Genomic DNA, 121896 nt, shown 5'->3' with positions numbered 1-121896 from the left:
CTAGGCCCTTTCAGCAAGGCGAACAGAGCTAGAAAATATACATATTTTCTAAAAATAAAATACCTCATGAAAAATCCATGCTTTATTGTCTACACAAACAGTGAATCCTAAGTTAAACCATGGACTACAGTTGATAGTACAATTATAAAAATGTGCTTTCATCAATTGTAACAAATGTTCTAACAAATTCAAGTTTTTAGTAATAGAGTAGTACATGGGAATCTTGTATTTTATGCATGATTGTTCTATAAACTCACAACTAAAAAAACAAACAGCAATCTCCTGAGCTCATAGTGATAACTTGCAACTCACATCAAATTCAGGAGGTTTGACATTTTTTCCCTTAGTGAAAAACTTCTAACTAAGCTTTCATTTGTCTGATACGAGCATCACAGGTGTGGGACTAAATAGCTACTTTCATCAGAAAACCCCCATAAGTCCTGATGCTTCTAGTTCATATTCAGGATTGCTGGGTATTTACTTGACCTTCTATGTATTATATCTACATATCTTTTTTTTCTCCCCACACTGAGAATACTCAAGGACACTGGGGAGTATTAAAATACCACATAATCATTCATTAGTTTTATCCCAATTCATATACAAGACATTCTCAGAGTGAGAGCTCCAATACAACTACCAATAGGATTACTGAGTAGAGAGGGAGAAATTTTTTTGTATCTGCTCTCCCCTATCCCTACCCCACACTATTCTTGACAGTTGTATTGTTTCAACATGGCAGAATATATAGTCACTACATCCTTTATAGTGATCATTTAGGCTTCTTTCCATGTGTAAATATATATATTTAATATTCACCACCAGCCTATGTTAACATCTTTCCAGACATTTTGTTTGTCTAATGTTTTTCTCTGATAGATTCCTAAGGAAGAAATCACAGGGACATTCATCCCTGAATTATTGCATATTGATGACAGTTTGTGGCCTTTATACTTGAATATCACTTTGTCTGATTATAAAATCCTTGACTCACATATTCTTTCCTTCAGTGGACAAATTTTAAAATGCTATGCACTTTTCTTTTGGCTTGAAGCATTGCTGTCAACATTTGCTGACAGTCTCATTTGTTTTCTTTTTTCTTTACAAATGATTTGGTCATTTTGCCTGGAATCTTTTTTTTTGTAATTAAGTCAAATAAATTTACCAGACTAAGTCTTGGTGTTGGTTGTTCTGGGTGAGTTTATGCATGCATTTAGCATAGGCCTTTTAATATACAGTTTCAAATCTTTTTCACATTTCAGGCAAGTTTTAGTGAATTGTAGTTTTTAGTACTTGCTTTGATATCGTCTTTAAAAACACCTATTATACATATGCTGGATATCTTTTTCTGTGTTCTATTTCAGTCACTTTCTTTCAAGAATTTTTCATCTCTTTCTTCATTTCTTTTTAAATTAAAAATATTTCCCCTGTTCATCTTCCATTTTTCTGAAGGCATTATCTATTGTGTTCATTCACTCTTGGGTTCCTTCTAGTTTAGTCTTTATTACTAGAATGATTTTTCTTTTATTTTTTCAAAACTTGTATCTCCTAATTTTTGAGAGTTTCTGATTTATTCTTTCATATCTTGCATCATTTTTTAAATGTCTTTAGCTTCTTTGAAATATTAAGTTATAATTTTCATCTTTTTTTTTCCTGTAGGCATTTCTTTTTGGCATGCTTTTGTTGTCTGTCAGTTATATTAGTCAGCTCCTTATTCTTTTTTGTATAATATCTTTTAACAAATTTGATCTTGATACTTTTTTATAGCTCATTTTTATGTGAAATTAGTTTTCCTGCAATTTTCCTGAACTTTATGTAGACTTCCTTTTTTCCTTTGTGCCTTTTGATCCCCTTCTGCTCAGTTTGCTTCTCTTGCAAGCAGTTTCCCCTCAATATGGAGCTTTGCCCTGGAAAGGTACTTTGGCTAGTCTAGTTTTGAGCATTCAGGAGAGCCAGACTGCTTTTATCTCTTCAGACCTAATTACAGACTGTTTTCATCTGCTGTTGAAGGGTCGAGTCTTGGCTGCTCTTCTTAATTGGCACTCAGCTTACTTATTTTTATTGTAGTTTCAGGTCTGTCATATACCGCTTTGCTTCCTTCTGCTTCCTGCACAGATGCTGTCACCACATAGGTCTTGCAGCCATTGGTGGCTTGTTCTGTCTGCTCTTACTTTGGAGCTGATGGGGATCTCTTTTCCCCTGGTTTGCTTAGATATCGTTGGGGATTGAATCCTGTACTCCACGGAAGACATGTTCTAGACCTAAGCCCTGGTCCTGTGGGTGTGAAACCACTTGCAATTAGGATGTTTGAGGAAGCTATTAACAGTTAAGGTCTGTCCAAACTGAATGAGGGTGGGCCTTAATCCCATATGGCTGAAGTCCTTATAAGCAAAAGAAACTGAACACAGGAGTAGAAGTCAGAAGTCAGTAGACACCAGAAGCCAGAGGAACTAACACAAAGAGAGATATATCACCACATGATGGAACATTGCCAGACTGCTACAGACTTCAAGTGAAAGCAAGCTGTGCTAATACCTTGATGTTGCACTTTTAGTCTCCAAAACCATGAGACAATAAATTCCTGTTGTTTAAGCTAACCCATTATGCAGTATTTGTCATAGCAGATTTGACAAACTAAGACAGATATTGTCCACAGGATTTGGTTTTGCTCTTCTAGTTGATCCTCATGATTTTATTCATGTATTGTATCATTTTTGGGAGATTCAAAAACTATGCCACTACACCATCTTTCCAGAATCTTCTCAACTTCAGGAAAATTGGAAGACATACTCTTTCAACCAGTTGCACAAAATATTGTATCAAGTCAGCATTATAGTCCTATACTTTCTGCCTTGACTGTGAGGCTCTGATCACACTCATCCTCTTTCATTTCCTCTTACATGACTAGCACTTTCCAACCTCTAGGGCTTTGTAGTTGTTTCCTCTCTCTCTCTGGAAGGTTCTCCCCTGTCTCAGGTCGGAGTCATTTAAGAATCCACACAATGCAGTGAGTCAGAGTTTTAAGTAGAAAGTTTGAGATTTATTAGAGGAAGAAAGCAGATGGGAGCCAGCGAAAAGAAAGAAAATGGCTCCAGCTCTCTTTCTGAGAGCTGCATTTTTTAAAGAAAAAAATCACGTTGGGAGGGAAGGGTGTCTGCTGAGTGGTGTCCTGTGCCTTGATTGGATGAGGGCTTATCAACTTCTGAGCTGATTGGTTGCTAGGGTTCTGATGCACTACTCTTTTTTGAAGTGCAGCTGAATTATCTATTTGGAGGGAGCAGGCCTTTTCCGCATGCTTATGTTCGTTCATCTTACAGACATATCTGATCTTGCTTTATCTGTCTTTTGGGGGCTGAGGCGCCATCATGACTGGAGTTTCTGAACAGCCTTCAACCCGTACTTTATGGCACATCTGGTTTCTATGAGATAAGCTGCGGGGCCCCTGGATCAGAAATTTCTTCTATATGTTATACTCTTTCTCTGGGATCTGACATCCCGAGCTCTTTGGAAATTCTTTCTATCTTGGTTCAAAACTTACTTCCTTAGACAGGACACCTTCTTACCACCCTATCTAAAGTAGACCCCCAAAATTATAAGTATCTTGTTCATTTACTTATTGTCTTCCTTCTTCAGAGATTTTGACCACAACAAATAAAAAGCCATTTTACATCACCACCCAGTACATCCATCCGTCCGTGTGCACCAACAGTATTACCCCTGCTCTGTATTTTATTCATTTATTTTAACATTTATACAGCACTTACTACATGCCAGGCACTGTTCAAAGCACATTTACAAATATTAATTCACTTAATCCTCATCACAACCCCATGAAGAAGGTACTGCCATTAGCCTGAGTTTACAGATAAGGACCCTGAGACACAGAGAATGAAGTAACTTGCTGTGCATCACACAGATAGTGGAGGAGTTGGATTTAAGCCCAGACACTGCCCTATATTATTAAATTAAAATTCTATTCCATTTCATTTTTTACGAAGTGCTGGCTGAGACTCACTAAGCTGATTTCACAACTCATTAATAAGCAACAACTAGTCACAACAGAACATAGGTTTTCTTTTGCACTTCCATGTTCATTAATTAAAAAATCTTTGTACCTACTACAGGTCTCAAATTAAGACATATATTAAGATAAAAAAGCAAGTTGCAGAAAAGTATGCATTGTCCCACACTGTAGACAATATTTAGAATATAGGAAGTCTGAAGTCACGTACACCAAACTGTTAATATGTTTTGGTGAAGGGACTGGGAGATAAATTTTATGTTTTATATTTTTGCATTTGAATTTTTACAAAGAAATGTATTACTGTTACAATCATAAAAATGTAACAGATATTTTTAAAAACTTGCCTGCACTTTTCTTTTTAAATAAAACCAAACGTTTAGTTAACAAAGAATTCCAACACTGGGTCTTTCACATATGAAGGACAAAGTATTAATATATATACACACAGCAAGGGGTGGCAGGGCTGTAACCAGAGAATTTATAGTTTTCCACAATTACAGGTCTACTTTTCTGTTTCATTGGAAAAGACTCTGCTCCTGCCTCTTAGATGACATTTACACGACTGAGGGGAACAGGTCTTCACAGAATGCTGGGTAAAGAAGGAGAAGGTAGGAGGAAAAGAGGGTAGAAAGCTTACAACGAAGCTCAATGTGGCCACATCTTCCCTTAGTTCTTAAAGAATAGCTAGCATGAAACCTATATAGACAACGTTGTTTCTTTTGAAAAAGCAAGAACATATGCCCAGTAACTAACTGAACTCAAAACAGCTAAGCCGAAGAAAACTGAACACAATTTTGCTTTCCCTCCTACCGTCTATAGAGCACAGTGTGTTGGGGCTACAAGGGGGAGAAGACAAAGTAAGGAGCCTGGGATGGAAGGTATTAAAATGTTAAACTAAACTTTGAAATTAAAATTACAAGTAAGTTCACTCTAATTATTATTCTTGTTATTTTTGTGTGTGTGCTAATGAAGGTGTCAGGGATTGATTTGAGTGATGAATGTACCACTATGTAATGGTACTGTAAACAATCGAAAGTACGATTTGTTTTGTATGACTGAGTGGTATGTGAATATATCTCAATAAAATGAAGATTAAAAAAAAATTACAAATAAGTTGGATTTAGGGTTAGGTCAATAAGACATGATTCATGATGAACCAAGTTTTTTAGGACTGGTCTGCACTTTCGGTAGATTTTCAACATCTTAATGTAACTAAAACACGTTTCCACTAGATTCATCAGGATAACCCCACTGAAGCACTTTTGGAATAAGATGATAAAAGTATATAAGTAATTAGCAATACACTGCTCTTATAGGTTGGGTCCTCTCTTCCTCCTTTCCTTTCTGCCTCCTTCCATCCTTCCCGCCTCCCTTGAGAGTTACCTTTTGGTAATCTCTGGAAAAAAGCATGAAACACAAACCCCTCAAAGTGTGGGCTAATGGGGGAGCCACGGAGGGAACGGGAAGAAATCTCTACCCAAATGCAGCAGCTGAGATTGAGGCTGGTTCATCTTTGTTCTTTAGAATTGAGGAATTGGATTGCGAAGGGGAGAAAAAAACTTGCCTATGAAATATTCCACCTGCAGGTGATTTTTCAGGGAATCCCCCGAGTTATGAAAAGTTCAAGTTAAAAAACAAAGGAAAAAAAATCAACCTATTATACTTTTTTTTTAATGACTGAACTACTATAAATCCATAAGCTACGGTGCAGACACGGTGCTTCTGAAGTGTCTGACCCCTCCCCGCCAGGCGCGGGCTGCATCAAGGAGAGGGTGGGCTCCCCACCTCTGCCCGGGCATTAGGGGACAGAATGGGCCATCACCGCTGAGGGAACACTGCCGGCACGTTTGCATCCTTTACCTCTGCTGTGTTCGACAGCCCTTGACTTTTTCATTTGTACATCCTACTCAATTAACCTAATGTCGGGCTCAAAGTCCACGAAGGAACGAAAAGCCTCATTTTATCAGCATGAACGTTGATAACGTTCAGGGTAAATCCAAACAATTAATTACAAATTCATTCCCGTCCTTATTTGGTTAACAAGGTTGGAAATCACAGTGACGGGGTGGACATGGGATGGCTGTTTTCAGCGGAATTCACGTCCAGTCAGGACAAACGCCTCGAGTGGGCCGTCATCGCACCCCGCGCCAGGGTTCAAACTCCAGACGCTCGGGTCTCAGGTCCCGTTAAAACATGCGGGCGGGAACTTCACGCACGCGCCCCACCCGCGCTGGGGTCAGCGCTCCGAGCCCAGCTCTCCCGCGCTCTGGCCCAGCGCTTTCACCAGCGTCGCACTTCACTTTACCCCCCCTCCAGACTCCGCTTCACCTCGAGGCGGAAGTGAGGGGGCGTGGCCCGCCCCGGAAGTGGGCGGGGCTCCGCGGGCCCCACCGTCGCCTCGGCCGCCTCCCAGTCGGGCTGCGGCAGAGGCCGGTGCTGGCTTTGTAACTGGCTCAAGATGGCTGCGCAGGCACCCGGCGGGATCCGCCTCAGCGCGGTGAGCAGCCGCGAGGGGTGGAGCGGGCCGTGTCCCAGGAGGGCGGGCAGGCGGGCAAGCGAGGGGGGGCCGCCAATGGGCGGTGGCGACTCTTTGGCTCGACGCGGCGGGCTGGGGCCGGAGAGGGGTCCGCCATCTCGCTCCCGTCGGCGGAGCGCCTCGGCCGAGCGGACCGCGGCGCCGGCAGCTCGGCGGCGGGCAGGGCCGAACCGGGGCGGCCCGGGCGAGGCCGCATTCCGTTTCCTCTGGGTTCGGTTTCTGTTTTGCCCTCGCGGATTCGGGGCGGGCCGTGGCCTCGGTCCCGCCTCCCGGTTCTTCCTCGCTGCCTCGCAGCTGTCGTCGGAGAGTGAGGCCTCGGTGGCCGCCCCTTCTGCCCCTCGACCCGCGGGGCCCCTGACCTTCGCCTGCGTGCTAAGCGAGGGAGCGACAGGCTGGGGCCAACAAATATCGGCGGTCTTGACCTCCTGGCAGCGGGTCGGGGGCTTGGGAGCCGGCCGCGGGATGGACCCAGCGGGGACGAGTCTTCCCAGTGTGTTTAAATTCCTGCCACTTCTCCCCGGGTTGAAGCCCTCAGAGTAAAATCGCTAGATCACTGAGCTCTCTAGTTTCCCTTTCGTCGCGTCAGTTTAAGGGCGTTTCGAGTTTGGGTAAATCTTTCCGCATTTCATGTCTCCGCAAGATTAAATCGTAGGGAGCGGTCACACAATATGACTCTTAAAGCTGCACGTCTTAGAATGTGGGGGTGGCTTTGTCAACCGATTATCCTGGAAAAGTTTTATTCTGTGTTAGAGTGGTTGGTGTTCTTATGCAAAAATCGACCTTCTGGCTTGAGGATACTGACTCTTGCCTAAGAATGGCTACTTTTCGAATGGTAATGCCTGCCCAAGGTTACTCCTCACCTTTTAACAACCATTACTTAATGATGCCTTGTTCTGGGACTTTTTTCATTCATTTAGCGTTTAGCACTTAGCCAGATTCTTACCTACACTTGGCATTGACATACTTTGGGTGTGAAATGGCGTCTGGTTTTACTTTGCATTAAAAATTTTTTTTTGTGAAGTTGAGCATTATTCACGCTGTTACTTTTCGGGGTTGTGGGGGGTGTGTCTGGTTATTGGGTCATTCATATATTCGAATATAAAGGTTATTCGTATCCTTTGCCCGTTTGCTCTTGTTTTTCTTTTTCGAGAGGATGGTTCTTTAGTGATCCGTAAGAGGTTTTTTTGTAAACATGTTTTGGACACAGACGCTTTGGTTACATCTAACTGGTTTATTGAATGTGAGATGGTCTTAGGAGTTCTAATAGAGTTAGCAATTTTATTTTTCTTACCACTGGCTTTAAACCTTATTTGTGAATTGTTCTGCCCCCCCCACAGGTGAATGTCTCTGCAGGTCCTAAAACTTTTCCAGTTAGCCTCAGGAATTGCAGGCCTGACCTCCTCGAGTTTAAAATTTCTTATTCAGTGTAAAGCCATGCCCTTTCCTCCCACTCCTCCCAGCTTGTGCCAAATTCAGGCCCAGAAACCTGTAGTAGGGCAAAGGAATGAGTTGGTTTCTTGACTCTTTGTGCACTTTGATTCACCTGTCCTCATCCCCACCCCCAACCTCCTGTTGTTGTCCCTGGCTCTTCAAAGTTGAGGTGAGAAGAGGGAACAGAGGTAAGGGTCAGAAGGGTCTTTGGAGACCAGTGCTGTTGTCAGCTGGCTCTCTGGATGTAGCAGATCCATAGGCTGCGTCTTTGTTTGGTGGGTAATATGGGCTCTTTGGAACCCCACTGCCAGAAATTCCCAGCTGCAGCTTCTGGTGCAGCCTAGATAGTTCACCAGTCTCTTGCCTTAAGACAGGGGTTGGCAAACTGTAGCCCATAGGCAAGGTCTGGCCTGCTGCCTGTTTTTGAATTGCCCACAAACAAAGAATGATTTTTACATTTTTAAACAGTTGGGTTAAAAATCAGAATATTTCGTGACATTTGAAAATTATGTGAAATATGAATTTCAGTTTTCTTAAATGAAGCTTTATTAGAACACAGCCATCCTTGTTTGCATATGGCTCTCAACTTGCATTAGGAGAGAATCTGAAAATTAATGAGCTTATGCATTTATCAAAAGCTTTAGATCTTATAGCACAAACAATAAACCTTAATGTACATATACATCTTAAGCAATCATTTAGGAGGTTGGGGGATCCCAGGATGGAATGCAGACTGTGACAAAAAAGCTTTTTTTTTAAAAAAAAAATTCAGTTTTATTGAGATATATTCACGTATCATACAGTCATCCCTGGTGTACAATCAACTGTTCACAGTACCGTCATATAGTTGTGCATTCGTCACCCCAGTTTATTTTTTGAACATTTTCCTTATACCAGAAAAAGTAAAAATAAGAATAAAAAATAAAAGTAAAAAGAACACCCAAATCATCCCCCCAACTCATCCTATTTTTCGTTTAGTTTTTGTCCCCATTTTTCTACTCATCCATCCATGCTCTGGATAAAGGGATTGTGATCCACAAGGCTTTGTGACAAAAGCTTCTGAATTTTTGCTCTGTATTTCTAAATAATATGCTTATACCATTTTTTGTTGCTTTTCCAGAAATCCTACTTGGAATATAAGGATTTAGCTGACACACACACACACACACACACACACACACACTTTTCACCTCATGCCATCCTTCCATCCTTCCACTGATTATCTCACCTTTTCTTGTTGTTGTTGAATTACTATGTTTTTTTATTACTCTTACCAATACTGATTTACAGATGAACCAACCAGTATACTATGACATTTTCTCTCATATAGCTTTTTGTTCTTCTTGAAGTTAATATTGATTTGCTTTTTGTTTGCCTGTTTGCTTAGTTTCTCTCTGTACCTATCGCTATTTCGTCCATACTTTCAGAGACCTGAGAAATCTTCTCTAGATGTGTTCACATATACCCAGTATCTTGTCAGTTCGTTGGTTCAGTTGAGATTTGGGGACTTCTCTTTGCAATTTTTGTGGAAATTTCCTTCCCCTTTTTGTGTGTCTCTGTCCCACATATTCCTCTTTTTGGGTTTTCTCCTTTAGCAAGCACTGTATCTTAGTAACCTGGAGCATGGGTTCCAGAGCCAACCTGCCCAGGTTCAAATTCTAACTGATAAATTGACTGCATGACCTTGGGCAAGTTACTTAACATCTTTGTGCCCAGATTTCCAATCTGAAGATGCAAGTAATTAATCTTACCCACTTCACAGGGTTGTTCTAAAAATTAAACAAGCAAATACATAAAAGGGTGTGCTATAAGCACTCGATAAATATTTGCTATTTTCATTATTATGGGTGATGGAGCACATCCTTCAATAGTAGCTTCCTGAGAAAAAGGTACATGGGCAAAACATTTTTTTTATGTCATTTCTTAAAAATGTTTATGCTACACTTTCTCTTTCTTGACTTATAATTTGCTCGGTTTATAATTCTGGCTTGGAAATGGTTTTCTCTGAGAATTTTGAAGGTCTGCTCCATTGTTTAATAGACTGTATTCTGTGAATTGAGCACTTAGCCTCACCTGGGCCTCAAGCTTTCAGACCAGGAACATTTTCTTACTTATGTGACAATTTCTTCCCTCCATTTTTCTGTTATCTTTTGTCTCCTATTTTCCTTTCTTTTGTTTTTTTTTTTTTTCTTTCTGGGAGATTTTCTCAACTTTGTCTCCTACCTTGCACTTACCATATTTTTTATTGTTAAGAATACTGTTATTCTGTGATGGTTTTTTGTAAAGCCTTGGATGAGATACTCGTTCTTATTGCTAGGTATGTTAATCATAGCATTTCTGAAATTTTCTTTTGCTTGCTTCATTGTCGATTTTCTTTATGTTCCTTTTTATTTCTCTTGTTTTTGGCTTGTAATTTTGGATGTTTTCAAATGTATAGAGATTGTTAATTTTCTGCTCACATTTCCAAATGAGACTTAAAGCTGACTACAGGATTTTCATACATGAGTAATGCTAGTCCTTTGGTGTTGAAGTTGGGTGATCAGAGAGGAAGGAGCCAGTCATTGGAGGGGGGGGCACCCCAAATATGTCATTCTCTGTAGATCTTCAAGAATGGAATTGTTAGACCATAAAATACGTATGTTTAAAAGAACTAAAACATTCTAAAAACTTTTATTGAGGTGAAATCCACATAAAGTAAAATTAACCATTTTGAAGTGAGCAGTTCTTTGGTATTGAGTGCATTCATTGTTGTGCAGCCACCACCTCTGTAAAATAGTTCCAAAATGTTTTCATAACCCCAAAAGGAAACCCCATACACATTAAGCAGTTACTCCCTGTTCAATTTGCTAATGCTGCAGGAATGCAAAACACCAAAAATGGATCGGCTTTTATAAAGGGGGTTTATTTGGTTACACAGTTACAGTCTTAAGGCCATAGAGTGTCCAAGGTAACACATCAGCAATCGGGTACCTTCACTGGAGGATGGCCAATGGCGTCCGGAAAACCTCCGTTAGCTGGAAAGGCATGTGGCTGGCCTCTGCTCCAAAGTTTCTGGGTTCAAATGGCTTTCTCTCAGGATATTCCTCTCTAGGCTGCAGTTCCAGAAAAATGTCACTCTTAGTTGCTCTTGGGGCATTTTTCCTGTCTTAGCTTCTCCAGAGCAAAAATCTGCTTTCAACGACCGTCTTCAAACTGTTTCTCATCTGCAGCTCCTTTCTCAGCTCCTGGGCGTTCTTCAGTGTCCCTCTTGGCTGTAGCTCCTCTTCAAAATGTCACTCTCAGCTGCACTTCAAAATGTCACTCACAGCTGCACTGAGTTCCTTCTGTTTGTCAGCTCATTTATATGGCTCCAGTGATTTAACTTAGACCCACCCTGAGGGGGTGGGGTAACACTCCATGGAAATTATCTAATCAGAGTCATCACCCACAGTTGGGTGGGGCGCATTTCCACGGAAACATTCAAAGAGTTACAATCTAATTAACACTGATAGGTCTGCCTACACAAGATTACATCAAAGATAATGGCGTTTGGGGGGACATAATACATTCAAACTGGCACACTCCCCATTTGCCCAGCCCCTGGCAACCACCATTCTGTGTTCTGTTTCTATAGATTTACTTATTCTGTATATTTCGTATAGATGGAATTATATCATGTGACCTTTTGTGTCTGTCTTATGTAGAATAATTTTTCTAGGTTTTTCCTCATTGTTAGCATGTGTCAGCACTTCATTCTTTTTTATTGCTGAATAATTATGCATTGTAGTATCACAGTTTGTTTACCTGTTCATCTGTTGATGGACTTGGGGCTGTTTCCATCTTTTGGCTATTGTTAATAGTGCTGCCATGAAAAGTTGTGTATTTGTTTGAGTACCTGTTTTCATTTTTTTGAGGTATATATACGAAAGAGTGGAATTGTTGGGTTATATGGTAGTTCCTGTGTTTAAATTTTTGAGGAACCACCAAACCATTTTCCACAGAACCATTTTACATTCCCTCCAGCAGTGTATGCATGGGGTTTTAATTTTCCACATCCTTGCCAACATTTTTTTTTTAATTGTAACCATCCTAGTGTGTGTGAAGTGGTGCCTCATTTTGATTTGCATTTCCCTAATGATAACTAAAACATTTTTTTGAAGTGGTTTTTTTTTTTTTTAATATGAGAAAAACAAAACAAGATGCTTCTAGAAGGACCAGACAGCGTTGTAAAGGAACCAAGTAGAACTTTTAGAAATCACAGTCACTTTTCCAGGGAGGAATTCAACATCTAGTCTCCTGCCAAGGAATGTATAATCCTGGCTGCTAGCTCCTCTGGAGGCTTGACAGGGGAAGGAGGTTAGGCTTATCAAATTGTTCAGTTAGTTGACTAGCTTTTTTTTTTTTTTTTTTTCCTAATTCTGTTTTTTTTTTTTTTTCCCCCATTTTTATTGAGATTGTTCAGATACCATACAATTATCCAAAGATCCAAAGTATACAATCACTTGCCACTGGGTACCCTCATACAGCTGTGCATCCATCACCACACTTAATTTTTGTTCAATTTTTAGAAACTTTTCATTACTCCAGACAAGAAATAAAGTGAAAGATGAAAAAAGAAAAAAAGAAAAGGAAACTCCAATCCTCCCCTATCCCTAACCAACCCCCCTCAATTGTTGACTTGTAGTATTGGTATAGTACATTTGTTACTGTTTATGAAAAACTGTTGAAATACTACTAACTGTAGTATATAGTTTGCAATAGGTATATATTTCCTCCCTATATGCCCCTCTGTTATTAACTTCTAGTTGTATTGTCATACATTTGTTCTGGTTCATGGAAGCGATTTCTAGTATTTGTACAGTTAATCCTGGACATTGCCCACCATAGGATTCAGTTTTATACATTCCCATCTTTTGACCTCCAACTTTCCTTCTGGTGACATATATGACTCTGAGCTTCCCCTTTCCACCTCATTCATACACCATTCGGCCCTGTTAGTTATTCTCACATCTTGCTACCGACACCCCTGTTCATTTCCAAACATTTAAGTTCATCCTAGTTGAACATTCTGCTCATACTAAGTAAGTGCTCCCCATTCTTAAGCCTCGTCCTATATCTTGGTACCCTATATTTCATGTCTATGAGTTTACATATTATAATTAGTTCCTATCAGTGAGACCCTGCAATAATTGTCCTTATGTGTCTGGCTTATTTCGCTCAGTATATTGCCCTCGAAGTTTTGTAATCACCCTTTTTTTTTTTTTTTAATATGGTTTTGTTCACTCACCATACATTCTATCTTAAGTAAATAATCAGTGGTTCTCTGTATGGTCATATATTTATGTGTTCACCACCTTCACCACTATCTACATAAGGGCATCTACATTTCTTCCACAAGGCAGGAGGGAGAGTCAAAGACGGTAGAGAGGCAAAAGAAAGAGGGAAAAAAAATGACAGCTAGGAAGCAGCAAAAGGAAAAATAACCTTAAATCAAAGTAGAGTAAAGAATCAGACAATACCACCAATGTCAAGTGTCTAACTTGCCTCCCCTATCCCCCCCCATCTGCATTTACCTTGGTATATCACCTTTGTTACATTAAAGGAAGCATAATACAGTGATTCTGTTAGTTACAGTCTCTAGTTCATGTGGATTGCATCCCTCCCCCAATCCCCATTTTTAACACCTTGTAAGGTTGACATTTGCTTGTTCTCCCTCGTAAAAGAACATATTTGTACATTTTATCACAATTGTTGAATACTCTTGATTTCACCAAGTTACACAATCCCAGTCTTTATCTTTCCTCCTTTCTTCTGGTGTCTCACATGCTCCCCACCTTCCTCTCTCAACCGTATTCATAGTTATCTTTGTTCAGTGTACTTACATTGTTGTGCTACCATCTCCCAAAATTGTGTTCCAAACCACGCACTCCTGTCTTCTATCACCCTGTAGTGCTCCCTTTAGTATTTCCCGTAGGGCGGGTGTCTTGTTCACAAAGTCTCTCATTGTCTGTCTGTCAGAAAATATTTTGAGCTCTCCTTTATATTTGAAGGACAGCTTTGCTGGATATAGGATTCTTGGTTGGTGGTTTTTCTTTTTCAGTGTCTTAAATATATCACACCACTTCCTTCTTGCCTCCATGGTTTCTGCTGAGAGATCCGCACATAGTCTTATTAAGCTTCCTTTGTATGTAATGGATTGCTTTTCTCTTGCTGCTTTCAGGAATCTCTCTTTGTCTTTGACATTTGATAATCTGATTATTAAGTGTCTTGGCATAGGCCTATTCATATCTCTTCTGTTTGGAGTACGCTGCACTTCTTGTATCTGTAATTTTATGTCTTTCATAAGAGATGGGAAATTTTCATTAATTATTTCCTCTATTATTGCTTCTTCCCCTTTTCCCTTTTCTTCTCCTTCTGGGACATCAATGATACGTACATTATTGTACTTTGTTTCATCCTTGAGTTCCCGGAGACGTTGCTCATATTTTTTCATTCTTTTCTCCATCTGCTCCTTTGCGTGTAGGCTTTCAGGTGTTTTGTTCTCCAGTTCCTGAGTGTTTTCTTCTGCCTCTTGAGATCTGCTGTTGTATGTTTCCATTGTGTCTTTCATCTCTTGTGTTGTGCCTTTCAGTCCATAGATTCTACTAGTTGTTTTTTTGAACTTTCGATTTCTGCCTTATTTATGCCCAGTGTTAGCTTTACAGCCTCTATCTCTTTTGAAATAGCTTCTCTAAACTTTTTGAATTGATTTAGCATTAGTTGTTTAAATTCCTGTATCTCAGTTGAAGTGTACGTTTGTTCCTTTGACTGGGCCATAAGTTTGTTTTTCTTAGTGTAAGTTGTAATTTTCTGTTGTCTAGGCATGGTTTCCTTGGTTATCCAAATCAGGTTTTCCCAGACCAGAACAGGCTCAGGTCCCAGAGGGAAGAAATATTCAGTATCTGGTTTCCCTGAGGGTGTGTCGTAGAAAATTGCTCCACCCTGTGATGCCTCAGGTCACTGTGCTTTTCTGCCCAGCAGGTGATGCCTGTTAGCCTGTAATTCTTGACTGGTGTGAGGAGGTATGGCCTTGTTCCCCCAGGCTCTGGGGTCTGGTTCTGAATGGGAAGGGCTCCACCCCTTTCCTCTTAGAGAAGATAGACCCCCTCGGGGGAGGTCATCAGCATTTCAATGGTCTCTCTCTGCTTGTGCTGTCTCTGCCCTTCTCTGAGTCATAGCCCTGGAAACTGAAAATGACTGGGGCTTTCTCCACTGAGCTGAAAAAGAAACAGATAGTCCCCTTCAGATCTAGTCCAAGGCGATCCTCTGGCTCTCCGAGGTCAGTCATCACCCAAAGCCTTTGTCTGTTTTTTGGGGATTCGTACCTGTAGTGAGCAGTTCACACTTGCTACTGAAAACCCCAGTTGGAGCCCAGCTGAGCTATATTTGCTTGCTGGGAGAGAGCTTCTCTCTGGCACCACAAGGCTTTGCAGCTTGGGCTATGGGGGAGGGGGTCTCGGGACTTGGATCCGCAGGTTTTACTTACAGATTTTATGCTTTGTTCTCGGGCATTCCTCCCATTTCAGGTTGGTGTATGATGAGTGGATGGTCTCGTTTGTCCCCCAGCAGTTATTCTGGATTATTTACTATTTGTTTCTGGTTTTTTGTAGTTGTTCCAGGGGGACTACTTAGCTTCCACTCCTCTTTATGCTACCATCTTCTCTCTCCTCAGTTGACTTGCTTTTAACTTGCCTTTTTTCAATTGTCCCTGGAGTCCAGATCTGCCATCATCAGTTTCTCCAGAGAACAGACTTCCAGTCTTCTACAGAGTGGCCACGGGTAGTTGTAAGGCTGCTTCTGGTGGGAAGAAGGATTTGGGTTGTCTTAGTTTGTCAGCAGACACCTGACTGGTTGGCTTAAACAACAGGAGTTCATTACCTCACAGTTTTGGAGCCTAGAAGTTCAAAAGCAAGGTATCTCCGAAGTCTCTAGTGATCTGGTGGTGGCCTGCCAGCTATCCATAACACAGTCTCTGCTTCCATCACATGTGATCTGTCTCCTGCTTCCTACTGTGTCCAATTTTGTCTGCTTATAGGTCTCCAGTCATATTGGATTAAGACCCACCCTGCTTGAATTTGGCCTCACCTGAACTAATATCTTCTGAGATTCTTTTACAAACAGGTTCACTTCCACACTGTGGCTGAATTTGTCTTCACCTTAACTAATAACATCTTCAGAGAATCTGTTTACAAACAGGTGCATATCCACAGGACCAGGGCTTAGGACTTGAACATGTTTTCGTGGGGGACATGATTCAATTCACAACATGGGGGAATCTTAACTGGTTCTTTTAAAAACTTTCAACCAATCTTGTTTTCTTATACCCTGGTACCTTGACTTCAGAGGCACGGGAGTCTAATTCCTAAGCTTTTCTGGAATTCTTTCAAGGTTACTGGCTTGTTTCTTGTTGGGTTTCCCATCTCTGACAGACGTCAAATTTAGCTCTTCCCAGTTGGTTAAATCCCTTGTCACCAGTTCATGGTTTCCCTTTTCCAGACTATTTACAATTTTGCCTGTTGTTGTCCATTACTTTCCTAATTTAATTCTTTTTTGGTCTTCTGGGTTTATGCCCTCCCCCACCCCCAATTTTTTTACTTTGTTTCAGGGCAGAAAGTATCATAAGTGTTTGTTTTTTAACTGACCCTTACAATACTTAACTATGTTCCAGGGTTCTTCTAAGCACTTCAGGATACTAAGTCTTTTAAATCTCTTAACAATCTGGTGAACTGATCCTAGTTTACAGTTGACAAAACTTGAGGCACACCTTCTTGCCCTAAATCACACTCCTGGTAAATACCTGATTTGGGATTTGGACCCAGATAGTCTGAATTATGTATGTATAACATCTTACACTGCTTTGGGTGTTCAAGGGTTCTTTTCTTTCTGGCTAATGACATGTTCCAGGGATGAGTATTAAGAATGACTGAAAATAGTGATTACTAATGTTTAAATACATGAAAAGCCACTGTTTAGCATTCACTGTATTTTACTGTTATCACCTTACTTTGCTCTCATGAGTCACCTCCTCAAGAACAATGCATACCTTGTCAATTTGGGGTCAGTACATAGGATGAAGTCATTAAATAAAAATTGGCATTCCCACTACCATGTTCTGAATCCATAGTATCCCAGCATGGTCTAAAATACCCCGTTTCTAACTCCAGACTTCATGCCTAACAGAAATACATAACATAGAGCAAAGGCAGGAAGCTCTTAAGGGTTTATGGTTGCCAGTTAATCATTTTCTTATTTGGTAGCTAGAGAATTTTACACCCCAGGGGCCATGCGACGTAAGATTCAGAATGGGTAAGGAGTCCACTATTCTTTGGTCAGTGCTAGAATGATGACTATGTAAGGGGAGGGGGGCAGGAACATCTTAATGGCTATCTGCTGGTATACTCTCAGCTAGATTAATTTTAGAAAAGACTGCTTGTGCAAGATGAACATCTGGAAATTGATTTTCACTAAGCTGTCTTTGTGATTTATGCCTTAGAAAGACTCAATTACATGTACTCTAGTTTGAAGATCACTCTTCTACAGGATGCCATTTTTCACATGTATACTTCAACCTAATTGTTAACTAATATGTGGGAATTGTCTAAAAGCAAGTATGGACTGAGAAAAGTATACCTGTCTGACACCTTGTGGCAGCAGCTGAGCACTACAAGTGCTGTTGGCTTGAATTGTAGTATAATCATATTTCTAGGGCTTTTTTACACTTAATACTTAAAAGTGCTCCCCTCCCCTTTTTTTCCTTAACTATGAGAGAATCTGTTCAAAGTGAACACAGAACAAACTCCAGTACATGGGAATTCTCTGCATATTGATATTTTCAGAGCTCAGCCTTTTAAAACCATTTGTACATTTCTATACATTTGCTATGTACATTACTCATGTTTAGAGAGTTTCCTTTAGCATTAGGTTGATTGGCATATTCCTCCATGCTGTATTACCATGAGTCAAATCAAGCATAAATCCTTGGAAATTTGTTGAATTTGAACTATTAATTGACATTGTTTGAAGGGTTTGTAGATGTACACTTTTCCTCCACCCTAACTCCGAATACAAATGAACTCAAAGTAAAGTCAAAGTGTCGAATATTGACTCCTCAGAAGACCACCAGAAAAATCCCATTGTTTAAGCAAGGCGAAGTTTATTAGGCTTAACACACCAAGGGGACTATATCTCCTTGACAGTATTAGTGGTGTCTCAAAGTGGGGAATTAGGGAAGGGTATTTATGGAGCTTTAGGGCCTGGGTTGGGTACTTTTAAGGTAGGTCTTGCAACGTGGGTAACTGGGATGGACAGTTTATGACACCATAGTTCTCGATTGGTGGACACAAGGAGGCTAGGGTTTTGAAGCAAAACTTGAGTAAGCTGTTTAATTGGTTCACTGCATTATCTTCCAAGAGTATTATCTTCTAGTATATATTTTCCAAGTATATCCTGGAGTAAGTAGTTAAGTTATTTTTGCTCAGTCTTAGATTAAACACAGGGGCAGAAAAATTACATTAGTTTCTGTTCTCAAAAACAATTACATGAATTAATTTACATGAATTATTGGTTTGTTTCAGCTTTGCCCGAAGTTTTTACATACAAATTCTACTAGTCACACTTGGCCATTCAGTGCAGTTGCTGAATTAGTAGGTATGTAAATATCTTATTTCCATTACCTGTTGCTTACAATTGTAGTTGTGTTTCTTTCTTTCTTTTTTTTTTTTTTTTTTAAGAAAGCTTTATTGGAAAGTAATATACAGATGTGCTTTTGTAAAAAATCACACTTATCTTGAATAACATTATTGATAAAGGTAAACAAGCATAACCTATTCACATGGATGTCAGTCACTGCTTCAGCCTTCCCTGAAGTACAAATCCAAGTATTTTGTAGTATTTAGGACTTAATTTGCTATGAAATCATAAGGCATATATATTTCAAATATTTTATTGTTTTGATTATAAATAAATATGCCCATTGTAAAAAATGAGAATTGTGTTTTTCATAGTGTGAAAGTATATGTAACATATATAGTACATGCATTTTTTCTGGTTTTAGTAAGTAAAAGGATTAGTATTATGTTAGATTTGTAATGATAGATTAGATTTTTGCTTCCTCTGATGGGGTGATGGTCAAGGTATAGGATTGGATTTTAATGGTGTTTCAGTGAACATGAGAAAGAGACAAGATTTTAATCAAATTTGCATTGTGGGTCATGTTTTCACCTTGGGCAATTCAAGGCAGGTAAATATTTTCAAAAATTGAGACACATGGGAAACAAAATATGAGAACATTATATTCTTAGATGTATTTTGGACTCTTTAGTCAAGAAAGTGTGTTTTTTGTTGTTTGTTTGTTTAACCCCAGAGTGGATCTGCTATAACATTTTTTATGGCAACCCAGAGGAGTTTACCTGCCCTGGGATTGATCATACATATATTGTGCTTCTCTAGCTTTGTGTTAGAGCAACTGAAAGTTATGGTGCTCTTTGTGGTGGATCAAATCTTAAGTTTTCTATTAAATATCATCTTTTATGAAATAGTTATAAAAAAGATTATTTGATTTTTATTGTGGACTGCCTTATGGAAGGATAATTTGAGAACTATTATTTATGTTATAATAAGGACTTAAAAATATACCTCAAAGGGTGTATTTAGTCAGTTAGGGATAGGTGCATCTTAAGATAGTTCACATGGTGATTTTACTACTGCTACCTTTCAAATTTTTTTCATTTTTCTTTGATGTATTCCTTCATACTAACCTATTCTGAGAGAAACAGTTATGCAAAATGAAGATGGTAGAATGGCACGTGTACAGAAATAAAACAAGGATAAAAGCCACCAGAAACTCTGGTTAGGTTGGAAAGGAGGAGCTATGTAGAAGGTAAATCTTCAGTTATGTATGTAGCTTAGCAGAAAATGATACGGCTTTCTCATTTGTTCAGTAACTGTATTGCATGCCTTCTATGTCAGCTCATGCTAGTTGACACTCAACCTCAGCTTCCCTTATGTTAGCCAGCCTAGTTCTTTGGGTAGAAGATCTCCGTCTCAGTCACTTCTATAGCGCCTTGATTCTTCTTCCTTTCTACCTTTTCAGTGTAGTGGGTACCAGTCTTTGCTCTCTGTAACATATTGAGGGCTTTGAAAAGGGATTCGTTCTGTAGTAGTCAATTAATGGTATATACCAGGGTATAGTTTAGTTTTCATGTTTTCAAACCTTAGGAGTTCCTAAAATTTTCAGCTTTTGAAATTTCGTTAAAATATGGTATTCTGTTCTTTGTTGTAAGAGTTGTTCTGAAATAACTTTTTCTTTAAAGTGCAAAATCAGTTCTCAATAAAACTTTTGTCTCCCAGATAATGCTTATGATCCTGATGTGAATGCTAAACAAATATGGATTGACAAGACAGTGATAAATGAACATATATGCTTGACATTCACTGATAATGGGAATGGTATGACTTCAGATAAATTACATAAAATGCTAAGGTATGTAAAAATGTGTCACACTTCTTAAAAGTATTCCTTTTACAAGTTCAGAAGGTTTCATGTGTTATACTTACTTCCCTTTGGTTGGGTTTTAAACATGAAATGCTATACTCACAGTGTAATCTCTTCTCTAAGAATCTCCCCCATTGTTTTCTACTACTGTTAGGTTAGCTTATTAGGCAATCTGCATCATTCTTCTTGTCCCACACCACGTCTGGCTTATTTAAATTTTCACAATTCCTTTAAAGTTGTAGTACACAGGTATCAGTTATTTATACTTTTATGTAAATTAGATTTTTTAAAACTTTATTTTGAAATACTTGCAAATTTACAGGACAGTTACAAAAATAATACCCCATACAGAGAACTCCAACATACCCCCACCCCACCCCTAATTATCCAAATCCACCAATTTTAACATTTTGCCACATTTGTCCTATCATTCTAGCTATCTATCCACCCCTATAAATTCATCTGTCTATCCATCTGTCTGGGTATCTGTTTGTCTGTTTATCAGTCCATATCTAAATTAGTTTCAGTCAATATTTCCAATAAAATTTGCTACTCTTTTTAGAGGGCACGGTGATTTTAAAGGGATTCAGAGGATGAGGAGGCAGCCTGCAATGGTCATAAGACCTTGGACTCTTAAGGTTACAGACTAAGATTTCAGTTTGAAGCTGCATGTTCCTGAAACGGAAACTGAGATACATAGTATCGGTGCCGGGAGAATTTAGAAGTAGAAGCCTTCCTACTGTCCTTCAGATATTCCTTATGCTGCCAAAAAGTCAAGTTGACCTCACCAGTAATCACGTCACAATAGGCATGCTGAGAACAAGAGAATCATTCTCATTTAGAGAGAACAATTCTCATTTAGAGGAGGAGATTGATGAGGTGAAATCTCAAGTTCCAGGTGCCAATCAACTGGATTGGCCAGGGTGTGCCAGTTACTGTGTCAGCATTTGCAATCCTTATGCCCCTATGATGTAGATTTGGTTTCCTTCATTTCAGGGATGGGGAAACACATCAAGATGGACTAAAAGTAATTCGCCCTAGATTATACAGCTAGGAAGGGTGAGCCAGCTTCTGATTCCAGGCTATTTACTTGGTATTACACTTGTTGAATTAAAAGATTATAGACATTTATATAATATTCTTTCTTTTGTTTTTAGCTTTGGCTTCAGTGACAAAGTCACCATGAATGGTCATGTCCCCGTTGGATTGTATGGGAATGGCTTCAAGTCAGGTTCTATGCGCTTGGGTAAAGATGCAATCGTTTTTACCAAAAATGGAGAAAGCATGAGTGTGGGCTTCTTGTCTCAGACCTACTTGGAAGCTATAAGAGCAGAGCACGTTATTGTCCCAATAGTGTCTTTCAACAGGCACCATATCCTTTTGAGTTTGAAGTGGAAACTGGGGAGACACACTGAACCATTCAGTCCTTCCAAATTACGGTACCTTTCTCTGTCCATTGCCTTTACCCTACCCCTGACGCTCAGCATTTATCCCTCTCTGTTCCCTGTTAAAATTGTGCCATAGAAATCCTTAACATATGTTAAGCTTCTCATAGCTCTTCTCTGTTTCAGGCTTATTGTGGACTAATAAGACTTGTAGAGTAGCTTGAAAATTTCACTAATGACCATGCAAAGCAAGATGTCTTTAGGAAAATGCCTTCTGTATCTAAGCACATTCAAATATTGGAAACTATCAAATTAATTAGAAATAATAATAAATTTGCTCATTCTTGATCCTGTTTGGTGTTCATTTGAAATTTAACTGTCATTTTAAAACTTAGGAAAAAAATTTAGGAAATAATTTTCCTGATATTTAAGTTTATTAGAGTTAGTTTCCATATTGTAATATGAAAAATATGTTGATGTTCTAAGTCTTTAACTTAGGATATACGACAGATGATTAATTTAGTAGAATCAAAAGCGAGCCTTGCCGCAATTCTGGAACATTCTCTGTTTTCCACGGAACAGAAGTTACTGGCAGAACTTGATGCTATTATGGGTAAGAAGGGGACGAGGATCATCATTTGGAATCTTAGAAGGTAAATGTGGATCTCAGCTAGTTGTTGGCCATTTGGGAAGTAGCATATATGTGGAAATGGTTTCATTACATCTTCCATCATTACACAGAGTTGAAATATGCTGAAGGGGACTCATCTTGTGGCATAGTTAATGATTTGTCTTTTTAATGGATATTTTAGAGAAGCCACTTCGGCTTCAATTGATATTTTCATATACCTAGAAATTTCCTATCCCTGCTGTTCAGTCTTCATTAGCACTCTCTTATCTCCATGTTATTCCCCTTCCCCTTAAAAGAAAAAAAAAAAAAAAGAAAAAGAAATGAGAAGACAAACAAAACCCAGCTCACAATTTCATGTGGAAGGTTAAAAAATCTTTGTCCATTTTGTCCTTTAAAGCTAAGCATGATTTAACTTTTGATGAGAAAAGTAATACAGGTGACATTTTTATGTTGCTAAAATTTGTAAGCCTTTATCCTTGTGAGGATAAAATCCTTGGCAAAAAAAAGGTTTTAAATTTAGGATTAATGTATCATAATTGAAAGATGTAAGACATTAAAGAGCAGAAATAAAGTATAAATAGTGGTAAGCCTAAAAACTGAAACCTGTGCATTTGTTACCTCCTTGGGTTCCTTTTATTTTTCTTGATTTTGAACTCCTAATGCCATGTGTTTTTTGGGTGAAGCTTTTTTTTTTTTAAGCTACTTATATTAATTTGCTTGCTTATCTTGCTTGAAGTTAACTGTTTTAGCTCCTTCAAAAAATTCTTTCTACAGCTACAAAAATGGAGCTACCGAGTTTGATTTTGATAAAGATAAATACGACATCAGAATCCCTGATGATTTAGATGAGACAACAGGGAAGAAAGGCTACAAGAAGCAAGAAAGGATGGACCAGATTGCCCCTGAGAGTGACTATTCCCTACGGGTAGGTATTTAGCCCTGTTTCTGGAAATGGGAAAATGTCAAATAATGGAACAATTAGTAGAGTTACGCTGTTCATTTGTATTAGAAATACTGCCAGGAATCTATGAAGGAAAGTATCTCAGACTTGAACCAACTTAATAAACTCATTATGAGTACACAGTGTACTCATAACTTAGAAAAGCTTCTTTTAATTAGTAGGTTTTCCTGTTTAATAGTACTTGTAGTTTTGTACTATGTCATTAGATTATTTGAACTGGGAATCCTGGAATCATATTTTATGAATGGCTATATTTAATCACAAAACACCCAATTCCATGTCCTTTTAAAAATTATTTCAGAATATTTTAGAATACACATTCACACAGTGGTGATTATAGTAATATTAAGATTCTTAGTCACTATTGAATGTGACACTAATTTTTCACTTTATTTTAAGAGGTATAATTATTTCATAGCCGCAAGCTGGGTATATATTTGACATTTACAAGATTACTGTGCTAGTTTTTCTGAGGTCCTATCAATTATAATGACAAACATTTTCTATTCCTTAATATCCCCCTTGTGTTATTCTTCCATGTTTTCTTATAACTAGGGGCAGGCACAGAATAGCATATTTGAACATGTTTTAGGACGCTTAAGTTTGGTCATGTTGCTAAAGTATCTACTTTCAATGTGTTAACAACTGGAAACAATTTTGATGACTGCTAATTGTTGACAATCCAGTTATCAAAAAGCGCTAAACTTGTCTTCTTAGCTGAAGTGTTTGTGCATTATTTAAAGTTGTTTTCTTTGTCAAGCTTATATGATTTTCCCTTTTGTTTATATTATATCTTGCATGCTATTTTTGCCTAGTATTTTCTTTATTATTGCATTTTAAATTATAGCACTATCATATGTATTTGACAGAAAAATCAGAAAAGTTTTTGTGTATGTGTACATTTATTAAAAATTCAAATGAGATAGATCATACCATATTCGTATTGCAACTTTCTTTCACTTAACCACCTATCAACATCCATGTAAGTCAATAGATTGTTTTCTGCAACATCATTTTTATGGCTGCAGTGTATGGAGTTTACTTTTAATGAAAAGTAATCAAGTCAGAATAACACAGCTTTTATAGTCTACATTATTTTATTGAAAAGATGAGTTCTTTATCAAGGCTAGTTTGTGGCTTTCTGTTTAAAGCCATGACTTAAGTAATACTGAGCAAACCTGTTGATAATTGTTCAGAAAGGACAGATGTTGTTGTGTGTCTTTGCAGGCTTACTGCAGTATATTATATCTAAAGCCAAGAATGCAGATCATCTTACGTGGACAGAAAGTGAAGACACAGCTAGTTTCGAAGAGTCTTGCCTACATTGAACGTGATGTTTATCGACCCAAATTTTTAGTATCCTTTATTTTCCTTTTCATGATGCTCTGTAGAATTATGAGAAATATGTCAGTTTAGCATATTCCCCATACCTCTTTCCCCTCTTATCCTGATAGGATTCTAATCCTCTCCAACTTTGCCCTTCTTTATGCACATTTGGACTCAATAAATCCTGAAATAGAAAGGATGATATGAAGGGTGTTGTGTTCAGAATTTTCCTTAACATTTTAAGACAAAAACAGTGAGAATTACTTTTGGATTCAACTGCAGAAATAAAGATCATTATGGGATAATGATGTATCACAGAAATCGCCTCATCAAGGCTTATGAAAAAGTTGGATGTCAGTTAAGGGTAAGCTTCATATTTGAAAATTTCTGTATCTTTTACAAACTTAGAATAATATATTTATGTATTGAATGTGAAATAATTTCACTGTGCTTTCTGTCTGTATCTTTTAAATGTCAATCTTTTTCTAACAACCTTGGTATAGCACTTGAACTTAGAATATTTTATTTTAATTTCTCAATTCATTCTGAACAATCCTATGAGATTGACAGGGTATTTGTTTCATACTTATTTTATAGATGAGGAAATTGGTGCTCATGGGGTCAGTAACTTGCTCAAGATCACGCAATGCATTTGGATCTCAGATACAAATGCAGTTCTTTTGACTCCGTATCCAGTGATTGAAACTGGTTGGTTTTAATTAGTGCTGTCTCAAGCAGTCTGAAAAACAGTGTCTTACAGGTGATTTACTTTACTGGGAGTTAGTTCCTAAATGTATTAGAGCCTTGCTCCAAAACCACTTCCATTGTTACAGAATTAGTTCACATTGGCCACCATATCCATCTGTGTATTGTTATACCTTCTCACAGAGAAAGATTTTTGGGGTGTAAATGTGTGTTTAAGAATGCAGTGATAATTCTGAAAATGCACTTTGTTGGTTTTAAAGCTAGTACGGAAGTCATGTTTTTGCTTTCCAAGTCTATGATTTTTATGTTCTGTTCATCTTATTTTATTCTAAATCCTTTGTAGAATGACGTGAGCTATACATTTTGCATGCACTTCAACAGGGGTTATAATTCTGCTTCATCACATGACATAAGTTCAGAATATAGCATTTCTGCAGAAGTAAATGAATTTTGTTGGGCTTTTTGCAATTGCTAATGTCAGTCAAAAAGTAAACCAAAAAATTTGACAACTGTGATTTGAAGTACCCAGACACCTTTATTAAATGTTAATTTTCATTTATAATTGAAATTCTAATTTTTGCCAGAAATCTATAATGTGCTATTAAAGTTACTGAACTGGAAAAGCATTTTTGGTAATTGACCTTATTTCTCACAAATAAATATTGTATCTGCAAAGAATGCAAGCTTATTTTTTTATTTTATCATTTATGAATCTGTCTTAAATATGGTACATAACCCATTTTTCCAACCCAGTTAATTTGCATTTTGTATAATTGCTAGTTAAGCTTGATCTTGTAAAAATAGACTATTAGAGCTGACTTTTAAAGTTTATCTTTATTAGCAGATGAACTGGGCCTAATATTTGCATTTTGTAGATTGAGTAAACAGTTCTTAAATAGGTGTTATGCTCTGTCTGATTTGCCATGCTAGGTGTTCAGTTTAAAAATGATACAATACAAGCATCCTTTCAAAGAGCTGAATTTGGTGAGAGGAATATGGCACATCCTTGGAGTTTAAGAAAATGTGTCCTGGAGAATACAATGGTGGAGATGAGTCTCAGTTGACTTTACTGTGCTGGAAAGCTTGGGAAGAGCTTTCCAAGCAGAGGGAAGAACATCCACAAGGAAAAGAGAAGGAGGCTTCTAGGAGTATGACATAATAAAGGGAGTAATTTGCTATAACTGGGCCATAAGTTAAGTGGGGGACAGATAAATGGGAGAGACAGGAAGACGAGACTAGAAAGGTGGAAAGAACTATACCTTGAAGGGCGCTTGTTATTACAGTGGTCTAAAAATAGTATGAGGTGAGGAACCACTGATGGCTTTTAATAGAACATGATTAGGGTCAGATTTGCATGGTTCAGGTCATAGTTAAGTTCATGAAAATTTTCATCTTACAAGTTAAATATTCTTTTACTTTATTTTTCTCTTTGTATATATACCTAGACTCAGAAATAAGCTATGATTATGTACAAATATACTTGTTAATCTCTATGTAGATGATCAGAATAATTAGAATATGACTCATACAGATTGAGTTCAATATTTTAGCTAGCAGGGCTTAAAAAGTAACTTTAATTCCACATTCACTAGAAATAAGATGTGTAATTTTGGGTAAACAACTTTTATTTGGCAAACTTATGAAATATTATGTGCCAGAGCCTCTGCTAGGCACTATGGATATAAAGATAATTTAGTTGTGGTTTTTGCTCTAAGAAATTGCCTCCTGGTTGAAGTGGTCATTTTTCCCATGTGTTAAATCAGGGTTGATACTACTTGTCTAAATGGATACTTGTTAATGATTGAAGTGGCTTTGGAGGAATGGTCCAAATATTTGGGAATTTACTCCGAGAAAAGCAAATCACCTGTCAGGCACTGTTTTTCACTCTAAATTTCATTAGGTACTTAAATGATTTAGATAACATAGGAAAATGTTTATACAAATTGTAAATCTTTGTGTAAGGGTAATTATTTTGTGCATAATGTCTCATGCTTAAAGTGCTCATTTTGTTTTAATTTTTAGGCAAACAACATGGGTGTTGGAGTAGTTGGAATTATAGAATGTAATTTCCTAAAGCCAACTCATAATAAACAAGATTTCGACTATACTAATGAGTATAGGTATGTTACCCATTTATACTATTGATTTATTTTTGAATAGATTTATTTTTAAGTGTATTTTGGAAATACTATAATCACCTTTCTTTTTTGGCCATCTTGTGAATATTTTTATGTTCTACTTATGAAAGCAGTATAATGGCATTATAGAACTTTTAGAAAACAGATGGGTGAGGGGCTAGCACAGAAAACACGTTGAACACCTTCTTCTTTCCCAGATACAATGTTCTTCTACATCACAAGTAGTATCGTCTTCCCTGTCTTTCCTGGTGAGGTATTTCTGGGGCTCACAGAATATAGAGCAAGTTCCTGCTTTCCTTGGTGTCAAAATTTTTTGTATAATCATGAAAGTCTGAAACTTTGTTCATGGGTGGAAGCTTTAAGATTATTGTGTCTTATGCTCTTTGGATAGGAGTAATTAGAAGACATAGAATAACTATGATCTTCAGTGTTACTTATAAATTTACCTGTAGAAATACAAACATTGTCAAAATGAGCATCTTTTGTGATAAAAGCAAAAATATTTTGTATAGGCTCTTATAAATATAGAGCAAACCAAACAAAGAGGAAGAAGATAATAAAGGTAATTGATGAATTAGGAGACCAGGCATAAATCAGGACAATCAGTATATTATTCAGTGTTCAATCCAAGGGCAGAAGCTACTCCTATTATTTGACAGGGGTAATTTAATATAAGGAATTGTTAACTAGAATAGTAGAAAGTGATTAACTACTAAAAAGTGTAAAGGGAGACTCCAGGAGCTGTAGAAGTAGCAGATACAAAACAGTAGCTACAACCTCTAGGTTTGAAAAGTGTGAATAATAAAAGAGCTAAAACTAGGAGAGGGTTCCCCTCCCCAAAGTCAGAGACTCAGATCTTGTTGTGTGGGCATGAACAGGCTGCCTGCTGGTGGCAAGAAATTGCCAGGAAGGCATGGGCCAGTGCTGGTCTGTAGACATGGCCTGCTGTTCTCAGAGTGGGTGGGTGGTTTGGAGCTGGTCGGTTTGCAGAGGTGGCCTGCCTTTATCTGAGGATGAGAGCAGTCTGGACCTGGTCTCTAGGAGGCGCTTTCTGTTGCTGGATGTTGTGGATTGCTGGAGCAAGCAGCAAACTGCTGGTGTGAGAACTGGGCCTGAGATCACATGAGGAGCTCCTCTGAGAGGCCACTTGGGCTTTCCACCAAATAACCAGAGAATTAAACCTAAAGGAAACTTTGCTGCACTTCCCTTGTAGGTTCTTTCCATTGCTCTCTATTGACCAAGCATTCTTCAGACTCATATTGGATAAATGGTATGGGGTCAAGCTCCACTATCACAACATAAAGCAAAGAAGATTTGGAGCTAACAGACAGTAAACTAACTGGCACAATCAAAAAGCCAAAATTTTGTTGATAAAGATTAGTGAACTCTATAAGCATCTAGTAAAAATAATAAAAAAGAACAGAAATCATCGGTATCAGAAATGAAAATGGGGACAGTATTACAAATCCTACAGACACAAAAACATCAAGAGAATAGCATGGAAAATTTTTTTTTTTTTTTTACCATTTTAGATATGGAAACATTCTGTTGAAATTAAATCAATTTTTAGGAACCTTCGCACATGTTGTTAAAATCAAACTTTTAAGGAAGAAGTGATGTAGGTCTTACACAGACTCCTAAGAGGGAATATTTCCAACTTATTTTATGGGGCCATATAACCTTGGTAGTAAAATCTGATAAGCACATTATAAGAAAGGAAATGTACATGTCAATCTCTCATGAACATAGATATAAAAATCTTAATTAAAATAATAGCAAATACAATCCAGTGACATAAAAAGGACAATACATCACAACTAAGGGGGGTGTGTTCCAAATAGCATGGGTGGTTTTAATGGTCAAAAATCAGTCAGTGTAATTCATCACGTTACCATTAAGAAGAGGAAAAATCTTAAGGTCATTTTCATAGGTGCAGAAAATGCACCTGATAAATTGCAGGACCCATTTGTGATTTTTAAAAAAGGGAATACCTACAAAACCATGAACAGAAGGGTAAATTAAGTGGTAAAAAGAATTTGGTTAAAAGAATTTATTAAAAATTAACAGCAAGCATCATTTCTAACGGCGAATTATTAATAGCTTTCCCCTGATATTGGGAATGAGATAAAGATATCAGTTATTAGCCATTGTCACAGTAAGGCAGGAGAAAAATAAAAGGTATATGGGTTAGAAGGGAAGAAATAAAACTTTCATCTGTAGATGACAATATTAAGTGTACAGAATTACACTAGAATTAATAAGGGAACCAGTCACTAAATATTTATTCCAAATTTGCTAGATAAGGAGTATTCAGAAATCCATTGTATTTATACATACCAGCAGCAAAAAAAGAGAAAAATGAGATTTTAAAAAAACAAAATATCATTTACCTTAGAATTAAAAAAAAAAAAAAACGAAAAAACAACTACTTAAGAGTAAATGTAATGAAAATTTGCAAAGACTTCCTGTTCTTGTTTGCTAATACTGCCGAAATGCAAAACACCAGAGATGGGTTGGCTTTTATAAAAGGGGATTTATTTGGTTACACAGTTATAGTCTTAAGGCCATAAAGTGTCCAGGGTAACACATCAACAATCGGGTACCTTCACTGGAGGATGGCCAATGGCGTCTGGAAAACCTCTGTTAGCTGGGAAGGCACGTGGCTGGTGTCTGCTCCAAAATTCTGGTTTCAAAATGGCTTTCTCCCAGGACATTCCCCTCTAGGCTGCAGTTCCTCCCAAATGTCCCTCTTAGTTGCACTTGGGATATTTGTCCACTCTCAGCTTCTCTGGAGCAAGAGTCTGCTTTCAACAGCCATCTTCAAACTGTCTCTTATCTGCAGCTCCTGTGCTTTCTTCAAAGTGTCCCTCTTGGCTGTAGCAAGCTCGCTCCTTCTGTCTGAGCTTATATAGTGCACCAGTAATCAAGGCCCACGCTGAATGAGTGGGGCCACACCTCCATGGAAATTATCCCATCAGAATTATCACCTACGGTTGGGTGGGGCGCATCTCCATGGAAACACTCAAAGAATTCCAATCTAATCAGCACTGAATTGTCTGCCCCACAAGATTGCATCAAAGAATATGGCTTTTTCTGGGGAACATAATAATTCAAACTGGCACACTTCCATACTGAAAACCGTAAAATTTTATGGAAAGAAATCTAAGATCTAAATAAGCGAATATACCAGATTCATGGATTGGAAGGCTGAGTATTGTAAAATGCCGGTTTTTCTCCAAATTGATGTATAGTTTACATGTAATTCCAGTTTAAAAAAAAAAAAATCCCAGCAGATGTGTTTAGTAAGCTTATGTGGAAGTTTATGTGTGTAGTAAGCTTATTTCTTAGTGGAAATCAGAGGACTAAAGATAGCTCAGACAGTCATTAAAGGACAACAAAGCAAAAAGACTTGGACTACTAGACATCAACAGATGTTATAAAGGTGTAGTAACTAAGAAAGTGTGGTTTTAGTGTAAGGATAGATAGTCTAATGAACTCATTTTTGTATACATATGGTCATCTAATATGACAAAGGTTGAATTACAGTGTAGTGGGAAAATGATCATCTTTCCAAAAATGACTTGTGGTTTACAATTCTTGTGGATAAAAATGAATCTTAGCTCCTGCCTCAACAGAAGCAAAAAAAAATCTGTGTCAGGTGGACTTTAGATCTAAATAAGAAAGGCAAAAAGAAAAAGGAAAACATAGAAGAATATTTCCGTGAACTTCAGTTAGTAGATTTTTGTTTTTAACCAGGACACAAACGTGTTAACTATAATGGGCAAAAATGGAAAAATTATCTAAAGTAGAAAAGACCTGGCAAAGGTTGGCAAGATGTAGGGCAGTTGGAACCTCTTGTACATTGCTGGTGGGTGTGAAAATTGTTACCGTTTTTGAAAACTATTTGATAGTAAGGAGTAAAGCTGAACATTCTCATCCCTCTCACCGGGCAATTCTGACTCCTAAGCACATGCTCAACAGAGGTACAGTCTCCTGGATTGAGGAATAGAGGTGACAAGGCAAAGAGATCAGGTAGAATCAGAAAAGTGATGTGAAGGGAGAAGCAGATTTGAAGGGCATGTAAATTCTGATTTAGATGTTTGCGTGTTGATCATGGGACTTCCTGGGGAGAAACACTAAAATTGGAGGCAGGAGCCTCGGGGATAGGTTAGCGTTAATCTGCCAGAGTATAAAACTGAAAATCCTGATTTTTGAAAGCTTTCTCTTGAATTTAGCACGTTACAGTGACTCTATTTTGTAGTCTGTTCTCTGACACAGTAGGAGCATTAATACATGCTTAATCAATTAACTGTGTCCTTAGTCTCATTTATCTCAGTAGGTCCCATTAATTTGCTTTTTATTAAAATCTTATTGTAAGAGAATTGGAAGTCTAATTGTGGAACAGAAGCCATTGTGAAATATACTTGCTGGTAATGATTTTATAAACCAGAAGTTTGAGTTCTAGTTTGAATTGAACTGGTTGGTGTTGAAATGTAGGTAGTTTATGGTTCTCCCAGTAATTGTCCTACAACACACTTTTTCAGCAGGGGACCCAAAGTAGCACTATTTTATATCTTATTGTCCAGGTGATCCTGGCTCTGCTCAAGGAACCAAAAAGATCCTGGTTTGGTATTATTTGCAGTGCTCTTTATTAAACATACATTTTGGTTTTTTTTCCCACCAGTGTCCATATAATCATTATTAGGTTATTTATACTTTTTCTTGTGTTCTATAATACTTAATGTTATTTTTTTTTCTTGAGTTGATTTTATAATTTACTTTTTTAAGGCTTACAATAATAGCACTAGGAGAGAAGCTTAATGATTATTGGAATGAAATGAAAGTGAAGAAAAATGCAGAATATCCTCTAAATTTGCCAGTTGAAGATATACAGTGAGTACTTTTAAAAACATAACTCATTTTTATATCAAGATGTGTTATCAGTGGATATAGTGATTGTTCAGTATTTTGCACACATTTGACTATAACCCATAGTAAAGAAATAAGTTCTGCAATATCAATTGGCACACCCCAAAGTAAACGAATATATATACTTACATAGGATTCATGAAGCAGTATTTACCCATGTGTGATGCACATTGATAACATTTTTAAATTAAAAAAAAAATAGTAGTCTTGACCCCTTAAATTGATTTCATGACCCACCAATGGGTTGCCGTAGTTTGAAAAACACTGGTGTAGTGTAATGATTAGGATCGTAGGATCACGGGGTCTAAAGCCAGACTTGAGTTCAGAGTCTAATTCTACTACTAAAGTAGCTAAGTGACATTGAACATGTTAATTGGCCTCTGTAAGCTTCCATTTTCACATCTGTAAATTTCCCATTTGTAAAACTGGAACATAAATAGTACTAACATCCTAGAGTTGTTAAAAGAATCATTTGATATATATATCAATTTGATATATACTATATATATAATAACATGTAGCACACAGAAACAGTCTTACAAATATTTGGTATTCTCTGTACATAGTGATATGGCGAGATATCCAAGATATAAATGAAAAATGAAAAAAGATGCAGCTCAACATATAAGCATTCTATTATATATTTTAAAGTATGTATATAACAAGTGTACTTCTATAAGCATAGAAAATTTCTGCATGGGTGAAAAAAAATCACAGTGGTAACCTACTGAAATGGATTTATTTTTACTTTATACTTCTAGACTGTTTGAAGTTTTATATTAGTGTATAAATGCATTTTTTAAAATTAGATTTAGAGAGTTACTGGCATCAAGGTGAAATCTTCATATGTAAAATGAGTGCATCAATTCCATACAGCATTATTGCAGTTTTTAAATAAGAAAAATATGAAAATATTAAAAAGTTTAAGTTATTTAAGAATAAGCTGTAGTAGAGGGTAAAAATGTAATTATCAATTTTAAAAATTGCTCAAATCATATTGACAAATTATTTTCTGAACTTGGTGTATGGTGCTAATAAATTACTAGATTTGACATTGTAGAGCTAACTTCTTGTAAAAAAGTATGTTCATATCTAAACAAGACTTTTAAATAGCGTGGTTCAAATTGGCCTATGACCTCCTTTTGAAGGTAACCAGAATTGTTGTTTTAGAAAATTTAAGTTGCTGGACAACAAAAATAGTTATGGCACAGAATTTTCAAGCAAGGAATTAAATAATCGGGGTTTTTGGCTAGGAATGGATGTAGAAAACCTAATGAAGAACTTAGAGTCCGTTTTTCTATGCTAATATTTTGTTCTTGTTTTGTTATAGGAAACGTCCTGATCAGACATGGGTTCAGTGTGATTCCTGTCTAAAATGGCGAAAATTACCAGATGGGATAGATCAGCTTCCAGAAAAATGGTATTGCTCCAATAACCCTGACCCACAGTTCAGGTACCATATAGTTGGGAGTACCCTTTTTGGAAAGGCAGAAAGTACTTATCTAAGATATATGAACAGGCGCTGGTGACATGTTATTCTCATGTGATTTTTCTGACTAGAAATTGCGATGTTCCTGAAGAACCTGAAGATGAGGATTTGATGCATCCCACTTACGAAAAAACCTACAAAAAGAAGTGAGTGTTGTGTTAGTGTGCAGTGGGAAAATAATACCCAAATCAGGAACAGTAATGTGTCTGCAGCATTAGTTGATGCTTCTCCAAGATACAGCTAGTGTAATTAATGCATGATACCAGATGCTTTTTTTTTAAAGTGTATTTTATGCTGTGGATACATTATTAATTCACTTGATGTTTATTGTCCTATCTACAAGATGCTTTTAGAACATAGTAGTTCATTTCTTTGGGTCATACGCAGATGAATCATAAGTGAATGCTGCCCTTGATGAATTTACGGTTTAACAGGGAAGGTAGGACATATGTGTATATTATGAGTATTCACAAAAAGTACAATACAATATTGTATAGATGCTCATAAGGAGAAATTACTTCTGGCTTGGGGAAACGAGGAAACTTCATGAAGGTCATCTTTGCAATAGGCCTTGAAGGATGGGTATGATGTGAACGTGCAGGGAATAGTAAGTTGTTCAGCTTAACTAGATGTATGAATGGGAATAATGAAAAATGAGAGTGGGATAGATAGACTGAATAATGATAGCCATGTGAACATTAGGCTAATATGCTGTACACTGAAGGCTGAGTGCACTAAACCTTTCAGGTGGTTTTAATTTATAGTGTGCTGTGGAAGATAAATCCAACTGCAGGATTGGAAGTAAAAACATCAGTTAGAAGCCTGTGTAGTATTCCAGTTCAGAGGCCTGAAAATAATAATAGCCTGTGGGGGTGGAAAGCTTCAAGCACACATTATAGAGTTAGTCAGGTAAAAGATGAAAGTATTTCTCTGCCTCAGAACTTACCACTGATTGTAATGAAATTGAAACAAAGTTCTCACTGTACATATATGAGCAGTTCAGTAGTGAAATGGCAAGTATCTCTGGAAAACAAGAATGAAATGTAATAATGAAGTAAATTTAAATCTGTTCCTCTTTCCTTTAAAGAGACAAGGAAAAATTCAGGATCAGACAACCGGAAATGATCACTCGGGTAATTGAACCTTCCATTTTATATCTCTGTCTTAAATTGGGTAGTGGTTATTTTAACCAATTCTGAATTTTAAAGCATAGGACTTGCGTGACAAATTGAAGGTATCTTGTTCATTCAGGTCACTTTCTCCTCTTTCCCTGTACCCCTCCTTGCCCTACTTCCCAACCCAACAACTTCATTCATACTATTCAGTTTTATTGTTTAGTTAGGCATCTTCCGAGGAAAGAGACTCTGATCATTAGATGGGCAGTCAAGGAAAAATTCACGGGAACACCCTGGGTGCCATGCTCTAGTGCTAACCTAGGCAGAAGCCACGGTATGTTAATTTCCCTGTGTTGACCACTGCCCTCACTGGTCCTTCCCTGTCTGTTTTAGTGCTAGTGGTGTTAAGGAGCCTGTGCTGAGGTTAGGAAGTAGGTAATGGTACTTCTGGTGTAAGAAGTTTTGATCCACTACAGATGTGTGTTTACTTAAAATTTCATTGATTTTTTTTTTATATAATGCGGAAAGTTTCGGGGTGAAAATAGAACTGTTGAATGAACAAAATAGTGTGCTTACTTTGGTTTTTAAAGATAATAGCTTTATGACTTGGTCTTCAATCTCTGTTTTAGAAAAATGATTTTTATTCTATCTCAATAAGTCCTATGGCACAGGGGTCAGCAAACCTTTTCTGTAAAGAGCCAGATAGTAAATATGTTAAGTTTTGTGGGCTGTATTCAGTTTCTTGTATTCTTTATTGTTGTTTGCTTAGTTTTATTCACAGTATTTTAAAATGTAAAACCATGCTTGGCTGACAGGCTGGATATCACCTATTGGCTCATTGTCACTCCCTGCTGTAGCACAAGGAATTCAAATGTTTAGAATGGTTCTCAGTGTCCTCCGGCATAAGGGGAAAAGGGAAGATTTTTATCTTGTGTTTTAAATGTGTCACGTTAAAATAATTCCTTTAGGATAATTTTTCCCCTAACAGATTAATGCTGACCTGTTGTTTCGGCCAACCCCTGTCTCAAGCCAAAGCTTTTCTCCTGTGAAGGAAAATGTTTCAAGAGGACATCTTCCAGAAGCGGCAAATACTTATACAAGACTTATAAATAATAATCGAGTTTCATCCCAGTCTGAACCCGAGAGCAACAGGTCAGAGGCTAAGAGGTGTTTTTCCATTTGGGGAATGTTAAACAGAGCTTTTACTTACACTTCTTTGGCAGTAATACAGTTCTAAGAATTTATAGTCTGCATGAACTATTAAAATCTTAAGGACAAGTTAGTTTGCATTTATTGTCCAAACTTTCCCCACCCTACTTTTGCCACTATTTATAGTTTAAAAAAATATAGTAATTGTGTTCATTGTGGAATCTGATTAAATTAATTGTCACCTCTTTAAACTTCTGTCTAGTATGAAACAACACCTATGTTTAAGATGATCTGAGAAGTAAAAAATCCTGAAGCAATTAATAGTATAACACTTGAATGTCAAGTGTGACCCATAGGTTTTTACCAGGCACATTATAGGCACTTACTGTGTTTTGAATGGGTGGGTGGAGAAGGAAAGGAGAAAGAATTGAATCATGAGGCCTCTTGACTACAATGGTCAGAGAAGGCTTTGTGCCCAGGTGGTACTTAGGTTGGTTCTTAAAGTTCTAAAGGCAAGTCTCTGCCTAGGTGGCCTGTTCAGAAGGAATCGAGTGAAGCACGAGGCCTGAACTATTAGTAATATTCTTCACTCTCACATATTTAGGCAGTAAAAAAATGGATGTTCCACTTAAAAATGTTCTTGATGAAGCAGTAAAAATTACTTCTCTCTCAACCCTGGAGCACATGTCCTTTTAATATTCTGTGTGACACATGGGAAGTATGCAAAAAAGTACTTGTGTATGTGGAGTACGGAGGTAGGCAGACGAGTACTTCTGTGCTTGTTTCAGTTCTGAGATGAACTAGCTGCAGTTTTCATGGAACACCATGGAGAACGACTAACAAGTAAACTGGTTAATTCACATTGGGGTATTTGGTAGATGTTTTCTTTCAGGCGAAATAAGCTGTCATTTCAAGCAAAACAACTTACTGTCGCCAATGATAAAATTCAAGCTTTCAAGTAAAAATTAGAATTTTGGAAAATGTGTCCACTACCATGGACATGACAGCTTCCCAATACTTAAAGAGTTTTTCTGATGAGATTGGTGTCTGATGAGATTGGTGGTGGTGATAACAAATGGGATTTTAAAGTATCGTTTAATGAAGGGTATCAACAGTTAGGAGATCTGTGTAACTTGTAATTCAGCATTTTCCAAATGACCAATTCATGGTGTTACACAATCATGCATGGGTAAAATAACCATTCTAAGTTGGAGACAGACCAGTGAATTTTTGTTTTTTTAGGCATGGGCGGCGATCACACTTCTTTTTTTTTTTTTAATTAAATTCAGTTTTATTGATATATTCACATGCCATACAGTCGTTCATGGTGTGCAATCAATTGTTCCTAGTATCATCTTATAATTATGCATCATCATCTTTTAATTTTTGCACATTTTTATTTTTGCACATTTTCCTTACACCAGAAAGAATAAAAATAAGAATAAAAAATAAAGGTAAAAAAGAACACCCAAATCATCCCCCCCAACCCACCCTATTTTTCATTTAGTTTTTGTCCCCATTTTTCTAGTCATCCATCCATACACTGGATAAAGGGTTTTCACAACCACACTGTCACCCATTGTGAGCTACATTGTTATGTAATCGTCTTCAAGAGTCAAGGCTACTGGGTTGGAGTTTGATAGTTTCAGGTATTTACTTCTAGCTATTCCAGTACATTAAAACCTAAAAAGGGTTATCTATATAGTGCGTAAGAATGTCCCTCAGAGTGACCTCTTGACTCCATTTGAAATCTCTCAGTTAGTGAAACTTTTTTTCATTTCGTTTCACATTCCCCTTTTTAGACCAATGAATTTTAATACACCAGAGTTTAATACACCAGAATACATAAAAGTTTCATTGAAATGGTTTCAGAGTCCTCACTATAACTACACTTTAAGAAATTACCTCTTGTCAAGCTTTGGGTATAAATGTTTGTCTGAAAAGGGTAGTGAAATACACTTCCCTTTTCTGACTGTGTGAGGTGGGATATTATTCCCAAACTTCCACTTATTGGAACAGATTGAATACAGAAGCAGTTAGGAAAATTCAGCTGTCTTCCATTAAGCCATATAGTAAAGAGATTTGCAAAACTATAAAACAGTATCACTCTTCATTAAAAGTTTTTTGTTTGTATCATAAAATACAGGTACTTTTCATAAAAAATTTGTTGACATGTAGTTGGGTCAATTTTTATTTTTAAAAATGAAATTACAGATAAATATTTTAATTTCTCAGTTTTAATTTTAAAGTGATAAATATTGATAGATATAATCCAGATAAACACAAGCTCTTTGTGGTTTCAGTAACTTTTACGAGTATAAAGGAGTTCTGAGACCAGAAAGTTTGAGAATTGCTACTGTAAACTCTGTCCCCATCTTGGGCATTATTGTGTCGGTCTCAGCATATTAAAGATTCTGAGAAGTCCTACAGCAGAACCTGCTTCTTCAGACTTATTTGAGCTGGAATCTTTTTTCTAGAAAAACTTATTAACAGTGTAGGGCTGAAAGGGAACTTAGTGAATATTCATCCTGCGTCTGTATTTTATGTAAGAGATAGCTCGGCTCCCTGAAGGTTAAGTGACTAGCCAGTTAAGGAGTGGTTAGAGGCAGAATCTAGACTAGGTGGCTGAGCTATAGGCTGTTTCCCACCTGACTCTGATGGAATTGTATCCAGATCTTGGACCTACTCCTATTACTTACAAGGAACAAAGGAGCACATACAGTAATCTACTTGTAAAGAAACAAATATGGATCATGATGGAGGGTAGGGATGGAAGAGACATTTTCCCAGATACTTTGGAAGAGATTAACCAACTATGTGTGGTTTAGGAGATAGAGACTATGAGTCCATGACTGGACTTAAATACCTGCAAATTAGGAAAAATGATGCCCAAAGGAGACAGTCAGAGAAGAGATTTATTTCAGGTTTGGTAAGTTTGTGGTATTGATGTCCTAATGGTTGTTTCATGCATCCTTTGGTTCAGTGGAGGGAGAATTCTCTTTTTCTCTATCCAGTTTGTCTTCTGAGAAAATTTATCAGGTAGATGTGGTGAAAACCATAAGTAATCACTGATAGATTTCTTTATTATTGTGACTGGAATGGTGCCTGTTGTACTCTTGCAGCTCTAAGAAATTCATTGGTTGTTTCCTGGGGCATTTCTAAGTTTTGGCTTAAAATTTTAGTTGCTTCGAAGGCAAACAAATTGTTCTAATGGAAACTTGTTCTTTGGGAAGCACTGTTCCGTGTAAGATCACAGAGACCTGTATTAAGTTGTCATTTTTTAACTGGAAATCCCTTGAGCTGTGCCACTTACAGGTGAGATTAGCACCTGGCTGGCAGGGCTCTGTCAGTGACAATTGTGTTCAAGTGTGATTTTAGACAGCCCCGGATGGGAAGAGCTATACTTTGAGAATATGTTGAGGTTGTTTAAGAGCTTAAGCCTAGTTTGGGAGTTAGGATTTTGCAAACTATGCCTGTGAGTTTGCAAGCCAGGATCCCTTGGATAGGGAAAGAGGGAATAGAGAGGGGAACTGATGGAAAGGTAGATCTCTTAGACTGTCTTTGCTTCTCAACCTTATCTAGGTCTGAGAAACAGTGTGGGGACACAGTGCCCTGAACAGGGGTGGTCAGAAGTGACGACAAGAGCAAAAGTGATTTGTGATGGGTGTTGGACTGTGGTCTCTTCTTCCTGGTGGTAGCTGTGAATGTTCAATTAGCATCTTCATCATCTGTCGCCAAGTTAAGAATTCCCAGCTGTAATTTTTTTTGGAACATTGTATAAAAAAGGTATAAATTACCCCCAAAAAAGAGACGCTAGTCTTATGAATAGATCCCAAGGCTAGTTATTGGTGAATCAATTGTTCGCTTTATGCTACTTAGAAAAATCTTCTAAAAATTAGGCAATGGTGATACTAGAGTAACTCCATTATTAACATTAAACTTGAACCAGAACGTTGGTTCTCTAAACCAGTGGCTTTCAATTATTTATCTTATCCATGGTAAGAAATAAGTTATATCGTGCATAAGCCAGTACACAACTGTGGTGTGTCAAAAACAGTGAAACAAAAGTTTCATAAAATGTTATCCCTGCAACCTGTGGCAGAATCTTACTACATGTTACACATTGTGCACTCTGATAATTTATATTCCACTTTAAAAATGGCCCAGCAGACTGATTCATAACCCACTAAATGGATCACTACAAGCAAGTTGAGAAATTTGGCTCAAGACCTGGCCTTTAGTCTCATGTGGCTATTTAAATTCATTAAAATTAAATTAATTCAGTTCCTTAGTTGTACTAGCCACATTTCAGATATTCAGTATCCACATGTGCCTAGTGACTACCATAGTAGATGGTGCAGATATGGAACATTTCCATTATTGTAGAAAGTTCTATTGGTCAGTATTGTTCTAGATCGTTATTTTATTCAGTAAAGGCTGATAAGCTGGTGCCTGGATTTAGGGATCTTTAAACTTGGGAAAACAGGTCCAGGAAGAAGTCTGCAATTTTTATTTTCTGTTTATATGTGCATTTTTCTGAGAGGTTTTGTAGCTTTTGTCAAATTCTAAAAGTGATTTTTTATTTGTGAAATGGTTAGAAATAACACCCTAGGCATATATAAATCAAGGAGTTAATACTCGGAATAGTTTCTGTTAATAACTTAAGTTTTGGGGACCCATTTTGAGGTTAGATTGTTACACAGCTAAGAACTTTTGTTATTTTTTACAGGTCTTGGTATTCTTGGCTTTTCCTAAAGATAGTTCTGTAGCTGTAGACAGAAGATAGGGAATTATCTTTAAAAACAGCGGCTATCTAAATGGAAGAGGGGAATAAAAAGGGAACTTTTTTTTTTTTTTTAAGTATTATGGAACTCAAAAGTTTAATAAAGTTATTGTATTATGCATTGCATTGAAATTGTACAAAATATTCTTTAACATATTATGTTCGTGAAAATAGAGTAACTAAATTTGGACATAATTAAACTTGGACCCAAATCATTTTAATAACAGAGCAGGATCTGGAGTTAGTTTATTTACCCACAGCTTGTGTGTCAGCTTCTGGTGCCTTCAAACTTCTGGCCCTTGGAGCAGACATAGAGTTTGGACTAGCTGTGTGAGGTTCCTGGGGCCTTGCCGAAATTCCTGTATACCTCCTGGTCTTTGTGGGGACCTGAGAGCAGGAAGGATGGTGCTGCAGTCCTTGGGAGAGTCCAAAGCCAGCTTGTGGAAGGTGAGCATCTTGTATCCGGCCTTCAGGATGTGATCCCAAGTCGAGCTGCTCATGCGCAGCTCACACACCTTTAGTTCAGGCACCTGCTGACCCTGCACATCATCATTATGGTCCCCACAACCACATCCATTTTGTTTTTCCAGCCAGCAAGCTTCCTCTTCCAGAGGAAGAGGGGTAGCCGGTTGAAGGGATTCCTCTTAAGCACAACTTGGTTGAAGGTAAAGTTTTTTCGTCTAGCCAGAAACCTGTAAAGCTTGACTGGCAGAGTCAAGTAGATGTTCTGGCTCTTGGACTCTTTGCTTTATACCTTTTGGTCTTTGTGGCAGAAGTCAACTCCCATGATGGCATCTCCAGCTCTGCCATGTTCTGAGAGCTCAATGAACTTTTTAATACAAATGGATACAGACACCAAAAGAGTAGAATGCCTGAGTTCAGGGAATTTACCATCTAGGCAAGTAGACAGGTGATGACCATATGATAAAAGATGATGATAATGATAACTGCCAGGTAGTTGACTTTTTTCATTCATTCTTTTTTTTTTTTTTTTTTTTAAATTCAGTTTTATTGAAATATATTCACAAACCATACAGTCATCCATGGTATACAATCAACTGTTCACAGTATGATCATATAGTTATGCGTTCATCACCACAATCTATTTCTGAACATTTTCCTTACATCAGAAAGAATCAGAATAAGAATAAAAAATAAAAGTGAAAAGAGAATACCCAAACCCTCCCCCCATCCCACCCTATTTGTCATTTAGTTTTTACTCCCATTTTTCTACTGATTTTTTTCAATTTTTTAACTTTGTTTATCAAAAAATTAAAAACAAACAGGCAAACAACAACCAAAAAAACCCCACATTTCAAACAAAGCAATGGATTAAGGAAAACAAATAACCTAAAATACCTACTTTGCTTCCAATATGTTCCTACCATACCCCAAGAAAATTAATAAACCATGTCCAAACAGAGGAGTAAGAAAAACAAATAATCTAAAATAACTACATTGCTTCCAACATGTTCCTACCATACCCCAAGAAAATTAACAACCCCTAAGAAAACAAAGGAATAAGAGAAAAAAAAAACCTAAAATAACTCTATTGCTTCCAACATGATCTTACTATATCCAAGAAAGTTTACAAACCATAATCATTCCTGAGCATTCCCATAACATTGAGATTACCCTCCATAGTTTACCTGTTCTTATTAGATTATCATTCCCCCTCCACTAATTGGTATCTCTAGGTCCCCTACATTCTACAGTATAAAACATTGTACATTTTTCACAGAATTCACATTAGTGGTAACATACAATATCTCTCTTTTTGTGCCTGGCTTATTTTGCTCAGCTTTATGTCTTTTTTTTTTTTTTTTTAATCTTCATTTTATTGAGATATATTCATATACCACGCAGTCATACAAAACAAATCATACTTTCGATTGTTCACAGTACCATTACATAGTTGTACATTCATCACCCAAATCAATCCCTGACACCTTCATTAGCACACACACAAGAATAACAAGAATAATAATTAGAGTGAAAAAGAGCAATTGAAGTAAAAAAGAACACTGGGTACCTTTGTCTGTTTGTTTCCTTCCCCTATTTTTCTACTCATCCATCCATAAACTAGACAAAGTGGAGTGTGGTCCTTATGGCTTTCCCAATCCCCTTGTCACCCCTCATAAGCTACATTATTATACAACTGTCTTCGAGATTCATGGGTTCTGGGTTGTAGTTTGATAGTTTCAGGTATCCACCACCAGCTACCCCAATTCTTTAGAACCTAAAAAGGGTTGTCTAAAGTGTGCATAAGAGTGCCCACCAGAGTGACCTCTCAGCTCCTTTTGGATTCTCTCTGCCACTGAAGCTTATTTCATTTCCTTTCACATCCCCCTTTTGGTCAAGAAGATGTTCTCCGTCCCACGATGCCAGGTCTACATTCCTCCCCGGGAGTCATATTCCACGTTGCCAGGGAGATTCACTCCCCTGGGTGTCTGATCCCAAGTAGGGGGGAGGGCAGTGATTTCACCTTTCAAGTTGGCTTAGCTAGAGAGAGAGGGCCACATCTGAGCAACAAAGAGGCATTCGGGAGGAGGCTCTTAGGCACAACCATAGGGAGGCCTAGCCTCTCCTTTGCAGCAACCGTCTTCCCAAGGGTAAAACCTGTGGTAGAGGGCTCAACCCATCAAACCACCAGTCCCCTATGTCTGTGGTCATGTTAGCAACCATGGAGGTGGGGTAGGCGAATACCCCTGCATTCTCCACAGGCTCCTCAAGGGGGCACTGCATCTTTTTTTTTCCTTGTTTTTTTTTTTTTTTTTTTTTTAAATTTTTCCTTCTTTTTTAAAACAACTGTATGAAAAAAAAGTTAAAAAGAAAACAAACATACAATAAAAGAACATTTCAAAGAGACCATAACAAGGGAGTAAGAAAAAGACAACTAACCTAAGATAACTGCTTAACTTCCAACATGTTCCTACTTTACCCCAAGAAAGTTACCTAATATAGCAACATTTCTGTGAACTTGCTCCTACTATATCCATCAGAAATTAACAGACCATAGTCATTCCTGGGCATCCCCAGAATGTTAAATGGCTTATCTGTTCTTGGATTATTGTTCCCCCTTCCTTAATTGCTCTCTATTGCTAGTTCCCCTACATTCTACATTATAAGCCATTTGTTTTATATTTTTCAAAGTTCACATTAGTGGTAGCATATAATATTTCTCTTTTTGTGCCTGGCTTATTTCGCTCAGCATTATGTCTTCAAGGTTCATCCATGTTGTCATATGTTTCACGAGATCGTTCCTTCTTACTGCCGCGTAGTATTCCATGGTGTGTATATACCACATTTTATTTATCCACTCATCTGTTGAAGGACATTTGGGTTGTTTCCATCTTTTGGCAATTGTGAATAATGCTGCTATGAACATTGGCGTGCAGATATCTGTTCGTGTCACTGCTTTCCGATCTTCCGGGTATATACCGAGAAGTGCAATCGCTGGGTCGAATGGTAACTCTATATCTAGTTTTCTAAGGAACTGCCAGACTGACTTCCAGAGTGGCTGAACCATTATACAGTCCCACCAGCAGTGAATAAGAGTTCCAATTTCTCCACATCCCCTCCAGCATTTGTAGTTTCCTGTTTGTTTAATGGCAGCCATTCTAATCGGTGTTAGATGGTATCTCATTGTGGTCTTAATTTGCATCTCTCTAATAGCTAGTGAAGCTGAACATTTTTTCATGTGTTTCTTGGCCATTTGTATTTCCTCTTCAGAGAACTGTCTTTTCATATCTTTTGCCCATTTTATAATTGGGCTGACTGTACTATTGTCATTGAGTTGTAGGATTTCTTTATATATGCAAGATATCAGTCTTTTGTCAGATACATGGTTTCCAAAAATTTTTTCCCATTGAGTTTGCTGCCTCTTTACCTTTTTGAGAAATTCCTTTGAGGTGCAGAAACTTCTAAGCTTGAGGAGTTCCCATTTATCTATTTTCTCTTTTGTTGCTTGTGCTTTGGGTGTAAAGTCTAGGAAGTGGCCGCCTAATACAAGGTCTTGAAGATGTTTTCCTACATTATCTTCTAGGAGTTTTATGGTACTTTCTTTTATATTGAGATCTTTGGTCCATTTTGAGTTAATTTTTGTGTAGGGGGTGAGGTAGGGGTCCTCTTTCATTCTTTTGGATATGGATATCCAACTCTCCCAGCCCCATTTGTTGAAAAGACCATTATGACTCAGTTCAGTGACTTTGGGGGCCTTATCAAAGATCAGTCGGCCATAGATCTGAGGGTCTATCTCCAAATTCTCAACTCGATTCCATTGATCTATATGTCTATCTTTGTGCCAGTACTATGCTGTTTTGGCAACTGTGGCTTTATAATAAGCTTCAAAGTCAGGGAGTGTAAGTCCTCCCACTTCGTTTTTCTTTTTTAGAGTGTCTTTAGCAATTCGAGGCATCTTCCCTTTCCAAATAAATTTAATAACTAGCTTTTCCAAGTCTGCAAAGTAGGTTGTTGGAATTTGATTGGGATTGCATTGAATCTGTAGATGAGTTTGGGTAGAATTGACATCTTAATGACGTTTAGTCTTCCTATCCATGAACATGGAATATTTTTCCATCTTTTAAGGTCCCCTTCTATTTCTTTTAGTAGAGTTATGTAGTTTTCTTTTTATAGGTCTTTTACATCTTTGGTTAAGTTTATTCCTAGGTACTTGATTTTTTTAGTTGCTATTGAAAATGGTATCTTTTTCTTGAGTGTCTCTTCAGTTTGTTCATTTCTAGCATATAGAAACATTACTGACTTATGTGCATTAACCTTGTATCCCGCTACTTTGCTAAATTTGTTTATTAGCTCTAGTAGCTGTATCGTCGATTTCTCAGGGTTTTCTAGATATAAGATCATATGATCTGCAAACAATGACAGTTTTACTTCTTCTTTTCCAATTTGGATGCCTTTTATTTCTTTGTCTTGCCGGATTGCCCTGGCTAGCACTTCCAGCACAATGTTGAATAACAGTGGTGATAGCGGGCATCCTTGTCTTGTTCCTGATCTTAGAGGGAAGGCTTTCAGTCTCTCTCCATTGAGTACTATGCTGGCTGTGGGTTTTTCATATATGCTCTTTATCATGTTGAGGAAGTTTCCTTCAATTCCTACCTTTTGTTTTTTTTTTTTTTTTTTTTTTTTTTTTTTTTTTTTTTAATCATCATTTTATTGAGATATATTCACATACCACGCAGTCATACAAAACAAATTGTACTTTCGATTGTTTACAGTACCATTACATAGTTGTACATTCATCACCTAAATCAATCCCTGACACCTTCATTAGCACACACACAAAAATAACAAGAATAATAATTAGAGTGAAAAAGAGCAATTGAAGTAAAAAAGAACACTAGGTACCTTTGTCTGTTTGTTTGCTTCCCCTACTTTTCTACACATCCATCCATAAACTAGACAAAGTGGAGTTTGGTCCTTATGGCATTCCCAATCCCACTGTCACCCCTCATAAGCTACATTTTTATACAACTGTCTTCGAGATTCATGGGTTCTGGGTTGTAGTTTAATAGTTTCAGGTATCCACCACCAGCTACCCCAATTCTTTAGAACCTAAAAAAGGTTGTCTAAAGTGTGCGTAAGAGTGCCCACCAGAGTGATCTCTCGGCTCGTTTTGGAATCTCTCTGCCACTGAAGCTTATTTCATTTCCTTTCACATCCCCCTTTTGGTCAAGAAGATGTTCTCCATCCCACGATGCCGGGTCTACATTCCTCCCCGGGAGTCATATTCCACGTTGCCAGGGAGATTCACTTCCCTGGGTGTCTGATCCCACATAGGGGGGAGGGCAGTGATTTCACCTTTCAAGTTGGCTTAGCCAGAGAGAGAGGGCCACATCTGAGCAACAAAGAGGCATTCAGGAGGAGACTCTTAGGCACAAATACAGGGAGGCCTAGCCTCTCCTTTGCAGCAACCGTCTTCCCAAGGGTAAAACTTATGGTAGAGGGCTCAACCCATCAAACCACCAGTCCCCTATGTCTGTGGTCATATTAGCAACCATGGAGGTGGGGTAGGCGAATACCCCTGCATTCTCCACAGGCTCCTCAAGGGGGCACTACATCTTTTTTTTTTTTTTTTTTCCTTGTTTGTCTTTTTTCTTTTTTTTTTTTTTTTTTTTTAACTTTCCCTTCTTTTTTCAAATCAACTGTATGAAAAAAAAAGTTAAAAAGAAAACAAACATACAATAAAAGAACATTTCAAAGAGACCATAGCAAGGGAGTAAGAAAAAGACAACTAACCTAAGATAACTGCTTAACTTCCAACATGTTCCTACTTTACCCCAAGAAAGTTACATACTATAGCAACATTTCAGTGAACTTGTTACTACTACATCCATCAGAAATTAACAGACCATAGTCATTTCTGGGCATCCCCAGAACGTTAAATAGCTTATCTGTTCTTCTTGGATTATTGTTCCCCCTTCCTTAATTGCTCTCTACTGCTAGTTCCCCTACATTCTACATTATAAACCATTTGTTTTACATTTTTCAAAGTTCACATTAGTGGTAGCATATAATATTTCTCTTTTTGTGCCTGGCTTATTTCGCTCAGCATTATGTCTTCAAGGTTCATCCATGTTGTCATATGTTTCACCAGATCGTTCCTTCTTACTGCCGCGTAGTATTCCATCGTGTGTATATACCACATTTTATTTATCCACTCATCTGTTGAAGGACATTTGGGTTGTTTCCATCTCTTGGCAATTGTGAATAATGCTGCTATGAACATTGGCGTGCAGATATCTGTTCGTGTCACTGCTTTCCGATCTTCCGGGTATATACCGAGAAGTGCAATCGCTGGATCGAATGGTAGCTCTATCTCTAGTTTTCTAAGGAACTGCCAGACTGACTTCCAGAGTGGCTGAACCATTATACAGTCCCACCAACAATGAATAAGAGTTCCAATTTCTCCACATCCCCTCCAGCATTTGTAGTTTCCTGTTTGTTTAATGGCAGCCATTCTAACCGGTGTTAGATGGTATCTCATTGTGGTCTTAATTTGCATCTCTCTAATAGCTAGTGAAGCTGAACATTTTTTCATGTGTTTCTTGGCCATTTGTATTTCCTCTTCAGAGAACTGTCTTTTCATATCTTTTGCCCATTTTATAATTGGGCTGTCTGTACTATTGTCATTGAGTTGTAGGATTTCTTTGTATATGCAAGATATCAGTCTTTTGTCAGATACATGGTTTCCAAAAATTGTTTCCCATTGAGTTGGCTGCCTCTTTACCTTTTTGAGAAATTCCTTTGAGGTGCAGAAACTTCTAAGCTTGAGGAGTTCCCATTTATCTATTTTCTCTTTTGTTGCTTGTGCTTTGGGTGTAAAGTCTAGGAAGTGGCCGCCTAATACAAGGTCTTGAAGATGTTTTCCTACATTATCTTCTAGGAGTTTTATGGTACTTTCTTTTATATTGAGATCTTTGGTCCATTTTGAGTTAATTTTTGTGTAGGGGGTGAGGTAGGGGTCCTCTTTCATTCTTTTGGATATGGATATCCAACTCTCCCAGCCCCATTTGTTGAAAAGACCATTATGACTCAGTTCAGTGACTTTGGGGGCCTTATCAAAGATCAGTCGGCCATAGATCTGAGGGTCTATCTCCAAATTCTCAACTCGATTCCATTGATCTATATGTCTATCTTTGTGCCAGTACTATGCTGTTTTGGCAACTGTGGCTTTATAATAAGCTTCAAAGTCAGGGAGTGTAAGTCCTCCCACTTCGTTTTTCTTTTTTAGAGTGTCTTTAGCAATTCGAGGCATCTTCCCTTTCCAAATAAATTTAATAACTAGCTTTTCCAAGTCTGCAAAGTAGGTTGTTGGAATTTTGATTGGGATTGCATTGAATCTGTAGATGAGTTTGGGTAGAATTGACATCTTAATGACGTTTAGTCTTCCTATCCATGAACATGGAATATTTTTCCATCTTTTAAGGTCCCCTTCTATTTCTTTTAGTAGAGTTATGTAGTTTTCTTTTTATAGGTCTTTTACATCTTTGGTTAAGTTTATTCCTAGGTACTTGATTTTTTTAGTTGCTATTGAAAATGGTATCTTTTTCTTGAGTGTCTCTTCAGTTTGTTCATTTCTAGCATATAGAAACATTACTGACTTATGTGCATTAACCTTGTATCCCGCTACTTTGCTAAATTTGTTTATTAGCTCTAGTAGCTGTATCGTCGATTTCTCAGGGTTTTCTAGATATAAGATCATATGATCTGCAAACAATGACAGTTTTACTTCTTCTTTTCCAATTTGGATGCCTTTTATTTCTTTGTCTTGCCGGATTGCCCTGGCTAGCACTTCCAGCACAATGTTGAATAACAGTGGTGATAGCGGGCATCCTTGTCTTGTTCCTGATCTTAGAGGGAAGGCTTTCAGTCTCTCTCCATTGAGTACTATGCTGGCTGTGGGTTTTTCATATATGCTCTTTATCATGTTGAGGAAGTTTCCTTCAATTCCTACCTTTTGAAGTGTTTTTATCAAAAAGGGATGTTGGATTTTGTCAAATGCTTTTTCAGCATCTATTGAGATGATCAATTGATTTTTCCCTTTTGACTTGTTAATGTGTTGTAGTACATTGATTGATTTTCTTATGTTGAACCATCCTTGCATGCCTGGAATAAACCCCACTTGGTCATGGTGTATGATTTTTTTAATGTGTCTTTGGATTCGATTTGCAAGTATTTTGTTGAGGATTTTTGCATCTATATTCATTAGGGAGATTGGCCGGTAGTTTTCCTTTTTTGTAACATCTTTGCCTGGTTTTGGTATTAGATTGATGTTAGCTTCATAAAATGAGTTAGGTAGTATTCCATTTTCTTCAATGTTTTGAAAGAGTTTGAGTAAGATTGGTGTCAGTTCTTTCTGGAAAGTTTGGTAGAATTCCCCTGTGAAGCCATCTGGCCCTGGGCATTTATTTGTGGGAAGCTTTTTGATGACTGATTGGATGTCTTTGCTTGTGATGGGTTGGTTGAGGTCTTCTATTTCTTCTCTGGTCAGTCTAGGTTGTTCATATGTTTCCAGGAAATTGTCCATTTCCTCTACATTCTCCAGTTTGTTGCCATACAGTTGTTCATAGTATCCTCTTATAATTTTTTTAATTTCTTCAGGATCTGCAGTTATGTCACCTTTTTCATTCATTATTTTGTTTATATGGGTCTTCTCTCTTTTTGATTTTGTCAGTCTAGCTAGGGGCTTGTCAATCTTGTTGATCTTCTCAAAGAACCAACTTTTGGTGATATTTATCCTCTCTTGTTTTTTTGTTCTCTATGTCATTTATTTCTGCTTTAATCCTTGTTATTTCTTTTCTTGTACTTGGTTTAGGATTGGTTTGCTGTTCATTTTCTAGCTTCTTCAGTTGATCCATTAGTTCTTTGATTTTGGCTCTTTCTTCCTTTTTAATATATGCGTTTAGTGCTATAAATTTCCCCCTTAGCACTGCTTTTGCTGCATCCCATAGGTTTTGGTATGTTGTGTTCTCATTTTCATTCGTCTCTATATATTTAGCAATTTCTCTTGCTATTTCTTCTTTAACCCACTGATTGTTTAGGAGTGTGTTGTTTAACCTCCAGGTATTTGTGAATTTTCTAAGTCTCTGATGGTTATTGACTTCTAATTGTATTCCATTGTGGTCAGAGAATGTGCTTTGAATAATTTCAATCTTTTTAAATTTATTGAGACTTGTTTTATGTCCCAGCATATGATCTATTCTGGAGAAAGTTCCATGAGCACTAGAAAAGTATGTGTATCCTGGTGATTTGGGGTGTAATGTCCTGTAGATGTCTGTTAAATCTAATTCATTTATCAGATTGTTTAGGTTTTCAATTTCCTTATTGGTCTTCTGTCTGGTTGATCTATCTGTAGGAGAGAGTGATGTGTTGAAGTCTCCCACAATTATTGTGGAAACATCAATTGCTTCCTTTAGTTTTGCCAGTGTTTCTCTCATGTATTTTGTGGCACCTTGATTGGGTGCATAGACATTTACGATTGTTATTTCTTCTTGCTGAATTGCCCCTTTTATTAGTACGTAGTGGCCTTCTTTGTCTCTCAAAACATCCCTGCATTTGTAGTCTATTTTATCTGAGATTAATATTGCTACACCTGCTTTCTTTTGGCTGTAGCTTGCATGAAATATTTTTTTCCATCCTTTCACTTTCAGTTTCTTTGTGTCCCTGTGTCTAAGATGAGTCTCTTGTATGCAACATATTGATGGTTCATTTTTTTTGATCCATTCTGCGAATCTGTATCTTTTAATTGGGGAGTTTAATCCATTTACATTCAACGTTATAACCGTGAAGGCATTTCTTGAATCGGCCATCTTATCCTTTGGTTTATGTTTCTCATATTTTTCCCCTCTGTCTATTAATATCCTTTATTGTACCCATACCGAATCTCTTTAGTACTGAACCTTTCTCCAAGTCTCTCTGTCCTTTCTTTGTTTCTCTGTCTGTAGGGCTCCCTTTAGTATCTCCAGTAGGGCAGGTCTCTTGTTAGCAAATTCTCTCAGCATTTGTTTGTCTGTGAAAAATTTAAGCTCTCCCTCCAGTTTGAAGGAGAGCTTTGCTGGATAAAGTATTCTTGGCTGGAAATTTTTCTCACTCAGAATTTTAAATATATCGTGCCACTGCCTTCTTTTTTTTTTTTTTTTTTTTTTTTTTTAATCATCATTTTATTGAGATATATTCACATACCACGCAGTCATACAAAACAAATTGTACTTTCGATTGTTTACAGTACCATTACATAGTTGTACATTCATCACCTAAATCAATCCCTGACACCTTCATTAGCACACACACAAAAATAACAAGAATAATAATTAGAGTGAAAAAGAGCAATTGAAGTAAAAAAGAACACTAGGTACCTTTGTCTGTTTGTTTGCTTCCCCTACTTTTCTACACATCCATCCATAAACTAGACAAAGTGGAGTTTGGTCCTTATGGCATTCCCAATCCCACTGTCACCCCTCATAAGCTACATTTTTATACAACTGTCTTCGAGATTCATGGGTTCTGGGTTGTAGTTTAATAGTTTCAGGTATCCACCACCAGCTACCCCAATTCTTTAGAACCTAAAAAAGGTTGTCTAAAGTGTGCGTAAGAGTGCCCACCAGAGTGATCTCTCGGCTCGTTTTGGAATCTCTCTGCCACTGAAGCTTATTTCATTTCCTTTCACATCCCCCTTTTGGTCAAGAAGATGTTCTCCATCCCACGATGCCGGGTCTACATTCCTCCCCGGGAGTCATATTCCACGTTGCCAGGGAGATTCACTTCCCTGGGTGTCTGATCCCACATAGGGGGGAGGGCAGTGATTTCACCTTTCAAGTTGGCTTAGCCAGAGAGAGAGGGCCACATCTGAGCAACAAAGAGGCATTCAGGAGGAGACTCTTAGGCACAAATACAGGGAGGCCTAGCCTCTCCTTTGCAGCAACCGTCTTCCCAAGGGTAAAACTTATGGTAGAGGGCTCAACCCATCAAACCACCAGTCCCCTATGTCTGTGGTCATGTTAGCAACCATGGAGGTGGGGTAGGCGAATACCCCTGCATTCTCCACAGGCTCCTCAAGGGGGCACTACATCTTTTTTTTTTTTTTCCTTGTTTGTCTTTTTTCTTTTTTCTTTTTTTTTTTTAACTTTCCCTTGTTTTTTCAAATCAACTGTATGAAAAAAAAAAAAAGTTAAAAAGAAAACAAACATACAATAAAAGAACATTTCAAACAGACCATAGCAAGGGAGTAAGAAAAAGACAACTAACCTAAGATAACTGCTTAACTTCCAACATGTTCCTACTTTACCCCAAGAAAGTTGCATAATATAGCAACATTTCAGTGAACTTGTTCCTACTACATCCATCAGAAATTAACAGACCATAGTCATTTCTGGGCATCCCCAGAACATTAAATAGCTTATCTGTTCTTCTTGGATTATTGTTCCTCCTTCCTTAATTGCTCTCTACTGCTAGTTCCCCTACATTCTACATTATAAACCATTTGTTTTACATTTTTCAAAGTTCACATTAGTGGTAGCATATAATATTTCTCTTTTTGTGCCTGGCTTATTTCGCTCAGCATTATGTCTTCAAGGTTCATCCATGTTGTCATATGTTTCACCAGATCGTTCCTTCTTACTGCCGCGTAGTATTGCATCGTGTGTATATACCACATTTTATTTATCCACTCATCTGTTGAAGGACATTTGGGTTGTTTCCATCTCTTGGCAATTGTGAATAATGCTGCTATGAACATTGGCGTGCAGATATCTGTTCGTGTCACTGCTTTCCGATCTTCCGGGTATATACCGAGAAGTGCAATCGCTGGATCGAATGGTAGCTCTATATCTAGTTTTCTAAGGAACTGCCAGACTGACTTCCAGAGTGGCTGAACCATTATACAGTCCCACCAACAATGAATAAGAGTTCCAATTTCTCCACATCCCCTCCAGCATTTGTAGTTTCCTGTTTGCTTAATGGCAGCCATTCTAACCGGTGTTAGATGGTATCTCATTGTGGTCTTAATTTGCATCTCTCTAATAGCTAGTGAAGCTGAACATTTTTTCATGTGTTTCTTGGCCATTTGTATTTCCTCTTCAGAGAACTGTCTTTTCATATCTTTTGCCCATTTTATAATTGGGCTGTCTGTACTGTTGTCATTGAGTTGTAGGATTTCTTTGTATATGCAAGATGTCAGTCTTTTGTCAGATACATGGTTTCCAAAAATTTTTTCCCATTGAGTTGGCTGCCTCTTTACCTTTTTGAGAAATTCCTTTGAGGTGCAGAAACTTCTAAGCTTGAGGAGTTCCCATTTATCTATTTTTTCTTTTGTTGCTTGTGCTTTGGGTGTAAAGTCTCGGAAGTGGCCTCCTAATACAAGGTCTTGAAGATGTTTTCCTACATTATCTTCTAGGAGTTTTATGGTACTTTCTTTTATATTGAGATCTTTGGTCCATTTTGAGTTAATTTTTGTGTAGGGGGTGAGGTAGGGGTCCTCTTTCATTCTTTTGGATATGGATATCCAACTCTCCCAGCCCCATTTGTTGAAAAGACCATTATGGCTCAGTTCGGTGACTTTGGGGGCCTTATCAAAGATCAGTCGGCCATAGATCTGAGGGTCTATCTCTGAATTCTCAATTCGATTCCATTGATCTATATGTCTATCTTTGTGCCAGTACCATGCTGTTTTGGCAACTGTGGCTTTATAATAAGCTTCAAAGTCAGGGAGTGTAAGTCCTCCCACTTCGTTTTTCTTTTTTAGAGTGTCTTTAGCAATTCGAGGCATCTTCCCTTTCCAAATAAATTTGATAACTAGCTTTTCCAAGTCTGCAAAGTAGGTTGTTGGAATTTTGATTGGGATTGCATTGAATCTGTAGATGAGTTTGGGTAGAATTGACATCTTAATGACATTTAGCCTTCCTATCCATGAACATGGAATATTTTCCCATCTTTTAAGGTCCCCTTCTATTTCTTTTAGTAGAGTTATGTAGTTTTCTTTTTATAGGTCTTTTACATCTTTGGTTAAGTTTATTCCTAGGTACTTGATTTTTTTAGTTGCTATTGAAAATGGTATCTTTTTCTTGAGTGTCTCTTCAGTTTGTTCATTTCTAGCATATAGAAACATTACTGACTTATGTGCATTAAGCTTGTATCCCGCTACTTTGCTAAATTTGTTTATTAGCTCTAGTAGGTGTATCGTTGATTTCTCAGGGTTTTCTAGATATAAGATCATATCATCTGCAAACAATGACAGTTTTACTTCTTCTTTTCCAATTTGGATGCCTTTTATTTCTTTGTCTTGCCGGATTGCCCTGGCTAGCACTTCCAGCACAATGTCGAATAACAGTGGTGACAGCGGGCATCCTTGTCTTGTTCCTGATCTTAGAGGGAAGGCTTTCAGTCTCTCACCATTGAGTACTATGCTGGCTGTGGGTTTTTCATATATGCTCTTTATCATGTTGAGGAAGTTTCCTTCAATTCCTACCTTTTGAAGTGTTTTTATCAAAAAGGGATGTTGGATTTTATCAAATGCTTTTTCAGCATCTATTGAGATGATCAATTGATTTTTCCCTTTTGACTTGTTAATGTGTTGTAATACATTGATTGTTTTTCTTATGTTGAACCATCCTTGCATGCCTGGAATGAACCCCACTTGGTCATGGTGTATGATTTTTTTAATGTGTCTTTGGATTCGATTTGCAAGTATTTTGTTGAGGATTTTTGCATCTATATTCATTAGGGAGATTGGCCGGTAGTTTTCCTTTTTTGTAGCATCTTTGCCTGGTTTTGGTATTAGATTGATGTTAGCTTCATAAAATGAGTTAGGTAGTGTTCCATTTTTTTCAATGTTTTGAAAGAGTTTGAGTAAGATTGGTGTCAGTTCTTTCTGGAAAGTTTGGTAGAATTCCCCTGTGAAGCCATCTGGCCCTGGGCATTTATTTGTGGGAAGCTTTTTGATGACTGATTGGATCTCTTTGCTTGTGATGGGTTGGTTGAGGTCTTCTATTTCTTCTCTGGTCAGTCTAGGTTGTTCATATGTTTCCAGGAAATTGTCCATTTCTTCTACATTATCCAGTTTGTTGCCATACAGTTGTTCATAATATCCTCTTATAATTTTTTTAATTTCTTCAGGATCTGCAGTTATGTCACCTTTTTCATTCATTATTTTGTTTATATGGGTCTTCTCTCTTTTTGATTTTGTCAGTCTAGCTAGGGGCTTGTCAATCTTGTTGATCTTCTCAAAGAACCAACTTTTGGTGATATTTATCCTTTCTATTGTTTTTTTGTTCTCTATGTCATTTATTTCTGCTTTAATCCTTGTTATTTCTTTTCTTGTACTTGGTTTAGGATTGGTTTGCTGTTCATTTTCTAGCTTCTTCAGTTGATCCATTAGTTCTTTGATTTTGGCTCTTTCTTCCTTTTTAATATATGCGTTTAGTGCTATAAATTTCCCCCTTAGCACTGCTTTTGCTGCATCCCATAGGTTTTGGTATGTTGTGTTCTCATTTTCATTCGTCTCTATATATTTAGCAATTTCTCTTGCTATTTCTTCTTTAACCCACTGATTGTTTAGGAGTGTGTTGTTTAACCTCCAGGTATTTGTGAATTTTCTAAGTCTCTGATGGTTATTGACTTCTAATTGTATTCCATTGTGGTCAGAGAATGTGCTTTGAATAATTTCAATCTTTTTAAATTTATTGAGGCTTGTTTTATGTCCCAGCATATGATCTATTCTGGAGAAAGTTCTGTGAGCACTAGAAAAGTATGTGTATCCTGGTGATTTGGGATGTAATGTCCTGTAGATGTCTGTTAAATCTAATTCATTTATCAGATTGTTTAGGTTTTCAATTTCCTTATTGGTCTTCTGTCTGGTTGATCTATCTATAGGAGAGAGTGATGTGTTGAAGTCTCCCACAATTATTGTGGAAACATCAATTGCTTCCTTTAGTTTTGCCAATGTTTCTCTCATGTATTTTGTGGCACCTTGATTGGGTGCATAGACATTTACGATTGTTAATTCTTCTTGCTGAATTGCCCCTTTTATTAGTATGTAGTGGCCTTCTTTGTCTCTCAAAACATCCCTGCATTTGAAGTCTATTTTATCTGAGATTAATATTGCTACACCTGCTTTCTTTTGGCTGTAGCTTGCATGAAATATTTTTTTCCATCCTTTCACTTTCAGTTTCTTTGTGTCCCTGTGTCTAAGATGAGTCTCTTGTATGCAACATATTGATGGTTCATTTTTTTGATCCATTCTGTGAATCTATATCTTTTAATTGGGGAGTTTAATCCATTTACATTCAACGTTAAAACCGTGAAGGCATTTCTTGAATCGGCCATCTTATCCTTTGGATTATGTTTGCCATATTTTTCCCTCTCTCTATTAATATCCTTTATTGTACCCATACCGAATCTCTTTAGTACTGAACCTTTCTCCAAGTCTCTCTGTCCTGTCTTTGTTTCTCTGTCTGTAGGGCTCCCTTTAGTATCTCCAGTAGGGCAGGTCTCTTGTTAGCAAATTCTCTCAGCATTTGTTTGTCTGTGAAAAATTTAAGCTCTCCCTCAAATTTGAAGGAGAGCTTTGCTGGATAAAGTATTCTTGGCTGGAAATTCCTCTCACTCAGAATTTTAAATATATCGTGCCACTGCCTTCTCGCCTCCATGGTGGCTGCTGAGTAGTCACTACTTAGTCTTATGCTGTTTCCTTTGTATGTGGTGAATTGCTTTTCTCTTGCTGCTTTCAGAACTTGCTCCTTCTCTTCTATGTTTGACAGTGTGATCAGTATATGTCTCGGAGTGGGTTTTTTTGGATTTATTCTATTTGGAGTTCGCTGAGCATTTATGATTTGTGTATTTATGTTGTTTAGAAGATTTGGGAAGTTTTCCCCAACAATTTCTTTGAATACTCTTCCTAGACCTTTACCCTTTTCTTCCTCTTCTGGGACACCAATGAGTCTTATATTCGGACGTTTCATATTATCTATCATATCCCTGAGGTCCATTTCGAGTTTTTCAATTTTTTTCCCCATTCTTTCTTTTATGCTTTCATTTTCCATTCTGTCATCTTCCAGGTCACTGATTCGTTGTTCAACTTTCTCTAGTCTTGTACTATGAGTGTCCAGAATCTTTTTAATTTGGTCAACAGTTTCTTTAATTTCCATAAGATCATCCATTTTTTTATTTAGTCTTGCAATGTCTTCTTTATGCTCTTCTAGGGTCTTCTTGATTTCCTTCATATCCCGTACTATGGTCTCATTGTTCATCTTTAGTTCTTTGAGTAGCTGCTCTAGGTGTGTCTCTTCTGGTCTTTTGATTTGGGTGCTTGGGCTTGGGTTATCCATATCGTCTGGTTTTTTCATATGCTTTATAATTTTCTGTTGTTTTTGGCCTCGTGGCATTTGCTGACCTTGATAGGGTTCTTTTAGGGTTTGTAGACCAGTTGAAGTCCTTATCTCTAATTTATCAGATCTACAGCTTCGTGGAGTACACTTTCTCTAACTAACCAGCAGGTGGCGTCCACGAGCCACCTGTTCTCCACAAGCCAGTTCTCCCCTGCTTAGCCTTTTTGGTGAGTGGGGGAGTGAGTCTTGTGGGGTCCAATTGGTGTCCCAAGCTTGCGTGTGTAGTTGGTGTTGCCTGCCCTGTATGTGGGGCGTGTTTCTGGGCAGTCAGGGAGTGGGGGGTGGCTCTAACAATCAAATCTCCCTGGTGATCCTAGAGTTTTAAAGCTGCTGCAATAGTCTAATCCTTCAGTTCAGTCCTGCCACAGCTTGTCTCTGCCACTGACCCACAAGTCCTTGGTATTGGCGTATGGCTCCTGAGACTTGCAAGTGGGCCCCTCTTCCAGGCCGTGCACCCCGGGTCCTCTGTTGAGGGATGACTGTGCTATGTCACAGGTGAGTGCCGTCCCCCCAGGGCAGTTCTGGGCTGCTGGGCTGTGTAGGGAGGCTCCCAGTCTGCTGAAATGATGGCTGAATGGGGCTTTGTTAATTCACACTGCTCTACCTTCCCAACTCTGGGACAATCAGCTGAGGTTGCAGGGAAGGCTAATGTCCACGCCCAGTTTTGTGGTGTGTGCCTGTTATTTGAAGCACTTCTGTCACACTGGGTTGTCTGGGGCAGTTCTGGGCTATGGGGCTGGCGATGGGCAGGAGTGTTTCCTGTCCCCCAGGATGATGGCTGTGAGCGGACACCCCCCTTTTCTTGGGAAGTTGTGGTGTTTAGTGAATTTTCTCAGCCACTGGATTATTGCGTTTTGTCTCAGAGCTCTCCTAGTTCTGCTCTTGACTTGACCTGCCCAAATAGCAAGTCTTTGAAGCTTTCTGTATTGGGCTTCTTAGAGTAATTGTTTTAGAAAAAGAAAAAAGGATTAAAAAAAAAAAAAAAAAAAAAAAAGGGCCCTCCTCAGAGATCTAATGGGTTATTGAAATGCTAAGAGACAAAGCAACCAGGGCCATTAAGGGTCCACAGGGCAGAGAGATCATCTTTTCTTCGGGATTTGCATATGCGCCTCAGGGCCCTTCCCCTTTCTATGTTCACCAGAACTCCAAAAATCCTCCGCTTTTATTTTGGAGTTTTTCGTGTTTTTTTTTTCCATGCCTGTCTCCTCTCTGCTGGGCTGGCTGCTCTCAGATTCTCTGGTGTCTGGTCTCAGTCTATCTATGGTTGGAGTTTGAATCAGTAGAATGAGTTTCCGATAAGAGCTGCCACTGCAGTTCTCCCTTCTCCTTCCCGGAGCTGACAGCCTCTCCTCCCCCGGGACTGAGCCTGGCAGCAGGGGCGCGGGTCCCCTGGCCGCAAAAACTTACAGATTTCGCTGATCTCAGCAGTTCCACGTTTTCATGAGTGTTGTATGAAGTATGCCCAAAGTCAGATTGCTCTGTGGTGTCCAGTCCACGCAGTTCCTGGCTTTCTACCTACTTTCCTGGAGGAGTAACTAAAACATACAGCTCACCAGTCTGCCATCTTGCCCCGCCCACCAAAAGGGAACATTTTTAATTAAACAATTTCAAAAGGCAATATATTCTCAAATTCATCGAGCCAAAGACTGTGGGAAGTTGGTACCTACACTTACGTTTTGAGAAAGATAATTAGGCATTGACCTGGAAAGAAGAAAAAATAGGGATATTTCCAATTTAACAGGGTAGAATAGATAAATAAGAAATAATTGATAAAGCTGAAACCTTAGCTTTTTGGAGTAGGGTGGAAAGCTGACAAGAAGCAGCCTGAATAACTCCATAGTTGAATAGAAAGTCTCAGAACTTGGAAGCATCAGGTATGTCTAAAAGTGAAGGACAAGGGGTGGAAGCAGCAGGCTTTCATGGAAGTTCATCTAAGGAAGAGTAGGTCCCTAGACCACTTCTCAGTCTGCAAGGTATGGCAACTGTCCTTTCTCTTCCTTTGTGAGAAGATAGGAAATTTACTTCTTGGAGCAGTTTTTATTGCTGCAGATGGGGGTAAGCCATGGTTTTGAAAACAGAAGGAATATGGGGAAGTTTGAATACTTAATGGTGAGGACCCTCAGCTTCCTTCTTACTGGAGAAAAGCTGTAGATGTTAATGACAGTTTGAGGACCCTTTGAATCTCAGGCCTATCCTTTGACAGCTTCTAGTCAGTTTCACTCTTAAATATAAACTGCCAAGGATCACCAGGTGTGTTCCGTCTAACATGGGAGAACAAACTGAAACAAAGGGAGTAGAAGAAGACAATATGAAATTTATTGTGGGGTGAGTGGATGTTGAACAAATCTCTTAGAACATAGAACAAAAAGATAAACAGTTGGAAGACAGAAGAAAAGATGAGTAAAGCATCAGTACTGCAGGGGCAACATCTAAATAAGGGAGTTTGAGAGGTCTGTATACCAAACAAGCCAGCAGTAAACTTGAGAGTGGAATAAAGATACATTGTGCAAAGCTTACGTTTCTCTGTCCCATGTACTCTTTCTCAAAACGCTGTTGGAGGTTGTGCCCCATCAATATGAGAGAGTAACCTTGGAAAGAGGAAAAGATGAGATCTAGGAAACAGAATCTAGCACAAAAGTCCTAAAGAACAAACCAGTACAAATTTCCCTCCAAGTGGGAAATAAAAGTAACCAATTGATAAATTCATAGAAAACTTAAGCAAATGAAAAAAAAAAAAAAGTCTGTAATTCAGAGACACTTGTTTTATATGAAAGCATGCATACCGCTGGTTTACTTTGTGGCTCACCTTTGATAGCTGAATGTTGATGAAAATTAACAAATGGGAATAGCAGTGCCATTTGCTGAGGATACAGAGAAGGGCTGGGGAAAGTGGTGGCACCAGGGGAGTCAGATTCTGTTTTGGACCTAGCTACACTGAGACACCTAAAGGACACCAGATGAAGAGATGTTTGGCGGTACGTAGATCTGGCACTTCAAAGAGATCTCAGTATTCACTTGTTTCTCATCTGTAAAATGAGGAAATAATCTCTACTTTGGTAAATTGTTGGTCAGTACCATACATTGTGGTATTTTTTAAAAAAAGAAGCATGGGAATTTCTTACAATTTTAGCGTAGTTAAATTATAAAAATGTTACAATAGTGTAGTTGTTAGAATGATTATTGCAAGATCTTCCGTTCTCCATATTGACATTTTATAATCTTATATTTAAATTTTTTCAGCCTAAAACGGAGACTTCCTGTTCGTTCCTCAATTTTGAATGTAAAGAATCGGAGATTGACTAATCAAGCATTTGAAAATTCAGTTAATAAAGATGATGAAGATGTCATCATCTTAGAAGAAAACAGTACTCCCAAACCTGCCGTAGACTGTGACAGTGAAGTGAAATTGGAGCAGATCACCATGGAGCCAAGTGGTATTCGGGTTGAGCTTGTGCATGATCAGGAGCCTTGTGGCCAGATTAGTACAAAAAGCACCTCCTTGTCCAGATGTGATCAGGGAACTACTGCAGCCACACAGACTGAAGTACCAAGTTTAATTGTTAAAAAGGAAGAAACTATTGAAGATGAGATAGATGCAAGAAATGATTCAGCAACACTATCATCCTGTGTAGATGAAGCAAAAATACCTGAAACCCAGGAGACATTTGATAAATCTGTAGGTGAGGCTGACTGCCAGTTAAATGAACTGAAAAATGAGCTACTTTTAGTCATCCAAGAAAAAGAAAATTATAAAAGACAATGTCATATGTTTACTGACCAAGTGAAAGTGTTAGAACAGAGAATACTAGAAATAAATGACAAATTCGTGAAGAAGGAAATTTGCCATCAATCTACTGAAACTGATGCTGTATTTTTACTTGAGGGTATTAATGGCAAATCTGAAAGTCCAGACCATATGGCTTCACAGTATCAGCAAGCTTTGGAAGAAATAGAAAGACTGAAAAAACAGTGTAGTGCTTTGCAACATTTAAAGGCTGAATGTAGTCAGTGTTCCAGTAATGAGAGTAAAAGTGAAATGGATGAAATGGCTGTGCAGCTTGACGATGTATTTAGACAGCTGGACAAATGCAGTATTGAGAGGGACCAGTATAAAAATGAGGTGAGTTTTCTTATCCAAGATACAGATAATAATTGGCATCCAGGGGTATTCAAATATTAAAGAACTGCTAATAGCTAGGAATACTTCTCACTTAATATTTCTATTTAGTGAATATCTGTTACTCACTAGTTTTCATTTAGGGAGTGGTCCTGGGGGCACATGGAAATGTATAGGGGCATTTTTGGTTCTTAAATGCCTTGAGGAGATGGCATTACTGGAATTTAATGGATAGTAAATAGCCTATAGTGCCCAGGACGATGCTATTCAAAGAATTGTCCTGCTCAAACTACAAATATCACCTCATTGAGCTAGCCAGTTACTCAATTTGATAAAAAATTTACATCCATTAATAATAAGCCTTGTAATAACCGTACAAGGTGCAAGGCGGTATTGTCATTTTATAGATGTACCCTTGCTGTTTAGGATTAGGTTTATTTCCAAATAAAAGTGGCAGCTCCACGATCATTGGAGACACAAGCTCTTGTTGCATTGTGGTTTTGCTTCTCACCATGCAGTAATTCTCCGATAAGGCTCTTCAGGTTCAGCCATCTTATTTACATTCCAAACAGCAGGAAAGAGAAGGGTGCAATTACTTAGATGCTTCCTGGAAGCTTCTTCTTTTCCATAATCAGTACTGAGTCATGGGGCTTACAAGGGGTCAGGAAATGTAGTCTTGATTCAGGGATTCTTTTGCTGAGAAGAAAGTAACAGCCCCTGCACATGCCCCTACTTCAAATTCAGGTAGCTCCTTTTATTACATTTTTATCTATTACGTTTATTTGGTGCTTGAAAAGAAGATTTCCCTGCTAAAAAGAGTTTGGAAACCACAGTGTACTTCTGTTACTCTGTTTACTGTGCTGCTGGAAATATTGCTTACATAACTGCTCAGACACTCATCTTAAAATGTTGGCTCAGAAGCTAGATGACAAAAAACATAAAAATCAGTATAAGCTCATTGTTATAACTTGAAGCTAGTGAGTGTGCAGGAAATGAAAACCACTGTAATGTATTAAAATTTAGGCCACTTGTATTTTGGCTTTTTAGTTTTTAGGTACCACTGGTTTTCGATCAAGTGGTAATTAAAATTTTGTGTTCTTTCAATGTAAAAGCTGTAGAGGTGAAATTATAAGCAAATGACCTTGGTTTTTAGAAAACTTGTGGGGTTTTTTGGTCTATTTAACATTTTGGTATTGGTAATTTTCATCAAGCATGTACTCTAAATTTCTTAGCTTTTCATTTGAGCTTTGACATCAGTATTTTAAGATTTTGCAATTATGGAATTAATTTATATTTTTTGTCAGGTTGAATTATTGGAAATGGAAAAATCACAAATCCATTTACAGTGTGAAGAACTCAAAACTGAAATTGAACAATTAAAATCTACAAGTCAGCAAATAGGAACAGATGTTTCAACTTCAAGTAACATTGAGGAGTCTGTAAATTATACTGATGGGGAAAGGTAATATTAAATGAGGCATTTTGCTAGGCCTACAGTTCTGTTTAGTGTACTACTTATTTTATCTGCTAGCATGCATCAAATAGATATTATTTTATCAAAAGAAGTTATTGATTGTCAACAAAGAGAGATATGGAGGAAATAACACATCATCATCCTTCAAGGAGCTAACAACTGACATTCAATTTAAGTGAAGTAGGAATTTAAAAGGAATAAAGCACTTGTTCCATCAAAGTGATTTGGAATGGTGTTGGGGCAAACCAAGTTCAGCTGGATCTTGAAGAACAGGTTGAATTTGGCCAAGGCTGGAAGACAGGGACTATAACAAGAAACTTTACTTTTTTCTACCTGATTTGTTTTTCTTTTACTTTTGTTCTTGGCACCATTTCTTTTTGTTATTTACATTTTATTTTTGATCATTTCTGTAATACATTAGTAAAATAATTTTTTATGTGCCATTGAATGTGCATTAGATACATTAACTCACAAACCTCAACAGCCCTTTGAGAGAAGAATTATTATTATGTTTTACAAATGATGATGCTAAGGCCTAGAGAAGTTAAGTAACTTGTTCCAGGCCACATATTTGGTCTCTTTGACTCGAGGGTGCAATCTACCTGATGTTCGGTTTCTTGATATGTATAGTAGGAATAATTCCATTCTTTAAAGAAATTTTTTATTTTGGCATGATTTTAGATTTACAGAAAAGTTTGAATATTTCTGACCATCCTATCAATTTTACTTATTTGTAGAATATTTGGTGTATGTTTAAAACTCATTCTAATAAAGAAGTGCAGCAGGAGTTTCTTGCATTAAAGCAGAATATTTTAAACTAAAAAAATGCAGTGGAGTATAGTTGGATCCCTAGGATAATTTATTAATCTACATAACTACACAGCCTGCAATTTTATGTTTTTGGCTTCTGTCTTCATTTCTCTACATCCCTTCCCTAATCTTAGCTTTTAGAATATCACAAATTTACTAGTTGCCATTGTACAAATGATTATCAGGAAGTTTTTAATTCTGTTAAAACAAGAAAACAGTAAATGAATGATTACCTTATCTCCATAGGATCTAAAATCAGGTTGGGGTTCTCTATATCTGTTTTGTTTTTGATAGGGGGAGGCAGAGGAGGTGGGAGGATGGCAGTATTAGTGCTATGTTGATGGCTTACTGTTCAGAATATTATTGCATCGTCATTAAGAGCTAAAATTGTGCAACCAGATCAGCTAATATGATAGCACTTGAGACCTAAGAGGTACTGTTGTAGCTGAAGTATCGCCTGCCATTCTCACTTGACATATTATTTATATTACTTTGTGTTTTAGCTTACGTTTAGCAGGATTTTAAGAAGTATGTTTATGGAAGTAGAAGGAATAGAGCAATTCCATGTAAACATAAAGGGCAGTGGGTCAATGTTTCTGAAAATGGGGACCACAGGCATCTATGATGCTTGTAGAAATACAGCTCATTGGGCACCACTGCAGTTTATTGAATTAGAAACTGTTAAACAAGCTCCCAGATGATTCTTTTGCACACAGTAAACTTTTTTTTTTATTAAATTCAGTTTTATTGAAATACATTCACACACCATACAATCATCCATGATATACAATCCACTGTCCACAGTATGATAACATAGTTATGTGTTCATCACCACAATCTATCTCTGAACATTTTCCTTACATCAGAAAGAACCAGAACAAGAATAAAAAATAAAAGTGAAAAAAGAACACCCAAATCATCCCCCCATCCCACCCCATTTGTCCTTTAGTTTTTATCCCCATTCCTCCACTCATCCATACACTAGATAAAGGGGGTGTGATCCACAAGGTCTTCACAATCACACTGTCACCCCTTGTAATCTACATTGTTATATAATTGTCTTCAGGAGTCCAGACTGCTGGGTTGGAGTTTCGTAGTGTCAGGTATTTACTTCTAGCTATTCCAATACATTAAAGCCTAAGAGGTGTTATCTATATAGTACATAAGAATGTCCACCAGAGTGACCTCTCTACTCCATTTGGAATCTCTCAGCCACTGAAACTATTTCGTCTCATTTTGCATCCCCCTTTTGGTCAAGAAGGTACTCTCAGTCCCACGATGCCGGGTCCACATTCATCCCCGGGAGTCATACTCTGCGTTGCCAGGGAGATTTAAACCCCTGGGAGTCGGGTCCCACATGGGGGGAGGGCAGCGAGTTCACTTGTTGAGATGGCTCAGTTAGAGAGAGAGAGGGCCACATCTGAGCAACAAAGAGGTACTCAGGGGGAGACTCTTAGGCTCCATTACATACAACTTTAGACTCTCCTTTGTGGTAATGAGCTTCATCAGGGCAAGTCCCATGCTCGAGGGCTCAGCACATCAAACCGCCAGTCCCAATATTTGTGACATCAACACCAGTCCAGGTGAGGATGTCCAAGACATCCGCACCTTTCCCCAGATCCTCGGGGCTGGGGAGGGGGAGGCTATAAATATATTTTTTATTATCTGCCCAAATTACTCTAGGATGTGTCACTATTTCACTCCAGCCTATACTAACCTACTGTATCTCACTTCCTATTCAAAGTTCCACGCAATTGTGCACACAGTAAACTTTTGAGTACCCAGTGATCTGTTAGGCTGGTGCTTTCCAGTGTGATAGCCACTAGCTGCATGTGGCTGTTGACACTTTAAATGTGGCTAGTCTGAATTGAGATGTGCTGTAGGTATTAAATGCACCCTGGATTTCAAAGCCCTAGGATGAGAAAAGAACATAAAATACCTCATTAATAAAGTTTTTTATTTTGGTCATATGAAATAATAATATTTTGGTGACTGGCTTAAATAAGGTATCTTATAAAAATTAATCTGTTCTTTTTAACTTTTTAATGGGGCTACTAGAATATTTTAAATTACATATGTAGTTCACATTTCTCTTGGACATTATTTCTCTTGGACAGTTCTGTTCTAGACCCTAAAAATATGAACCCTTGAAATGGCAGGTAGGAGGAAGCAGCCTTGGACAATCAAAAGTCAAGAGAAAGGATATAGATAAATGCTATTGGTTATGACAAAGGATAAAGTCTAGGTAGGACATAGAATGGTTAATAACTTCTGGAAAGCAAAGCAGAAAAGACTTTTAAAACCCTGGGCACCTGATTGAAGATGAATGGGAAAGCTTGGACAAAAAAGAATTGGAGTGGGAATAAGAAATTTTATCAAAGGTCCAGTGGAATCTTAAGGAAGATTACAAAACTAACATGCATAAAATTACATTTTTGTGCATTATCAATCCAAGGAAGAGCATCTAAGCGCAAGTTTTAGATATTTATATAATTGCAGAAATACTTGGAATTTTTTTTAAGCCTGGGTGGTGACACTCAGATACATGTACTATAAACATGGAAGGAATGAAAATGATCATCTAGTCCAGAATTTCCCAATGTTTCCAGCAAAACACTGTTCCCTAAAAATGCACAGTAAAGAATTCTCTGTGAACTTGAGCATAATACAAGTTCAGAGAAGTCCTCTAATTAAAAGTCTTGTTTAACATTATTTAACCCAAAGTTTTGCAAGCTCATCTGTCCACAGAACCTTTTTTCCCTCATAAAACTTACAGGTATCTCTTACAAGTGTATTTTAGGGAACAATTCAGTTTGTTTATTTTCCTGAAAGGAAGTGGAAATGAAAAGAGATGCATCCTTTATTCTTAGACCAGTATTCTTTCTAGTGTATCACTATTTTCCAGGTGATGCTGTTTTAAATTGCATATACCCTCTAAGTGATGTATTTTGCTAGTCCGTGTTTTCTCTAATCTGCTAATTAGAAATGTGTTAGTAGGAACCAAACAGAGCTACTAATAAGAAATACTGAGGATTTAGGCTAGAATCCAGTCAATCAAATTGACTTCTTTTCTCAAGGCAAACCTTTGCTTTTCTTTTAGTTTATTTGTATATGATTTTACAAAAGATTATGTTACTGTTTCAGTGTTATTTTTAAGTTCTACATAAATATTGAATTATTATAATGCTCATCTAATAAGTTTAATATTTATATTTGCAGCCTCAAACTTCGATCTCTTCGAGTTAATGTAGGACAACTGCTGGCCATGATTGTACCTGATCTAGATCTTCAGCAAGTAAATTATGATGTTGATGTAGTTGATGAGATTTTAGGACAAGTTGTCGAACAAATGAGTGAAATCAGCAGTACTTAAAATGTATTTTATGTGAGATAATAAAAATATTTGCTCACTCCTTATGGTTGTACTGCTTTCGAAATATAGACAGTATGATGGGTAACAGACTGAAGAACCATAGTATTTACTGTATTCTATGCATTCAAGTGTGGCCACAAATATCGCGGACACATTATCATATCTTTTTAAATACCTGTGAATTGTTGGTATTGAGCAGCAGAATATCTGATTCAAGGTTTTGTTTTAAAATATAACTATTTGTAATTAAGTCTGCACATATTTTTTTATTGCCCTAGAGGACTTTAGTGTTTTTCACCAAGAGGTTTTCAGGTTGCCCCTAATCTTTGTGCAATCTTTCTGGTTTCCCAAAGTGTATTTTTCTCTGAATTGAGGGCTGTGCCATAATACAAATGGAAATGTTACCTTTGATTTTCTTACACCCGAGTTTAAGTAGGATTTTAAAAAATGTGTTGACACCCCCAATGAGTCTAGTTGTAAGTGAATTGAGCATTAATGTCTCTTTTCTATAAAGTCCTATCTTCTGAAGTATTCGATTCATGCAAATAAAGTAAGCAGAAACTGACTCCATTTTGCCAGGATCTTTCTTGTTCTGAGATTGCCAATCATGGTTAAACATGAAGTGTTTTTATAGACCATAGAAATGATCTTTAGTATAAAAAAAAAAACACAAAAAGTATTGAAGATATTAAATGTACCGCCACATTTACTTCGAAGCCCATTTTTGGCTGCTTTGTCAGCATAGAGTGGGCATGACAATTGCTTAATATTTCTTTTTGTGAAATTTCCTGTACAGCCTTTTGTAGGATTACTACAGGTTAATGTGAGTAGAGGAAGGCAATCTTTCTCAAGTAATATTGCATACCTTTTATTATATTACAGATCTAAGTGTTTTTATTATGGATTTAATGCAACAAACTGCCCTAGGATTTATAATATTACATGCCATAAAACATGCTTTATTGGGCCCATGTTTTGTGCAGTTTTAAAGAGATGACCTTCTATTAAGTATAACTGTATATATAATTTAGAAACATATTTTCCATAACTAAAATGTGCATTATTTTTTTCAAATGTTTATCATTGCTATTTATTTTTACTTTTGTTTCTGAACATCCAATACTTGCTCATTTTCTGTGTATGCTAATACATGTCCGTCATGTACAATATTAAATTTTTACTGTACATTAACTTCTGGAAAGAGCAAATAAATGAAGATTGTTTTTATTTGCTTGATAAAGTATTTGAAAGTGTATTTTTTGTATGAAGCGGGTTATTGTCACAATTGTTATCTGCCCAAATTTTAAAATGTCTTGTAATAAAAATATATGATGGCTAACTTTTCAGTTATTACTTTAAAAGTATTCTTTATTAACCCAAATAATCTTTCGAAAATTAAGAATGCATCCATTAGCCTCAAAAGTTGAGCTTATTTTTCTTTATAATTACAAAGTATCTTTTGAAGATTGGCTGCTTCACAACTAAGGTTGAGCTCATCTTTTTGAGAGTTTGTATGTCTGTATGTATATACAATTTTTAATTTTACTTTTCATATAAATCATTGAAATGAAAATTTTGCATTAATGACAGCTGCGTAGAGCATGTCTAAGATGTATGAAGATTTAAATTGATATAGTAGTTTTTTCTGGAAGTTGACTTTTTCTGTTCCTTTTGGTTGACTTCTATACTTTTGGAAAAGTATTTCTTTTATGTGGCTGTTAGCTGGCTTAACAGGAAAATTAATTAGAATTAGTGAGGGAAACTTGCTTCTTGCTTGTTAAATTGATGCTTTGCAAGTACTTAAATATTTTTTCATCCTTTAAGAATATACTGTCGAGAAATGAGACTTTAACATGTGGCTGGCAAAAAAATGAAACAGAAGAATGCCATGGGCTTTCATGGTCTGCACCGTATTTACGTAGAAGTACCTAGCTTTTTAATTTATTTTGTTTGCTAATGTTAAGTTTGTGAAAGGCTAGTGTGAGAGGGCAGTATTACTAAACTAACATATAGTACTGGAAAACAAAACATGTACAAGGACATAAACCAAACAGTCCATAATCCCTACAAACAGCACCTTTATAGTCACCTAAGGCTACAAAGTCTTAGTGAAAACCACACGGCCACACACGAGGAGCAGGTGACATATCCCACGTACTTCCTTTAAGTCTCTCAAATTCCTCCTGTGGACAGGTACTGCTGCTGGCACTGCCATGATTGCAAACAGTTGATTTTTTTTTTTAAATAGAGAAGTAGGCCTACATAAAAATAATGCAGAAAACAGAGTTCTCATTACACCCCTCCCCCTCATACACCCCACAGTTTTCTCTATTATTAACACTGCATTAGAGTAGTACCTTTGTTACAATCAGTAAAACCATACTATTATAATTATACTATTAACTTGAATCCATAGTTTTCACTAGGGTTCACTGTGCTATGCAGTCTTAGGTATTTTTTCTTTTTAACTGCAGCATTCTTTATTTGGTATTATACATAAACCACACCAAAATGTCTTTTGTTAATTAAAAGGCAACATTTCAGATACAGGGAATATTAATTAGATTTACACAGTTAAGACCAGAAAGATAAAGTGGACATAGCTAACTTATTTTCAGTACCTGCCTTGAAACAGGCTGATGAACACCAACTGAAACCAAGTGAGTCTTGCTCTGTTCTGTGAGACTGAAGGGGATTTCCTTAGTATTTAAATATATTCGTAAAACCAGTTATATAAATCTAAATATAAAACCAATTTCTTGTAGATGCTGAGTTGACATTCACCATCTTTGTGAAAAGTTGAACATCCCTAATTCAACCTAGCCTCAAGTCTAATTAAACCTTTAGAAGGGGGAAATAGCGATAGCACTTGCCAAACCAGAATTACTATCAAAATTCAAAAAGCTGGATTGTATTCATTTAACTATAAGCTAATCTTATTTAACTCAGGACTGTCCAACAAAAATTATGCCATTCATGATCTGAATTCTGGTGTAGGACATCAGTTTAAATATGATACATGTAAAAAAGTCACAAGACATTTCTGTTTTGTAATAACACAATGGCTGACTATTACTCACTAGCAGCTTTTTTGAGATAAGCTATCAAGTCTTCCCTTTCTGTCTTCTTAATGCCAGCAAAGATCATTTTTGTTCCAGGGATGTACTTCTTGGGATTCTCCAAATACTCCCATAAGCACTTGCCCAGTTACTGCAGTCCTTTGTTTTCCAGACCCCTGAGGAAGATGGCTTTGCCAGTTATTGCTAGTTTGTCCAAGATTTTGTGAGGGGCGGCTCCCTGGGGTATCATATGCTGCCATCTTGGTCGACAAGAAGACCAGATGCTTGGTTCTTGGTACCACACAACCCTCTTAGAATTGGGTCATGTTCGTCCTTGAGTAATTTAAGCAACCTATACTAATTATGGTACTTCTCACTACTGGCTTTTTATTAGATAATCACCTGGGGAGTTTTCAAAATCCTAGTGCATGACCGCATCCTGTAAAATTGAATCAGATTCTTTGGGTTGGAACCCAGATGTCAGTCTATTTTAAAGCCTCCCAGGTAATTCCAGCGCACCATCAGAGCTGAGAACGATTGATTTATTGCTTTCCTTGAGGAGTATTTACAGCTGTTGAATTCAATGATTTCTCATTGAGGCCAACAGGCAAAGAGACGAGGAAGTGGAATCAGTGCCCAAATTAGAAATTTAAACAGAACAGAATGGTATCAAGTGAAAATTATTACTTTAATTCCTCTACTGCCTTCCTAAAGGTAACCACTATTGTTTTTTGTATGCCCTCTCAGAAAGTATCAACTCTGTAATACAAATTACACATATATATGCATTTGAGTTATATTAAATTTTATATACTAATTTTTTATTATAGATTTCTTTAAATTTTACACAAGGGTGGTACATCATATAATTGGTACCTTATTTTTCAACTTTTGATATTACAGAAAATGCTGCTGTGAAAATTTAAAAATAGACACACCAAAACTTTACAGGTTTATCCAGTGTGCAAATTCCTTGCAGTGAATATTGCTAGGTCAAAGGGTGTGTAATACATCAGTTTCAATTTTTTGCATTCAAAAATGTTTGCAGGAATTTACACTCCTATAAATCATGAATGTATGAGTATGTTTTTTCCTCAAAATCTGCATCAAGCGTATTTTTACTAATCTGATATGTGAAAAATGTCATCTTGTATTTCTCTGTCCAGGTAGAACATATTTCCATATGTTTTATTGGCCATTTTAATTTCTTTCTTGTGTACCCCACATTCTTTGCCTTTTCTATGGCCTATTTTTTTTTTTAACTTACTGCTTTATGAAAGCTAAAGCCCTGTGCGTTAATGTAGCCACTAACACTACCCGAACCTCTATCTTTCAGAAAATCCACAATAGATTAAATTGTATTATATACAGGTTTTCATAAACAGAGTGAGAGACCCACTGGGTTGATGCTTTCCACGTATTCACCTGTTGGACACTGGCCATGCCTCATAAAAAGAATGCCATTAGTATCAGGGAAGCCAGAAGAAAATATATATGTAATGCTTTCTAAAATTAAATCTCTTGGACAAAAAAGTGAATTTTCATAAACTGGCCTGGAGGGAGAAAGCCAAGACCAAAGAGACAAAAATTTTCATTATTTCTGGACCAACAGATAAAAATCTACGCCACTTAGTAAATAAAACGAGTGTGGTCATAGGGAAGGAATTCAATATTATAGAACTGAATATGCATTAGAACTTAGGTAAATTAATTTCCTACAAAAACATTCTAAGAAGAATGAGTTGTGAGGAAATGCAGGTTCCCATTTCAAACATGTAAAACAACATAAGCTTCAAGGTTCAGTATTTTGTTGTGTAATAGGTAACAATGAGCCTTTAAGAGCTGCGGAAGAATTTCTTGTTGAGTAGCTGGGACTCAATTTCAGAATAAATACAAGCCTCATCCAAAAGGACTTTTACTCCAACCTTGCTAGTGATTAAGTTATGAATGTCGTCAGGATGTTTAACTTGTAAATATTACCCAGAATTCTGCTAGATCTTTAGAATAAACTGTAATGGAGCTTTCTAGTCAAAACCAGGAGTCTTCCTACTTTCTCATGGGGTTCCTCCTAAAAGCTGTCGAAAGTCGTGGCTCTTGCTTTGTACTGTGATCTTTACCAAGACTGAATTAAAGTAATGCGGACTTATAATTAATTTTCTCCTACATAGGCAAGTGTCCTTGGTTTTGTGACATTTTTTACTCCCTTGGTGGAGGATAGATCTTTTAGAATGGCTTGTTCATGGAGGCAGCTGAGACACTGTAGATGGGCTGCAGTGTTGTCAGTTTGCTGTGTGACTTTAGGAGGTGGGGCCTGGGGAGAGGTGTTTAGACTGCAGAATGGAAACTTGCTGTGAGAGATCCCCCAGAGTTTCAGGGGCAGTGTAGGTTGTCTAATCAGCAGAGAGCAAGAGAAGTGACCAAGTCTGGCATAACTTCTCCTGGATTGAGTAATACAGGTACAGCAGGAGTCTAGGACAATAATATTATTATATCATATTATATATTGATTGTAATATGATAATTATACATTGTATAATATATAATTAAACCTATGTAATTATTGTTTTATACACAGTGCGACGATTAAGTCTTAATTGGCAGTTGCTCATTTCCTGCTAATTTACTGAGTTCTTTTCTGCTTTTCTATTCCTAAAACTCATTCAAACACGTTACTCTGCTTTTTGCTTCCCACCTTAACTTTCACTAAACTGATAGAGTGGTTACAGGTGTAGGTGTGTGTAATTGGGCCCTCTCTCCTCTTGTGCGACTATCCTCCGAGTACTGTATTCAAACAATATTTTCCCACTGAAACTCAGTTTACCTGATGTGTTTTCCAAACATCAGTCATTTGCTTAGCACTCTTATGGTTTTTGGTATGTCCGTGTAAAATTTTCTTTCAAACAATTTATTTTTTTCTAAATTTAAATTGACTTTTTCAGTACCAGATATCTTAAATTTTATTATGGGAACTTTCAAACATAGACAAAAATAGAGAAACGGCTATAATGTGCTATGGTGTACCCATCACCTGCTTCAACAGTTTTCATCTCATGTCTATCTTGTTTTATCTATACCCCCATTCACTTACACCCTCCCATAATATTTTGAAGAAAATTCTAGACATCATATAGTTTCATCTGTAAATAATTTAGTATTATCTCTAAAATACAAGATTTTTTTTAAAACACAAAAACAATATTGTTTGTTATAGTTTAACATTTAATAATCCCTTACTATCAACTCAATTCAGTTCATATTTCTGTAGTGATTTCATAATTATTTTATCAATTGGTTCATTCACGTGGGCTCTTGTTAAAATGCAGACCCAGATTCAGTAGGTTGCAGGTGGAGCCTAAGATTCTGCAGTTCCCACAAGCTCTCAGGTGAGGCTTGTGATCTGAGGACCACACTTTGAAAGGCAAGCGTATAGATGATGGAGTGATTAAGTAGGAAATTATTTTAGCTCTATTTTTAAAAATATATAAAGTTTATTTGAAAATAATATAATTAAAATCATTTTAACTTTTGCCCCTTTAGTAATCGGCACACGCTTTATGTAAGAAAAAGTGTAATGTGTGATCAGTTGAAATTCACCGTATAGTTTTGGGGCCAACTTAAGATGGAATACAATACATCTTACAATGTGAAATATACATAATTGCTTTCACTTCGTTCTCAGTAAATGGAAAACTAAATTTATATGCTTGTCATTATATATATATATGTTTAAATACTAGAGGTATTTGTCCATTTGTTATTTATTTTTATTTTTATTTCTGAGAACTTTAGGATCTAGATTTTCAGTGTTCTGAAAGGTCACAATCCTATATGTCAGTGTTATCCATTTTATGTTTATTGTACTTTCAAACTGGAAATACATCTATTCTGGAAATTTTCTTCTGTTATTTGTCCTTCCATTTTCTCTGTTCTCTCATTCTGGAAATCCTATTATGCTGATGCTGTCCTTGTCTCTGGATTTCCTTTTTGTTTGGTTTTATTTTATTTATTGAGAAGACTTACATAAATAAAATGTATAGCTCTAACCGTTACATATGTAAATACCCATGTACCCACTAGCCAGACATTTCCAAAGTCCCAGAATGTTCCCATACTCCTCTTCCCAGTCAGTACCTCTCAGAAGGAACCACTATTTTGATTTCCATCATTATATGTTAGTTTTTCTGTTCTTGCACTCAATATAAATGAAACCATACAATCTGTTCTCTGTTTTCTTGTGCTTATCATGTTTCTTCATCCAAATTGTTAGTTGTATCAGTGCTTCTTTTCTGATTGCTGAGTAGAATTCCACTGTAAGAACAGACCACAGTTTGCTTGCCTGTTGTATTGATGGACATCTGGAGTCTTTCCAGTTGGGCTGTTATGAATAAAACTGCTATGAATATTTGTGTACAAGTTGGCTGGGTCATTGGGTAGGCATATCTTCCTCTAATAGGAACTGCTGTTGAGTTTCCTGAAGGTTGCATCATTTGACACTCACCTGCAGTGTAAGAGGCCCTGTTGCTGCACATTTCTCCTGCACTGATTTCTAACTGTCCCTTTCTCCTATTTTTCTGTCTTCTTTGTCTGAGAAAATTTGCTCAACATTTTTTCAAACTCTATATTGATCTTTTTATTTCTGCTGTAAAATTTATTTTGTGTATTACTATTTCCTATTCTTTCACTTAATGTTTTATTAGTACATATTCTGACTTTGGATTTGGACTCAAGAATTTTCACGCTTAGAGAAGGAAATTATACTAAGTGGATTTATAGATGCCTTATTTTGTTTGTTTTGAAGCTGTGTAAAGCTTTTATTCCCTGTATATTAATTTTCATTATTAAAAATTTCTGAGGAGACAAAATAACCCTGGTTCCACCCTAGACTGAATAGTATTATTCAAAATTAGATGTTCAGTAGTTGAGGCTTTTAGTTGGCATCACTTGATTTTACACTTCTTTAATCCAGAACTGTCTGTGCCAGGCTTCATGGTGTAGAACTCAAAAGTCTCAACCATATACTTTACTTTCTTTTTTTCTTTTTCTCTTCCTCCCTCTCTCCTCCCTCCCTTCTTCTTCCCTCCCTTCCTCCCCCCTTCCTTCCTTCCTTCCTTCCTTCCTTCCTTCCTTCCTTCCATCCATCCATCCTTCCTTTTTGAGAGCCTTGCTCTGGACCACCCACATGTGTTGTGGCCCGCCAGAAAGACATTGAAGTCAGATCCCTAACATTTTCATCCCAGAAAGCCAGCTCCATGTATACTTAGTACCTAAAGCTTGTCTTATCTTTTAAACTCGCAGTCTAAAATCCTGGCCCTTCAGGTGTCAGTTTGTGAATCGACAGCATTTGTTAGAAATTTGGAGAATCTTGATGTTTAAGAGACATTGCATCCTATGCTTCCTAAACCAGATGCTATCAGACTTGTCTGGGAGCTTGTGAAAAATGCAGACCCAGTAGGGTTAGGAGTCTGTACTTTTATAACAGCCAGATTGTCTTAAGGACACATTAGCCCTCTTGTGTCCAAGCTCTCTAAACCCCAGCTGTGAATTCAGAGAGAGCTTCTAAAACAAGATCTCTGGATTACCTTATCCTATTTTCCTGTACTCATGCTTCAAGGGGCATACAGCCATTCTTGTCAGCATGAGACATCCATTTGTAGACAATTTCTGTAACTTTCATAAAACTGGTTAAAAGCATCAACCAGCATTTACATAAAAATCTGTATCAGTTCCTTTCTCAAAAAATGCCATAAAGAATTGGCTCCTTGGATGAACCTGTATGTATGCTCCTTTTATCAAATAAACACTGCATCTCAACTAGTTGTTTCCTGGTCTTCTAGGAAGCTCAAGGATAAATTAAGTGTCATTTGGAAAATTACCCCATTTCAAAGTCCTGTTGCATCAATTTGCCTTCTGATTGATTTATGGCTTCACTTTTAAATATTAAATTCTGTTTTTGAAAAGTTTTTATAACTGCATCTTCTAATGAGGTATGGAATGTAAACCAATCCTGTCCCAGGCACTCAACAACCCTACAGCTTTGAACTCTCCAAGATGTTCTAGAGGCCAATATATCAAAAACATATCTCAGTTTTTGTTTACAGGAGGAAAAAGAGGCCAGATTGAGTTCAGTGCTACAATTTCCGAAGTGTGTGTGTGAAAGGTGAGGAGTGGGAAGTCACCTGGAGAAGGCTGGCAGGCCGTCTCCTGGGAGGTTGCTTGGGTCAGCACTCATTTTGTAGGGTTCCTTGGTCCTTATGTCCCAGAAACCTGCTTTTTTTTTTTTTTTTAATTGAGAAATATTCACATACATACAATCATCTAGTGTGCAATCAGTTGTTCACAATACCATCATATAATTGTTCATCCATCACAAAAATTTTTGAACATTTTCCTTATTCCAAAAATAAAAATAAAAGTAAAAGTAAAAAAGAACACTCAAAAAAAAAAAAAAAAAAAACCAATGTGGGTTTATTTATATTTATTGTAAGAAGAAACAACTGTAGAGAGTCTTAGGTCATCCAATGTGTTTCAACAGGGGTGCTGCTGGCATCTGCAGGGTGTTTAGCATCTCTGGCTTCTGGGTGCTGAATACCAGTAGTACCCCTTCCAAGTGACTGTGACCACCTAAACTGTTGCCCCTCCTTCCACATTTCTGATTGCCTCCATGGGGGGGTACCACCCTCAGTTGAGAACCACACTGCCTTACTTCCTGAGAAGAAATCTGATATCCAAAAGGGAGAAGAGATTTGCCCAAGTTGCTACACTGAATTGGTATTTGTTTGGCTTTCAGACTGAAAAGAAGAGGGGGAATTAACAGACCACCTCAGATACTTGGGGATTATTTAAAGGCTGCATGGAGGTGAGGAGAACCAGAAAAGCATCTCGGGGGTCGCCCAGCCAAGCCTAATGTGGAAGCAGAACACATTTCATCACTGTTGAGAATACATCAACAGCAGGTGTGAGGTCTCAAGGGCAGCTCTGGGGACCTGGCCACCAGGGAACTCTGTGGCACTAGGGATTCAGCTTTCTTCTGGCTGCCTGGCTTTCTTCCTGCTCTGATTCCCCTCAAACTGTTACTTTACTGTCCCTGGGAACTGCTACCTTCTTTCTGATTGTCATACATTCACACTTTCCTCAAGACAACACAAATGGGACCTTGGACATCGCCAATATCAAGCATCCCTTTTGCTTACCAAGAGTTTCCTTACCAAGGCTACCCTCTTGGCCACTGGTGCATCCAAAAGTGGTTGCTTTCCATTAGGACCAATAGATTATGTCTGCAGCGTATGCATATGTACCTGCCTGAGATCTGTGTTCCCCAGCAGGGGGCAACATAACTGATTGATAGCTTGAGATCGTGTCATGGGCTTTGGAGCAACCAGCTCGACCATGCAACAGCTATTTAACGTCAGCTCTCTGTGTTTAACCTCAACCAATCTTTGAATATTTTCATTACTTCAAAAAATAAAATACAAATTAAAATTAAAAAGAACATCCAAAACATCCCATTCCCCTCCGTGCTCCCCCCATTGTTCATTTGCTTTTTTTTTTTTAATACAGTTTTTTTTTTTTTTTTTTTAAACAACAGAAATTTATTGTCTTATGGTTCTGGAGCCTGGAAGTCTGAAATCAAGGTTTTGGCAAGGCCATGCTCCATCTGAACCATAGAGGGGCGAATCCTTCCTTGCTTCCTCCTAGCTTCTGGTGGTTTGTTGGCAATTCTTGGCTTGAAGTTGCAGCACTTCAATTTCTGTCTCCTTCATCACAGGTCTGTCTTCTCTTGTGTCTGTCTCTGTGTCCAAATCCAGAAACCTGCTTTTAATCAGCACATGGAGAGCAGGTGCATGTCAGGTCCAATCACATCTCAGTCAAGCTCACCAGACTCATGCATGCAACAGGGATTCTAATTAATTTAAAATGAGAATTAAAATTGCCATTGAAATCCAGACATCCATACCAACTGCTCGTTCACATCCCAAGGCCAGGTCATTGCTCTACCCATCCGTCTTTGTCACGCCTCTCGCTGGTCCCCTTGTGCCTCTTATGTCCCTGCTGCAGTGTCTTTAGCTTGAGATCCCCTATTTCCTGGGGCTGCTCACCCAAAATGCTATCACCCAAAGCCCATCCTAAATTTAAGCCAACTTTTAACCTTCTTGGGGCCTTCAAATCCTAAATGACCTCGTCCTGGGAATTGCCAGAGCACACCGTTCCTCTCATTCTTTTTCATGTTATCTTTTATTATAATTGTGCACATGACTGGGGAGATCCGAAATTGGACTGTTTTATCATTGTTTGAAATCCCAGAGACTGATACAGCGAACATCTCTCAAATACTATCTGCATCAGTGAACGAACGACAATTTGGAAGCCCTGAGCAGGTCTCACACGGGTCCTGCAGGGGGTGAGGGGCTCTTCTTTTCCTTTTACCCAACTGTAAATTCCCTCAAGGCACGTCGGTGACTGCTTCCGCTCTCCACTGGGTGTCCAGCGCCAGCTAAACATAGCAGATGCTCGGTAAATATTTACTAACAGGATGAATCAACAAGGGAATAGTGATTGGACGAGTGGATCGATGAACGCACCCATTCATCCACGCTGGCCTCGGCCCAGCAGAGGGGAAATCAATGAATCGGCGGCAGGAGCTGGGCAATGCTGCTGGACCAGCCTCTGCGGCCGGGGCGGGGCGAAGCCCGGAGTGGGCGGGGCGCGCCAGAGACCCGCCCACAGGGGCGGGGCCTACGCTGCGCGGGAAACAGCGCGCTCGGCAGCGGGAGGTGGCGGCGCTGCTGACTGACCTTTCACTACAGGTACGGCTTTCCGCGCCGGCCCCGCGGTCCCCGCGGTTCTAGCGGCCGGGTCCGGGTGAGAGGTGCTCAACTGTGGGGCGGCCGGGCCGCGGGGCCCCTGGATGGCTCCCGGCGGTGCGCGTTCGGCCTCCAGGTGCCCGCCCTAGGCCCCGGCCCTGCGCGGCCTCCTCCCCCCAGGCCGGGTCTCGGCCTCCAAGGCCCCGCGCCCATTCGAGGAAGGGGGGTCCCCTTTCTCCCGCCCTTGCGACCCCGTGTCCTTCCCCTCGGGGCCGCCCCTGGGTGTCCAGGCGCACCCCGCGGCCCCATCAGGCGGGGCGGGGCGCGCAGCCCGGCCCGGGCCCCCGGTCGTCCCTTCCTGGGGGGTTCATCCTCCCGGGCGCAGCCGGAGAGTCCTAAACTGCTAGAGGCCCGGGCTCAGCGAAGCGTGGGGTGGGACTCCTGGGCGTTACATCAGATGCCAACTGGAACATCTTTCCCGATATCGCGAGCATTTTAAATGTCAGCCTGGGTTCCTGGCTCGGAGCAAGCGGTCCCGAATGCACGTTTGCTGCTCAGATGTTACTGTGCAATGCTTTCCAGCTTTCCGCCGGCACTGGGAGAAGCAGCCTGCCCGAGGAATTTTTTTGCCCTTCGGGACCCAGGAGGATGAAAGTCATCACCTGTGAAATTGCCTGGCACAACAAGGAGCCGGTGTACAGCCTGGACTTCCAGCACGCGGCGGCCGGGCGGATCCACAGGCTGGCGTCGGCGGGGGTGGACACGGCAGTGCGGGTAGATCGCGGCGGGGATGGGGACCGCAGGGGCCCTCCTTGAGCAGCGTTCTTCATAATTTTATTTAAAACTAACGTCAACAGAAGGTGGCCTAGAGTTTACCAGGGGAGGGAGGAAGAGGTGTGTGTGCGTGGGTGGGGGGTAGTTGTTGCTTACTGTGCACAGTTTCTCTTTGGGGTCCTGAAAAAGTCTTGGTAATGGGTGGCAGTGAGAGTAGTACAACATTGTGAATGTAATTAATACCACTGAAAAATGGTTAAAACGGGAAATTTCTGTGTTGTATATATGTTACCACAATAAAAAACAGAACAACTAATGTCGACAAAAAAAGAAACTACTTGGCCAGAAGGATAAATTCCAGGGCCTTGAATGAACAATGAAAGCAAAAGAGCCAATTTCTTATTTGAATCAAGTTCCCTAGACGGATGTAACTGCAACCCCATTATTTTAGAATCCTGAGCCATGTTGCTTTTGGGGAACAGTTCACCAGAAAAAGGCAGGAGGGAGACAGCAAGCAATGGGGATCTTGGTTTATGTTTCAGATGGGAAGGGTTCTTTCATTTTATGCTTCAAAAAGCTAGATGTTTCTTCCTGAAAGTAGGCTTACACTGTTTTAGCATGCGAATACAGTAACTGCTCAGTGTATGTTTCCTGAATGAATGTTTTGATTTGAACAGATCTGGAAAGTAGAAAAAGGACCAGATGGAAAGGCCATCGTGGAGTTTTTGTCCAATCTTGCTCGCCATACCAAAGCCGTCAATGTTGTGCGTTTTTCTCCAAATGGGGAAATTTTAGCATCAGGAGGAGATGGTGAGTATTGTTGTATTTCACAAACTCTGTAGAAACCATATACCTGGATGTCTCACGTCAAACAATGAGATTTGAGCTGGATATGCTCTTTCATTTTAGAGGTCAGCTGGCTCCTTTAATCTGCTATTTAGATAGTTTAGTAAAATAAGATTCTGGGAAGAGTGTCAGAGTCACGGTACTGGACAAGAAGCTTAATCTGGGAAGACTTGTTTGAAGATGACTCTTTTCCCACTTGCTCCTTTTGGGCTGGTTTGCAGACAAGGAGGAAGGTTCAGGCTGTTCTAGCAGCGTCCCAAGGCAGCTGTTGTGGCCTAGTTTGATTGCTAGTTTGGTATCTGTAGAGATCAGAGTCAGTTCCGTGTCTCTGTGTAATTAATTAATTAATTGGCTTAGAGAATTTCTTCTAGTTGGCCATGTGAGATGTGTGTGTTTGAAGGGAGCAGTTTGATTCATATTTTCTGCTTGTGCTTAAATGGGATAAAACGATACAGAAAAATTAAGTCTTTTGATCATGCTTTCACATTAAAATGGCCTCAAAGCCAGTACAAAATAAAATAGAAATGTTAGTTTTTTTTTCGGAGACAGAGGAGAAGAGACATGGTTGGGTCTTGATGTCAGCACCCTAATATTCAGGGTGTGTTTGCATGTGTGTTTGCACCTGTGTGTGTGTGTATGTGTGTAGGGGGGAAAGGTGGAGAGGCCAGCAGGCTATCTCCTGTGAGATTACACAGGACAGCATTCATTGTGCAAAGTCCCTTAGCCCTGAAGTCCCAGAAACCTGCTTTTAGTCAGCTCAGGGAAGCCGGTCCACCTGTCAGGGCCCATCTCCTTTCCCCTAAGCTCACCAGACTCTGGAATACAACCAGGATTCCAATTAATTCAGAGTGAGAATACATATATCCATATAAATGACTCATTCTCTCTCCTCCTGGTGAGGATTCCTAAATGGGAATCCAGCTTATAATGAGAAGGTTACATGGTGAGCGTGGAGTCAGAATGTGGGGAGTTAGAGGATTCAGACAATTGATGATATCAGGTGAAGGTGTCTGATGAGTCCAAAAGGATATAATAGCTAACAATTATATGGGGCTTGCCATGTACCAGGCATTGTGTTGTGCCTTGTGCATATGAACTCATCTGCTCTTTACCACAGCCCAGTGAGGCAGGTATGCTATTATTAGCCCCATTTTACAGGTGAGGCATCAAGATGTTAAGTGACTTGCTTAAAGTTACACAGCTAGGAATGATTTGCTAACCCTTGCATTGGAGGCTTTTTTTTTTTTTTCTCTATTCAGCCATTTATAAGTTTTGCCTTTAGATTTGTTTACATAGTCACCTTGCAGTGTTTGCTGGCCTGGGGACCCTTCTGTTTCAGGCAACTTTGTATAGCTCTGATCTGGTATGAGTTTGATTTTGTAGTTTTAGTTCAGAAGGCAAACCTATTTTTCCTGTCCAAATTCTTAGGAGTAAATTATCGTGCCCATAGTGTCTATTGAACAACATACATGTCATTTAATACCCGAAAGTACAAATGAAAGAGCTTGCAATCAAGTATGGCTTCTCGTTAATTGGCTCATCCCACAGATGCTGTCATTCTCTTGTGGAAAGTGAACGATAACAAGGAGCCCGAACAGATTGCTTTCCAGGATGAGGATGAGGCTCAGCTGAATAAGGAGAATTGGACTGTTGTAAAAACCCTGAGGTAGCCTGTGAAGGGCATGGGGGTGGGTGACTTAGGTCTGCACTCTGAGGGTGTTAGCCTAAACATGCATTTTGATGTTTCTATCTTATTTAAAACCTTCACTTATGTAGAACAGTCATCAGAGAGTAGCTTTAAAGGATAAAAACATAACTAACACTGATTTCCTGTTTCTGATGTAAAATTTTCCTTAAAATGAATCAGTTTTAAAGATGTGGAAATATCCTTAAAAGTAGTTGATTATAACTGTAGTTAATTTCATTCCAGGAGCAATTTCTAGAATTCCATTCTACTGCATAGCTCCTGTGTGTGCTTTTAAGTTTGGGATAGCATTTCCCTCCTTGAGCTCATAATTGTCTTTTTTCTTCTTTAATTTTGATTCCAGGGGCCACTTAGAAGATGTATATGATATCTGCTGGGCAACTGATGGGAATTTAATGGCTTCTGCCTCTGTGGATAACACAGCTATCATCTGGGATGTCAGTAAAGGTAACTGATGTATTTTTGTTATTGCTGGGGGAAGGAATATTTTAAGTGTCTAAAAACCTTCACCTGCTTTAGCTTTAGAGACCAGAAGAAAAACTTCTTTAGTGAACTAAAATAGGTGGCTGGCTCAACAGGGTCCAAATCAGAATGCACGAGGCTTAGCAGTGGTGTCCTGAGTTACGGGTGCTGAAGCAAAGTGAGTGGTACATGCTTGGGGATGCAGATGTGAGAAGGACAGGCCTGGTCCTGCCTTCATGGAGCTTATGATCGTGTGAAGATTAACAAGCCATTATACTTAATAGAGCATTGAGTACTACTTGATGGGGTAGTAGGGTCAGATGTCCTTTTTAGGAGTCCAGGGAAAGCCACTCAGAGCAAAAGACATTTTCTCTGCTTTCTAAGAACATATTCTCTAGCTGAGGACACACAGACACGTAAGAAATTGTACACTGTAAGAGATAGCAGGGCAATGTCAAAAGCAAATATGTGGTTAATTCCTCTCAAGTCCTTAACTAAAACTTGATTTTTCTCCCAGACCTCTTCTTCTGTGTTCTCTAACATGCAGGCTGCTAATTCTCCCACCACCCAAGTGCCCTGGTCAGGAGCCAGGAAGAGGAGGTGGCTTTCTCTTGCACCTCAGCACTGTATCAGTCCGTTTTTATCTGCTCTTTTTAGTTCCATGCCATCCAGCTAAACCATCCTCTATGCTGCCTCGTCTCTATCATACTCTTCCTAATCAGCCCTCCACATTCTGGCAAGATAGAGGGCCAATGTCTAGCCGTTGTCCTAGAGATTTTCATTGTCCTTGTGGATTGTCCAGCCAGCACTTTCCTTAAGCCAAGTGTAATGGCTCTGAACATTACCACTGTGCTGGGCCCTATTGCAGGTGCTGGAATCAGCGCAAAAGGGCCATTTTCTAGTGGGGGTGCCAGACACATATACAGACGCATATGTCAGATAGCGATAGCGATGAAGGGGTTAGACAATGACAGGGTGGTCAGGGAAAGCTTCTCTAAGCATGTGGCATTTGGACAGAGCCTGGAATGAAGCTGAGGAGCCAGCCATGCGAATGATTTAGGGGAAGAGCGTTCCAGCCTGTGGGAACAACAGATGCATAGACGCTGTGGCAGGAGTTGCTTGCCAAGTCCAAGGAACAGGAAAAGGATGGAGTAAGCAAGAGGGAGGATGGGAGGGTCAGAGGTTGAGGAGGTACTGAGGGTCAGACTACAGGCGGCCTTGCAGACCATGCGAAGGATTCTGGATTTTATTCTGAGTGTGACGGGATGCTGCTTTGGGGAACCCCTCCTCCTCTGTGACCCTGTAGTCCTTTCATGTTGCATTATACATGCCTTTTTATGGGTCTGTCTCTCATTAAAGTCCTTGAGGTCTGGGACTGTGTGAGGCTGTGTCCCCAGAGCCTAACACAGGGTTGGAATAGCCCCTCCCCACTCCACCTGCTCAATAATGGAATGGTATAAAGGAAGTAATTTATAAGTCATGATGCATACCAGTTTTGGTTGGGCCAGTTTTTGGTAATGCTGTTCTGTTCTTTTTTTTGTAGGACAAAAGATTTCAATTTTTAATGAACATAAAAGCTATGTACAAGGAGTAACCTGGGATCCAGTGGGTCAATATATTGCTACCCTGAGCTGTGACAGGTATGTTAGTATTTGCCAAATAGCCATCATCTATATTTACTTGAAATTTTCTGCAGAAGTGTTTTTATCACCATATTGCCAACATAAATCATAGTCTAGCTTTGATCCTTTTGTTCTTTTGATATAAAGCATTTTCTTTTACTGTTATTCTTAAAACATATTAAAAAATTGTGCAGCAATTTCTTATATAGTGTGTTGTGGGAACACAGGCTCAGGCACAATAGAAACTTCCAGCAAATGACCACTTTATTACTTACAGAGCACAGAGGTTCCCCAGGAGCAGGGGAAGAGATCCCTGTGTGGCCGGTCTCCTAGGGAGGCCAGCTGCTTGGGTCAGTGTTGGTGGATGGCAGCTCTGCACACTGCACTTCTTGTCACAGAGGAGAGACCCTGTGCTGTTGGAGTGTTGAGTATTTACATGCCCCCAGAGGGCGGGGCCCTGCCATGGAGAGTTCTGGCCCTGCTAAGCATCTGGGGCTGCTGATTCCAGTTTCTGCATTTCAGGTATGGTTGGGCCTTTACATTAGAGCTAACATCTACCCCCAGCAGCAGAAAGGAAACAGATGGAAACATTTGTACACTGGAGAAAGGAGGGGAGGGGCATTAGGTTGGGCCTGTGATTTCACCACCAGAAATGGTAACTGATTAGGGTGCGGTGGCTTCCATGAAGTTAGTACTTAGTACGCCTTTGTTGAGTAGATGAATATGTGCACTAAGAGCTTTCTAACATCAAATAGGTTTTGAAGTACATTTGAATTTCATGGGAGACTTTTAAAGAAAATGTCTTTTTTAATATGACTTAAGCAAGAGGAGGTACTTAGTGATGGGACTGGACTCTTTTTTTTAAATAGATTTTTTTATTGTGAAATTTAATATATACATATATATAAGAGTGATAACTTTCAAAGTATGATTTAACAGGTAGTTAGAAAGCAAATTTCCAAGAATGTTATGGGTTACAGTTCCACAATTTCAGTTATTTCCTTCTAGCTATTCTGATACCCTAGCATCCAAAAAAATGGGCTGCATTGGATTGTTGTTCTTAAAGAGGCTGTTGCCTCTGGGTTTTAGGACTTCTCTGGCATAGAAGCACTCTGGTAGATTTAAGTTTCTGAAAAATAAACTTAGTGAGTGAAACTTTAATAGAATCTCAGATAGGGACCTAGATATTTCAGGACTATTGTTGGTTAGGGCTTGGCATACTGTGGCCATTTGGGATATCTAGCTGGGGCTTGCATAAAGGTAACCTCCGGGATAGCCTCTCAACTCTATCTGAAATCTCTTAGCCACTGTATCCTTATTTTGTTACCTTTCTTTTCCCCCTTCTGGTTAAGAAGGCATTTTCAGTCCCTTGATGCCAGGGCCAGGCTCATTCCTGGGAGTTGTATCCCTCGTCACCAGGGAGTTTCATTCCCCTGGGAGTCATTGGACTGGACTATTTTTTGTTTACAGTTGACTGATAGAATGATTTTAATGACTGATATAAAAAGCAAACTATTTTTGTTCTTTCTGGAAGCAGGTCCTACTATTGCTATGTTTACCAGTAAAATGCTTTTACTTGTGTTCTTGGAGCAAAGAGTTTTTTAAGAATCAGGTGTCAGGGAACCTAAGATGGCAGCTAGGTGAGACAGGGCAAAAAAACACCTCCATGAAAAATACTAGATAAAAACCAGAAGGTGACCCAGAATACCGGTTTCAGCGATGCACCAGCTAGACAAGGTCTGCTAGAACCACAGAGACCGTGCACTTGGTGAAACCGGGAGTTTGCATTCTGAAATGAGTGAGTAAGCCGGCTGAAAGACCCATGGCCGCGCTGCGGTGTGGGTAAGCCAGGGGGTGGCGTTTGGAGATGGACTGGTTCTTTAAAAAAAAAAAAAAAAAAAAAAGGGGAAAAACCCAGGAGCGGCTGCAGTTGCGAAGGTGGGAACCGTGCAGTGAAGCATGGCAGGAGCGGGCTGAGCCAACCTCTTGGTGTCTGGCATGGAAGATAACCCGCTGCAGATTCCCTGAGGGCCAGGGCAGTGGAGGGGAGAGCCAAAAGGAGAAAAAAAACCCACTGCTTGCAGCTGGCTCCCCAGTGGGCTGGAGACACTCCTGCCCGGGGCCGTGCCCACAGCCCAGAGCCGTGCCAGTTGTCCCGGAGCTGAGAAGGAGGAACTGTGCGAAAAGGGGGGGGAGGGTTGAGATGCCCCATTCAGCCATCTTTGCATCAGGCTGAGAGCGCCCCTGCACGGCCCGGTGGCCCGGGGCTTCCCTTGAGGGATAGCACACACTTGTGACGTAGCACAGCCTTCCCTCAGCAGAGGTCTTGGAAGATCACAGCTGAGAAGGGGGCCTGCTCGGAAAACCCAGGGACGCTATGTCAATGCCGTGGTTTGTGGGTCAGCGACAGAGAAAATCTGGGACAAAACTGAAATGAAGGCTTAGACTCTTGCAACAGCCTTGAATCTCCGGGAACACCTGGGAGGTTTGAATATTAAAGCTGCCCTGCCTCCCTAACCACCCAGACACACGCCCCACATTCAGGGCAGACAGCTCCAACAACACACCCAAACTGAGTTTACCAACTGAACCCCACAAGAATCATTTCCCCATACACCACAAAGACAAAGTTGAGGAGAACTGACTTGAGGGGTATAGGTGACTCGCAGACGCCATCTGCTGGTTAGTTAGAGAAAGTGTATGCCACCAACTTGTATTTCTGAAAAATTAGATTGGTATTTTTTTTTTTTACAACTTGGAAGAAACCTATCAAGCAAAGCAAATGCCAAGAGGCCAAAAACAACAGAAAATCTTAATGCATATGATAAAACCAGATGATATGGAGAACCCAATCCCAAACACCCAAATCAAAATATCAGAAGAGACACAGTACTTGGCACAATTAATCAAAGAACTACAATCGAGGAACAAAAGCATGGCAAAGGATATAAAGGACATGAAGAAGACCATGGCACAGGATATAAGGGACATAAAGAAGACCCTAGAAGAGCATAAAGAAGAAATTGCAAGCGTAAATAAAATAGAAGATCTTATGGAAATAAAAGAAACTTGGCCAAATTAAAAAGACTCTGGATACTCATAATACAAGATTAGAGGAAGTTGAACAATGACTCAGTATCCTAGAAGTCCACAGAACAGAAAATGAAAGAACAAAGGAAAGAATGGAGAAAAAAATCGAAAAAATTGAAATGGATCTCAGGGATACGATAGATAAAATAAAACGTCCAAATTTAAGACTCATTGGTATCCCAGAAGGGGAAGAGAAGGGTAAAGGTCTAGAAAGAGTATTCAAAGAAATTGTTGGGGAAAACTTCCCCAACCTTCTACACAATATAAATACACAAAGCATAAATGCCAGCGAACTCCAAATAGAATAAATCCAAATAAACCCACTCCAAGACATATTCTGATCAGACTCTCAAATACTGAAGAGAAGGAGCAAGTTCTGAAAGCAGCAAGAGAAAAGCAGTTCACCACATACAAAGGAAATAACATAAGACTGAGTTGGGACTACTCAGTGGCCACCATGGAAGCGAGAAGGCAGTGGCATGATATATTTAAAATTCTGAGAGAGAAAAATTCCAACCAAGAATACTTTATCCAGCAAAACTCTCCTTCAAATTTGAGGGAGAGCTTAAATTTTTCACAGACAAACAAATGCTGAGAGAGTTTGCCAATAAAAGACCTGCCCTACTTCAGATACTAAAGGGAGCCCTACCGGCAGAGAAACAAATAAAGGAGAAAGAGATATAGAGAATTTTAACAGATATATATAGAACCTTACATCCCAAATCACCGGGACACTCATTTTTCTCTAGTGATCACGGATCTTTCTCCAGAATGGACCATATGCTGGGACGTAAAACAAGCCTCAGTAAATTAAAAAGAAAAAAAAATGAATATATTCAAAGCACATTCTCTGACCACAATGGAATACAAATAGAAGTCAATAATTTTTGAATTGTAACTCCACTGTTTACTTCCTACATGATATAAAATACACAAACTCTAATGACAAATCAGTGGTTTTGAACTCAATGTAAAATATGTAATTTTTGACAAGAACTATATAATGGTGTGGGAATGGAGGAGTATAGGAACATAGTTTATTGTCCTATTGAAGTTAAGCTGGTATCAAAGAAAAACAAGATTGTTATGGATTTAAGAGGTTAATTTTAAGCCCCACAGTAAACATAAAGAAATTATCAGAGAATATGACCATAGAGATGAAAAGTAGAGTATGGGTTAAGTAAAGAAATGGGGGGAAGGGGTAATGGGGTCTTAAGAAATGTATGCTGTTTGAGGTGAAGGGAAATTTCTAGTAATGGATGGTGGGAAGGTGATAGCATTACAACATTCTAAATGTGATTAATCCCACTAATGGAATGCTAGGGAGGGGGCAGAATGGGAAAATTTAGGCTGTATACATGTTTCCACAATTGAGGGGGGCGGGGAAAGACAGTCTAAATAGATGACAATTGAATGCCTAGGATGACCCTGGATAGGAACTGAGGATGGAGGACAGGAGGCTCAAAGGGACACAGCTGAGACATAAGGAAAAGGAAATACAGAATGTAAGCTTTGTATCAATGTTGAATCTCTTGTACTTCTTAGCTGCGTTTAATGGGATTGCATAAAAGAATGTTCTTCTTCATGGGAATTGTATATGTGAATTATAGTGTTTGTTCAAGGATGTGTGCAGCTAGCTCTCATATGTTCAGAAGACAGAGCAATAGATGATGGATAATAGGGAGGGAAGGAGGGAGGGAAAGAAATAGCAATGTGACAGCATGTTAAAGTTGGTGGACTGGGGTATCGGGGGAGCGGGGTCAGGGTATGCTGGAGTTCAGTGTATGGGGTTTGTACTGTTTTTGCAACTGTTCCTATAACTTTGAATTTATTTCAAAATAAAATATAAAAAAAAATCAGGTGTCACAGATATATTACTTAGCAGTTAAATAGTCCTTCTGAATATTTATGCAACTACTTGGAATATTAACAGATTGATATTATGATTGCCATGGAATAAAAGCAGTGTAGAAGAATCAATGTTTAATTTTCATGGAAACTTCTGTTATATTCCAGGTGCCATTTATTTTCTGATGTATGTGTTTTATTCAGGCATTCAGGAGTGAAACAGTTCAATTAGCTAGTGGGAATAATATGAATTATCAGCAACCAAATTGGCTTTTGGTGTTTTCCTTACTCTTGAAAATCCCGAGAGTGAGATGGTTCAACACAAAGTAAATTTTTCTGCAGTTATACAAATTTTCACTGGACTGACTATCCAAGACCTGAAATATGAGGCCAGACCTTAGTACCTCTTATTTGAGAATTCAAAACATTGAATAAAAAAAATCAAATTATGGCATATTTCCATACTTCATTAGTAATATCTTATAGATTGTTAATATCTTTAATATCATCAATGTCATAATTAGTTAAGTGTGAAAGTAAATGATTTTGCAGTCTAAAAATTGTCATCTTCAGTTTTGGTAACAGGTTGTTTTTATGTGAAACAGAATTTATTTACTAGAAGACTTTTGTTCTTTCCATAGGGTGCTGCGGGTGTACAGCACACAGAAGAAGCGTGTGGCCTTTAATGTTTCAAAGATGCTATCTGGAATAGGGGCTGAAGGCGAGGTATGAATACTTTAATGTCCCATTTCAGCAGTGCTTTCACTGAGACTTAGGCAGTGCCGAGCTCCTCCCATATCCTTGTAGCTAAATCCCTGGTCATCCGAATTTGAGGACATTTGAATTACAATGAGGCTTCATCTTGGATAGTCAGTTAGTGTGGTAGGCTGGTACACGTGGACATGGGGAAGTCTGGGAGATAGGGGACAGCTGATGATGGAGGATCCTGGTTTTATCCCCGGTTGTACTCTGGAATCACCTGGGAAGCACTGGAAAACATGATTACCTGGGCCCCACCCCAAGGCATCTGATTGACATGGTTTGACGTAGGTAGGGTTTGCGCACTGTGTTTTTAAATTCCTGCATTTATTTTTCCATATAAATTTTTGAGATTCTTCCAAATTTCTTTGTTTATTCTATTTTTATTATATATATATATATATACACACACATATATATAAAATTCCTTTTTCAGATACATAACATAAAATTAACCATTTTAAAATGAACAGTTCATTGGCATTTAGTATATTCATTGCGTTGTACAACCATTACTTCTATCTGGCTCCAAAACATTTCATCAAAGGGAAATCCCATACTCCTTAAATAGTTTCTTCCCCTTCCCTTCTTTCCCTTACTCCTGGCAATCACCAGTCTGCCTCTGTCTCTGTGGATTTACCTGTTCTGGACATTACATGAAAATAGAATCACACAATATGTGACCTTTTCTATTTGGCTTCTTTCTCTTAGAATATTTTCAAGGTTCATCCATGTTGTAGCAAGTGTCAGCACTTCATTCCTTTTTATGGCTGAATAATATTCCATTGTATGGATATACCGCATTTTATTTATACATTCATCAATTGATGGACATTTGGGTTGTTTCCACCTTTTTTGTTTGTGAATAGAGCAATGTTTTGCCATATATATATGTATATATATAAAATACATATTTTAAAAAATCTTATTTGATTCTAAGGTATAGCGAAGGTTGAGAACTATTGATCTAGAAAGATCCCAGCACTAGGCACAGGAAGACAGGTGGGTAGAACATTGGGCCATTTGACAGCAGGCAGTACTCCATCTAGGTAGGTAGGTAGAGAAGTAGCAGATGGTAGAGACTCAGCTGTGAGGCTGGCATTTAGGAATAAGGATTTTTGTCTTTGAAAGAACTGGATGCTGAAAGAACTGAAAAATAGGACACTTGTCCTAGAGCAATCAAGCATACTGAGGCAAGCACTTAGCCAAAGCAGGGAGGAAGTCAGTTATTGAAACAGAGGGCTTGATGCAAAGCCAGTACTGGGGTACCAGTATGAGCAGTGAGCCAACTTAATGCTGAGATGTCACCTCTGTAAACTAGCGATAATAATACCTACTCTCTAGGGTTTTTGTTTTGTTTTTAAATTTAGTTTTATTGAGATATATTCACATACCATACAGTCATCCACGGTGCACAATCAGTTGTTCACAGTACCATCATATAGTTGTGCAGTCATCACCACAATCAATTTTTGAACATTTTCCTTACTCCAAAAAGAATGAAAATAAGAATAAAAATAAAAGTAAAAAAGAACACCCAAAGCATTCCGTCCCCCCCATCCCACTCCATTTTTCATTTTAATTTTTGTCCCCATTTTTCTACTCATCTGTCCGTACACTGGGTAAAGGGAGCGTGAGCCACAAGGTTATCATACTTACACAGTCACACCTTGTAAGCTATATAGTTGTGCAACTGTCTTTAAGAATCAAGGCTACTGGGTTGCAGATCAATAGTTTCAGGTATTTCATTCTAGCTATTCCAATACAGTAAACTAAAAAGGGATAGCTATATAGCACATAAGAATGCCCTCCGGAGTGACTCCTCAACTCCACTTGAAATCTCTCAGCTACTGAAACTTTGTTTCATTTCGCTGCCCCCTTTAGGTCAAGAAGATTTTCTCAGTCCCACGATGCCAGGTCCAGGCTCATCCCCTGGAGTCATGTCCCTCATTGCCAGGGAGATTGACACCCCTGGAGTCATGTACCACATAGTGGGGAGGGTAGTGAGTTCACCTGCCGAGTGGGCTTAGAGAGAGAGGGCCACATCTGAGCAACAAAGAGGTTCTCTGGGGGAGACTCTTAGGCAAAATTATAAGTAGTCTTAGCCTCTCTTTTGCAGTAACTAGCTTCATGAGGGCAAGCCCCAAGATCGAGGGATCAGCCTACTAAATTGTTAGTCCTCAGTGTTTGTGAGAATATCAGTAATAATGCAGGTGGGGAAGCCCAACATTTCCACATTTTTCCCCAGTTCCTCAGGGTGGCCCTGCAAATATATTTTTATTCTCTACCGAAATTACTTTGGGATTATCCAGGTTTCACGCTAACCTGTACAAATCTACCAGATCTCACTTCCTAGTCAAAGTTCCATGTAATTATCCTTCTAGGGTTTTGAGAATTAAAAGTGTAATGTTTATAAAGTGTTAATAAATGGTAGCAAAAACTGTTACACACAGGTGTTCAAGAAATATGATTTGAAAAGATGACGATTACTAGTTTAATAATTTACCGTTTTATTTTTTAAAAATATTTATTCATTTGAAATTCTAGATGTATACACATAGGTAAAAAGCAAAAGAAGGCCAGTCTTCTTCGTGCTCTCCCCCCAGTCTCATTCCCCAGGAAACTACTGTTAACAGTGTAGTATGTGTTCTTACAGAATTTTTGTTTTTGCTTTTTATAATGGTAGAAACCCAAATACATGTACATGGATACACACACACACACACACACACACACATGTATAGTCTTATTAACAGAAATGGGTGATTGGTTTTCATGAATGATTACTCTTGTAGTCTTGCATGATTATTTGATTTGTGATATGTTTGTTTAGCTTTACATAATAAACGGTAATATGTAAAGATAAAATGCAGGAGTTGGTAAGCTTTTCTTGTGAATATAAAGATTTGGAATAATATTAAACTTGGTATGCCATAGGCAAGAAGTTACCGGATGTTTCATGATGACAGCATGAAATCATTCTTTCGTAGACTCAGTTTTACTCCTGATGGATCTTTGCTTTTCACACCAGGTATGTTTGACAAAGCTTTTAATTGAAGGGTATGATAGCAACATTGGTGATTTCTGTGCTCCTGATTTTGTGATGCTTTATTTCATCTCTGAATTCTGATTAGAGCCAAGGTTCCGAAACTTGTCTGCATGTTGAAACCACTGGGGGGACTTAAAAAACTACCAATACTTGTGTCCTACCTCCAGAGATTGTGATTTTTTTTTTTTTTTTTTTAATCATCATTTTATTGAGATATATTCACATACCACGCAGTCATACAAAACAAATTGTACTTTCGATTGTTTACAGTACCATTACATAGTTGTACATTCATCACCTAAATCAATCCCTGACACCTTCATTAGCACACACACAAAAATAACAAGAATAATAATTAGAGTGAAAAAGAGCAATTGAAGTAAAAAAGAACACTAGGTACCTTTGTCTGTTTGTTTGCTTCCCCTACTTTTCTACACATCGATCCATAAACTAGACAAAGTGGAGTTTGGTCCTTATGGCATTCCCAATCCCACTGTCACCCCTCATAAGCTACATTTTTATACAACTGTCTTCGAGATTCATGGGTTCTGGGTTGTAGTTTAATAGTTTCAGGTATCCACCACCAGCTACCCCAATTCTTTAGAACCTAAAAAAGGTTGTCTAAAGTGTGCGTAAGAGTGCCCACCAGAGTGATCTCTCGGCTCGTTTTGGAATCTCTCTGCCACTGAAGCTTATTTCATTTCCTTTCACATCCCCCTTTTGGTCAAGAAGATGTTCTCCATCCCACGATGCCGGGTCTACATTCCTCCCCGGGAGTCATATTCCACGTTGCCAGGGAGATTCACTTCCCTGGGTGTCTGATCCCACGTAGGGGGGAGGGCAGTGATTTCACCTTTCAAGTTGGCTTAGCTAGAGAGAGAGGGCCACATCTGAGCAACAAAGAGGCATTCAGGAGGAGACTCTTAGGCACAAATACAGGGAGGCCTAGCCTCTCCTTTGCAGCAACCGTCTTCCCAAGGGTAAAACTTATGGTAGAGGGCTCAACCCATCAAACCACCAGTCCCCTATGTCTGTGGTCATATTAGCAACCATGGAGGTGGGGTAGGCGAATACCCCTGCATTCTCCACAGGCTCCTCAAGGGGGCACTACATCTTTTTTTTTTTTTTTTTTCCTTGTTTGTCTTTTTTCTTTCTTTTTTTTTTTTTTTTTAACTTTCCCTTCTTTTTTCAAATCAACTGTATGAAAAAAAAGTTAAAAAGAAAACAAACATACAATAAAAGAACATTTCAAAGAGACCATAGCAAGGGAGTAAGAAAAAGACAACTAACCTAAGATAACTGCTTAACTTCCAACATGTTCCTACTTTACCCCAAGAAAGTTACATACTATAGCAACATTTCAGTGAACTTGTTCCTACTACATCCATCAGAAATTAACAGACCATAGTCATTTCTGGGCATCCCCAGAACGTTAAATAGCTTATCTGTTCTTCTTGGATTATTGTTCCCCCTTCCTTAATTGCTCTCTACTGCTAGTTCCCCTACATTCTACATTATAAACCATTTGTTTTACATTTTTCAAAGTTCACATTAGTGGTAGCATATAATATTTCTCTTTTTGTGCCTGGCTTATTTCGCTCAGCATTATGTCTTCAAGGTTCATCCATGTTGTCATATGTTTCACCAGATCGTTCCTTCTTACTGCCGCGTAGTATTCCATCGTGTGTATATACCACATTTTATTTATCCACTCATCTGTTGAAGGACATTTGGGTTGTTTCCATCTCTTGGCAATTGTGAATAATGCTGCTATGAACATTGGCGTGCAGATATCTGTTCGTGTCACTGCTTTCCGATCTTCCGGGTATATACCGAGAAGTGCAATCGCTGGATCGAATGGTAGCTCTATCTCTAGTTTTCTAAGGAACTGCCAGACTGACTTCCAGAGTGGCTGAACCATTATACAGTCCCACCAACAATGAATAAGAGTTCCAATTTCTCCACATCCCCTCCAGCATTTGTAGTTTCCTGTTTGTTTAATGGCAGCCATTCTAACCGGTGTTAGATGGTATCTCATTGTGGTCTTAATTTGCATCTCTCTAATAGCTAGTGAAGCTGAACATTTTTTCATGTGTTTCTTGGCCATTTGTATTTCCTCTTCAGAGAACTGTCTTTTCATATCTTTTGCCCATTTTATAATTGGGCTGTCTGTACTATTGTCATTGAGTTGTAGGATTTCTTTGTATATGCAAGATATCAGTCTTTTGTCAGATACATGGTTTCCAAAAATTTTTTCCCATTGAGTTGGCTGCCTCTTTACCTTTTGAGAAATTCCTTTGAGGTGCAGAAACTTCTAAGCTTGAGGAGTTCCCATTTATCTATTTTCTCTTTTGTTGCTTGTGCTTTGGGTGTAAAGTCTAGGAAGTGGCCGCCTAATACAAGGTCTTGAAGATGTTTTCCTACATTATCTTCTAGGAGTTTTATGGTACTTTCTTTTATATTGAGATCTTTGGTCCATTTTGAGTTAATTTTTGTGTAGGGGGTGAGGTAGGGGTCCTCTTTCATTCTTTTGGATATGGATATCCAACTCTCCCAGCCCCATTTGTTGAAAAGACCATTATGGCTCAGTTCGGTGACTTTGGGGGCCTTATCAAAGATCAGTCGGCCATAGATCTGAGGGTCTATCTCTGAATTCTCAATTCGATTCCATTGATCTATATGTCTATCTTTGTGCCAGTACCATGCTGTTTTGGCAACTGTGGCTTTATAATAGGCTTCAAAGTCAGGGAGTGTAAGTCCTCCCACTTCGTTTTTCTTTTTTAGAGTGTCTTTAGCAATTCGAGGCATCTTCCCTTTCCAAATAAATTTGATAACTAGCTTTTCCAAGTCTGCAAAGTAGGTTGTTGGAATTTTGATTGGGATTGCATTGAATCTGTAGATGAGTTTGGGTAGAATTGACATCTTAATGACATTTAGCCTTCCTATCCATGAACATGGAATATTTTTCCATCTTTTAAGGTCCCCTTCTATTTCTTTTAGTAGAGTTATGTAGTTTTCTTTGTATAGGTCTTTTACATCTTTGGTTAAGTTTATTCCTAGGTACTTGATTTTTTTAGTTGCTATTGAAAATGGTATCTTTTTCTTGAGTGTCTCTTCAGTTTGTTCATTTCTAGCATATAGAAACATTACTGACTTATGTGCATTAATCTTGTATCCCGCTACTTTGCTAAATTTGTTTATTAGCTCTAGTAGGTGTATCGTTGATTTCTCAGGGTTTTCTAGATATAAGATCATATCATCTGCAAACAATGACAGTTTTACTTCTTCTTTTCCAATTTGGATGCCTTTTATTTCTTTGTCTTGCCGGATTGCCCTGGCTAGCACTTCCAGCACAATGTTGAATAACAGTGGTGACAGCGGGCATCCTTGTCTTGTTCCTGATCTTAGAGGGAAGGCTTTCAGTCTCTCACCATTGAGTACTATGCTGGCTGTGGGTTTTTCATATATGCGCTTTATCATGTTGAGGAAGTTTCCTTCAATTCCTACCTTTTGAAGTGTTTTTATCAAAAACGGATGTTGGATTTTGTCAAATGCTTTTTCAGCATCTATTGAGATGATCAATTGATTTTTCCCTTTCGAGTTTTTAATGTGTTGTAATACATTGATTGTTTTTCTTATGTTGAACCATCCTTGCATGCCTGGAATGAACCCCACTTGGTCATGGTGTATGATTTTTTTAATGTGTCTTTGGATTCGATTTGCAAGTATTTTGTTGAGGATTTTTGCATCTATATTCATTAGGGAGATTGGCCGGTAGTTTTCCTTTTTTGTAGCATCTTTGCCTGGTTTTGGTATTAGATTGATGTTAGCTTCATAAAATGAGTTAGGTAGTGTTCCATTTTTTTCAATGTTTTGAAAGAGTTTGAGTAAGATTGGTGTCAGTTCTTTCTGGAAAGTTTGGTAGAATTCCCCTGTGAAGCCATCTGGCCCTGGGCATTTATTTGTGGGAAGATTTCTGATGACTGATTGGATCTCTTTGCTTGTGATGGGTTGGTTGAGGTCTTCTATTTCTTCTCTGGTCAGTCTAGGTTGTTCATATGTTTCCAGGAAATTGTCCATTTCTTCTACATTATCCAGTTTGTTGCCATACAGTTGTTCATAATATCCTCTTATAATTTTTTTAATTTCTTCAGGATCTGCAGTTATGTCACCTTTTTCATTCATTATTTTGTTTATATGGGTCTTCTCTCTTTTTGATTTTCTCAGTCTAGCTAGGGGCTTGTCAATCTTGTTGATCTTCTCAAAGAACCAACTTTTGGTGATATTTATCCTTTCTATTGTTTTTTTGTTCTCTATGTCATTTATTTCTGCTTTAATCCTTGTTATTTCTTTTCTTGTACTTGGTTTAGGATTGGTTTGCTGTTCATTTTCTAGCTTCTTCAGTTGATCCATTAGTTCTTTGATTTTGGCTCTTTCTTCCTTTTAATATATGTGTTTAGTGCTATAAATTTCCCCCTTAGCACTGCTTTTGCTGCATCCCATAGGTTTTGGTATGTTGTGTTCTCATTTTCATTCGTCTCTATATATTTAGCAATTTCTCTTGCTATTTCTTCTTTAACCCACTGATTGTTTAGGAGTGTGTTGTTTAACCTCCAGGTATTTGTGAATTTTCTAAGTCTCTGATGGTTATTGACTTCTAATTGTATTCCATTGTGGTCAGAGAATGTGCTTTGAATAATTTCAATCTTTTTAAATTTATTGAGGCTTGTTTTATGTCCCAGCATATGATCTATTCTGGAGAAAGTTCCGTGAGCACTAGAAAAGTATGTGTATCCTGTTGATTTGGGATGTAATGTCCTGTAGATGTCTGTTAAATCTAATTCATTTATCAGATTGTTTAGGTTTTCAATTTCCTTATTGGTCTTCTGTCTGGTTGATCTATCTATAGGAGAGAGTGATGTGTTGAAGTCTCCCACAATTATTGTGGAAACATCAATTGCTTCCTTTAGTTTTGTCAATGTTTCTCTCATGTATTTTGTGGCACCTTGATTGGGTGCATAGACATTTACGATTGTTATTTCTTCTTGCTGAATTGCCCCTTTTATTAGTATGTAGTGGCCTTCTTTGTCTCTCAAAACATCCCTGCATTTGAAGTCTATTTTATCTGAGATTAATATTGCTACACCTGCTTTCTTTTGGCTGTAGCTTGCATGAAATATTTTTTTCCATCCTTTCACTTTCAGTTTCTTTGTGTCCCTGTGTCTAAGATGAGTCTCTTGTATGCAACATATTGATGGTTCATTTTTTTTGATCCATTCTGCGAATCTATATCTTTTAATTGGGGAGTTTAATCCATTTACATTCAACGTTAAAACCGTGAAGGCATTTCTTGAATCGGCCATCTTATCCTTTGGATTATGTTTGCCATATTTTTCCCTCTCTCTATTAATATCCTTTATTGTACCCATACCGAATCTCTTTAGTACTGAACCTTTCTCCAAGTCTCTCTGTCCTGTCTTTGTTTCTCTGTCTGTAGGGCTCCCTTGAGTATCTCCAGTAGGGCAGGTCTCTTGTTAGCGAATTCTCTCAGCATTTCTTTGTCTGTGAAAAATTTAAGCTCTCCCTCAAATTTGAAGGAGAGCTTTGCTGGATAAAGTATTCTTGGCTGGAAATTCCTCTCACTCAGAATTTTAAATATATCGTGCCACTGCCTTCTCGCCTCCATGGTGGCTGTTGAGTAGTCACTACTTAGTCTTATGCTGTTTCCTTTGTATGTGGTGAATTGCTTTTCTCTTGCTGCTTTCAGAACTTGCTCCTTCTCTTCTATGTTTGACAGTGTGATCAGTATATGTCTCGGAGTGGGTTTTTTTGGATTTATTCTATTTGGAGTTCGCTGAGCATTTATGATTTGTGTATTTATGTTGTTTAGAAGATTTGGGAAGTTTTCCCCAACAATTTCTTTGAATACTCTTCCTAGACCTTTACCCTTTTCTTCCCCTTCTGGGACACCAATGAGTCTTATATTCGGACATTTCATATTATCTATCATATCCCTGAGGTCCATTTTGAGTTTTTCAATTTTTTTCCCCATTCTTTCTTTTATGCTTTCATTTTCCATTCTGTCATCTTCCAGGTCACTGATTCGTTGTTCATCTTCCTCTAGTCTTGTACTATGAGTGTCCAGAATCTTTTTAATTTGGTCAACAGTTTCTTTAATTTCCATAAGATCATCCATTTTTTTATTTAGTCTTGCAATGTCTTCTTTATGCTCTTCTAGGGTCTTCTTGATTTCCTTCATATCCCGTACTAGGGTCTCATTGTTCATCTTTAGTTCTTTGAGTAGCTGCTCTAGGTGTGTCTCTTCTGGTCTTTTGATTTGGGTGCTTGGGCTTGGGTTATCCATATCGTCTGGTTTTTTCATATGCTTTATAATTTTCTGTTGTTTTTGGCCTCGTGGCATTTGCTGACCTTGATAGGGTTCTTTTAGGGTTTGTAGACCAGTTGAAGTCCTTATCTCTAATTTATCAGATCTACAGCTTCGTGGAGTACACTTTCTCTAACTAACCAGCAGGTGGCGTCCACGAGCCACCTGTTCTCCACAAGCCAGTTCTCCCCTGCTTAGCCTTTTTGGTGAGTGGGGGAGTGAGTCTTGTGGGGCCCAATTGGTGTCCCAAGCTTGCGTGTGTAGTTGGTGTTGCCTGCCCTGTATGTGGGGCGTGTTTCTGGGCAGTCGGGGAGGGGGGGTGGCCCTAACAATCAAATCTCCCTGATGATCCTAGAGTTTTAAAGCTACTGCAATAGTCTAATCCTTCAGTTCAGTCCTGCCACAGTTTGTCTCTGCCACTGACCCACAAGTCTTTGGTATTGGCGTATGGCTCCTGAGACTTGCAAGTGGGCCCCTCTTCCAGGCTGTGCACCCCGGGTCCTCTGTTGAGGGATGACTGTGCTATGTCACAGGTGAGTGCCGTCCCCCCAGGGCAGTTCTGGGCTGCTGGGCTGTGTTGGGAGGCTCCCAGTCTGCTCAAATGATGGCTGAATGGGGCTCTGTTAATTCACACTGCTCCCCCTTCCCAGCTCTGGGACATTCAGCTGAGGTTGCAGGGAAGGCTAATGTCCACGCCCAGTTTTGTGGTGTGTGCCTGTTATTTGAAGCACTTCCGTCACACTGGGTTGTCTGGGGCAGCTCTGGGCTATGGGGCTGGCGATGGGCAGGAGTGTTTCCTGTCCACCAGGATGGTGGCTGTGAGCGGACACCCCCCTTTTCTTGGGAAGTTGTGTTGTTTAGTGAATTTTCTCAGCCACTGGATTATTGCCTTTTGTCTCAGAGCTCTCTTAGTTCTGCTCTTGACTTGACGTGCCCAAATTTCAATTCTTTGAAGCTTTCTGTATTGAGCTTCTTAGAGTAATTGTTTTAGAAAAAGCAAAAAGGATTTAAAAAAAAAAAAAAACAAAAAAAAAAACGGCCCTCCTCAGAGATCTAATGGGTTATTGAAATGCTAATAGACAAAGCAACCAGGGCCATTAAGGAAAGGTGCCCAGGGCAGAGAGATCAGCCTTGCTTCGGGATTTGCATATGCGCCTCAAGGCCTGATCTCCGCCCTTCCCCTTTCTGTGTTCACCAGAACTCCAAAAATCCTCTGCTTTTATTTTGGAGTTTTTCGTGTTGTTTTTTTTCTATGCCTGTCTCCTCTCTGCTGGGCTGGCTGCTCTCAGAGTCTCTGGTGTCTGGCCTCAGTCTATCTATGGTTGGAGTTTGAATCAGTAGAATGAGTTTCCGATAAGAGCAGCCACTGCAATTCTCCCTTCTCCTTCCTGGAGCTGACAGCCCCTCCTCCCCCGGGACTGAGCCTGGCAGGGAGGGGCGCGGGTCCCCTGGCCGCAAAAACTTACAGATTTCGCTGATCTCAGCAGTTCCACGTTTTCATGAGTGTTGTATGAAGTATGCCCAAAGACAGATTGCTCTGTGGTGTCCAGTCCACGCAGTTCCTGGCTTTTTACCTACTTTCCTGGAGGAGTAACTAAAACATACAGCTCACCAGTCTGCCATCTTGCCCCGCCTCCTAGAGATTGTGATTTAATTGGTCTTGAATGTGGCCTGGGTTTTGGAATTTTTAGAAGATTCCCAGGTTATGCTAATGTGTACACAAGTTTAGAACCACTGGATTAGAGTGATAGGAGGATGGTGGGAAGATGGCAAAGTAGGAAGCTCTAGGAGTCAGTCTCTTCACCAGAACAACTATTAAACAGGAAGGAACTGTTTGAATCAACTATTTTGCAACTTCAGAATCTAGTAGAATACCATGCAGCATATGAGGAAGAGCTGGAGGCAGAGGCTGGTAAATGTCAGTAAATAACGCTGAATTGCACTCTCCACGTGACAGCCACCACCGCCCCTTCCCCAACCTTGCAGTGCGCAGCAGTGGGGTACTCAACCCCAGCCCCTGGTACAGCTTGCTAGTGCCAGGGTGGAATATAAAGATCTAGTTCCCCAAGGTCTGGGGGTGCACAGTCCAACTGCTGATCATTGCTTTTGATTAGCTACTTCAGATTGCTATGGGCCCGGCTCTGAGTGTTTGGTTCCGAGTGACCAGCTCTGAGGGTGGCCATTTTTCCAACCTGCCCCAGGCAAAGGCAGCAGAGGAGACTAAAAGATGGTATGCTTCCTCAAAACTATGGATAACAGTTAAAGGGCTGTATTTACTGGGCACGTACGGAATGAAGAAAACAGCTTCAGAGAGCCATTGGAGAAGCTCCCAGCACCCTTCCTGACCTCTCCGTCCATCCTTCCCTAGGGCAGTTTAGAGCCGACAGCCACTCCCTTTGTGTGTCCCTGGCCTTGTTCCAGCTGGGAAAGACTGACTGTGAAATCAGTGTAAGAAACAATTGAGTTGGACCTGGGGGAAAGGCGTAGTTGCTTTAAGTCCTGTGGTGCTAGGAGAGGGAGAAGGTCTGTTTCCTGGGGAGTAGAGGGGGCATTAAAATTCCTGTAAACAGGGGAACTCCTAAGGCCACTAGCAATCATAAGCCCAGGACAAGATACAGGCCCAGAAAAGGCAGGGAGGACCCTAATTTTGCATTCACCTTGGGCTCACCTTCTTGATAGGGGGGCTGAACTCTGAAGGAGAGTGCCAGCCAAAGCAAAGCCAATTTGCCAAGACTATGAAAGGTGTTTTTGCATTGATCGTTTGGTTTTGTTAGCTCCTAGCCCTCAAGAAAATTTGTCATAGCTGCCTACAGCTCAAGAAACAGACAGCTCAGGGATTAAATCCTAGAGTTAACATTTAAAATTATTAAAATGTACAGTGTGCTACAAAAGATTACAACCCAAATAAAGGAACAGGAAATGATGGCCCATCCAAAGGAAGAGGATAAAAATCCAGAAAATGTCAGTGAATAAGACCAGACTGTAGACAAACCAGACATAGACTTGAAAAAATAAATGATCTTCAGTACGCTCAAGGAGATCAAGGAAAATACAGAGAACAACTAAAGGATATCAGGAAAACAATGAACGAACAATATGAGAGTCTCAATAAAGAAAAAATTTAAAAAGAAAACAAACAGTACTACTAGAGTGGAAGACCACAATAGTTGAAATGAAAAATACCCAGGAGGGTTTCAACAGCAGATTGGAGATGGCAGAAGACAGAATCAGTGAACTTGAAGACAAAACAATTTAAATGAGTCAGGCTGAGGGCCAGAAAGAAAAAAAGAATTAGAAAAAGTGAATGCCTAAGAAACCTGTGGGATACCATCTAGTTTAATAGTATATACATTATGTGAGTTCCAGGGGAAGAAGGAGAGTAAGGAGCAGGAGGAATATTCAAAATAATGACAGAAAACTTCCCAAACTTAGCAAAAGATATGAATATGTGCATCTAAGAAGCTCAAAGAACACCAAACAAGATAAACTTGAAGAAAAATATGCCCAGATATATAGTGGTCAAACTGTCTCATGCAAGGGACAAGTAGAGAGTTCTGAAAGGTGTAAGAAAGAATAAAGCAAAGTGTTTTATATAAAGGAGTCCCAGTTAGATTAAGTGCCAATTTCTTGTCAGATACCTTGGAAGCAAAAAGGCAGTGGGTTGAAATATTTAAAGTGCTGAGAGAGAGCTATTGCTAACCAAGAATTTTATATCCCGCAAGACTATCTTTCAAAAATGAGGAAGAGATTAAGACATTCCCAGACAAACAAAAGCTGAGGGAGTTCATTATCACTAGATCTGCTCTACAAGCGAAACTACAGGGAGTTCTTCAGACTGAAGGGAAAGGACATGAGACAGTGGATCGAAGCAGCATCAAGAAATAATGACCTGCGGTAAAGGTGAACATTTGGGTAATTATAAATGCCAGTACTGTCATATTGTGTGTTTTTTTTATTTTTGGCTTTTATAAAAGGGGTTTATTTGGTTACACAGTTACAGTCTTAAGGCCATAAAGTGTCCAAGGTAACACATCAACAATTGGGTACCTTCACTGGAGGATGGCCAATAGTGTCCAGAAAGCCTCTGTTAGCTGGGAAGGCACGTGACTGTTATCTGCTCCGGAGTTCTGGTTTCAAAATGGCTTTCTCCCAGGACGTTCCTCTCAAAGCTGCAGCTCCTCTTCAAAATGTCACTCTTAGTTGCTCTTGGGGTGTTTGTCCTCTCTTAGCTTCTCTGGAGCAAAAGTCTGCTTTCAAAGGCTGTCTCCAAAATGTCTCTGTAAACTGCAGTTCCTTTCTCAGCTCCTGTGCATTCTTCAAAGTGTCCCTCTTGGCTGTAGCAAGCTCACTCCTTCTGTCTGAGCTTACATAGTGCTCTAGTAAACTAATCAAGGCCCACACTGAATGGGCAGGGCCATACCTCCATGGAAACTATCCAATCAGTCATCACCCACAGTTGGGTGGGTCGCATCTCCATGGAAACACTCAAAGAATTACAATCTAATCAACACTAATATGTCTGCCCACACAAGATTGCATCAAAGAACATGGTTTTTTCTGGGGGACATAATTTATACAAACTGGTAAATTCCATCCCCTGGACCCCAGAAAAACATAATCTTTCCATATACAAAATATATTTATCCTATCACAATATCACAGAAACTTAAATCATTTCAGTAACAATAGTTAAGTACAAGACCCCATCAGAATCAGTTACAGGCATGGTCTGCCCTAAAGCAAAATTCCCCTTTGGCTGTGGACCTGTGAAACTTAGAAGAAGTTATCTACTTCCAATATACAATGGAAGGACATTCATAGGATAAACATTCCCATTGCCATAAGAAGAAACTGAAAGGAAAACAAGGTTAACAGGACCAAAACAGTTTCCTAAAACCTGCAGGGCAAACTCCCTTGGATTTCAAAGTCTGAGAGTCATTTAGAGAATGGCTTCCTATCCTTGAGGCTTGAGCGATTGGGAGTCTAACCCTTCCTAAGGGCCTTTGTGGCAGCCCTTTTCTCTCCAAATGCTGGGTTGAGTGCTCCAGTGTATCCACACATTGGGGAGACCACCTTCTCGGCCACCCTTCTCAAGCATCAGGGCAGCACCTGGATTCTTTTCCATCTCTGGGGCATACCCTCAACCCCTTCCAAACAGTGGGGTGGCAGCCAGGCTCTCCTCGACCTCTGGGGCAGACTCACCCTTTCCATGGGTGTGGGGCACTCTGCTCTCCCAGCCCAAGACCTCTTGACTCCAGACCTCAACCTCCATGGCTCTGTCTTTGAAGAAATTTTTCCTTCAATTTGTTCCTTGTCTGTCTCCTCCAGTCCAGATCGGCAGATCTATAAAGATCTCCCAAAAATTCTGTTGGCTTTGCATGAAGCACACAGGGGTCAAAGCCATCAGACAATAAGAGTTTCCACAAATTCTGGATAACTCCTTCTCCAATCTTGGCTTGTACTGAAATGGTGGCTGGGTTCCATGTTTGGGTACATCCTCATGTTGGGCTGTAGCTTCTGGGGTTTCACCCCCTGGAAGCCCAGAGTTTTTCAGGCCATCAATTTCTGGTTTCTTTGAAACCAAGAGTTATTTCTCAGCTTATCTCTGTCCTGTTGCATTTTACTATAAGCTGCAAGGAGAAGCCAGGCCATGCTCTTGGTAGTTAGTGTCGAAATCTCTTCAGCTAAGAACCCCAGGTCATCGTTTTCAAATTGTGCCTTCCATCTGACACCAGGACACAATTTTGCCAAATTCTCTGCCACTTTAAAGCAAGGATCACCTTTATTCCAGTTGGCAATGACACATTCATCATTTCTGCTCAAGGCCTCATCAGAAGTATCTTTAAGTCCATATTTCTACCAACAGTCTCTTCAGAGCAGTCGAGGCCTTTTCTATCAAGTTCCCCACAATTCTCCCAGAATCTTCCCCTTATCCATTTAAAAAACCACTCCAACATGTTTGGTATTTGCAAATGCAGCAGCACAAGCACCCCACTTCTCTGGTACCAAAATCTGTTCCAGTTTGCTAATGCTGCCAGAATGCAAAACAGCAGAAATGGATTGGCTTTTATAAAAGGGGGTTTATTTGGTTACACGGTTACAGTCTTAAGGCCATAAGTGTCCAAGGTAACACATCAACAGTTGGGTTCCTTTGCTGGAGGATGGCCAATAGTGTCCAGAAAGCCTCTGTTAGCTGGGAAGGCATGTGACTGGTATCTGCTCCAGAGTTCTGGTTTCAAAATGGCTTTCTCCCGGGACATTCCTCTCTAGGCTACAGCTCCTCTTCAAAATGTCACTCTCAGTTGCTCTTGGGGTGTTTGTCCTCTCTTAGCTTCTCTGGAGCAAAAGTCTGCTTTCAAAGGCTGTCTCCAAAATGTCTCTGTAAACTGCAGTTCCTTTCTCAGCTCCTGTGCATTCTTCAAAGTGTCCCTCTTGGCTGTAGCCCATATTGTGTTTTTTTTTGGTATGTAACTCCACTTCTTATTTCTTACATATGCTAAAATACAAATGTTTAACAAGTAATGACAAATCTATGGTTTTGGACATACAATGTACAAAAATATAATTTGTAACAAGTACCCAAAAAGATAGGGGACACAGGGATATAGGGATAGTGTATGTGTATGCTATTAAAGTTCTCACCAGATTGAAAAGTAGGTTTTTATGTTACTTAGTCCACACTGTATTGCCTCTACTCTCTAAAGTTGGTATCAAATAAAAAATGATACACACACACACACACACACACACACACACACACACACACACACACAGGGATGTGATGTTTTAACTCCATGGGAACCACAAAGAAAATCTATGAAAAATATATCCAGAAAGAAAAGCAGTGTGGTACAAGATCATTACCCAAAATCAATATGTTTCTATACTCTAGTAGTGAACAATCTGAAGAAGAAATCAAGATAAAAATTCCATTTACATTTAGCAACTAAAAGAATCAAATATCTAGGAATAAATCTAACCAAGGATATAAAGGACTTGTATATGGAAAAGTACAAAATATGGCTAAAAGAAAACCAAGAAGACCTAAATAAATGGAAGGTCATTCCAGGTTCATGGATTGGAAGACCAAATATTGTTAAGCTGTCAATCCTACCCAAAATAATTTACAGATTCAATGCAGTCCCAGTCAAAATCTCAACATCCTTCTTTGCAGAAATGGAAAAGCCAATCAAATTTGTATGGAAGGGTGAGCAGCCCCGAATAGCCAAGGCCGTCTTGAAAAAGAGGAACAATGTTGGAGGACTCCTACTTTCCCATCTTAAAACTGAAAGCCACAGTAATTAAAACAGCATGGCACTGGCACAAGGACAGCCATATAGACCAATGGAATCAAATTGAGAGTTCAAAAGTGAGCCCTGACATTATGTGGCCAACTGATTTTTGACAAGGGTGCCAAGTCCACTCAATTGGGAAAGAATAGTCTTCAACAAATGGTGTTTGTTATACAAGCAAAAGAATGAAGGTAGACCCTTACCTCACATCATTATTCAATATGGGTCACAGACCTGAATATAAGAACCAGAACTGTAATGCTCCTAGTAGAAAATATATGGAAGCATTTTCAGGACCCTTGTGTTAGGCAATGGTTTCTTAGACTTTACAGACACAAAAGGACAGATATTATATGATTTCCCTGATGTGAAATAATTAGAATAAGTGAATTCATAGAGTCAGAAACTAGAATATAGATTACCAAAGGATGGGGTGGTGAGTTGGGGAATGGTGGTGAATAGGAAGTCAATGCTTTAAATGTATTGAGTTTCTATTTGGGATGATGCAAAAGTTTTGGTCATGGATAGTGGTGATGGTAGTGCAACATTGTGAACATAATTAACAGCACTGAAATATATCTTTGAATGAGGTTAAAAGGCGAAATTTTGGATTGTATATGTTATTAGAATAAAATTTTAGAAAAAAAAAGAAAATCCATAGGACTGTATAACAAACAGTGAACCCTAGGGTGAACCATGGACTATAGTTAATAGTACAATTATAAAAATGTTCTTTCATCAGTTGCTACAAATGTACCACACTAATGCAAGATGTTAATAATAGGGTGGTATATGGGAACTCTATTTTAAATATGATTTTTCTATAAACCTGCAACTTCTCTAATAAAAAAAAAAAGGAAAGATATTTCCTGTTAGAGAATTTTAACTTTTAAAACTTCCTTATTTAAACTTTTTAATAAAAATTTCTTTTTACTAGACATGTATATTCAGATCATAGTTCTAAACCTAAAGTATCTATTATCATTTTTAGTCTCCTAAATAATGATGCAACCTGTCGTGAAGAATCTGATAAGGGCCAGTTTGGACTAACTTATGGGACTGACGGAGGTCAAATCCAAATACGTCAGTAAAACCAGCAAGGACAAGATCCGTTCATTGTCCCCAGGAAGGCAAGAGGATAAGTCAAGCAAGATCAGCTAAGGCAGTGGTATTGCCAGAGTGTTCTTAGAGAAGAGAGTCTGCTAATCTCCGCAACTCAAGTACCATCCTGTGCATGAGGATGATGACATAACCCCAAGTAGGGCAAAACTGGAGGATGCTGGGCAGGGGAGGGCCTGAGAAGGGTGTGACCCACACATGCCTGTGCAAGGGGTAGGCTTTAAACAAAGTGTAAGGAAACGTGTAAGGGGGAGAGACACTTTGGCTTAAGGAGTCTCAGGATCAAGAATAAATAGTTGTTGAAGCATAATAAAAGTTATTTACTAAACCCAGTAACAAATTCTTTACTAAATGGCAACTCTAAAAAATTTTTCAGTTAAAGTCATGCACCAGATTAGTGTCTGCTGTCACCATTATTTTTCAGCATTTATCTTTGTGGATTGAATGCAGGAAAATGAGAAAATGAAATTAGAAAGATTGGAAAAGAAGAGAAAGCGTTCTGCCTGTGAGAGAATTGTACTTCTAGAAATCTCAAGAGGTTTAAAAAATACTATCAGAATAAAAAAGAACTTGGTAAAGTGGCAGGATATTGTGAAATATAGAAAAAGTGGTGTCTTTTTTCTATACCAAGATTTAAGTAATTCTTTAGAAATGGGAAGGGGGAAAATACCCCACTCACAATAGTGCAAAGCCCATAAAGTACATGGGAATAAATTTAATAAGAAAGGCGCAGGAACTTTATGAAGGAAGACTAGAAGGTCTTATTTAATGTTATAAAACAAATTCTGAACAAATGCAAAGATATATCATATTCTAAAAATCAACATACTAACTTAATTGATTTCCAGTTAAAATCCCATTACAGTTTGTGTTAATTGGATGAAATTTCAGCTTTGTTTAGGAGAATAAATGCTGAAGAATAGCCAAGAAAGCATGAAAAATTAGAATAATACATGATAGGGCATTTGCTTCAGCAGATATCAGAAGATACTGTAAGGCTACTGAAGTCTAACCAATATGGTATTGGTATAGGAATGAACAAATAGATTAGTGGACGAGAATAGAGAATCCAGAAATAGATTCTGGGGAATCAGTTAATTTAACATATAACCTAGGTTGTATCTCAGTGGGAAGAATGGATTATTGAATGAATGGTGCTAAAGTGGCTAGCTATTTGGGAGAAAATAAAATTGGACCTCTAGCTTATATATAAAAATAAGTTCCAGGTGAATTCAATATGTAAATGTAAAAAATACAAAATTCTTGCAAGAAAACCTAGGAGTACAATTTAGGAATGGGGAGGATCTTAACTAAGACTGGAAACCTAGAAGCTCTGAAATAAATGATAGGCCTGTTTGACTATATTTGAATGTAGAACTTTTGTATGGCAAAAGATGGTAAGCCAAATCAGTAAACAAATGATGGAACTGGTAAATGATATTTGCAGTGCCAGGAAAAGCAGGCTAACATATAATATGCAATGAGCTTTTTCAAACTGACAGGGCCAAAAAGAAAAAAAGAGAAAGAAACAAAATGCAAGATCAAAAAAGAATGAAGACTCTGAAAAAGACAGTTCATAGAAGAGCAAATCTACCTGTTCAACACATGTGGGAAAGGGTTCTGAAACTCACTAATAGGAAATACAAATTGAAGTGACATAATAGTTATATAGCTTTTTGTTTCCTTCAGACTGGAAAAAATTAAAAATACCTATTACTGATGGGCATGCAGAATGTAGATTGCTGGTGGAAATGTGAATTTTTATAGCCTTTTTGGAAAACAGTCTGGTAACAGTTAAATACCTGTACCCTGCAATCCATCTGTCCCACTTCTAAAACTCAATTCCTTAAGTAATTAAAGCATAGTCCGTAAGAGTATATGGTCAAGGACATTTGTTGTCAGCCTTGTTTGTAGTGGTAAAAAAATCAAAGTAATACTCACTTATAGAGGATGAGTATTTCCATACCAGTGAATATTATGTAGCTACTGAAAAAGAGTGCATTGTTTCTATGCAAGTTGACTTTCATGGGGAAGAGATGACTGAGAAAAGCAAAATAAGGAAAACTATAAATAATACCCCATTTTCCAAAATCAAATGGTCTAAAAAACCCCACCATATTTGTATATATGTGACTGAGTTATAACCAGTTGTAAAGATTATATTAGTATGGAGGAATATATAGAAATGACATGTGACAGTTTGCTAAGATGGAAAGATGAGGAAAGATAGGGAGAGAATAGCTATACAGTAAAATATAGTTAAAAAAAAAAAAAAGACTGCTGATTCTGTCTCTATCCTTCCCCAGTATATATGGAAATGATCACATGCAAAATTAACTTATGTGCATGTGTGTACAAAGAAATGTTAACACGAGACAGGGAGCTGTCTCCGAGAGCAACTATGTATGACTGTCATTCTCAAGACAGGGTCTGACGTGGCTTTATGTACATCGCAGAAGAGCTCTCAGATGTGGGCTGTTCCCGGAGCAAAGTCAGGTTCTGTGGAGGCCTGAGTTTTGGCAGAGGGCTGGGTCTTCTGGCAGCCTCATGACTTGATTAGGCAGATGCGAAGAGGCCAAGTCTCAACTTCTAGTTGGCAACCAAAGTCGGAAACCAGGGAACAGAGGGCCAGGCGCCCAGGCAGAGTCTAGGCAGTCGGATCTGGAACTGGGTGCCACGCTTCACCAACAGGAACTGACCAGATCTTTAGACAAAGGTCTTCTACAGCAAGGGCTCCCGGCTTTACGTTCTTCCTGCCCAGGGCTGGAACTGGTTGGGGGCTCTGAGCTCTCTGGTGGAGATGACAGGTAGGTGGATCTGGTGTCAGGAGGTGAGACCAGACAGTGACATAATATTTGTATTTGTCCTCAGTCACAATAAGATTGTCCAGAGAATTCATCTTTAGGGAAAAATACTTTCAAACCAGAAATTGAATGCTCTTGAGTTTTTCTTGGTGAAAAGTTTAATAATACATTGACTTTTTCTCTGTCTCCCTATCCCTGCTTCCCCAGCTGGATGTGTGGAATCTGGTGAAAATGTAACAAATACAACTTACGTTTTCTCCAGGAAAAATCTTAAAAGGTATGCAGTTGAGGAAATATTTGAAATGTTTACCCTTTCCTTTAGTTGTTGCTCAGTAACCATGCTTTTCTCTAAAACTATGATTATTCTTTTAGGCCTATTGCTCATCTTCCATGTCCTGGGAAAGCAACGCTTGCTGTTCGCTGCTGTCCGGTCTACTTCGAGTTGAGGCCAGTAGTGGAGACAGGTACCGTGAGAACCCCAGTGGCTGTGCTGTGTGTTCTCCCTGAGGCAGGCCTTAAGAGTGGAGTAGTGGTTTGGATTCTGTTTTGTGGGGAAAGGTGAATATCTGGGTTGCTTTCAGTTTAATCACTCTCAAAAGCTAGCGTAAAGACTGATGGTATCAAAATATGTCTGGTTTTTACATTGTCCAGAATACACTTTCCTTACTTAAAGCAACTTTAAAGGAATATAAGCTCTAGCTTTTATTTTTTTTCCTACTGGAGCAGGTTGAATATCATTCATTATTGATTATCTATGCAATAAAATTATGTATGAATTGGTGTTTTTTTTGTTGTTTTTAACTGTTTTCAGAATTTTCTCTGTATCTGTGGTTTTAAGCAATATGACTATGAAGAGGTTTGGTGTAGTTTTCCTTATGTTTCTTGCGTTTGGGGCTCATTGAGTTTCTTAGATTTGGGGGTTTGTAGTTTTCATCAAATTTGGAAAAATTTCAACCCTTATTTCTTCAAGTATTTTTTTTTTCTGTCATCTCTCTTTTCTTCTTCAAAGACTCCGATTATACATGTATTAGGCTGCTTGAAGTTATCCCATGGTTCAGTGATGCTCGTTTACTTTCTTCAGAGTTTTTCCTATCAGTGTTTTATTTCACAATTTTCCTATAACAATGTTTTAAATTCACTTATCTTTTCATCTGTCTAACCTGCCCTTAGTTCCATCTAGTGTATTTTTCACCTCAACATTGTAGTTTTCCTCTCCAGAAGTTTGCTTTGATCTTTTTTATGTATTCTAAGTGTTTCCTCTTGATTCTTGAAAATCTGGAATATAGTTCCAATAACTCTTAATTTCTTTATTAATTCTATTGTTTGTATCATTTCTGGGTTTTAATTGATTGATATTTCTCCTCATTATGGGCCATATTTTTCTGCTTCTTTGCATGTCTGATAATTTTGGATTGGATGCTAGACAATATGAATTTTACCTTATTGGATACTGGATATATTTTTATTCCTATAAATATTCTTAAGTTTTATTTTGGGATGCGGTCAAGTTTAGAAAACATTTTGATTCTTTTGGCTCTTATGTTAAGCTTTGTTAGGCAAGATCACAGCAGTCTTTAGTTTAGGGCTAATTTTCCCTACCACTGAGGCAAAACCCTCTGAGTATTCTAATCAAAGCCCCATCAAATATGAGGCTTTCCACTCTGGTTGGTAGGAATGGGCTCTATTCCTGGCCCTGGGTGAGCGTCAGGAATTGTTCTTTCTGCTTCATTCCAATAGTTCTTGCTCCACCAGTCTCAGGTAGTTGGCTCACATGCGTAACTCGATCAGGACTCCTAGACTCCCAGCACCATCTTCTCAACTCATGGCGCTGGACTCTGCGTGGGTTCCCTCTACCTTTCTGTGGCCTGGGAACTCTTTAGGCCGTAAGCTGGGGCAACTGTAGGAATTACCTCATTTGCTTCCCATCTATCAGTCATCACTGTCCTCCATCCTCTGATGGCCAGTGTCTTAAATACTTAACATATATGTTATTTCATATAGTTTGCTCTGAATTTCAGTTGTTCCAGGTGGGAGAGAGAGGAGAATAAATCCAGTCCCTGTTATTGCATGGTTGGCAGTAGAAGCTGTTTTTTACTTTTGAGACCTTTATGTGAATGAATACATTTAACTTGACAGAGCCTTGAAACATCTGAGTACCCTTGTTTTCCTTATCAGAAAGCAACTCCTCAGATCAACTTGCCTCATTCACACATCTGCCTTTCTTTTCTCTTCCTCTGTGGACTTCACATGCCCATGATTTTTTGTTCCTTACACTTTCCTCATTAGTGTTCACATATCAAATAATATTTTTTAAATACTGAATTCTTTTGTAAAGAGTAAATCCAATTAGTTTTTTAATGCAATTTTATTGAGATATATGTTCATATACCATACAATCATCCAAAGTATATAGTTGTTCACAGTATCATCATATAGTTGTGCATTCATCACCACAATCAATTTTTGAACATTTTCTTACTCCAAAAAATAAAAATAAGAATAAAAGAAAAATAAAAGTAAAAAAGAACACCCAAAACATTTCATGACCCTCTCCCCCATTATTCATTTACTTTTTGTCCCCATTTTTCTACTCATCTGTCCATATACTGGATAAAGGGAGTGTGAGCCACAAGGTTTTCACAATCACACAGTCACACAGTGCAAGCTACATACTATATAGTTGTCTCCAAGAATCAAGGAAGCCAATTAGTTTTTAATGAAATAATGTCATTTATGTTTCCATAAAGAGGGCTGTTTGGAGAATTTGTGATCATTTGCTTTGGGGACTTTGTTTATGCCTGTTTTACTTTTCCTCCCTTTGTCCCATTTCGACCCATGCAGACAAAGCAGCCCGAGAGCCAGGCCCGGAGCTGGTGGACCTGCCCTACCGGCTGGTGTTTGCTGTGGCTTCGGAAGACTCTGTGCTTTTATATGACACCCAGCAGTCATTCCCTTTTGGCTATGTGTCTAATATACATTACCACACCCTGAGTGATATTTCATGGTGAGTAGCTGCTGATGGGGGAAGGTAAGGGAAGGAGATGAGAGCATGCTGCTCCAGAAGAGACCCTGGGCCTAGAGAGTGCGTCATCACTAAAGATGGCTTTTTGCCCTTATTTACCAATTGAAAGCTGTTTATAGTTTGCCTTTCTATTTTCTTCCTAGTTTAGCAGCAAGGGTTTTGATGCTATTCAGATTGCCCTAAGGAATGAACTTAATTCTGCTAAACTGAGGGAAGGCCCCGTGGGCTCCCTGGTTGTTTGGGGAATCACCAGCCCTGCAGAGCAGCCCCCTCTGGGAGGAAGCCCACTCCTTCGAGCCCTTGCTGCCCAGACGGGGAGTGGAGCCCCAGAACTGTGCCCTTGCAAGGCTGCCAGTCCCGCCTGGGGCTCCCTTTGTGCTCTGCCTGTCAGCTGAGATCCGGAGCCTCCTTTTGGTTCCCTGACTCGGCGCCCATTGTCTCCTGGTGCCCAGTGTGAGCTCTAGCGGAGGTCTGGCCACAAATAATCTACTTCCTACTCTTTACAACTCCCGTTTTCTTCTTTCAAGTTTCCTTTCACCTTGAAGAAAAGGTCCTCTCACCCTTTTCAGGTGAAATCTGATAACAGCAAAGTTATGTTGCAGTGATTTAGAAAATCGAGATAAGTTTGGGAAAGGAATGGGCCCGAGTTAGGAGTTCACACAAAACCCTTTTGAGTCATGCGTTTTTTAAACCCCCTGATCTTTGCCTGCAAACAAGACTTGTAATTTTGCTTAAACTTCCTTCCGTTTTCTACCTAGTAATGAGGGTGTGATGTGTGGCCCTAAACGTGAATAAAGTTTCTAACTTGCTTTCCTGTTGGGGAACAAAAAGGTCCAGCGATGGAGCCTTCCTGGCCATCTCTTCCACGGATGGTTATTGCTCCTTTGTGACATTTGAGAAGGATGAGCTTGGAATCCCTTTGAAAGAGAAGCCAGTTTTGATCACAAGAACTCCTGATATAGCAAAGAAAACTAAGAGTCAGACCCACCAAGGGTCCTCGCCAGGACCCCGAATGCCAGAGGGAACCCCCACCAGCAGAAGCCAAGACCCCAGCAGTCCCTGTACACCCCCCCCTCAGGCCAAACAACCCCCAGCCCCAGCAGCAGTCAAGGACACACCGTCGACAACTCCTGCCACCAGAAGCTCCTTGCCGGCATCCTCAGAGGAGAAGAAAACCCTGCAGCCTAGCAGTCAAAACACAAAAGCCCACCCATCCCGGAGGGTCACTCTGAACACACTGCAAGCCTGGAGCAAGACCACACCCCGGTAAGCACTTTTGACAAAACAAGAAATTGTCATTGCCAAATAAAAAACTAAAGGAAAAGCTGAACAACTCTAACCTGTTATGGGTGAAATTCCGCACAGCAAACCCTTCATCCTGCTGCCATCACATCTGACAATGCCACTTTCTTGCTTATACCCTCTGTTGGCTCCCTCCATCCTCCCCGTAAGGCCAAGTCCAAGCACCTGTGAAGGCCCAGAGACTGCGATTTGGCTGCAGCCTGTTGTCCAGGCCTATGGCTGCTCGCTCTCGTGTCTCCAGAGCACACTCTGCCCTTTGAGGCCTCTGGGTAGCCTGCACATCCTCTCTCAGTGACACTAGAATCCTCCCCAAAAGACCCATTCGAATGCCCCTTCTCTGCTCCCAGCCTCTGTGCCATCACTTTCTTCTAAAAGTTTACCAAGTTTCTCCTCTGTCATAATGTAGCCCATTCAATTGCTTATGCCCCTCCTTTGTGTTTTGCTTATGCCCCTCCTTTGCCTGTTGGATCATAATCCCCTTAAGGGCAGGAAGTGTGTCCTTCCTTACCTACACACTCTGCCCAAGTCGGTCATGGATCATCAAAATATGTCTGAAATCAAGGGAGCATCTTAAGACTGTATTTGCCGTTTCGAGCAGACCAGTTCATGATGAGCAGTACTTTCTGGTCTGAGAAATGGTGGTGCTGCAGTTGTTTTCTTCCTGGGGTGTCAGTCTGGCTGACAGGTGCCTGAGTTTACGGCTTGTGCTGCCCCATCAGGCAGCAGTGAGCTTTCAGTGTCCCTTCCTTTGCCACTTTGATATCCAGTGATCCCTTAGATTCCGTGGCCTTCCTTCTCCACTGAGCTCTCTGCCTGCTCGCCTTCCAGATAAATGGCACTATGGGTGGGCTGGGAAGGGGGATACAGACTGAGAGCTTGACCAGGGGAGGGGTGGAGGTGGCAGGTGGTGATAGAAGCCCTGTGTACCTCTCACATTCTCTGCTGTGTTCATATTGCTTAATTTACAGATTTGTGGTATTGATAAGGCATCCAGCTCTTTTTTTTTCATCTCTATAATTTTTTCTGCGGGCCAGCAATGTATTTATTATTCTGTTTGTGTTTAGGTCAGGGAAGGAGTGGGAAAGTGATCGTTTAAATATTTTTGGTATAAAACTGATTTTCCCCCTCTTATTTTCTTCTAAAGTGTTTACCAAGCTTCTTACATTTGTAATTTTTTTTTTCAAATAGTAGTTGTTGAAAATTAAGACTAGATTTTTAAAAAGCATTATCTATATTCTGGAGCGTTCCAGATGTAGAAGCCATGCCTGTAGAGGCAGTGCCCAGCAGGGTGGGTGCACCATCAATAGCCAACACGGCCCAGGCTGCATTGGGTGGTTAAGGTTTCAGGTGGCCCTGATTGATATGACGATTTAGCTCACGGCAGGAATGGACCCTTCATCACTTGAACAGGTGGGTACAGCAACAGACTAGCTAATGCCTAGCACAATGAGCAATGGACATTATTAAGTATTTCCATGGATGGTTTTGAAAGTCAGTATCTACATAGACAATTCCCACGCCACTAGTGGACCATATATCCCTTTACTTCTTCTTCCTCTTCTTTTTCATTCAAGGAGAATAAACTTAGTACCCTTGAGGACAGATACGCCATCAAATTCAGTACCGACCAGTGCCATTTCCACCCCTTCCACAGAAGACATTCTGTCAGGTAAGTGATATTTTTACTAGTCTAACCTAATTGGAGATAGCCTGTCTTCCCTCTTGTTCTGTTGGAAATGGGCACCACCTGATTGCAAGTGCGTGCTGAGACGCCAAGCTTTTGTTCTTGTTAGGGTCATCACCTTAACTCACTGGCTGCCTGTTGATGTCTTGGCAGGGAGAGCATCCCACCAGTAGAAGCAGCCGCTGTGAGATGGGTAGTGGGTCCACAGGGGATGGGATAGAGGAGGGTGTCTCATGCTCAGCACGGCTGACACTTTGGGTGGGTTGTTCTGTGCAGTGGGGGCTGCCCTGGGCACTGTCGGGTGTGGTGCAGCACCCCCGGCCTTCACCCACTCGATGCCAGGAGCACCCCCAGTCATAGCTTTCACAAATGTCCCCAGACAGTGCCACATGGCCCCTGGGGGCAAAATCACTCCCAGTTGAGAAGGTCTGGTGTAGAGTCTTCTTGTATCGATGTAGGGTCTTGCCAAGCAGTGCAGCTCCTTATGTTGGCACCAACTTTATTTTGTGAATGTCGCTTCTTAAAGTCTTCACTTCCCGGCAAACCATACATTTCTTCATGTTTCAGAGATGCCTGGAGACTCTCAGGGCAGTCCTCCTGATCAGAAACGCCCCAGGCTCAGTGAAGACCAAGGGAGTGCCCAGACTTTGGGCCCTTGATGAGACCCCGTCTTCTGCTGGGGGGCCTGCTGTGCGTGTGTACCCCATCTGCACTGAGAGGCCAGGCTGAGGGCCTGAGACCCATGGCCTGAGAGGAGTGGCGGGCCCTCCAGTGGACTCTGCGATGGAAGATATGCGTGCACTGATTTTTCTCCAGAAACATGTTTGCTCTTGTTTTCAGTATACATTTTTAATTGGGGGATATGAACATTTTAATGGACTAAATCCTCTTTCTGATGAGTTTCTGAAATGAAAATCCAATAGTATCTAGTGAAAACCAGTGTGAATCCTCCCCTGAAAAACTTCAGTAAAAGTAGAGACACTTTGTGGGAAGGTTAAAGAATTGGAGGAATAAGTAATTTGAGGTTAGTCTGTTGAATTTTAGAGTATTTGGAGTAATTATTACCTTCATCTTTGAATTAATTGGTTAATTTTTAGAAGTTTATGTTTATTTCTTAAGTTCATGATTTTAAAGGTAAAGCTCATTCCAGAAGTTGAGTGAACTGCAGTGAAATAAAATAACAGGGGCTAGAGGTGGGGACCCACCCATAGTCTCACCCCCAGAAGTTACCTCTTTTAATGTTTTATCATATTTTCTTCTTATCATTTTTCTGGCTCCTTTTTTTTTTTTTTTTTTTTTTTTTCCTAAGAGAATTGAGATTTTACTTTAGATACAATAGGTTAACTTTTTAGATTGGTTTTTCAAAGCAAAAAAGACTTTATATAGCCATGTATGCCTCTCCCTTTGCTTTCTCCACTCTGGGATGATAACATTTTCTAGTTTTCTGTTCAAGGTGAAAATGGGAGTTGTGGGGTAAGATACACAAAGCAACATTGATGGCTGAAGGAGGCAGCCACACTCATTTGTTTGAAGCCTTAGCTCAGCTGCCTGCTGAGTGATGGGATTGAGAGGTGGGTGACAGTTCTGTGGCAGCTGGATTTGGCCTCAGTTCAGAAGCTCAGTGCTGCTGCTTCATACTTAGCAGAGGTTTCACAGTACAGTTGGGTGTCATAATGCTGGGTGCCTGTCACTGTCACATAATGGACCTAATGAATCATGTAAATGAGAGTAAAACTCAGGGGTTTCTTCCTGGTCTCCAGCAGCCTGTGAATTTGAAGCAGATCAGAGAGTGAAAGGGTTAAGCCTCTGGCAGGTAGCAGGTGAGGAGTGGAAGAATGTGCTCTTCACTCACGGCAGTGCAGCAAAGAAAATGCGGTCGGGGTTACTGCTTCTAGGGGGAGGGGCGGCCGGTAGCTGAGCCCTCAGCTCTCGGGGCTGCTTAAAGGGTACCGGCAGCGGGGGCTCTTTCCCGGAGGCGAGGGCGAGGCGGAGGACTTGGCCGGGTCCTCGGCGGGAGGCGTGCAAGGTGAGGAGGGCGGCGATAAGGACAAGACACTCTTCATCCAGTAGGAGTATGCGCCAAAGAGAGTTTATTCAGGGGTGATTACAGGTTATATAGGTTGGTAAGAAGGGTAGGGCTGGAAAGGAGGTGAAGTAGCCTTAAATGGCAATATTGAAGGGAGAGGGGCTAGGATTGGTTCTGAGAGGACGCAGGAGCCGTTGCAGCGGGCGGGGGTTGTTCTGGCCACGGTGCATGCGCGCTGGCGGTGGCAGGAGTGGCCTTGGCACCAGGGAGTGAGTGGGTAAGATAAGGAAGTGGGGAAAGGGCAGTTGGGAGAAAGGCGGTTTCCTCCGGCAAGCCTCCCCTGCCAGTGGCATTTTGGGTGAGGAAAAGGGAGCTGCCCTGACCTCGCTCCTCAGGCTCGGGGGGGCTGCAGAGGGCACTCACGCCCGTACCTACTACCCTCCCCAGGGGGTGATATCAGGTCCCCTGGCCCAGGCCTGGCAAGCCGAGGTACAAGCTCAGTCACCCGCAAGAAAATAATAGGAAGGAGCATCAATTTGTTGCTTTAGCCCACAACCTAGGAAACCAGAAAAAAAGTTTGCCTCCCTTTCAGATGGGAACGTAGTAAACTAGGGATCATTTACAGCATAGATAATTGGAAGGTGAACACATATGGGCTTATAGTAATACAGGTACTGGTCATATTCAAAATGAACATATTTTAAAATGTCAAACAGTATCCATTGTGAACAGTGGTTTTTGACCTTGCTGCACCTTGAAATCACTTCAAGAGCTGGACAAATATGGTGGCCTGGTTCCCCCTGCAGAGGCACAAGTAATTCTAATGCACAGCCAAGACTGTGAAAGCATCAGAGAAATAGCTTTACCTGGATATGCCCTGTTCTGGTCAAATGTTTTTCTGCTAAGTTTTTTCTGAATTCTTCTCTTGTTCATCACTGATGGACATCAAAGCTTTTTCACCAGTGCAACAAAACTGCAAGGCTCCTTGGAGGAAAGCTGCAGTTCCAGACTCCACACAGATGCAGTGGCATCTTTAGTAGTCACAGATCCCTGTGTAACCACACCAATCCCGTGTGTGGTCATAGGGACCTGATCTCAGAGAGCAGGCGACCCTGGCCTCACACCAGTGGAGGAACGATGTTGGTCTTACAAATCTGTCTCTTGTGCAGCAAGAGTGGGAGGGTTGGGGTGGGGTGGGAGGCAGGAGGAAGGGTGTACCTTCAACCTGAAGTATTTATAGGAATAACTTATCTGCCTATTAATAACTGTTATCCTTGAACATAAATCAGAGTTGGCAGTAAAAGGCCAGGTGATGTTACCTCTGTCACAATCTAAAACCACCTGCTTCCATCTAGGCAGGGTACTGGGGAGCCTTTGCAAAAAGAGGTCAGCCCAAAGGTCAGGCCGGATTCTACCTCTTAAACGGTTGCTGTTGAAGAGCTTCCTCACTATCGTGGACTATGATGGGTGGGGTGGCTCCTGGTGTTTGTTTTGGCCAGCAGCTCTGTGGTCAAGTGTTAATCCCGTCTGCTAGGTTGCTAGATGGGGATGAGGCTCAGGGAGACTGCTTGGGAGAGTTTAGCATGTGTCCCCTGGAACCTGGGAATGTAGCAATGGGATGGGAGTCTGCCCCTCACCCGGGGCGTTCTGAAGGAGGAAAGCTTTTGGTGCAGTTGCCCAGGACAGCAGGAGGAGAGAGGGCAGCAGGGGCAGAACCAGGACCCACTGAGGGTGGGGCAGGATGCGAGTTGCCCCCTTGGGTCTACAGGGTGACCAGGCACGAGCTATTGTGGAAGAGGCCTGCCCAGAGGGGCCCACTAGGGCCAGGGGCTCCAGCCAGAAGGAGGGGTCCATGGGGCACAGTTGGTCCTTGCTTACTCGACTTGCACCCGCTGCAGCCATTTCTGTATTGAAAATGCCCACATCTGCTCTTTAAACAATGCCACTGACCCTCCTTATCAGAGTAGTTGTTGGTGTCAATTTAAACAACATGGGCCCCTAGTCCTGGCTCTTGGGAGAAACTCAGAGGTCCTGAGTCTCCCAGTATTCCGGAAACTTCCCCTGTGTTATTTTGCTGTATTTCAGTCTACTCCCTCCCACCTGGTGTCTGTGTCTGTGTGTGTGTACACATATGTGAGAGAGAAGAGAGAGACCTTGGACAAATGATTTCATTGGTCTCTAGTTTCTTCATCTGAATAGTTGGGGTGCTGCGGTCAGGGACAGAGCTGAGAGCGAAGGTTGGAGGCCCGTCCGTGCAGAAATGAGAACTCAGATTAAGGCTGCTGGGAGATAAGCCAGGTCAGCACTTCCCTTCCCTTGGATATTGAAGTAACAGACACCTGCACCCACTAGGAGTCCTCTGTGGCCACTGGAGGTCACTGTTCCCACTGAGTCTGCCCAGTGGTAGTGCCCCCTAGAAAGGGCAACTGTCCCCGCTGCTCCCAGGCCCACCTCCCAGAGTG

At 39.2% G+C, this 121896-nt stretch overlaps 2 protein-coding genes and 1 pseudogene across 3 annotated transcripts; 2 read left to right on the top strand and 1 right to left on the bottom strand.

Moving 5' to 3' along the window:
* Positions 1-6433: 6433 nt before the first annotated feature.
* Positions 6434-68485, top strand: MORC3 (MORC family CW-type zinc finger 3). 2 transcript variants are annotated; one of them, XM_037831698.1, is made up of 17 exons: positions 6434-6521; positions 18584-18656; positions 20358-20490; positions 21660-21874; positions 22393-22540; positions 23293-23443; positions 24707-24835; positions 25050-25169; positions 27533-27630; positions 32437-32541; positions 33908-34030; positions 34138-34212; positions 35154-35199; positions 36170-36333; positions 61252-62131; positions 63433-63590; positions 67632-68485. In XM_037831698.1, the coding sequence occupies exons 1-17, from the start codon at positions 6483-6485 to the stop codon at positions 67783-67785; spliced, it is 2811 nt and encodes a 936-aa protein (XP_037687626.1). In that variant the 5' UTR covers positions 6434-6482; the 3' UTR covers positions 67786-68485. The 2 variants fall into 2 exon arrangements, with proteins under 2 accessions (XP_037687626.1, XP_037687631.1); XM_037831703.1 differs by lacking the exons at positions 6434-6521; positions 18584-18656 and adding an exon at positions 18765-19887.
* On the bottom strand, positions 41382-41900 carry LOC119509671 (annotated as a pseudogene).
* Positions 68486-80238: 11753 nt separating the features above from the next.
* CHAF1B (chromatin assembly factor 1 subunit B) lies at positions 80239-118673 on the top strand. Its single transcript, XM_037797888.1, has 13 exons — positions 80239-80419; positions 81097-81229; positions 82814-82931; positions 83314-83417; positions 84976-85072; positions 90634-90718; positions 93689-93782; positions 111608-111677; positions 111773-111864; positions 114242-114404; positions 115254-115688; positions 117299-117393; positions 117976-118673. The coding sequence occupies exons 1-13, from the start codon at positions 80294-80296 to the stop codon at positions 118065-118067; spliced, it is 1704 nt and encodes a 567-aa protein (XP_037653816.1). The 5' UTR covers positions 80239-80293; the 3' UTR covers positions 118068-118673.
* The last annotated feature ends 3223 nt before the right edge of the window (positions 118674-121896 follow it).

Source organism: Choloepus didactylus, chromosome 1, assembly GCF_015220235.1.
Source record: "Choloepus didactylus isolate mChoDid1 chromosome 1, mChoDid1.pri, whole genome shotgun sequence".
Classification (NCBI taxonomy): domain Eukaryota; kingdom Metazoa; phylum Chordata; class Mammalia; order Pilosa; family Megalonychidae; genus Choloepus; species Choloepus didactylus.
Note: the sequence above shows the minus strand (reverse complement) of the source record. Positions and strands in the feature narration are given on the sequence as shown.

Excerpts from the sequence above, each read along its gene's own strand:
- MORC3 (XM_037831698.1), top strand. The coding sequence starts at position 6,483 with ATGGCTGCGCAGGCACCCGGCGGGATCCGCCTCAGCGCG. Across the intron at positions 20,491-21,659 it reads AAATTACATAAAATGCTAAG|CTTTGGCTTCAGTGACAAAG; the intron begins GTATGTAAAAAT and ends TTTTGTTTTTAG. Across the intron at positions 35,200-36,169 it reads AACCGGAAATGATCACTCGG|ATTAATGCTGACCTGTTGTT; the intron begins GTAATTGAACCT and ends TTCCCCTAACAG.
- CHAF1B (XM_037797888.1), top strand. The coding sequence starts at position 80,294 with ATGAAAGTCATCACCTGTGAAATTGCCTGGCACAACAAGGAGCCGGTG. Across the intron at positions 82,932-83,313 it reads ACTGTTGTAAAAACCCTGAG|GGGCCACTTAGAAGATGTAT; the intron begins GTAGCCTGTGAA and ends TTTTGATTCCAG. Across the intron at positions 111,678-111,772 it reads TCCAGGAAAAATCTTAAAAG|GCCTATTGCTCATCTTCCAT; the intron begins GTATGCAGTTGA and ends TTATTCTTTTAG.